Source organism: Salarias fasciatus, chromosome 14, assembly GCF_902148845.1.
Source record: "Salarias fasciatus chromosome 14, fSalaFa1.1, whole genome shotgun sequence".
NCBI lineage: Eukaryota > Metazoa > Chordata > Actinopteri > Blenniiformes > Blenniidae > Salarias > Salarias fasciatus.
Window position 1 is genome coordinate 31685281 of NC_043758.1, and position 141362 is coordinate 31826642.

The following is a 141362-nucleotide window of genomic DNA, read 5'->3' on the forward strand; positions in this document are numbered from 1 at the left end:
TAAAGGGCTAACCTGGTAACAAGAGGCAAACATAGTGATAAACGGCTAACGAGGTAATAAAGGGCTAATATGGCAACAAGAGGCTAATGTGGTAACAAGAGGCTAGTGTGGTAATAAAGGGCTAACATGCTAACAAGAGGCTAACATGGTAATAAAGGGCTAACGAGGTAATAAAGGGCTAATATGGCAACAAGAGGCTAATGTGGTAATAAGGGGCTAACATGGTAATAAAGGGCTAACGAGGTAATAAAGGGCTAACATGACAACAAGAGGCTAACGTGGTAATAAAAGGCTAATATGGCAACAACGGGGTAATGTGGCAACATGAGGCTAACATGCAACCTGATATCAAAGAAAAGTGTGACAGGAGCCCGGAATCTGGTACTTAGAGGTCGTGCTCATTTCACGCATTTCTGTGAGCTCAGGTTGCTAACATGGTAAGAAAGGGCTAACATGATAACAAGAGGCTAATGTCGCAACAAGAGGCTAATGTATTAAAGGTGCATTAAGGAGTTTTACAACCTTAAAAATACTTATTTTCCACCATAAATATGTTACACATTTTTAATGATGTGTACAATGTGCCCTGAAATATTCATTACAAGTACCTCTAACAGCGCTAAATTATCACTTGAAGGTTGCAGTGCCGGTCCGGCACCAGCATTTTATGGGGAGAATTTGAAAGGAATGACGTAATGCGCGCTCTGGCTGGTTAGGTTTCATTTTGTCCTGCCATTACTCAGCCAGATGCTTAGTGAGCAAAAACTGAGCAGGAGCTTCCAGAAAGTAAGAAAAGACTGGCTTCTAGCACTGCCACAGCTCCAGCACAGACTCCACCAGGTAAAAGAAACTTAAATCTTGCTTGAGCACTACTAAAAGAGCGAGGAAGGAGTCCCCCTCTTCCGTGCACGCGAGCCACAGGGACGAGTTTCACTAAGCTGCATTACGCCCAAGGCCTGCAGGGGGCACTGTTTCGCACAAAACGTGCAAACTCCTTAAGGCACCTTTAATAAAGGGCTAACATGGTAACAAGAGGCTAATGTGGTAACAAGATTCTAATGTGGTCATAAAGAGCTAACATGGCAACAAGAGGCTAATATGGTAACAAGGGGCTAACATGGTAGTAAAGGGCTAACGTGGTAACAAGAGGGTAACATCGTAACAAGAGGCTAATGTGGTAATAAAGGATTAACCTGGTGACAAGAGGTTAACGTGGTAACAATAGGCTAATGTGGCAATGAGGGCCGAATTCACATATCTATCTCACCTGGAACTGGCCTATCTCACTCGCATAACTTGGATGCAGCAATTCAGAAGACGTCAAACACTTCTCTTTGAAAACAGACGTAAACTGCAGACATTAGTGTCTACCAGATCAAAGGCCCAGCAGTCTACCAGGTCTTTTATGGAGAGAGAACTACGTGTCTTCATTGTACATGAAAACATGCTCAAGGTTGTCGACGGGTGGCAGATTTCAGGATTCATCTTACAGAGTTAAGTGTTTTCACTGAAAAGCAGAGACGTTTGGTAAAGAGCTGAAAACATCTGCAAACTTCTGATTTTTGCCTCACAAGGCGTTCATTCTCCTGAGTGAAGAAAGCTGCTGTTGTCCAGACGAACGTCAGTCGAAGGTGAGCGAGCCGCAGAACACTCGACTCACACTGAACTCCCTGTTACTCTCAAACACCCATCAGGCTCTATTCGGCTCTGACAAAAACTTCAGTGAGGAAGGTCACAGCTTTAAAGACACTTCATGAAATCCAACTTTAAAGTCACGACTCTGCAGATTTTACCGCCAAGAGAGTCATTTACTGAAATGTGTCTCTAGTGATGATTTTCACAAAAAAACTGCACTTCAAGATGCAAATATGAATTTAAAAATCACAATAACTACATTATATTGGTTCTTAGCCTTTATTGTGAACAAAAGTAGCACACAAATACAAAAACCAAATAAAATGATAAGTAGATGAATAAAAAGCAGCCTTCTGAAACTTTCCCCATCTGAAAAAATCCATCAGATGTGACACCGATTTTAATTGATGAACTGTTGAAACAGTATTTTATCTAAATGCACTTAAATTTTAATTACATTTTTTAAAAAAAGTATTTATTTAGCAAGAAATAAGCAACATTGAACCACTACAGAGGAGATGACCCTTAGACCTTAGACCCTTTCTTAGCTCAGTAGTCTGGGAAAGCGTTGGACTGTGGCATGTTAAAGCTAGGGTAGACGATGTTATGTTGTCCAAAAGCACTTTTTGTCATACTGAGTGAAATGCTCCTCGACCCCTGGGAGAAGTCAATACATTATGTGTACGGAAAAAGGTGCGGAAAAAATCTGACAACTGTAGCGGCCACAGTACAGTAAAAACTCCGACCAATCGTAAGGCGCGGACCGCTCTTAAGAAACCAATCAAATCCCTTCGCCGTTCTACCAGCCCCCTGCGTGTACATTTCAATGGCATGCACTGGCCCTGGTTCAGTGCGTGCGCGCGTTGCCAAGGAGCTCTCGGCGCTCGCGGCTCGCGTGAAAAATAGAAGGAAGCGGAGCGGGCGCGCTGCGCTCCTATGCGTGTTGTGTGCGGGCAGTCAGAAAGGTTAATAACATTGGAGGCGATCACAAACTCCATGCGCGTGGCACTTCTGCGCGCATGCGAGCGGGGCGCTTCCGCGTCCAGTGCGTTCCTCCCAACGGGAGCTCCTCCAATGGGGTGGGAGCTGAGCGGAGCCTTGGGAGATGCTACATTCGTGCTAGCTTTAATTGTACATAATTTCCGAACACATCACGGAGAATTTGCCTTCCCAGTTTGTTGTCAGTGAGGGTTCAGCTTCGGGTGTAACCCAGCAGCATGGCGCTCTGCAGTCCACCCCCCCAGTAATCCACAGACCTTGGTGGACTCAGTACATCAGTGTGAAATCAGCAGATGGTAATTGAGGTAAGTTAGCTTAAAGTCTTTAGACAAGATCATCGAATTGATTACTGAATTAATGCGACAAAAAGTCAACTGCAAAACATTTCATCTCCACTTAAACTGACGTTCTTCTAATCACATAAACAAATCACGGGATTGAAAATAAATTCATGTATACAGACAATCAGATGAAAACTGGACTAGATGTTCTGACAATGTAGAGCTACGAATCCTGACAAGGAGGATTTCTATGAATCATCCCTGCTGATTTAATGAAAATGACTCATTTTATGTCTCCACTTTTAATCAAGAAGAATGTGTTCGGTAGTTTGACCTTAAAATACACTTGATGAAACAGTTTTTTGGTTGAATTTTGGTGGAAATGTGCTTCAGATTCAGTGTTTGTTGATCATCAGGGGGATCGATTGGACCTGTGCTGCCTCGGCTCTGCTGAGTCTCCACATATGTGCCACTTCAGACCTCTGTCAGTGGGAAGATCAGAGGTGGTCTGGTCTCACTGCACAGACCCTCTCGATCAATGAGAACTGCCTCTCAAACAGCAGCAGGGTAGCAGCCCCATCTAGTGGAAGTCACTACTCATCTCTGACTGCAGGAAAACGCATGGCAACTGAAGTAGACGACATGAAAACGCAACTAAAATCAAGAAAACTGCAGGAAAACTCAATTAAAATCAAGAAAACGTCTAGAAAACTACATTAAATTCAACTAAAATAAAATAATGAGGGAAAACGCAATTAAAATCAGAAGAGCTCAATGAAAGTAAAGACAACTACAGGAAATTTCAATGGAACTCAAGAAAACTACAGGAAAATGCAATGAAGCTTAAAAACCTGATTGAAAAAAATTAAGGAAAATCAAGAAAACAGTAAGAAAACTCAATAACTCTTAGGGAAACTCAACATAATCCAGGAAACAGGAAAATTAAGAAAAAAAATCAGGAAGCGATTTAGATCAAAAATATTTGCTGAAATATTTTATAGCACTGGTGCTGCAACTCAAAATTTAATCTATAGGAAACACAACAAAGCTTTGGTTTTTCATTGGTTTCCTCATTATAAATGTCAAATTACTTGTTAAAATAGAACAATCCAGTTATTTTAAGATTTATTTCAGCAGGAAATAATATTTTTCCGAAGACATCGGGCTTATTTTGGAGGTAAAAAGCAATGAATTCTTAAAAAGACAGAAAATATAGCGTGGAGGTGTGAGGTGAGGGCGGGGGTCTTTGGGAGACGGGGGTCAAACAGGGGGACGGGGGGGCTGTTTGGACACTCACACTGAGGAAATTCCTCATAAACACTCAGAATTCAGCCTCCTGAGCCCAGCTGGAAATACGCTTCCAATCAGCAACCTTCAGCTCAACACAACGCAAAAACATTCAGTCCAAACACTAAACAGCAACAGAAAAGGTGTCAAATGACAGAAAGAGAAACCAAATTATCACAGAAAATCAAACGTGAAGACGGTGAATAAGAGCTAGGAGCAGCTGAACTGGCACAGGAACAAAAGCATCTGATCACAAAGGTCTTCAAGCGACCCAGTAGCTATAACCTGGGCCTTAATGTCAAGACATCAGATTAATGCCTAAAACTCCACTAGAAGGAGCTTCTAGTTGCCTCGTCTGAAAGCTGGGAGCTGCTCACTCTCTACGCGCTGCTCTTTGCCGACTCGGCATTCCTGACCCTCACTCCGTGCGGGAAAAGTTCCTCCTCTGACGTTCTGATCGCAGCTGGTCGACTCCAACAGGTGGAGCAGAGAGAGAGTGAGCAGAGGTCAGCGAACGCACCGCCGACCTTTTTAAGCAGCTGGTTTCTTTCAGGAGTTCATATTTTCACTTTTTGGGAGAAGAATTGCTTTGCTTTGCGTTTTAAGTCACATTTTGACGCGACACCTTCATTCTCTGCATTTACGCATCAGCATGTTTGCTTTAATCTGAAAGCAAGATTGAGGAGAGAAGAGTTTGTGTTGCTTTGGAGGATGACGAAGTGAGTCTTCCAGACTTCTTTCAGGTGAGGACTGTGAGTCCGACTCCGTCCAGAAGCTCGGACGCAGGAGCCTGATTGGTCCAGACCTGGAGAACCCTGCTGGGTGCAGCAGATGGTTTCTTTCCCACCGGGTGTGACGGAGTCAGTGAGGGATTACAGGAGACACTGATTCACTCTGAGCCCTCAGATCAATCCCCCCCCCCCCCCCCCCCCCCCCCCACCTGGAAGGGGGGAAACCCAGAGAACTCTTCTGGATTTCCCTCATTGGCCCCGGCTCCTCCCGGTTCTGCCCCCGTTCTGTAATTATCTCCGCCGCGTCTCCACCCAGGCCAACAAGCTGCTGCCTTTGTACTGCAGGAAGCTGGTTGAGGTCTGCCCCACCCCCCCCCCCCCCCAACCCCCCCACCCCACCCCCGGGACACAGTTATCACTTATTCCACCTCCAGTCATTTCTTTTTAATCAGTTTTTCTCATGAAAGGTTCACATTTGAAAAGACACCTGGTAAAGCCATCCCCATGACCCCCCCATGACCCCCAGCACCAAACTGAGAGAAACCTTTGAAAGACTGAAACAACTTTAAGCAGAAGGTGAAACTGAAGGGTGGAAACTCAAAGACACTCCGTCAGTGGAGTCCAGCATAATCCGCAAGTCAGTTTGGATGAAAACCATCGCTTGGAAATGACTAATATGAGTCAAAAAGTGTAAAACTGAATAAATCACACATATTTTCATCATTTCTCATAAACAGATTCCCTAAATGAGAATCAGCTCCTTTTTCAAAGTTGCCTACACATAAATAACCTCCAATAAAATGTGTTAATAATAAAGAAAATGAACTAAAAAAGCAGCACTGAGGGAAATGTGTCAAATAAGAAAATGAGATAAACTCTGATATTCATGCTAATAAAGCAAATCCAGCAAAAATGAAACCTGTGTCAGTTTCTATTATAACATATTTTAGCGGTTCCTTCAATGTTCTGACAGTTAATCCAATAAAAGACCTTTGCATATACATCATTTTATCTTTTTCAGAACATCAGAATAAAGTTTCATTGTTTTAAAGTTGTACTTTGGTTTCTGGTTAAAAATCGTGAACATGTGATCTTGAGTCAATGCCATATGTTCTGTGATTCTGATTTTTCATGATTTATCAGCTAAAATCATGAAGAACAGAACAAAAACCAGTCTTGAAATGTTTCAGGTGATGTTTTTGGGTTGAATAGTGGCAGAAATAAAGGAAGGTTTCTCTGTTCTAACAGTGTGTAGCCTCTATGTCCTCCTGGTATTTCCGCTGAAGTGAGATCTGTGTGTGTGATCTGGTCCGGATGAACCAGCCTCCCTCTTCCACACACAGCTGAATCCAGACTCACACACTCCACACACACACGCTCTCTCTCTCTCTCTCTCAGCTGTTCCTACCTTGAATCGAACCTTCTTCAGCATCATCCTCGCTCAGCGTGCAGAGAGCAGTAATGCTGGAGAAGGTCCCAGCTCAGAGCTCCATGCAGGAACACCTCCTCCTCTTCCTCCCCCCCCTCCCTTCAGACAGGACCCCCCTCCCTCCCTCCCTCTCTGCAGTGACTCGTCTGTGTTTAAACATGCCAAAGACAACACTGTCTGCCCCCCTCCCTCCTCTGAGAGCTTTTATCAGGCTGCTCATTCATTCGTGAAGCTGACACACCCTGTTTTTTTTTTTTATGACTGGAGGGCTGCTATTAAAGCCCCCCCCCCCCCCCTTCTAACAACACCTCGCCCTCCAAATAAGGACGCTGCTCTCTTGAACTCGCCCCCTGACCCCGAAAAGCCCCTGTCCACCAGGAGCAGCCTCCCACCCCCTCCGATCACCCATCTGTTGTCCTGCTCTCGCCTGCCCTCTGTTCTCCAGTCACCGGAGGAGGAGGAGCTTATAGATCAGGACAAAGAGGCGTCTTGATCCAGTTTCGCTGAAGACTGATCGGAGGACATGGGTCTGTCAAACCCTGAGGAGGTACGCAGCAGAAGACACTGGACAATCCCCTCCTCCCCAATAGACTTGATCACAAAACGATTCCACTGGAAATTGATCATTTCTGCAGTTTCGTTTCAGAAAAGTTTCCTGTTTACACGACAACTTGAAATCAGATTCTCTCCATTTTCAGTCGATTTGTTCTAGAAAACACGCTGAAGTGTAGTTGATTCTGTTACTGACTGTAAATGAACTGCATTCAACACAGGGAAAAAATTACAGTATTCAAACAAGAGGAAAACACTGAAGGATTTAGCGTTAAGACTGGAAAAAGAACCTGGCTTGTTCAAGTATCAGATGAAGTTGAGATAAAAAAAAAAAAAAAAATGTAAATAAAGGAAACTGAGTTGTAACATTTGTTAAAAAGAATAATGTGGGGAAATATAAATTCAAAGCCAATTTTAGTGAACGTAAAGTAGACGTCAACTTCATTTTGTAAATAGAAGTAAAATGCCAAGAATCATATAAAATCGCTTTAAAAAAAGTTAAAGCCGCTACAAAATGTTGAAAAATTTGACATGCAAAATGTCACGATTGACATCAAAGATCACAAGTCTGTAAATAACTGAAATGAAGTTAAGTATGAATCAAGTCAATTGTTGAGAATAAAACCTTAACATATAGAAATACTGACAATAAAGAACTGTTTGGACAAAGACCAAAGACATCCAACAAGTGAGGAACTATGTTAAAATGTTGTAAATAAACTCTACATAATGTCAAACTGTCGTCAATCAAAAAAACCCCCCAAAAAACGGAAAGACTAAGACACTGGGAATAAAGTCAAGAACAATATTATATGAAGAACCGAAAACATTGCATTTCTTCCTTCAGTTGAATCTTAATTTTCCTCCTCTAACGACTCCATTATGAATGTTTGGGTCAATTAGAACAAAAAGCCAAAGCCGGATTTCCATTTTCAATAATACATTTTATTCCATTAAAGATTCTTCTTTTCCTAAGTGTACACTGGAATGTTAAGATTCCCCTTCAGCAATTTAGTTAAAAATGCTCCATCTAGTCATTCCCCCCCACACACACCCGCTAAACTGAAATCTGGGGAGTACAAATGAAACAAAAAAAAAAAAAAAAAGAAAAAGAAAAGAAAAACCATGAGAGGCAAAGGTCATCTTGTGACTGATGTGGATGTAGAGTGAGAGTCAGTAGAGGACGACTGGGTGGAGGAGGGTGGAGGAAGGCGTCCTGCTTACCTGGGTCACTACTCAGACCTGCTCCGCCATGATTCCTTCAGAGTCTCTTTATGGTTCTGATCTAACCGGCCGGCTCTTCTGTAGCTTGACGTGAGGAGTGGTAGCAATGGTGTACAAAAAAAAAAAAAAAGAAGCAAAAGGAAAAGAAAGGTTCAACAGATGCGGCAGTCAAATGTGTTTACTGGCAGATGGGTTGGCCCCGCCCCGCGGCTGAGAACCAGAGGGAAACAACGATACAGCAAACGGTACAAAAGATCAATCTGATGACAACCGCACAGTACAGACAGTATAAGCCGAGCACAGAGCCCAATCCAGATTCTAATCCCAAAGAAAAACAAACTGAGGAGAGCTAACGGTGAGACATCGATAGGTGGAGCAGGCGGAGAATGGCTGAAGAAAAAGAAAAGCTGCTGGAGGAGGCGGGCCAGGAGGGCCCCGTCGCCCCCACCCATCCTCCACTCACGTCCTCTGTACAGTTCAGCTCGGCCAACACAACAGCATCCATCCTCCCTGTGTGTGTGTGTGTGTGTGTGTTAACTCTATATATAGATGCTCCTCTCTCATACAAACATATAAATACACCAGCGCTGCTCTCAGCCTGTCAGGAGCGTCTCTCAGACCAACACACAGCCGGCAGCCAGCAAATCAGAAATCTCTCTCTGTAGCGTAGATTTGGACTCTTTTTTCTGTTTTTGCATTATTTTTTTTTTTTTTGTAGGTTTTTGATATTTTTTTTTATTATTATTTATTCTGATTTTGTGGTTTTCTTGGGATTACAGGATTTCGTATTTGTCGACGACGAAGGAGGTTTCTGAAGAGAATCTGACGGCGCTGTCGCCATCGACGTAGGCCACTTTGGTAACCTGAGGGGACAAGAACCAGACGGGAGGACGTGAAAAAAACAACTTCAGGCTCCGACCTCACGGGCCCAACAGGCCCCGCCCACCCACAGGCCCCGCCCCCGGCGGCAGCTCACCTGGATGTCGCAGTAGTTGCGTTTGGACACAAAGGACACGTTGATGGGGAAGAAGTCGTTGGGCTGGCCGGCGATGCTGAACTCCAGGCTGCCCGTCTTGTTGTTGGCGTCGATGACGGGTAGGCACCACTCCAGGACGTTCCGCCGGCCGTCGTGTTTGTACTCTCCGTCCAGGTCGCCGATCACGGGGGCGCCGACGCCGGACCTGAGCGGGGCGGGGGAGCCGGGTTAGCACGCCGTGCGCCACTGGCGGGTGGTGAACTGGGGAGCGGGTTACTCACGGTACGGGGATGCTGATGACCACGTCATTCAGCTCCAGGCTCTCCTCCTGCAGCTCGTACTCAATGTTGACGTCGCAGCCGGTGCCGCTCTCTGAAGGCCAGCAGTTTACTGAGAGACACAGGTTAACAGGTCAGGCTCCGTCCCAGACAAACGTGCTGGTAGCAAGCGAAGCTCATGTTCAATGCTGAAGTGAAGAAAAACTGTATTTCCACGGAAATTCCAGCAGGGGGCGACAATGCTGGTTTCCAAAAGAACCCGAGTCTCATCAGAACCCATTCAAAAATGCCAAATTTCGGAGCGCAAATAAACATGTAAAGCACTCGGTTTCAGAACATGTTCTGGTCTCTATCAGTAGCTTCTACAATCAAGTCATCTTGACCAGACCCTGATTTTCACATAGACCATCTGTTGATTTTATTTTATAAGTTAAAGTTTTACATAAATCGTCCTATCACAGTGTCTCCTCTGGCCACCGCACTGTTTTTCAAAAATGGTCTAATCTCCAAAAAATACTACACCAAAAACAGCTAAAATGATTTAAACAGCTAAAATACTTTAAATGGCTAAAACTGAAAAAAATACAAGGAAAAAAGGAGGAGAGATAATTAAAATTGGCTACAAAAGCAAAGAAATGCAACAGAATATACAGCACTGAGATTGTAGTTATAAATGCCATGTCAGTTTTTAGTATGGAAGATTTTCTTTCTTCATCCAAGATGATTAACATGTTTCGCCCGACTAGAAAAATTCCATTTGTTGGGAAATCTCAGAAAGGCTGCAGAGCTCTGGGAGGACGTACTGGTTAGAGGTATGAGCGACTCGTCTGTGGTCTGTAGTCTCCACTTCAGCACGCCCACGTCGTTGTTTAGAGGGAAGGACTTCTCCGGGTTCTTCAGGCCGATCACCGACTCGGCCGTGAACAGCTTCTTGTCCACGTTGGGATGCGTCTGCGAGGCAGGAGAGACGGGTAATCAGAACGACCTGCTGCTTGTTTGAGAGCGCCCTCTACTGGACAGCAGGAGGAACACATTCTGACGTCAATAACAGTGAAATCCACAAAACAGCTGAATTGGATTTTTGTATTTTTTTTTTAAAAATGATTGCTAAAAATATGAAAAATCCTTCAATTCATACATGTATGGAACCACTTTGTTTTTTCCTGCGTGCGCTCACCTGCAGCTGTAAACCTTTGTTGTCGTTGTTGTTGATCATCAGGCGGATGCGGCCGTTCTTGTCGTCTGTGACCCGGAGCGTCACCATGCCCAGGACCTCCATGTTCTGCAGGCCGCCGTCTCGGCCGCAGGTCAGCGAGATCTTCTCCTCCACGCGGAGGTGTACGCTGAGGAGGAAACGCACGGCGAGGACGGTAAAACACACCAGTGACATCTGTGAGCCAAGATTCAACGGCTCGACTTCATCGAAAAGATCCAAAAAAGATCCGTTTCAGCAAACTGCAGGGACTTGAAGCCCGTTAAAAATTCACTGCTTTTTCTACCCTGGATCACTTTCAGAGAAAAACATTTCTAGCCAATGTTTAAAGTAACTTCCTCCTCAACACTCCTGCCGGTGGTCATAATGTTGTGGCTGGTGGTGGGCTGCGTACCTCTCCACGTTGACGGGCGGGGGCAGGGCTTTGGAGACGTCGGAGCCTCTCTTCCCCGAGGAGGGCATGATGGTTTCCCCTTCAGACTTGAGCTTGTCCACGAAGTTGTCCACTTCCTTGCCCTTGGCGCCGAGCTTCAGGGCCTTGCTGGGCCCGCTCGCTCTGAGGAGGAGACGCCGCATGAGAAGCCCCGCCCACTGGGTGAGGGGTGAAGAGGAGGCTGCTCCCGGGAGCCCTACCTGACTGCTGCTGGTGTGACCTTGGGCTTCTCGGGCTCCACGATGGTGTCTGTGATGATGGACCCTGACGACACGCTGGTCATGCCGGCGCTGCCGAAGCCCCCGAAGGCGGGGACCTTCTTCCCGGAGCGCTCGGCGTCCCTCCGGGCCTGCTGCAGCTCCTTGGCCTTCCTCCTCATCTCTGCTTTGGCTTCTCGTTCCTGGGTCTGAACGGTGAGAGAGAGAACAAAACATTTATCTGAGAACTGCAGCTGCAACGAGCAACACGAGACTTTCTGGAAACACTCAGGCTCCGTTTCCATGGAGACGGCAGAAACGCTAAGAGCGATCCAGACGAGCTCTCACCTCTCTGACGGCGCGGAACACCTTCTCCTCGTGGGAGTCCATCTCTGTGAAGGTGCGGATCTGGGCCAGGTTGACGTTCTCCCTGTAGCCCAGCGCCACGATCTCGTCGAAGGCGAAGATCAGGTCGAAGCAGTGCTCGGAGATCTCACTCTCCTCCAGCACACGGCAGTACTCTGGAATCTGGGAGGGAAGGGAGACGACAATCAGGAGACAGAACATTACATTACTGCTGGATCCATTAAAGCACACCGACAAGATAAAGCCAGTATCAGAGAAAGCATAACACCAAGTAAGGGGACGAAACCGGTTCGTTACTGGAGAAATGCTGAACATGTGATAAACTGTGTCAATAAGACACAGACTGTTGACAAAAGTGTAGCCCTTGCTCTCTGAGACTGCCACACCTTTAAGTTACGTGTTGCTCACTGCTGTTTGTCTGCTTACAGACAGTGAAGCAATTAAAAATTTAAGAAACAACAACAATAAAAATATTTGCCTCCGTCTCCCGTTACTTTCACAGCTTATCTGATGTTCAGAAGTGCTACGAAAACAACTGGAGCCTCATCAACTTCACTTTGTGTCTGACTGTGGTGTGAAACCCTGTGGCGTTCAGGTACGCTCGTGAACCAGAAACACTTGGAATCAAGGGAATTTTCACATGGACTGATTCTTTAGAAGGTACTGCCTGATGTGTGAGGGAAAATGCACAGTGCTGACAGCAGAATAAAGTCATGAATGAGCAGAACTACAGCAGCTACACCAGGTCACAAATGGGAGGGTTCAAACCTGTTTCTGAAGTTATTTCAGGTCATTGTTTTGGCGAACAAGCAGCAGATAATCACACACTGTTAAAGCACTAATGTAATTCCCTCTGAGAGACGTACACACCTGAAAGTTACTTCACACTGTAATGTGATCCAGTAAAACTCGCCTTCAAAAGGTCATAAGATGATTTTAATGGGTTTTTTTCTGTATTAATAATCTTCTGTATATATGGTGATCAAAAACATCTGAAACATCTCAATGACTATAACACAGTCAGCACCTTATAAAAAACTCACAATCTGAAGTAAAACAGGCTATATCAAACAGTCTGCTCTTTGAATAAAACGTTTTTTTCCCAGAATTCATTGTACTTGATCACAAATATTTCATTGCATGAAATTCCTTCAAAAGATGACAAACTACCCAGACTTTCCTCCCGGCCTTGATGGCAATGCTTTTCTTCTATGGTCCGAGAGGGGCATTAGTACTATAGGTGATCTAGTAGTTGATGGCACGGTCATTTCCTTTAATCAGCTAACTGAACGGCACGACCTTCCCTCCAGACAATTTTTTTAGGTACCTGCAGGTCCGGAGTTTTATGTTTTCAAAAGCAAGTTTATATCCTGGCGGGTTCTCCTGCTCTCCCATAGAGGAAGTTTTACAAGATCCAGAGCCTCGGAAACTGATAGCTAGGTGCTTCTATGGTGCTCTTTTCCCCCCAGCTGATGGCACAGGCTACCTTAAACGGCTTTGGGAGGCAGATCTAGGGGTGTCAATCTCAGATCATGACTGGGGTGATGTATGGTTGGGCTCTGTCGGCTGTCTGTTCACCAACAAAATCAAGGAATTTCAATTCAAAAATCACTCAGACTCCAAATCACTCCAGTCTTAAGGAACAAATTCAATTCCACACTTTCCAAGAACTGCAATAAATGCAAGATCTCAGAAGGATCATACTATCATTGTATCTTTGACTGCTCCCTCATTAGGAATTTTTGGTGCAAGGTCTGTAAAGAAATTTATGATATATTTGGTCGAGACCTGAATCTGACCCCACTGTCTTGTATCCTTGGTTTACATCCTGCTTTGAACCTAAATTCTTGTATGTCGAGTCTGTTGGAGGTTCTTCTGTTTGGTGCTAGACAATGTGTCCTACTGCAATGGATCTCTGACAAACCGCCTAACCTTTCACAGTGGCTGCAGAGTTACACTGGTGTAGAGAATGCACAGACTCTACAGATGGGCCTCTACGGACTTAGCTGGACGGATATCCCCAAAGAGAGCAATATTTAAGTTGTGAATCAATCAAACTTCTATATCTGTAATACCTAGATATCTGTTTAAATCCTGATGAACAATGCTGAACTTTTTATATTGAACGTTTCCGTTTTGTTTTCACCGTGTGGGACTGTTTTTGTTTATATGTTTGTATAATTTGAAAACTTAAAAAAAAAAAAAAAGATGACAAAGAGTACTGTAATAGTAATATGTAGGGATGCACTGATATCAACCCCAGTATCAGATATCAAATCCAATACTGCGAGTGAAAGCTCCCCGATCCAATCTGGAAAGTATAAAGTTCCACAATGTGGCACAGAGAGTTCCAGGACTCACACAGCAGCGACGCTACACATGATACGAGGATGAAAGACACACTCATTCACAGCCAGCTAGGCCCCGCGGTCTGCAGTGTGTTGACAGACGCTTCCATGGACGGCAAGATGGTGGTTAAAAACACAACGAAGGTTTAACGACGCATTGAAGGAAATGGTGGTGACTGAGATCTGACTCCCCAATAAAGTTTTTCCTCTTTGGACACAATTTTAACAGCATGATGTTTTGTTGCTTTGCATAATTTCTCCACCTGTTGCTACCAAGCTGGTATAATGAAGTAAAATATGATCTATTGTCAGACCTTTACAGCAGCACGTCTTCATCTGATTGGTCAAATCGGCTGACATGCACAGATTTGAAACAATAAAAGAAGTGGTCATCACTCGAATGGGCTTTTTGTGATCACATTTCTTTAAAGCCAATGCTGAGGAGTGTCCTTGAACGCCTCGCTGAAACTGCCAAATCACAACAGCTGTGCAGTTAAACATGCTGCTCACACTAACAAGCACCAAACACAGAAGAACAATCTCATCTAAGAAAAACAGTGTGATTTTAATCTTTGAAGTGAATCAGAGCTGCAGGTGATCCTGTTGATCAGACCGAAGAATAAACTGTGATACCAACAAAGCGATCATCATTACAAAGGCAGGAAGGACTGAAGCTGTTGCAGTGGCTTATGTGTAGAACAGAAAGGAAGAGCTGCGGGTGCAACCCTTTGGACTCTACGCAATAACCTCAAACTGAAGATAAACAGCTCAATGTCAACAACCTGAGAACAGACGGTTTTCAGTTTTGTACTTTGTGTTGCTGAAATATTTTTTTTTTTATAAACTATCCAGCATTTTCACAAATCTGCTCCATCTGTGGCTTATTTTATCGTTATTGCAAACTGAGCCAACACAACACTAAACCACAGCAGGGAAAACACTGGAGATGGCATCTTGTCATTTACAAAGTTCTCTTGTAAACAACTGTCAGTGTGAAGATCTGCGTATTAAATGCCATTAATACTCATTCATAATCCATAAGCAAACAATACGCCAAGGCCGAGTGTTGTGAACCCAGCAGCCTTGAAGGCTCCAGTTTTCTCCGGCGTCTCCAGCAGGGCAGTGTTTAGCCCTGCAGAGACAGTGCTGCTGACACAGGACTTCACCTAATACCTGCTGGGCTGCATCCAGGAGCTTTAACAAGCACGAGCGCTCTGTGCAGAATCTCACCCAATTCTGGGATTCAGATTTTTATTTGTCACATTGACATTGGAGTACAGCAATGAAAAGCAGTGACTGCCCACCAGGCTATATGAACATAAAGGAGGAACAGTAGGGACAGATATGACTGCTCCATCCTCTCATCCTCACTTATTGAGCTTTCTGACTGGATATAAAGAATCGAAAGCATCTTAGTAGCAACAGTCAGTACTGCCGGCGTTGACTCACCACGCGGGAGAAGAGCCGCAGCGTCTCCAGGTCCTCCAGGATGTTGCTGTTCTTGGTGGTGATGAGAACCATGTAGAGCTTCTCCAGCGGCTGGTACACGTAGCGCACGCTGTCTGTTTCCACGAAGGTGTGCTGCTTCCCCGTGTTCATCAGCTTGGGGAAGGCGGCCAGGAGGCCCTCAATGCGCGTCCGGGTCATCTCCACAAACTGCCGCGATACGATGGCCTTGCCGGCCTTGGTGCACACCGCCGCTGCCAACAGCACCTGCAGGAGGAGGAGGAGGAGGAGGAAGAGGAGGAGGGGATGTCAGTGCCACACTGAGGCTTGAGGACCTCCAGGTCCACAACCCAACATGTTCTGAAGGTACAACACTGCTAAAATAGAAAATACACAGAAAAAAACAAAACCACTCCAACTCCTAACAACTAAAAGCAGTGAAACAGTTGAGAAGGACTAAAACTGCAGAAATAACTCAAGACCAACAAATGACCAACAAGGCTAAAGGAACTAACACAGCAAAAACTGATATGAGAGTGCTAACACAGCTAAAATGGCTTGATAAAGTAACAAGAGCTCAAATTATTAAAAAGGCTTGAACTATCAAATATAATCATAAAATGTCAGTAGCGAGTTGTTAATATGAATAAATTTAACAGAAATGTTTTCTTAAGTACAGCTAAACTTTATTCTATATAAATGCATCTATTTTGAAGTGCTCCATGGAATTCTTTGAGGAGTCAGCAGGAATGGATGCTTTGGAGAAAAAAAAAAGCTAATCTTTGGTCAGTATAGATGATCATTACATGGTGGATGTGCCATCCAATTGATCCTTCAAAACGCTTCTTCGAGATGAAAACATGACGAACACTTGTGATTGCACCACATGCAGCACAATTCAGATGATTATTCTGGAGCAGTACTGGATGGACTAAATTTAATGTACGCAGAGCAAAGAATGACTCATTTAAACACTTCCATAACTACATAGTTAAATAAGGAGATCTCTTTCAAGTAGATGTGAAAACCTAATGCCACAGCTGCATGTTGATATCCCATATCTGACATATCAAGTCTAATAAACAAATACAAAAGAAAAAGGAGTAAATTAAATTATTTCACAAGGGTGCAGTTCTTGAAGTTTATGAGATATCTGCACAATCAGCTGTTTCATCAGGAAAGCTTTCCTATAAGAAGACAGTCTGCCCAAACTAAATGTTGACTCCTCACAGCAGCTGGCTGGCATGCCCTTATAATTGTATTCCCTTGATATGAAAGCAGCAGCTGACACAATGCACCCGCCGATCCGGGCTGCTATGATTGGTAGTTTATGAGATTATACACATTCATCACAGTTTGATTATTATTCAGATGAAATAGCTTTTCAGATTTAAACTCATCTAAATTTTGAATGAAGTTTGGCGACACTGAGAGTAGTTGTGGCTAAACGTAGACTTTGCAAGAATAAAACTCACATAGCATGATGAAATGGACTTAACATAAGCAGTAAAAGCGACAATAATGTAGAAAACTCATTTTGTTATGTGTGAGACATTGTTAAAGGGGCTGTGGTTAAATCCACGTTGACAAAGGCAGAAGGAAGAAATTGAAGCCCAGACGGAAATGGTATGGGCCCATTACACATTAGGAATAAATCAACACGATAACGTGACAGAAGTCCACTGGGTGTTCACGATCTGGAGGCTTATGAACACGATGTGTCCATGAATTAGAGGTCTATGAGATAATCAGAGTTCTGTGTGTGACAGCAGCTAACGTTAGCTCCCTTACGGCTACTGACAGCAGTTAGCTCGGACAGTTACTGACCGTCAGTGGTGTCTGCACACTTTCAGTGTTCGCCCACAGGAATCAAACAACGCGGCTTTAAATCAGCGATAGCAGCGAGATAAAGCAGCGGCACTGTCCGTCCTGAGAAAAGCACTGTCCGGTATTATCGTCACGTCGATACCGGATAGGAGAAGCTAGCCGCGTTAGCTAATGTTATGCTAATCGTTAGGCCCGATGGACCGCAGCCGCTTCGTTCCGGTTTTTCGGCTCTGTCACTCACCATTTTGGTCTCTCGTTACGGTCCGGCGGTCTTCAGTCCCTCGCGTTCGTCGCCTCGATGGTCTCCTCGTCCCGGCGGAATGGTGAAGCGGGGACCCGGGGCTGCTCGGAACGGCTGCTTGCGAGCTAGCTGCAGCGTCAATATGGCAGCAGAGCCACGTCTCCACCGGAAGAGCCGCGCGCGACCTGCCCACCGTGGAACCTGTGACGTGGTGCCCGGATGATGGCCAGGAGGCGCGAGGAGAGGAGAACCAGGAGAAACGTGATAGAACCTATGGAGGACCGAAACCACCATAAATACAGAAATATAAAAATGGGTCAAGAAATAGATATATCATATTTTTTTCCCATGAGAAACATGTGACTGAAAATAAATATTTATTTTGTTATTTTCACTTCAGTCTATTTATTTATTTGGTGATTTTTTTTAAATGTGTTTCCTCATTAATTTTGAGGCCTGTATATATTTCTGTATTGTTTAACTTTCACATTTTCTTTTCTCCGATTTATATGTTTCTGTATTTTATTCTCATCTGATATTTTATTTATTTGTTTATTGACACTTGTTTTTAATTCACTGTCCTCCTTACTTTGGAAATCCTGTTCTAAAAAAGAAAAAACCTGAAGTGGAGGAAAAACCCACCTACAAAATCAACTCCTTCTCAAAGCAAATAAGAGCTTTACAGTTTGGTATTGAAATATTTTTCTTTCCTTTCCAGTCTTCTTGACTTGCAGTGTCAAGTTTGAGGAGAAAAATAAAAATTGGATTTATGACTCTTTTTCTTATTTATACAAGGAGGAGTGACCTCCATCAATTTGTAGCTTTTACTCAACGTGAATTATAATATTCACAAGCTACTTTTTTACTTGAGCAGATTTTTAGATGATTACTTTTACATTTATCTAAGTAGAATTTCAGCAAAGTGAAGTGACAAAGTCCCAATGACAATCTTTCAGTCCTGGCCTTCACCATGCTGTCAGTCTGCTGAAGGCATTTATCTAAAAGCATCAGGTTCTCCTGGTTCCTGTTGTTGTTGTGGAGTCTCAATCCACCCTCTTCCCTAGGAAATTGTGCAGAAGCCCCACCTGGATTTAACAGTGAGTGTGAAGGCAGCATAGACTCTGAGTATTGATCACATGGACTGGTACAACTGAACCCCAGGAGATGGGGCTTCTCACTCTGCTGCATGCTTTGCTTTGCTCTTTAACAGTCATGATTTTACTCCCACTTCTGCTTTTTTTTGATAGCAAGCTGACCAACACTGCAGATTGAAACTCCAGCTCTTCCCTCATGAAATGAAGGAATATTCCAGTTGGTGAGACGACTGGACGTCCGGTTGGTTTGGTAAGCATGAAGGCTTGGTAACTCCCTGTCATGATGAGTGTTGCAGTGTTCGTTGGGATACCTGTGTTGTGGATGTTGTTGTATCCCATGTGCCTGGAATCAGCTGATCAGCACTGCCCTGGAAGGGAAGATGGAACCTCGACCTCCCTATCAGATGCTGGTTCGATTGGCGTGCCAGCTGATGATCATAATTATTTGCTGAGCAGAATAGAAGAAGATACACTGAAGCGTTTTGGAGCTCCTGATCTGCAACATAAGGCGCTGTCACAAAATTCTCTTTTTGTACAGACGTGAGTGGAGAACCTAGAGGAGGATGAACTGAGAAAATCCTGCAGAGGGATGGAAGTGTGGACTGACCACCTCAAACCAATGAGAACGGAATCAGTTGAAGAACCAATCAGCACACGTCTAACAGGAGCGTTCTGGAACCTGAAAGTGATTTTAAAAAAAGTCTAGAAAAAGGACAGTTGGCGTTCTTCTCTCTCAGGAGCTGAACGGACTGCTGTGATTGATTAGCCGAGAGAGGAAACCTGGAGCTCCGCCACTGCACTCCTTCTTGCCAGACATCTGATTGCCGGATTGTAAGCTAAGCTGATTGATCATTAGGTGTAAATTGATGAAATTGGAAATGGATTTCCACTTATTAATGAACAAGCAGGAATTCAAGGAATAGTTTTTTAGTCAGAATTCCAAAGGAGGTAGGGTCCATTTCTGCATTAGCATTAAAAATATTTGCCATTTCACAAACAGTTTCAGTCCATAGTCTTTGAAGTTTATAACAGGACCATGAAACAACGACTCATGGTTCCTACAGTGGTTTTACACTTACGACACAGAGGAGAGCGAGAGTGGTTAAAAGAGATGTCGTCAAGGGGATATATGTAATCTATGTATTATTTTCATTTGTAATTCTCTTGTCCAAGTGCATATTGATTTTTTTTTCCATAGGACCAAACAGAATCACATATTTCTTGATCTGTGGTGACAGACAGCTCCTTTACCCATACACGCCGACCCCTGTTTTATTCTATTTGACCTGCCCTCAAGACGACATACAAGCCACCATGTTTTTAGTGTTAATTGTACAGGCTTTGAGCAATAAGCTCCGATTTCTTTCAGACTAATAAAAAGTAATAAGTCTCTTAAACTGCACTGTTACAATGCTGTGTCAAGGTCCAGCCAGGTCAAAGTTTGTCCTTGATCCAGTCATTTACAAATCACAAATGGGTGCAAAGCTGATATGTTTTAATATTGGATGTGTCTAAGCCACCCATTGAACTTGGCAATTGTAATACAGCCATCTTAAGCCTCAGTCTACACTTTTTCCAAATGAATGAGCTGAGTCATCCATTCGTGTCCTTCAACACACTTTATACAGCTGGTCAAGAGGCGGGGTGATTGAAATACCCAAATATCCAAATCCATTAGGTGACCAATTCAAAGGAAAAGGCGGGACCATAGTTGGGAGAGAGTACCAAGGGGCAAAGCCTCTGATTTGGGTAAATTGACCTTAACCAGAAAAAAAGCAAAACAAAAAAAAAACAGCTAAATCTATTGATCACATCGATTAAAGCAGGTACAAACATTTCAGGGTCAGTCAAAGCAATCAAAACATCTTCTGCATATAAGGTTAGGGCAGCCGCAGCCCTAGACCGGAACCCATCAGTCAAGATGGTCTGTGGCCCATTATATAGGATTTTGACAGAATTACCATAACAAAGTTGTCACCCAAACCACATTTACCTAATGTCTAAAATAAAAAGGACCATTCAAGCTTTTCAAACGCTTTCTCTGCATCCAGAGAAAGCACCAGAATATGGAAATGTCTGATCAAACCTGTTGTCCTGGTTGATGTTAAGATCATCAATGAGGACAGCAGGTTTCTCTTCCTCAGCTTCCTTTGTTGTTTTTTGGACATCATGCTTCTCTGACTTATTAAATCAAAAATGCACTCTCTCTATTCGTCCTCCCTGACAAGTCTCCACCGTCCACACATTTCTCCACCAGCCCCACTCACTGGATTGTACTGCACCTGCTGAAGAGGTGGTGTTTGTTTCAGCAGGGGTCAGGTTCAAGACTCCTGCTCCACTCAGTCCTTCTCTGCCCCCTGCTGGTCACTGCAGGTATAACAGCTACAGTTCAGGGAGTGGCTGCATTTTAGCTTTAGAGAAACAGTTTTATCTAGGCTGCAGGGCTGATGTGGAAGTTTAATTTGATATTTAATTAAAATTTCTATCGATATATGACAGACACATGCAGATCATTATTCTTCATATATGAACTTTTCTCCCCCAGCTGCTGCATTGGTTTAGCTCAGTGGTTACTTCCTCTGACATTTCATCTCCGTGATGATCCTCAGTTCTTCCCTCATCCGAGGGATCAAACCGCGGGCGCTGTCCAGTGCATTTTTCAGCAAGCAGTCGAGAGTTCAGAAACAAATCTGTTCTTTACATAATATGAAGCTCGTTATTTCAGTCTCAGTTCACTGTTTCCTCGTTTGACTGAGAAAAACTGAAGAAAACTGAACTGGACACTCAGCTGTTACTCCTCCTGTCACCAGCAGGTGGCGGAGAAGGACTGACTGACCAGACTGTTCTGGAACTTGTTTGACTCTCAGTATGAAGATAAAAACAAAACAAGCAAAAAAAGTCGAGACTTTCCATCTGGTTTGTATCAAGTATTTCTTTTCTATTCTATTCTACTCATTTCTGTCACAGTATAACAGTAACACCTGGACCACCAGTCTTCATAAACTTATTTTTCTGCTCCTGTGACCGGCACTGGTATAGCTCAGTGGTTACTTCTCTGAAACTCATACGAATGAACCTCAGCCCTCCCTCAGTCGAGGGATCGACCCACGGGCGCTGTCCAGTGTTTTTTTCTTTTCTTGTTTAAAAATGTACATCTCCTTTGATGTAATTTTGCACAAGCGTTTATTTATTATATTTATATTGTTAAAAGTAATTTGTCCACCCGTATTCATACAAATTTGAACTTGAGTGACATTCCATTTTATTTCAGCCTGAATTAAATAGTATCTCACTGCTTATTTCAACGCCAAACACGCTATTAAAATATTTATGCAGTAAAATATTTTTTATTGTTTTATTTCCTTCACTAAACTCCGCAGCCCAATGACGTATAGAATTATAGTAATTCACCAACGTAAAGTAGTCCGGAAGTGTGTCTTGACTTCCGGCCGCGCACGCGCACATTTCGTATCCACACTGTTGTTGACAAACATCAGAGGAGGAGCTCTGCGGCGTAAGTACATCTTTGTTCTGGATTAATATCGATCAGGGCGCGGGAGTGTGGCGGGAGCAGCCGCCGCACGCGCCCCGCGCGCATTACTCGGTTAATGCAGATGACGGCTGCGCGGAGGAAACGGAAAGTGCTTTGTTCTGAACATCTGTACAAACCGCTGGGCCGAGCGGGAGCGGAGCCGCGTCTGTTCGCAGCAACGAAGGCGTCAGCTTCCGGTCCAGCTTTCAGAATAAAGCAAAACCTATTTGTTGATCCATGTGAGGTCGGTTGAGTCGAATAAATTTGAACTGAAATATAGATTACGTGTTGCTTTTAACTAAAATCTTCTGAAACAGCTAATCTATTTGACGAGCTTTGCGTTCTACTGTCTTCTGGGATGCTTTAATTTTGTAGTCTGAAACGAGAAGCTTCCGCTTTGCGCCTTATTGGCGCGTCTGTGACTCAGCTTCTAGCGCTAGCTTCCACCAACCTTTTTCTAATGTCCTCCTTCCTTCGAACGGCTGATGCTCCGAGTCGTTTCTGTCTGAAGACAAGTTTTTTTCCTCTTTCTTTTCCCCACAACTCACGCGTTTGTTCCTCAGTCTGGCTGTGGGAGCGAGTGAAGGCGGTCTCCTCGTCCAGCAGCTTCTCCAGAAATGAAGGGGTGAGTGACTCTCCTTAACAGACTGCTAACTATCATAATCAGACTACTAACTACCGCGGTAAGTCGGTTTAAACACGACAGCTAACCTCCTGTTTTATCTCTTTGACTCAGCCAACAGAAAAGCCCCGAGCCGGACGGGAGTGTCTCTGTCAACGAGGAAGGTATTCATGACAACTTTACTAATGTCTCCAGTTCACCTGTACTGGTTAAGAGAAGTTGCGATTTGCCTGTACTGGATTATTAAAGCTTTAGTTTATGTGTTTACCCGTTTTCTAGATTTGTTACCGCCAACATGCACGAAAAAGAACTTCCTTTAAATGTTTCCATACTCTTGTGCATTCAGCCTGTGCAGATTCAAAATTACAAAGCGTGGGCTAGGGTTTGTAAATTTGTTGTATGTTGCAGTAATTTTGGCAGCGTGAGTCAGAACCACAATTTCCTTTCTAGTTGTAAATAAATAATTTCGGAGATTTAAAGTGAAAACACAAAACCTTTCTTGCATTTCGGGTGTCTGTTTATGCAGCAACTGTCTCTGAAAACGCAGCTTTTTGATTGACTCAAACGGTGGCATTTTTCAAAAATGCTCAGACTCCGTCTCATGGAGGAAGTGGAGGTTTTAATCATACTGTGGTTGAAAAGATAAGAATTATTTGTTGTGTGAGCATTTAGAAACCTTCAGTTCCTCTGAAATGCTCAGAACTTTGTCCTCCAGGCGGTCGGAGTGTGTTGGTGAGCTCCTCCTGTTGTTTCAGGGTCCGTCGCCACCGCTGAGGATCCTGCAGCCATCGCCACCATCCAGTCCGCGGCCACCTTCACCGATCAGCCCATCAAATATCTCTTCAAGACGGAGGGGGCGGGCGGACAGGTGGGTGGGAGAGCTGGGAGTTCAGATCCCTGAAACCCTGAGCTGCACACGGGAGACAGCAGCTGGAATATTATCTGCTCATTTTATGAGCCACACATCATCTGAGCACAGCATGTTCTGCAATCCAATCATGAGTTCACAAACACTTTTCAGCTGAGGAACCACAAAAAGAACAGTTTGATCTGCAGTTGGCAGTAAAGTGAGCAAAATAGCTCTTCAAACTTTCCCATAAAAAAACACTGACAGTTATTTAAAGTTTCCCAAATCTGAACATCAAAAGTCTGTCTCCCATTCAAGGTTCTCCTCTTACCTGTGGGCCGGTTTTGGTCCGCAGGTCACTAGCTTTTTTTCACTAATGAGTTGTGGGGGGGTCGGGGGTCCCCTTTGTGTACTGCAGGTGACCTACAGGGTGATCCAGGTGTCTGACGGACAGCTGGAGGCCCAGACAGACGGAGCGGCGGCCGTCAGCCTGGTGACGGGCTTCCCTGCCACCACTCAGGCTGTCACACAGGTGAGGACAGACCAGACTGAAGAGATGGCGGTGGCCCCTCTTTCTGCTGACAGGGCTGTGTGTGTGTGTGTGTGTGTGTGTGTGTGTGTGTGTGTGTGTGTGTGTGTGTGTGTGTGTGTGTGTGTGTGTGTGTGTGTGTGTGTGTGTGTGTGTGTGTGTGTGTGTGTTTATGCCCTCAGGCGGTCTTCTCCCAGTCAGAGGCCCTGGAGGGCGACGGCGGCGCCGAGACGCAGTACACCTACTACCCCGCCACCATCGCGGACGCCACCACCGGCACCATGGTGACCACGGTGCAGGCGTCTGACACGCTGCTGGGCCAGACCACGCCCACAGGTACCCAGACACACACGCATGGAGCCGGGCTCCCCGCCGCTCACCGCCTCGTCCCCTCCACAGGGCAGCTCTACGTCATGATGTCGCCCCAGGAGGTCCTGACCTCCAACCAGAGGACCATCGCGCCCCGCACCCAGCCGTACATCGCGTGAGTCACTCGCACCGGGGGCATCGCTTCCCCAGCGGCGTCCCCGTGTCTGACAGCACCTCCCGTGTTTGTCTCTCAGGAAACAGGAAGCTCCTCGCGCCTCCAGAGACGAGAAGCGGCGAGCTCAACACAACGAAGGTGAGCGCTCACATCTCCGATGAACCCTGACCCCCTCGCTGCCTGTCAGTAACCGTCCCCGCCGTCCCCGACAGTGGAGCGCAGGCGCAGGGACAAGATCAACAACTGGATCGTGCAGCTGTCCAAAGCCATCCCGGACTGCAACGTGGACTACACCAAGACGGGACAGGTGAGGGCCGCCTCGCGGTCGGAGCCGCGCCGAGAGGTTCACGCCGTCTGAAAGCCTTTCCGCGCCCAGCAGAGTAAAGGAGGGATCCTGTCCAAAGCCTGCGAGTACATCAAGGAGCTGCGGCAGAGCAACCTGAAGCTGGGGGAGGACATCGGCACCCTGGACCGCCTGCGGATCGACAACCAGCTGCTCAGACAGGAGGTGAGGGGCGGGGCAGAGGGCTGCGCCTCAGGACAGAGGTCAACATCTGGTTTTGTTTTGCACTTCATTTGCATTCCACACTTTCTTTTTTTTAATGGCAAAAAACTGCTAAAATAAGATAAAATAGCTGAAATGAAAACATTTATAAAATAGCTACAAGTCATGTTTGACACCACTCACCGCTTCCATCTGTCGCCCAGGTGGAAGACTGGAAGTCCAAGAACCAGATCCTGAGGAACCTCCTGCGACAGCACGGCATTGTGGGATCGTCCAGCTCGGACCCCCAGTGAGCGGCACCTTCCAGAACCACCACCAGGGGCCAACGGAGGACTTGGAAGTTGCTGCGAGACCCAGAGTGCATGAGAAACAACCCATTACTGTCCTTCATATTCAGACGACACACGGCTCTCCTGGCTTTTTACAGCGATTTGGAATCATCTTCTGGTAAAACCAGAGCAATCAGAAAGGAAGCGCGGGAATCAGTGAAGACCTTCCTCCATTCGGCTGTGCACCAGTCCAGCTCACTAAGCTACTTCTGTCTTTTGGTTCCTTTAAAGTCTGTGTAGAGCATTTTATTCTGACTGTTAGCAAACACAAAATGCAGCTGTTCACTGTCGACTAAAAGTCAAACCCCCAAACTCCTGAAAGGAGTCTCTGCTCCCATGCGGCTGCTTCATCATCATCATCATCATCTTCATCAGCAGCAGCAGATAATCCAGGAATCTGTCCTCTGTTCAGATCACCGCTACTGGAGCTGCTGGCAATCTGAAGAAATTGAATGAAGCTCGCCCGATCTTCACTCCTCCTAACATGTAGAATGTATTTGGACTCACGCGACTCTGCTGTACACAGACTTTAACCTCTGCAGTCCTCCATCCAATCCATTCAGCTTCTCCTCTTCCTTTTTTTTTTTTTTTTTGTTTATTTTTTTATTTTGAAAGTTTCACGACGCCTCACCGGGGAAAATAATTACATTGCAACAATGTAACTAACAGGATTAACGGGGCGGGAAGCATTGCATTGTAGTTAGGCTGCGTACGTCTTTGTAATAAAATATACTGTATGTCATCAAACACGTTCAGCTGTGTTTATTCAGAGTGCTGAGCTGATTAGTGTTTGAGGAATGTGGGGTGACGTGTGTGTGAGTGTGTGCTCAGTAGTAATGAGCTGTGGGGGGAGGTCTGACAGTTTTCTGTTTTTGTAAAACCCCTCTGGCCCTTCCTGGGACTCGGACCAGCCCCATCGCCGTCTAGTTTTAGAAGCAGTCTCTAAAACACGTTTTCATCCCAAGCCTGAGACGCTTCTTCTGTTTTTATCATTGTCTTTATTGTCGTTACTGTTTTTTTATCTTACACTTTATGTCTTTAGGGTTTTATGACTACGTGCAGCACTTTAGGCTCAGCCGCAGTTGTTTTTAAAGTGCTCTATAATAAAGTGCAGTGAAAAGTCATGAATCAAAACTAGTCTATGTAGGAAATTCACTTATTGTATTGAAAGCAGGGAGACACACAACCAAATGCATTCACACGGAGAACATGCAAGCTCCACTTTATTGATTGCACATTCTTGAAACTCCCAACTGAAGGCGTGAACTCTGATCTTTTAACTTGAAAGAAAATGAAAGCGGAAGCGATTATTTTGAAGTATTTCACCGGAAGTTCATAGTAATCTGGCTGGACGCGTCTCTCCGATCCACTGTGTTTTCTTTGAAGAAAGGTTTTTAACGACTGCGAGACGATCGGGATCCTCTCCGATGATCTGCATCCTGCTGGTGGCCGGTCACGGCACCGTGTTAGAGGCACAGATCCAGGTGAGTGAGCCCCGGAGCAAAGTTCACCTGCGCTACCAGACTGCACCCGGGATTTGGGCACTTCACAGCCCCGAGGCCCGTCCTCGGGTATTCATACCTGTTAGACCATCATAAAGCACATTTACAGATTTAAAATAACCAGATATGACTTCCGGCTGAGCTCAAATCACAAAGCCGCTTTTAAATTTATGTAAACGTGTCATTTTTAATCAGCTTTTCTCAGTTGTCTTTACCGCCCTCTGCCGACCGATGCAGGAACTTGTTAGCGAATAGCTTTCTGAAAATTGATGTTTTTACTAATATTTAAGCTTCGTGTTGAATCATAAGTATGCCGAATTTTTAACAATGGGCTACTTGTTTGAATAAAATCTGTTAAATTATAAACAAGTGGACATTTTTTCGGAAAACAAGGACAATATAACGTAGTCAGTATTTTTCATGAGGCTTGGCACTGCAGCTTGAAGTATGCACAAAAAAGGGGCGTGTTCAGAGTCCACGTGTGGTGCTGCTATTATAAAATGTCAACAAATGTGTGTGTGCGTATCATCCACATAAATAGTTTAAATACATCCACAGTGGATGTTTTCAAAATAAAAGAATTTTAATCTTGTAAGTACTGTGTTGTATTTAGTTTAGTTTAGTTTAGTTTAGTTTAGTTTAGTTTAGTTTAGTTTATTTGTTTCTTTCGTTTAAAACAACACAAAGACAAAAAAACCAAAAAGATGAAAATACATCAATGTCATCAATCTAGACACCAAACAAACGAAAGAAAAGGAGCAGAAAGAAGAACAATCTTATTATATCTGCCCCTTTACATACAGTATTTGAACAAATACAAATTAACAATACTCAAAAACTCATATTCATTAAATAAAAAAAAATGTTTTCACCCGCAACAACTTAGTTTTCATTTTCATATTTTTCCAGTGTGGAATTTTTTATATGTTTCTTAAATGTCATAATTGTTTTACACTCTTTGATTTCCTGTTTCAGAGCATTCCATAGGTTCACTCCTTTTACCACAATGTTTCTTTCTTTGATTTTGGTTCTGAATCTGGGTTTTTTGAACACGTCTATTCCTTTAAGATTGTATATACTGGTTCTTATTTCAAATATATTCTGAAGGTTTACAGGCAATAGATTCCACTTTGCCTTATACATTATTTTTAGGATGCTTAAATCAACAATATCGGGAAATTTCAAAACTTTCAGTTTAATAAATAATGGGTTAGACGGCTCTCGATAGTGACTATTTGTTATTATCCTTATGGCCCTTTTTTGTAGAATGACAATTGTCTGTAAATAAGTTTTACATGTCGTACCCCACACTTCAACACAATACATGAGATAAGGCAAAATCATAGTGTTATACAATGTTAACAAAGCACAACTGTTCAAAAAAAACTTGACTCTATGTAACACAGAAATGGCTTTCCCAATTTTCCCTTTGGTATAATTAATGTGAGATTTCCACTTTAGATCGCCATCAATCATCACTCCTAAGCATTTTGTTTCTGTTACACGATGAATTTCAACTCCCATCTATTTCGAGTTTTACTTTCACTTTTTCCTTTTATTATTAAACAACATAAAATTAGTTTTTTTGGCATTTAGGATTAATCCGTTTAAATCAAACCAGTGTTTTATTACTTTCAATTCTTCATTCACTACTTTTGTGACTTCTTGTATACTTTTACCTGAATGAAATAATGTGGTATAGTCTGCAAATAGAATTTTCCCAAGGTTGGGCACTTTAGCAAAATCATTCATGTACAAAGTGAATAACTTTGGCCCAAGTATCGAACCTTGGGGCACACCACATTTAATTTGCCATAGTTCAGATTTAGTGTCATTTATATGTACATATTGGTTTCTATTTTCCAAATAACTTGAGAGCCAATGGTGAGCTACTCCTCTGATGCCATACATACTCATTTTTTTTAGTAATTTTGAATGATTGATGACGTCAAAAGCTTTTTGTAAATCAATGAAAATACTTAAAAAATAATTATTGTTATCGATCTCTGTTGCAATTTTTTCTGTGAGTTGCTCATAGAGTTTGGACTGGAGGAGCCATTCTGTCTGTTCAGTTCAGCATCCGTCCATGGATGCCTCACAGTTGTGGTCATCAATTTATGTCAAATTAATATTTTTGGATGATGGATCTGCAGAAAACTCAGAGTGGCAGAGGGTATCATATTCCTGGATGATCATCTTCGGAGGAATCCTCCTGATTTTCCTTCTCTCCTTCAGAATGACGACACAGGACTGTACAGCCACCTGTCCGGGGTTCCGAAGGCCCTGCTTCCAGGCACCGGGGGGAAGAAGATCCTTGACTTTTGGTGGGAAACCGTAAACATGTACGTAAGAATGGGAAAATGTTGGTGCTGAAACGCGCATAGTGTGAAATGGAAGTCAGAGATGCTCGTGTCCTGCAGCTTCACCAACACTACAGTTCTAACATGATCTGTGAGAACTGGATTAACAAGTTGCCTCATGTAGTCCACAGAAAATCTCAATAACATATGCATTATGTCCCATCGTCCTAAATTCTGATTTATCTTCGTTTGAATTTGTCGGTAGGATCAACAATAGATCCATTGACATGGTGATAGATTACCTGTTAGTTCTGCAGAGGTTCAAGAAACATTACAGGAAACCTTAGGGGACGATTCTGCGGCTAGTCCAGCTGAAGAGCTCAAGGCTTCCTCATGGTGTGGAGAGCAGTCCTCCCACAGTCCCATATTATTAACTTTATTGAAAACTGTAAGAGCCAGGTTCAGCATTAAGAGAAGAACACCTCTTCCAGAGAGGCCCAGAGTGCAACCAAAGCTCTTCACGAAGAGCTCATCCTCACACGATGTTTTCTGAATGTAGTGAAGAGTTCTCATCTTGATTGATCCCCGGTAAGCTTTGGTGAAGGATTTGCCTCATAGTCGACAGAAACTCTCTGCAGACCCATAGTCCTTAAAAACACATCAAGTTAGGGTATGTGCATCATATGCATGAGATAACGCTGGTCTGCTTTGTCCCGTGGTAAGATGGCAGAATCCTGAAGCTCAACACAAGATCAGGGAAACATCTGGCGGGATTCCTCAGTAGTTCTCCATAGTTCCAAGTAATCGTTTTTGTTGTTCAGTGATTTTCCAGTGAGGTGCAGGGTCCTGCCTGTCAGTCCTGTTAGTGCAGTTCAGTTAGTTTACCTGAACAGAGGCCCTGTTCAGGTAAATTCCATGTCTAAATGCAGTTAAACCAACCAGGAACTGTGGGAAATACCCCCATATCGCCAACACATTTTCAAGAAGTGCCATATGCTCTGCCCTGTGCTGAAGACGAAGGACTGCAAAGGTCAATCCTGATGCACTGGGTGGTCCTCCATAGTCCTCAGCCGGTGTGTTTCCTCTGATTGGCAGGAGGCAGCTCTTCACTGAAGTCTACCTGGTCACCAACGCAGACAAGTGAGTCTTCCGCCCGCCGCTGCCGCCGCCGTCTCCTTTCTTGTCTCTGCTCTCCAGCCTGCGTCTCTGTGCCGGGGCAGGTTCAAGCATTTCGAGCGCTGGGCCACGGCCAACGACTTCCCCGTGGAGAACGTGGTGAACGACGGCAGCACCACGCTGGAAAACCGCCTGGGCGCTGTGGCCGACCTGGAGCTGGTCGTACGCAGCCGCGGCCTGCAGGACGACATCATGGTGGTACGACGGACCCGCCAGCCGCCGAGGGGGGGTCATCGCCCTCTCTTATGTCTCTCTGAACCTGTGTTGTGTGCCGGCAGATCGCCGGAGACATGCTGTGTGCCGACCAGAACTTCGACATCGCTCAAGTGATCCGATTCTTCCGCTCAAAGGTGAGAAGACGCCCGAGGCGCGCCGGGAGCAGAATCGCTCCTCAGAGGAGGAATTTGTTGGGGTAGTTTACTGCTGATCGGCTTGCCGTAGTCCGGCGCCACTGATGTTTCAGTCAGGACTCGGTGTGTGTGTGTGTGTGTGTGTGTGTGTGTGTGTGTGTGTGTGTGTGTGTGTGTGTGTGTGTGTGTGTGTGTGTGTGTGTGTGTGTGTGTGTGTGTGTGTGTGTGTGTGTGTGTGTGTGTGTGTGTGTGTGTGTGTGTGTGTGTGTGTGTGTGCAGCCTGGAGAGCTGATGATCTACTACGAGCTGGAGGAGAGCGAGAGCAGCAGCAGCCGGGGCATGGTGGAAGTCTGCCCCGACACCCACAGGTGATCCTGCTTCCTGCGTGGCGTGGCGTGGCGTGGCGTGGTGCGGCGTGCCGTGGTGCGACGCTCCAGCAGCCTCCTAACACACTCTGGTTTTCTGCACCAGGATCAGCCGCTTCCTGGAGAAGCCGCGGCCCGGCCTGACGGCGTCCCGCCTGGCCAGCGTGGTGTTTTACTGCATCCGGAAGGAAACGCTGCCCCACATGTGTGACTACCTCGGCCTGCAGCCTCGGGCCAGCGACAGGAGCTTCGGACGCTTCTGGGTAACGACTGAACCTTTCACTTCAATGTTCATCAATAATCATCTGTGCTCCTGTCACACCACATCAATAACTATTACCAACAAATACAATCATTTGGATTTTATTGTAATACTTCAAATGATTCTGAATTATTTGTTCATAAATGTGATCTGATTAATACTAATTTACATCCAAAGTGTTTGAACAACACAAATTATTCTTATATTTCCTGTTTTTACTGAACACAGTGATTAAATGTTAAGTGAAGTTTAATATCCCTAACTTTTTTATCGTCAGAAAAAAGGATCAATTGAAGAGCTTTTTTTGGTACACTCAATTTTTGAAATAAAACCATCAGTTGTAATGCTGATTAACAATTATTAAAGGAGGATGTTCGTCGATTCCTCTTCCATGTGTTTAAAATGTCAGCAGTTTATGAAGAAAAGAGGAATTCTTGAAGAGTTCACACACTGTGTAACACTATATAAGTTATTGATATATGTTGTTCTTGGAGAGGAGAAGTGATCCGTGGCGTCTGCTCTGTCCTCAGGAGTGGCTCATCAATGAGAAGCAGCAGGACGTGTTTGGGATGAAGCTCCCGACCGGCTTCCAGCTGATCGGCCAGGTGGTCGGTATCCTCAGCGCGCTGCTCAGTTCACTGTCAGATCAAACCCGCCTGTGGAGTTTACACTCATATTCACTTTTAAATGAACTCTTTCTCTATAGTTTACACTAATAAGGAGGAAATATTAGGGCCGACAAGTCACTCCAGAAAGGTATTTATGGGAACTTTCCTGTCACTTCAGAGAATATTCAATTTGACAGACAGAAACTCGAAGTGAATGAAAGATGCTAAATACCTTTAAACAGATTTGTGTGTGTAGAAAGTATAAAAAGTGGTAGAAATTTTCAGGTTTATTTTTCCAACTTCTTTTATTAATTCACTGGGATTTCACTTTTTTTGTATAAATTTTTATATCAAATAGAACATAATTTTAAAATGTTTTTTGATAAAATAATGTGTAAGAAAGTGAAATGAAATAAAATCAATCAAAAAAAATTAGAAAATAATCAAACACCATATTAAAAAACACAAATACTCGTAAATGATGATAATGCTTAAAAAAATAAGTTGCTTTATGTTTGACCGCTGAACATGGAACCTGTCTTTATATGTACTCGGCTGCACCTTTAACACTTATCTGTCATCTGTTTCTAAATTTAAAGTTTTGACATGAAAAGCTTAATTTAATCCACCTCATGTGACGGTGCTGAATGCAGAACAGATATAATGGACAATGTTTCAGTCAATGAATTCCGGGATGCGAATCTCAACTATTGGTCCTCCAACATGTCAGTCACGCTGGAGAAATGCTTGCGTAACGCCGTCAAGTGCACTCGTTCCCGTTATCTGCGCATGCGCATTCAGAGTGTTAATGTAGCCCATGAGCTTCGGTTTCAGCCGGTACTTACCGATGGCGAGTCTGACATAATGAAACTGTAACTGTTTCGGAAAATAAGCTTTATGAGCGAGGTCGATTGCAGAAACTGTAAACGGAGCCGTGCACGCCCGGGGGAGATGAGCTCGCGCTCGCACGCTTCCGACACTGATAGGCGTTTCCTCAGGAGGAGCAGTAGAGCCGGTAGGATGGTCTGGCGCATGCGCGTTTTTCAAAAAGCAAGTAACAACGTTTGGCTTTGACTTTTGAGAAAATCGTCCACTATACCTTTAAACCAGGGGTGCCAAACATAAGGCCCATGGGTCAAAATTGGTCCACATGAGGCTCCAATCTGGCCAAGATGGTAAAAATAAAAAAACAAAAACAAAATTTCCTCAGAGTAGCAAACAGCATTAAAACTGGCTTCATGTTGAGGTTGGAGTAATGTTTGGGGCCATTTGTTGGACAGTCAGCTTGTCTCCGAGTTGTGTGCACTTGTTTTTGTTTGTTTGGTTTTTTTTTGAAGGTGACCTGTCTCCACGTTCCAGAGCCTCTCTGACTACACCAAGTGGCTCACACACTACTCCTGCAAGCAGCAGAACAAACCCGCCAAGCCCATCACCTGCCGCTCCTACGCCAGGTAGCTCGCCGACGCCCACAATGCCTTTCACCCCGCAGCGGTGCTGATGGAGAGGTGTGTGTGTGTGTGTGTGTGTGTCTGTGTGTGTCTGTGAACTGACAGGGTGGGCCTGATGGGAAACCCCTCCGACGGCTTCCACGGGAAAACCATCGCCATGTCCATCTCCAACTTCTGGGCCGAGGTCACTCTGGTGGAGAGCCAGACTCTGGTAATGCACACACACACACACACATACACACACAGACAGATGGGATGCTTTGAGGCTGACTGGATGGATGTGAATCTGCAGGTTTTACTGCCTCATCCTCTGAACGACCCCACGGAGTTCGGCAGCCTGCAGGATCTGTTCTGCATCAGCAGGAAGGAAGGGTGAGTGCAGAGCGGCGGCGGCGATCCGCCCAAACAGGAAGCTTCTTACGTCTCCCGGTGTCTCCGCAGGTACCTGGGGGGCCTGCGGCTGCTGCAGGCCACCTGTAAGAAGTTCTACCAGTTCTGCTCCAAGCAGGGGTGAGATCTGCCTCCACCTGAACACGTCCTCTCTCGGGATCCATCACTGATTAAAAACAGAAACACCGATGACAGTTTAAGATGATTCTATATTCTATATTAACACTGCAGCCAGAGGAAGGGAGGCATTGGGTTTAATCAGTTCTAGATCAGGCTCTTCCCCACACTGAACTCTGAATGTGCCTCTGAAAAAACTGCTGATCCCACACTGACCAGGCAGCCTTAAACCATGATGCTGCCTCCGCCGTGCTTCTCACATCTTCATAGTAAAAGTCATATTTTGAGCAGTTTGCAGGTAGCACAGGTTTTCCTGTTTGTTAGCAGTGTGTTTGGTAACGCCGCCAGTGTGTAACGTTTTGTTTTCTTGTAGCATCGCTTTGACGAAACAGAACTTCACACTCAAGTACGACACAAACATCCCTCGACAAGTGGTGAGGAGCCGTGCTTATTGAACAGTGTGGAAATGTGACAGAACTCAGCTCTGTCGCCTTGATGTTGTTGTTTCTGTGTTTTCTGAAGGGTCTGGCTGGCAGCAGGTAAACGCTCATTTAAATGAACATTCCCGTTCACACGTTCTGAAGCTGATTATGTGACGCTGTTGCTCTCAGCGCGATCGTCTCGGCCACCTTGAAGTGTCTCATGAAGTTCTACAACATCACCGACCAAGTGGGCACATCGGCTTTTCGACATGTTTCAATCTGACGTCTCGGCTGACCGTCACACGCTGCGTTTCTTTCTTTTTGGGCGCGTTTGCAGGATCTGCCGAAGCCAATCCGAGCCAACTTCATCCTGAACGTGGAGACGGAGGAGCTGTTCATCACGGCGGGGCTGCAGGACCGGGTGGTGCAGGTCTACGAAGGCCTGGTCTACATGGACTTCAGCAGGGAGCTGATGGAGCAGCAGGGCTACGGTACCGGAGCAGATTCACACGAAACAAAACCATCTGATGATTGACGTAGCTGGACGTGGACGAAGGTTTCCTGAGGCGTGTTTCTCTGCTTCTGTTTCAGGTCATTACATCCCCCTGGACATGAGTCGCCTGCCGCCGCTGTGGCTGGCTTACCTGAGCGACCCCAGCTACTCGGGCCGCATCCACAGCAACATCCGGCAGCGCTGGCTGAGCGGTACGGCCGGGCGACAACTCAGGCGTTTCAAACAGCTTCTATTAGCGTGTTTAGCATTAACGCCGTGTCTCTGCAGGAGAGCAGGAGGTGGTGGAGGCCATGAAGACCTTCGCCCAGCTCACCGACCAGGCCAGGTGAGTCTCGGGGGTCCGGTGGGAGGGGCCGGAGCGTTGCGGGGAAGTCACTCTTCCTGGGTTTGTCCTCAGGGCTGCCCTGCAGGACGGAGACTGGCCCCGCCTGGCGCAACTCATGGACCAGAACTTTGACCTGCGCAGGTAAAGGAACGATCGGAACCTGCGGGTCACCCCTGAACCCTCAGATTTACGCCCCCCCTCCCCCACCCCGCAGGTCTGTGTACACCGACGAGTGTCTGGGCCCCGGAAATCTGAAGATGGTGGAGCTGGCGAGGCAGGTGAGTCTAGAGGAAGCGTCTCCTCCTCCTTCTTCTTCTTCTTCTTCTTCCTGACTCGGCTTGACTCTTCTCTGCAGTCGGGCTCCGCCGTGAAGCTGCCGGGCAGCGGGGGGGCCGTGGTGGGCCTCTGTCTGGACCAGGACAAACTGGTGAGCCTGAAATACTTAGTGACGCCTTTTCACATGTCGTGCAAACGAGGCTGAGATGCCAGGAGGAGTCACATCAGCTGATCTCCTCCAGAACAGGTCCAACTCGATACATTAATCTGCAGATTAAACCGTCTGATGATGAAACGTGATTCACAGAATAAGGCGTCATTTAAAAGACGCGTGTTGCTCCATTAAAGTGTCGTTTTTACAAAACCTCTGTAATGTTGGGTAATTATTCACTGAGCGGCAGTTTCTGATGTAATCTACAGAAATGTGCAGCTTTCACATCAAAGCCTGGATGTGTGTGTGTGTGTGTGTGTGTGTGTGTGTGGGAGTGTGTGTGTTGAAGCAGATTATAAATCATAGCTTGTTGCTCTTATGAAGTTAAAAAAAAAAAATCATTTTAAATTGTTACATTTCCCACATCTATATTTTATAAATTATACTTGTTGGGCTAAATTAGCACACTCTCACTTCAGATTGTTACAAAAATCAAGATTTATTATTTTCAGTGCTTTTTCAGGAGCCAAAGATGCGCATTTATTCTAATAATCCAGAGAGAGCAAAGAGGAAAAAAAACACTTAGATAAATGTTGTGTGAAGAAATGTTCTTGATTAAAACTGTGTGATGTGAGAGGCGTCCAGTGATGCTGCAGCCTGACGCAGTGTGTGTCCTCTCCACCAGGTGGCGCTGAGGCAGAGCTTCCAGCAGGCCGGCTGTGTCTTCTGTGTCCTCTCTCCTTACAACCCCTCTGCCCAGGGGTCTGCTGGGGAACGACCTCCCACTGCACCCCCAGAGTAATCAGATTACTCTCAGGCTCTGCTCGCTCCGCTCTGTGAGAACAAATCAGTGTTTTTAACCTGAATACAGTAAAGCTGGTGCTGTTTAAACACAAGTTAAATTTTCCAACCTTAATCTGAAACTTCATGTTTTAATGTGAAAAAGTTTACTATGAAATGAGAGTGTGGGCGTGGTCTAATTAACTATTGATATTTTCAGCTTTTTCATTGGTGGTTAGCATCTTCAGTTTCTGTCAGGAAATAATCTGAGAATATTCATGACTGAAAAATAACACTACAGATCAGGATGCGGTTGCAGTTCTTCATGTATGGTCCCAGACGGTTTAGATCGCTTTCCTGGGCGTTCTTTAAATGTTAGAAAAACTCTTCAGATTGAAACTCGGGGAATTTGTACAATAAATGTAAATCTTTTTTGTAATTAAAAACAACTTTTAAATTTCTTAATCTTTTGTGATCTTTCCAAACGTGGGTAACCTAAAGTGAGTTTGAAGCTTTCTTCTAGAGGTTAGCGTGCCAGCTAGCTTTGACTTTAGCGTCATGAATCATTCAGTTTTTATGTGTCTAGTGTTTGTTATCAAGATTAGGAACATTTCTTTTATGGTTGATTTGTAATCTTTATATGTTGCTCGCTTGTTTCAAGTGAAAATGCAGCATTTTTCTATTTCTGTCCAGCGTTTTCAGAAAGCGCCGTTTTCGACCGTCTAAATGAAGACTGGGTTGGAACGTCATCAGAACGTTCCACCTGGACAGTCATTTTTCTGAAAGCTGTATTTTCAGTGGCTCTGAGCACCGTTGTGTAAATGGACAGCCAAACCCTACAGCGGCCCAGTATTGGCCTGCGAGCCTCATGTTTGACACCAGTGGTTTAAAGTTGTGGTCATTTAATTCAAATGGAGCTTGGTTAATAAGTTGGTAAATTCAGTAAAAAAAAAAGGGGGGGGGGGGGTGGCATAATGCAAAATATCTGCATCTCATGTTGTATTCAGATTAAAAAAGAAGTTCAACTGGTCACTGTTAGAATGCAGCTGCAATTTAGTGTTGAATAGGAAAACAGTTTTATATCATAATATAACATAATATAGAGCTAATGGAGCCCGGCTCCAGCCTCTCCCCCCGACACTCCCCGCTGCGCTGCCCGGGCTCGGTGCTCTGTGAGCGGATCTAATTCGCTGCTTCCTCCGGTGGGCGGAGCAGCAGCAGGACGGAGCCCGGCCGCGCTGCGCTGCTCTCGGCTGCGCTCCGTGTCTTTCCCCCCGCTCGCCGCTCCATGGACTAACCGGAGGACGGGCTGCCTTGGCTGGGTGGAGGCGTCGGGACTGGGACTGGCCCCGGACCCGGAGTGAGCGGACCATGGCCGCCAAAGAGGACCTCTACAGCAAGATCCTCCCGCGGAGGCTCCGGCAGAGCCGGCTCGGCTCCATGAAGAGCGGCTCCAGCCTGGACGTGCTGCTGTCCATGGGCTTCCCCAGACCCAGAGCGTGAGTAAGCGGGCCGGGCTGGGAGGACGTCCCGGGGCGGGTGGAGGGAGCCGGGGGAAGCTCCGGGGGAAGCTCCGGGGGGACGGGGAGCTGCTGCCCCGCTCCTGAGAACCCAGACTCACTTAAAATACTGAACATTAATCAAAATATCATTAAAGTTAGAACAAGTGTAAGGAAATTAGATTAAATTGATTTTTTAAATTAAAATGCAACTTTAAATTAACGTGATTTACAGCTTTATTACTGTTTATTTAAAAAAAAAAAAGTATATTTTTAATGTTATCATGTTTCCAAAGCAATTTTTATTTGGATGAAAAATAATTCACCTAAATTGATATCTAAATAGAAGAGAAATGAAGAGATACATCTACAAATTCAGTTGTTTTTTTCCCAAATGTTTAGAACGTTAAGTTTGACCTGCATTTCCACCAGTGACCACTAGGTGTCGTAAAATGCTATATTTTTTTGTTCCTAAAACTAAATATTATGATTAAAATGATTTAAATATAGCTTTTTTAAATACATTTTTGTCTCATATCATCTCTGATACAATATTATATCATTACCTTTTTTTCCAGACTACAAGTCACACTTTTGTATTGTTATGGAGTTGTTTGGTTGGTCATGAGACTTATGGCAAGAAGAAAATATTAAATTATCCTGGAAAATATTATTCCAGGAGCTCTAGATATCAAAAAGTTACATGGTAGAATTTAAAACCAAAATTATGCAATTAACTCTCAGTATGCAAGAAAATAATTGTAGCTTTTGGTCTTTACAATATTGTCTGCACTGAATGGAAAACTTTAAGATACAATAAGTAAACACATTTTACTACGGAACATGCTGCATTTGTCAGGAATTTAGAAAAGTTTTTATCATCCATGGATCTGAATTGGTGAATAAGTACATCTCACACTGTAAAGTTGTCAGTTCAGTACTCATCCTCCCACACTGGGAGAAACCTTGAGTTTCAGTTGGACTGTCAGGATGAATGATTCAGGATAGAAATCCATTGCATGTGCGTGCATGTTGGGCTGCAGGCTCTCTCTCTAAACACATCGCCGCTGCACTCTGAACATCAGCAAGCCCCTCAAAGCCGCGAGCTTCAGAGCAAAAGCCAGGACACAGGTGGGAGGATTGTTGAAATAGCACGTCTTCAAAGAGCGGTAACATCGCTTAATGTGTGTAACAGCGTGCAGAAGGCTTCGCACCTGACAAATCACTGGATGTGTGAAGCTGAGTGAATGGACTGTGGCAGATCGTAGGTTGCTGCACCAGCAGCAGGATGATCTTCAAGTTCCTTCTAGTTTCACAGTATAGAGCAGTGGAATCAAAACCTCTTGAGTTTGTTCGGTAACCTGAAAATGTTCATCCTGCACTCGCTCTGTCACGTGTCGGAACTAAAATAGTTCACCAGCATAGAATGCAGGTCACTTATTAAACCGACATGAGCATATCTTAGTAATACAGCTTATGATCCATCTACTGTACACTCTGGACTGTAAATCATGTGGAGACAAGTGACATCTGTTACAAAACGCTTCATGAAGAAGAAACAAAACCCCGTAAAGGCTCTATATCCTGCTGTAGCAGCTCTCTGTTGTCATGCAGTGACATCTAGTGGTTCCAGATGGTTTTGTTTTAATTTGATCTAATTAGTCACTTCTTAACATAAGGCATTGCGTTTGCTTTTTCTTTGTTGTTTTTTGCCTGTTTCCAAGGCGACAGGGTCGGAGGAAAGGTCCAATTTGGGAACAGTTTTCAAAAGGTCACATTTTCAATGGTTCCGAGCACCATTGTCATGTCAGCGGACACCTGAAACACAATGACGGCTTTCAGTTTTTCTCATGAAATGGTTGCTGTGCAGCAGACCAGTTAGTCACATGACCAAGCAAACAACAACAACAACAACAACGTGTGACATATGGTTGGAAAAAACTAGTAGGTACTAGTGAACATAATATCTCTGCTTCCTAAATGTTAAGAAAAAAATCAACATTGCCTGACAAGAAAATCCATTTGGAAGATCTTAAAAGGAAAAAAATAAAGAAGGAAGTCAGGAAGTAGGAAGGAAATATCCTGTTGACTGGTGGTAGTGTAATAGAAGGCCAGCAGTGTTCCCAGTGCTGTGTGGAGCACACATCCATATGCGCCAGTCTGTACCATCGTATTTAAAGCAAGAACCTTTTAATACTCCTGATGCTGATTGGTCACTGGTCACTGGACTGGTCACGTCCATTCTGGGATTTTCTGCACAGACTGGGTAGTTAATAATGTAATTTCCAGTAATCGGAAGACCGACCTAAAGGAATGCGATCTGCCCGGCGTACTGTCACGTGACTGACACACACACACACACACACACACACACACACACACACACACACACACAGTCTCGTATTTCTATCCTTGTGGGGACCGTCCATTGACTCCCATTCATGTCTAGCCCCTAACCCTGACCCTTACCCTAACCCTAACCCACACCACAACAAAGCCTAACCCTAAAGAAATGTTTTTGCACTTTTACTTTTTTCAGTAACAACAACATGGTCAAGAAAACACTGTTTCTCCTACTTAGGACCGGAAAAAGGTCCCCACAAGGCACGTCGTTCCACGTTTTGCTATCCTTGTGGGGACATTTGGCCCCGACAAGGATAGAAATACAAGAACACACACACACACACGCACGCACACACGCACGCACGCACGCACGCACGCACGCACGCACGCACGCACGCACGCACGCACGCACGCACACACACACACACACACACACACACACACACACACACACACACACACTTCAGTCAGATGATGACTACAGGCTCCAACATGTGTATCCAGTTCTGAGGAATCACTCATTGATCACAAAGCAGCAGCAGGAAAGTAAATTGTGTCATAAAGCGTAGGCGGTGCGTTTAGTTTAGCTTCTAATCGGTGAGAGTCTCTCAAACTAATCTCTCAGTCCTTCTGTCTCTTTTACACTCTTTTTGGGGGGTGGGGGCATTCAGAGATCTCTGTGTGTGTGTGTGTGTGTGTGTGTGTGTGTGTGTGTGTGTGTGTGTGTGTGTGTGTGTGTGTGTGTGTGTGTGTGTTGGCCTGGAACACACTCCCCGAGGGAAGGCTTTGACTGTGTGGCCTCCGCTCATCCTCCATCCTCCCGTCTTTATTTTCCTCCGTCTGGGGAGTTTGACCCAGTAAACACGGCGGCCCGCTGCAGGTGCCCCCGCTTGTGCAGTAAAGGGATTAATTCTGTGCACAAAGATTAGATTTATCTGCCGCTGCTGCTCAGTCGGGCCGTTGTTGTGTTTGGAGGGCATCCCTGTATTGTTCGCTGCGTCCACGTGACCGGCAGGACGCGCCCTCCAGCTCCGCTCGCCGTGTGTAAACCCACATCTGGGACAGGAACACAGAGGGCAGCTTTCATAAGGGCAGTAGTAACAGTGACACCGCGACCCAGTGTAAGGTTTTTGAAATAAATGTGATTTTTTTTTTTTTTTTCTGAAGACTACCTTTAACAGATTTGTGGCCTCAGCCCTCATATTTCCATCTATTTTCAATAATTTTAAAGACAATCTACTGATTTCACAGTTGATGTGAGGTGTCGTCTGAACACACTTGAACCCCATCGCAGGTGCTTTGTAAATATATTTGCTCATTTTCTCTCAGAGCTGCAGGGTGTCAGTTACACGTTACAGTTTGTGAGAAAAACAAACCCGTATGCCGACGATGCTCATGTCTTTGTGCGTTCTTTAAAATAACAGTGCTCTTTCTCTTGGTGCTAAATCACACCAGTGTTTTGTAGGGAAGAAATTAGTTTTAAATTTCTTTATTTGTATGTGTGACTTCTGTCTTGTGGCCACAGGCTGTAAAAGAAATTAGGATCGTCCAGTTATTCACATTTTTTTTCAAGGACTTACCGTATTTCTCGACATTTGTGTAATTTAATCACACTTTTATTTTAAATAGAATATCCTGCCATTTTGAATTTATTTGATCAATATAACTCAAACATCCATATAATTAAAAGTTTGTAACTTCTGAATCATTTCAAGAGAAAAAAAATCTGAGATTTATTCATGCTTTTGTTTTAGATATAGCATAGAGCCCGACTGCTAGTTTCAGTAACTAAATCTCTGGAAAAACTTGTCATATTTCAGTGTGTTTGTTCATCATTTAATAAATAGTACATGTAGCTCCATCCATGGCCCTCGGACCGCAGGTTGGCTACCATCAAAATCTACAAAAAACTCCACTTCCTATATTTGTGTATGTTTCATGTCTTTAAATAACATAACATTGATAAAAATGTATGTTTTTCAAAAGCTCGCAGCTGATCAAACATTATCAGGGCAATAAAGGTTTAAGTGTATTTATTTGTAACAAATACAACCAATTCTGATAAATTATCATAAATGGATGAATGAAGGAACCACAAAAAAAGCCTGAATTTTCAATTGTTGCTCCTGGGTATGACATTATGATCTCTGTCAATCCATTGAATTTATTCAGTTGATCATTCACTCTACTGTAAATCAGTCTTGATGAGATTAAATTTTCTTTAATACTTGCAGCACATTTGCACAGTGCAGGTTGAGATCATTCAGTGTTATTTATCTATTGTGATTTATTGATCAGCTGCTGGTTTAAAGAAGAGAGTCTCTCATGCCCATCAGGCTGGAAACAGGAAATGACGGCAGTCCTTCTCAGCACGTCGGCTTGAATCATTCTGGAAACAAAATCGATGGTGCGCGTTAGTCTTCCCTCCAACTTCCAGGAAGTGGCGGGGCGCGTCTCCCCGGCTTCGTCGGTGACAGTCCGCCGCTCGCTTTTAATGCAGCGATCGATGGATTATATATGGAACGAGCAGAGTCATGCCTGTTTTTACAGGAGTCGCTGAAGCTCCCCTGCAATCACAGAGCCTGTACCGGATCCAAGGTCGAAGCCAGCGTCGGCTCAGGATGCTGTACGTCATCATGAGTAATCACAAGTAGAGAAGCTCAAGGTCAAAGGATCAGCAGCTTGTGTGTGTGCAGGAATCAGTGAGCAGAAGCTCATTTCCAGTCAGAGTTCATTCACAGCACACACACACACATCTCCTCAGTCGGTTCATATCAGATGGCAGGGCTGCACCATATATCACGGATTTATTGTGTGTTTTGTCAGAGCGTTGCTAGCTGTGTAGATAATATGTTCTTTTGCTGGTTCCTCCTGGGCTCCTGGTGCCATGTGAGATCTCAGCAGCCCATATATTTACATTTAGAGTACCAAATGGTGTGTCTTCACCTCTTCCCAGGCAGCATTAGAAATGTGTTTCCATACTGTTCGGTTCCAGGTTTTGCATATTTTTCTGCTGATCTGAAGAAGGAAAAGTGTCTGTGCCGTGGAGTTCCTAACTCTCATGAATTATTGAGCCGTTCCCTTGTTTTCTCCCCTCCTGTCAAGTGTCTTTGTAGTGCAGATGAATGTATGAGCGTATTTTCAAGCGTGGCCTCACAAATTGGTCTCGGGCTCTGTGGAGCCATTCGGACGTGATTGTGGGAATCCGTTATTGCTCTTGATGTGTCATCATTATATGTCTGCCGGAGGAGAAGGAGGGGAAGCTTCTAACAAGGTCACGGAGATGTCATTAGTCTCCTTCCTGAAACAGGAGAGGCGCATCCCCCCCGTCTGGACGCGGCGGCCATCGCTCACCGCTGCACTCGGTGATTGTATCACCGCTCATTTGAAGCTCTGTCCGGAAGCAGGGAACTGGGCAGCGCTATCAGATTATGAGGCCGGCGTCAGGGCTCAGATGTCTCCGTACAAGCTGTGTGAAGCTCACGGTAGTGCCTGTGGCTGGGAGGAAGACTCTATCTTCCACACAAACCACAACCAAACACCCCGAAGCTGCTGCTTTAGCTCCGTCGGGGTGTGTTCGGTGCTCGAGCAACTCAGTTTCCTGATCGTTCTTTATTTGACTCCTGGAGTCGGAGGTTTTCTGTCAAGATGGTCTCAGCACAGGTGATCCGAAGCTATTGGCTTTTGAGGAACAACTTGACATTTGAGCTGATTGATCAGATCTTTACACCCCTTTTGCATAACTTTCTAACTGAAAATGCAACGGTTTTGTGTTTTCATTTCAGAAATGTTTCACGTTTCCACACCAATGTTCTGAAAACTGTGTTTGTTTACAAGGCAAGTGCAGAGAACTGACACTATAAACATTAACAGTGGCCGGGTTGGATTATTATTCCAACTCTAAAACTGCCAAGTCCAGGAGAATGTGGACTGGAGTCATGACATTCTGGAGGAGAACGTTATTGTTCATCTACAGCTGCATGTGCAGAAGAACCTTTTACTACACATTTTCAGTGAGTTGGACCACTGTTGTCATGTGGACGGGAACCCAAAACCCAACTAACATTTTAAATATTCACTTGAAGTCATGTAAACATGTCAGGAAACTAGAAAAGTTGTCTTCCTCATTGTCAGAGGGGTGCAGTTTAGAAGTGTGGCACTTTGCAATAATTCAATGACTCGTGTAGTTTAGCAGGTCTGGTTCAGAATCTGGGTTGAGTCTGAAGGGTTTGGACTAAAGCGGGTCCAGGTCTGCCTCTGGTTTAAGTCCTGGGAAAAGAATCGGTCTGCTTTTGTCAATCAGAACATTTGCCCGTGTAAAGACAGGTCATACTTCATCCAGTATTTCTCTGTCAGCCTGACCTTACGTGGAGTTTTTCAGTGCCGAGGTGGGATCTCCCCTCTGATAGTGTGAATCAGTCCAGGTCTGTATAGTTTCAGTTTTCGGGGTTCCCTCCTGATGGTTTCAGAAAGTTCTACCCTGCTTAGTAATACAGTTTCTCAGTATGTCTCATTCTTGCGTAAAACAAGACTTGATTCATTGTCATTTTATTGAAGAGTCTCCTTTTCTCCAGATGAATAGGCCGATATCAGCATTCTTACCCACAGTCTGTTTAACTGCAATATTGTGGTTTGAAACAGAAACTCTGCTGCATAGATACACAAAGGCCTCCGTTAGCTGTGATATTAATCTCTTATTCAACTGCAGTGTCAAAAACAGCAACTTTAAATACTTTTAACTGCTGTGTTTACATTAGAACTAGTCCACTACACACCTGGTACAGATGTTGTGACAAACTGAACCTGGTAAATTGTTTTAATATGTAAAATGTAGCCTGGTGAAATATGTGATTTCACTCAAAACAACTTGAGAAGAGAAGACAGAAACATTGTCGATCTTCATACAGAAGCTTACTGGAAATACAAAAAGAAAAAATCTTTATTGAGTAAATCCAACAGTGTGTGAGTTTAGAGTCATTTGTTAAACATGTGCGACGGCTCGGCTGGATAGAAGCTGTTTCTCTGGTGAAGCGTTGGAGCTTTACAGTGAAACTTGTCTGTTCCTCGGCTCGTACGCCGCTTCCTGTCTCAGGTGAGCGTGTGATCACAGATTTCGCTGTTCTCTGTGTTCAGGTCTTCAGCAGCACCGACACGCTCCATCAAACACCGATCGGAGAAGCGTTGTGTTGAAACCCGGGGACATTATAATTCACGAGCTCATTTCTGGCCTGATCTCTCTTTTCTCTCTGAACGTACAGCAGCATCGTCCTCGTTCGGGCCTCGCCGGCCGCTGCTCGCTGCTCGCTCACTCTCTCCTGCACTTCTCTTTACCTTCCAGTTTGGAAATATCCCAGATCCATAAAAGATGCAGCTCGCCGTTGGGCAGAGAGCTTTCCTCGGGGTACAGGTGCTCCTTCTGTCCTCTTTCCTTCACATTTCAAGCTCAGTTGCTCTTTTTTTTTTTTTTTTTTTTCCTAAATGAGTAAAGGAGGCCACTGGATGGTTGAAAGGATCAGGAACTAAAGTAGATTTGATGTGGCATTTAATCTCATGCCCAATTTGTTGTGGATTGTGAGTGTGTGTGTGTTCATTCACACGTTTGCCGGTGAGGGTTTTTATGTGCGTTTGGCTCTGTGGTTGTGTGTGTGTGTGTGTGTGTGTGTGTGTGTGTGTGTGTGTGTGTGTGTGTGTGTGTGTGTGTGTGAGGACCGAGCCATCTGTGCCTGAGCCACCTTTGCCAGCGCAGCACCTGGAGGAGTTCCAGCAGCCGGCGCCCCCCCACCTCTCCACCGTCTGCCCTCACGCTCACTTCAATGGCCCCCGATCCCGCCCAGTCGTCCTGCTGCACCGCTGACCGGCCTGACAGCATCAGCCAGGGAAATATATGCGAAGAGACATTTAATTAAAGGCCCGATTGGACGCGGCTGCAGCTGAAGTTAATGAGTCACTGGTAGAAGCGGACGCTGGTTATACTCACATCTTCAGAGCAGGATCAAGTCTTGCAGCGAAGCTACAGCTGCGTTCAGGGATCCTCACAGGAGGCGTTCGGGTACCCTGTGTGGCAGCGTTTTATGATATAGCGCATCGTTTTTGCTTTTTCGATTCAGAAAAGCTTCGATAAAAACGATGGAGGCCGCCGTTGTTGTCACTGGAGCATGAGCGGAGCTGTTTACGCAGCAGCAGAAAACACCTGTGCGTTTTCCAAAAGTTCCACCGTGGGGAGCCGTTTCAAAAAGTGTTTTTAGTGGCTCCGAGCACCGTTGTGGTGTAAACAGACAACCAAAACGCAACAAAAGTTTAGTTTAACTTTCAATCGATGCAGTGTAAACCAGCCTGTTCTCTATAGAATATGCAGTAGCTTAAACTATGTGTAATTTTTTGACAAAATTCAGTGGATTGAAGCTTAACAGTCTTGACTTTAGGAGGAAAAAAAACCCTCCCCCATGCTTTTTTTTTTTTTGTACAATGCTTATTCTTACTGTTGCTAACAGGAGCTAGCTGGCTGGGTTTCAAAAGACAAGAACTCATGGAGAAGAAGGTAGTTTTCACAAGCTCCAGTGATAATTCATGCTCGACAGGAGGATGAGAAGCGATTAGATGGCGACACGGTAAGCTCAGTCAGCCATGCTGTTTCAGACGGATCAGTCTTTTCGTTGTAGGAGACAACCGTTGCTTCCTCTGCTGCTCTTGATGTGTCAAACTGACTTATTCAGAAGAACAAGATGCTGTTTCCTCAAAGTCACAGTGATGAGGCAGATGGGACAGATAAAACACACCCCTCCTGTGTTATCACGCTGCCTCTACTGCTGCACAGCAGCTGATCTGGCCTCTGCATTAGGTATAACACTGTCCTGTCCTGTTCAAGAAGCCAGTTCCAGATGGTTTGATGTGTGTGAGCTGGACGTCTCCATCAGGAGATGGTCCACTGTGGTCATGAAGGAATGGACATCCAGGTAGACTATGGAGATCCAACCAGAGGAAAACCTCGATCAAGTCCTTAATATGGCTCATTGTAGGTCTTCTCCATTTCTCTCCATAACCTGGAAACTCTGTAGATCAGCAGATCAACTGATATTTTGGTTTTTCTGATATCCAAGTTGCTTATATCAGTCACCTGACTAGCCTAACAGCTAACAAAAGCAAAAGGTATTCATAAAGGCCTCAGTGTTTAAACTTGTTGCATAAGTGGGTTGAGACCGAAACGTAACCAAAAGATCATCCACAGGTTGATGCTCACCCAACTTCAGATTGGTAAAAATCTGAATTTCACTAACATGTAGCAGTTTATGGGTGACTGCTGCATTTTAATGGTGTTATTTTCTCAATCCTATAATTCTGGACCGATATGAGAGTGGTTCTTGATGGATGTGTTTCTATTAGCAGGTCCCACGGTAGCGGCTGCAGCGAGGCTATTCTGGCTGCTCATCAGGGCGAGTCGCAGAAAAAGCCTCTCAGATCCAAGCCAACTTCTCACCAGTGAGAAATGAAACGGGAGTTTGTGCTTTGCATTGTGTCTGCTTGTGTGTGTTTGTGTGTGTGTGTGTGCGCTGGTTTGTGGGTGTGTGAGGACAGGCGGTAATTGGAAGCGATTCGGCGAGCGTCGACGGCGTCGGAACACAACCTCTGCGGGTTTCAGGCTGTAATCTTCCTCCAGCGAGGACCAATTAAGATTAATGAGTCTGGAGGACAAGCGGCACACAAATGTGGAGAAAGATGCTTATTGTTTCCCCCGAAGACGCAAACAAAAGGCTGGAAACGCAGAGTTCATCTTCACCGCGTCGCTCCCCTTATTACTCAGCATATTAGAGTTTTCGGCTCGGCGAACATTTCCTGAGGGCACAGCTGGCTCGCAAGCACAAATCACATCAGTGGAGAGAGCCGACCTCTGCGGATCCAGGCTGAACTATCGGACAAACTCCACAAAAGTCTGATTTATCGTCCGGCTTTTTGAGAAACTTATAAGTTGTACTTCAGAAAGAGATGTTTTTACAATGCAGAGGCCACTTTTTAAATCCAGTGTGAGGGTTTCTTTCTGCAGCTCTGAATGCGTCGACGTTCCTGTGGAGCTCTTAGCTCCAGCAGCTTCTCTTATTAAAGCTCCCTGCAAGGTGCTGGAACACGTCGGCTGATTTATTCAGCAGCGTTTGTTCGGCTGAATACTGATGCTGAAACCGGAGGGCTTTCAGTCGTGACCACCGCTTCCAGTCGATCATTAAAAAAGAAGAATAACACTCAGCTCTCCACACACACACACACACACACACACACACACACACACACACACACACACACACACACACACACACACATCTACCTTGTGTGCAGTGACATTCCATCTGAAGGTACATGGAAAACACTGATCATGATGTGTGCGTGAGTTTCTCCGGGACGGTTTCTGGGATCTGGTCCCATCCTACACAGAGTTCTGCTGCTGGTACCCCCCCCCCCCCCCCCCCCCCCCCCCCCACCCCCCCGTCACACGCCCTGCCCAAGATGTCCACTTAGTTCGCATTTCACAAGCTGCAACCATCATTCAGCTCATTAACAGGGTTCTTTAAATACTGATAGTCCCTTTGTAAAGAGAGTCCCGCCACGTGAAGTGAGAAGCGTTTGAATCGCTGCACGCTAAACCATAGTCAGCCGTGCAGAAACTCCCATTAGTTCCTATATATACATGCAGGAGTTGGTTTGTGTTAACGCCTGGTGGATCCAGCTGGAGAGGAGTGTGTTGTCATGTAGCGTTAATCAAACGCTGTCGAGCAGACAAAAAGGACAAAATTCTCTGGAACGCTAAACCATGCATATTTAAAATGAGCAATCAGCAACTTCAATCCTGAAATATCTGTGTGTGTGTGTGTGTGTGTGTGTGTGTGTGTGTGTGTGTGTGTGTGTGTGTGTGTGTGTGTGTGTGTGTGTGTGTGTGTGTGTGTGCGCGTACGCCCGCTGGAGACTTCTCTGGAACAATGAACAGTAACTCAGGAAAAAGATTATCGCTTCTATTATTGTGAGGCCGGAAGCTTGTGTCCACGTCCGCTGCACACGGCACAATGCTGGCTCAGTGCAGCAGCAAGACCTGCCACAACACATACACACATGCACACGCACCCGCGCGTGCGCGCGCACACACACACACACACACACACACACACACACACACACACACACACAAACATACACACACTGAACCACTGAAGCAGCTTAGACGCGACCCTGGAAAACCATTCAACCACTACACACTGTAAACAAACAAACTGGACTCATACTGTTTATCTGCTACACACACACACACACACACACACACACACTGGTCACACACTGTGTTGACTGCTTACTGCAGCTACTGTCTGAACAATGTTGCTTTTTGTATCTGATTTCTCTGTCAAATAAACCATAATTTAACTTCAAACTAGTTAAAATGAAAATTCTTCAAATGCTGCTCAGTTTCTCGTCCTGTATCTGAAACGTTTATAAAAGCACTGTGTGCTTTATAAAATCCTGTTGATGTTACGCACACATTTAAATGTAATCTAAATGGAGTAAATCTGTGATTAAAGGGCTTAGACCTCTGGACTGGGCCGTGCAGGACGGGTCTCTGGGCTCCAGTGTGTGTGCCGGGCTCAGCCAGGACCTCTGCCAGGCCGCACCATCTGGGATTTGGGCCTTTTTTTAACGTCCTTTTTAATCAGAATTACAAGCCAGCACTTGGCTCCAACCCAAGCAGGACGCTCAGCTGAGAGCTGAACACATGCAAGGAGTCAAAAAGTGGGAGCACCTGTCGTCCACCTGTCGTCCACATTCCTGATCTGTTCCCATCAGACCCTGCGGCTGACGGAAACATCTCGCCACCTGCAGCGCTCTGCCGCCCCGAGCTGCTGCCGGGTCAGCCGTCTTCACGTAGTACTGCTCAGGTTGTGTCAGGGAGCGTTCACAAGTACTCCGTGGAGTTTCAGACCCGGTCCAAGACTCTGGTAGCGGTGTTGGGTTTCCGTCACAAGAGTTCCTCTCAGGACTACGACCAAAAAAAGTGAAGCAAACAGATGTGAACGCGTAAAAACTGCATGGGTGAAGACAGTAATGGAGCTCAAGAGGAGTCAAACCAGCGTGGCAAAAACTATTTTAATAAAGGTGCACAGACAAAAGAGAAAATCCTGTTTATATATACGTGTGTGTGTGTGTGTGTGTGTGTGTGTGTGTGTGTGTGTGTGTGTGTGTGTGTGTGTGTGTGTGTGTGTGTGTGTATGTGTGTATGTGTGTTGTGAGATGAGTAAACAGGAAGAGTGAGGACACACAGACAAGGGATTTCCCACAGCAACAGAGCCGCAGCAAGTGGGCGACTTCCTTTCACGTGTGTGTGTGTGTGTGTGTGTGTGTAGTTCTCCCTTGCCCTTTGGACGTTCTTCACAGTATGAGACACCGATAGTCGATTTACCACAGCTCAATGCTCAGACCGCGTTTATGTGACATTTCAAGTGAAAACTCATCGTTTTTGTTTCAGAAAAGTTTAGTGTTTTCGCCATTGTCGTGTAAACGACGACCGAAAACGACTCTTGGCTGATGGATCGGTACTCCGGGCCGTCTGCCTGGGCGTCTCGCCCTTGTCTGTCCAGGAGTGTGTGGGCCGTGTGTTTGTCCAGTTGGTGACTCCAGGCTCGGCGTTCGCATGTGTGAAAGCAGCTGACGAACGTCCAGAACCAGCAGTTGGTCTCAAACTAAAGAGAAAAGCTCTTCCGCCAGACAACTGACTCCAGCAACTGCTAACGAGAGAGGCGGCGCGCATTGTGTCTGCAGCGGCGCTGAAACTGGAGGACGCTCATGTGGAAGCAGGCTAACAGCTGCTGCACCATGTTGGAGCCGGATGGGACCCCCGGGTGCAGCTCCATCCCCCCGCCGACCTGCTGCACCGGAGCACGTGACGCTTCTGCTGCACGAGAGTACCTGATCCCCGCTGCCGGCGCCGCCTCATCATCCGTCCTGTCGGAGAGGACGGAGGGAAACACGCTGAGCGTGAAGCCGGTCTGTGAGGAGGGGAATGGATTGTGCCGGCTTTCGTCTCGCGTACACGATCGATTAATGTTCTATTTCAATCACTCTGCAGCACGGCCACATCTGAAGCGAGAGCATGTGAACGCTCTGGTGATTCTCTTGCATTTCCAGACTGATTTACACATCCGTGCATGGATATGTAGCAATAATGTTTACTTTTTTATATATATCATTTCTATTGCTACCTCCATGGGAACTCCCAGAGAAAACAAATAAAAGCAGGAAAAAGAATGATCAGTATCTATTACAGTGGTCATTGATCATTTTCAGGTGCCGCATCAACTGGTAGAATTAACAAGAGGGAAAAAAACACAGTTAAGCCCTCGACCGAAATGTGAAACATCATGTGTCGATGACGAATCCTATTCTGCTTCAATATTCCATGATACCGGTGGAAACTGTCAGAGGCACAAAAATAAAATCACACCATTCAAAATAGAACCGACAGCATTGCCTGGTGAATATTTCCCCTAATTTTCCAGTGATCTTCTGTGAAACTAAAATGCAAAAATGACGGATGTTTACTTAAAATGTCTCGTAACCGGGGCCTGGATCCTGAGAGAGCCGATCGCCTGGAGGCAGAACGCCTGTCTCAGCAGCATCTTTATCTTTTGATGACTCTGAAACTCGCTGAGAACGTTGCAAACTTTTGATGGCGACGTCGCCCGAGGATGTTTGTACGTTTCTGGGTTCCAGACGTACCGATCACAGCAATGCACCCGGAGACAAAAAAAAAAAAACCTCAGCGTGGAAAGCGGCTCACGGATGTGATGATGAGGCAGACGACAGCGTGCAGCTCGGCCCGGTGGATGGAAAGTTTCAAAGCGCCGCTGTGTCCCAAATACATGACAAAGAATCTACATATGACCAAAACGAATCGGTCTTTCTACCATGCAGGCGCCAGCAGATATTAATGGTATTACTGTTACTGTTTGAAAAACACACAATTTTAATAAAAAAATCAACATAATTTTGTTGTGCAATTAAGTGTTTATTGATTCATTCATCTAAAATCAGTCAATTAGAATTAAATTACTTGCAGTTCCCATTATTTTCCGTTTCCCATCAGTAATAAAATTCTAAGTTGTGTTATTTAGTTGAGCTTTATATTTTTTTCCTTGTATTTCTCGGTGTGCAATTTCCGCATATCAACCAGGTCAAAAGTTTGAGCGCCTTCGCCAACTCTCTGCAAGTTCAGCCCGGAGCGAATGAAACTGCAAGACAGACGGCAGCAGCCAGGGCTCTCACTTTCTGCACAAACTCATAAAGTTCAGCTGTAAAAGGCTGCAGGGCTGATCAACAGCTCTCTGCGGAGAAACAAAATGCCTCAATATAACTTTTACACAATCGTCGGATTTGACCCGACCGCTCCAGATTTTGCGTCAGTGGAAATTTCGTGAAGATCGACTTAATTTTTTCACTCAAAACTGAATAGAGCCACACAGCATTTTCTATTTCTAACTTTTTATACCTACATGACACATCTGGGACTCAAAATGTCAGCCGGAGTTCAGGTCTTCGGCTGAACTGTGTGGAAAATAAATGAGTGAAGATGTGGGCAGAAGGCGATGCTTGTTTTGTGAATGTTTTTCAGAATGGAGTGTATTCCATCATCAAACAGTGAGTCATGTTGCTGCGCCGCTGCGCTCCACTCGCGGTGTCTGATGTCAGGCTTGTTCCAATCGATGGGAGGAAGATTTCTCATAATGACGGATTAATAATTGAAGAGGCTGAAATATCAAAGATTCAACACGAGAGCTCTGGCTGCTCAGACTTCAAAAACTGGGCTTTCTGCTCGTTTATATTCATTCTACACTTCCACAGTGTTCCCCAACCAAGGGTGGATTAAAGCATGTTATCAAGCTAAAAGGAATGTTAATGCGGCCCTTCTAACCAGAGACCTGATGGGTTCAAGGTTTGCTCACAGAACAACGTGCGGCAGCTGATTTACCTCCGAGAAGCCCTGAAGATCACCTCTGACAGACCAAAGACCGTACGTTTAGCATGTTTGCTGTGGGGTTGCACAAGTTGTCCAAGTTGATGTGCAATGTCTGAGAAAGCCTTATTTTTTTCATCTGCGTTGAACGCCTTTGAATAGAAGTTGCAAATCGGCCCAGCTTTTGGCAGATATATCGGTCGGTTGGTTGGTTGGTTACGTGGAAGACTGGTTGTTTTCTCCAGAAGTTGGTTGATTGATTGGTTGATTGGCTAACAGGATAACTCAACAACTTGTCAATAGACTTTGATAAACTAAGAAGTGATTGAATTCTCGCCACAGAGTTGTGTCCTCTGTGAGCGTCTTCTTCTTGGGTAGGTATTTTCTGTGTTGAACCTTCTTAGCTCTCAAAATCTTTCAGAATTTGCCTTTCTCTTCCACATCCTCGCCTTTGTGAGTGATCTTCAGATTTTTTAGCAGTAGCTCTATACTCTCAGTGTCTACATTGTGCAGCCTTCAGCCTGGATCTTAAACCAAATGATTACCCAATTACTGAGCTAGTTAAAGGGTCATTTTAGGACTTTGACCACCGATAAGTTAGCATCACCTGGTGAAGTCATTTGTTATAATTCAGTAACTTGCACCTACAAACTAGCTCAGACTGATCAGGTTGACAATCAGTGGTCCTACATGATTGATAAATCAAAACACAGGTGCGCGCTCTGACGTGTGCGTCCTCTGGCCTCAGTTTTAAGATGTGTTTCTGCACGGCGGTGCTGTAAGTAGTAACAGTGAGCCCAGTGTGTGACGGGATGCCTGGGCGTGGGCGTGCTGCCTCTTCCTGTCTGAGAGAGCAGCTCACACAGGACCTCCACACACTCTGAAGACTGTGGGCGAGTGGTTTCCTCACGCCGAACGCCTCCGAGCTCATACGTCCAAATCAGGGGGCGGAAACAGATTCCTGCAGCAGCTGGACGTTAAAAATGCTCATATTTGTTCAGTTAGCGAGGCGGAGGATGGCCGTCAGGGGAGGGTTCTCCACCGCAGCGCACGCTCATAGGTGCAGGGCTGTGGACATCTGCAGGCCGAGTGTCAGGGGGACGCAGGGAGCGGCCTCTTTAAAAACATCTGTTTCTGTCAGGATTCGCTCAAAACAACGTCCACATAGAGGAGGAAGAATGACTTCAATTTTTAGAGCAAACCTGAGCCTCTGTCACATGTCAATACGTCCGACACATTCACACTTTAGATACAGAATTAGATCTGACAAACAAAATCTGACCGTTAATGAGGTTTGCACGTGGCACAAATGAATGCATTTCTAAATATCTACATATTTTATAAGTTATCTAATGCATTTTCAATCATTGCGCATTTTTCAGCAAATATTTTTTAATGTTCTAGATTTTTGTTAATGAGTAAAATAATTTTTCAAAACTGACTTTTCAATATGTTTTATAGTTTAAATACATCTTGCTACATGTTGCTACAAATTATCAAATGTATTTATGTTTTACATGTTTTGCATGTTTAAATACTTTTTTAATCTTTACAGTATAAGTACTTAACATCCTACATGTTTGGAAATTACATGAATACACTTTTAATCCATTATTTAATCCATTATTAATATTTTTCAACCATTAAATATATTTTAATATGTTTTAATTTTATTTTATTTTTTATACATAAAGTGTTTTTCAAGCCATACAGTTTAAATACATGTTTTAAATGTTACATATTTTTCAATATTTAAATAATTTCTAATGTATGAAATAAATATTTTATATATTCCAATACCATACACGTTTAATACTTGTGTGAAATGCTTTTCAATACAATAAACTCAATAAATTACAATTTTTTTTCTATTTAACTTCAACCTCTTTAATAAAGTCTAATACATTAAATCCATTATTAACGTGTTGTATGTTTCTTAATACATTGAATCCATTAATTGAGTTAGCTATTTTCCATTAGGCTGTATTAACAGGTTTAAATTAGTTTTTGATTAAAGGAAAGCGATTTCACCAGAAGGCTGAACAATTGACGGCCGTTTACTCAGCAGTCATTTCAAGTGAAAACTGCACAAGAGAAAGTAGGTGGAGAGTAACCGGTCTGATGCGTGTTTGTTTTGAATTTCACAGAAATTCTGTTTTTTTGCAGAGAAAATGTTGCACGTTGGAGTCATTTTCAGGCAAAATGTGCAATTTTGAAGCGATCGATCAGCCTGGCTGACGGTCTGTGAGAGCTCTGCGCTGCTTCATCTGAACAAACCGCTGCGCTCACGTAAAGAAGCTACAGGCCTGATTGCACTTTCACTTCATGACTGGAATTCATGCTGTGGCTGCTCGAAGCCGCCGGTGCTGCCGTGACCGAGGGAGGGGGCGGAGGACGGGGTGGAGGACTGGGTGGAGGAGCGTCTGGTGATTCTCCAGAACTCATCGACGGCTCACTTCTTTTTGATCAGCGGCGCCGGGCCGCTGCGCTCTTCCCTCTGATTCCCCTCATGATTCAGAGAGGAACAGGCTGTGTTTATGCTGGTCCACTCCTCTGCAGCTTCTTTGACTCACGGCCTCAGAGCTGTGAGACTTCAGTCCACGGCCATGGAAACCCTGAGGCGCAGGAACAGGAAGTGGAGGCTGTCGGGGGAATCACACCAGATGAAGTGTGTCTTTTTTTCCCTTGAGCGTGCTGTATCTTATTTATTGTTTTTCATTATTTTTCCATTTTAGTCACAAATTTGCATAAATTCTTGCGTCTGCTCTTTGGAAATAAACTGAAAACCTGTGTACTGCAGTGAGGAATATTCCTTATGCTTTGGGCACTGTCGGCAATCTTCTGTCCCAGATGAGCCAGATGTGAGCCTCAGCTGGCCCATGTGCTGTATGCTACATTTGGCTTAGATATCACAACACAAATACAGTCTGCCTTTGGCTGAAATATGTCACACTTGACACCAGGTCATCCAGATGTGAGCCTAAAGTGGCCCCTGCATCAGGTCGCACATGTGACTCGCCCTTCGTTAGACATATTTGCAATATTTTTGGCAGAAATATGTTAAGTAGTTATCTAAAATTAACAGCTGGAAGAAGAGAATTGTGACAGTAAACCAATTTACACCTGTTTCGATCTAAATGGCCCACGTCTGGCTGAGTGCTGGGTCATCTGTTGTGGTTTTGGTTTACATCTGGCTCTGCGATGGTCTGGTTGTGGCCCGCTTATGCCACCATTGCCTCCTGTATGTGGGCCAGGAGAACACGTCAGGTTTGGGCCGGAAGAACTTTGAGTAAATCTCACTAGAAATATAAGCCACAAACATTCATTAAACTTTAAAAGTGCAATAGACACACTTAACTTAGATACACACATTTGCAGTAACAGTATATCAAAGAAGCGTGTTCAAGTCTGTCACGCGTGACTCTCAGACCTCGTGTGAATGAAACACTGAATCACCACAACTCAGCAGACTAACTAATATTACATACACAGTTCATAGCTGGTTCTTCTGATTTTTTTTTCTGTTCTGAGTGAAAGGTCACTGTGTATCGACACATTTTACCAAACCAAACATGTGTGTGTGGCAGAGCCTGACTGAGTTTCACGAACTGCTTCACAGTTTGATGTTTCTCCAGTCTGATGAAGCTGCTGATCATCACAGCTCCTCTCTCTCACACTGAGAGCGAGCAGCATATTTGCATGTATGTATATATGGGGTTTTTTTTCACTGAAAATACTCTGAGCTGCATTAAAAAGTCCTGTTGCAGTGTGTTCTCCTGCACTGATGATAAATAATACATGCAGAATGGTTCCTCTGGCCGTGATGGGCCAGGACAGAGCGCTCGTTGTGTTTCTTCTCTGTCTGTCTCCGCTCTTTATCTGCATCTTTGCAGCTAATTGCTCATCTGATCTGCTCAGACTGGAAATCAGACTGCATGTGGCCCCGGGGGCTTTTTTTCTCAGAAAGTTCATCTGTGTTACAGCTGCTGAATCCAACAGCCTCCATCACGACAGTGGTTTATAAAGCAGCATAGTTCGAGAGGTTTAATCCCTCTTGTTCTCATCTTGGTTTCCAAAAGCTGAAACACAGAGCGTCTTAAAAATCACTATCAAAGAACGATAACCAGCCAACTAAAGGGAAGATGAAGGATTCAGTGAATAATTGCATGTAAAAAAAAAAAAGCTCAATCTGAGAACCCGAGAAATTATTTTTCTCTTGGAAATGTGCGTAATTTATTGAAGTGTGTCGATCATTGTGAGTTTCTCTGGTGTGTGCTGACCTTTCACATGGAGGAACTGTGAAACACTTCTCACATCTGGCTTCCAGTGGCTCCTGTGGGTTTCACGTCAGGTTCTCAGCGCCCGTCTGCCGACGCTCAGTAAGCCCCGGCCAGGCACTTCTCTGGTTTTGGAGGTTTTTTACACTTTGTTGCGCACTGAGCAGTCTGTGTGGGTGAACTTCCTGTTTGTGCTGCTTTGTACACACAAAGTGGAGCATCGTCGACAGACCAGCACACCTTTCACAGGATCCACTTCTGCTTTCCTGCTGTGCGGTGGAGGCGTCTCTTCATCAGCAGTAACAGTACCAAGGACTGCTTATGTTGACGATAACTTCAGTCTTAAAGTCGACAAAGATGCAATTCTCTTGTTGAGTATCATGAGAATGTCATTAATACACGTATATAGCTGTTAGTATGAGAACCCATCTTCAGACCTGTATCGGTTCGGCCTCTGCTGTGTCTGCATGGAGTTCTAATTATCAGAGAAAAGCTGCATGAGGAGGCCGTCTCGTCCCCTCGGGGGCAGTAATAACCCAGCGTGCTGAGGAGTACTCCCCAGAGAGGAAAACCACCTCAGCATATACACGCTCTTATCTCCCCAGTGGAGGTTAATTAGATCCTCTGCTCCTAATATGAAAGATGTGATGTGGTGCAGGTGCTGCGGAGGTCGGAGTGGAGGATCTGACGGTGCTACAGAGTCTGCGGTGAACGGATCTCTTAAGTCTGCATTAGCTCTGCCTGGTTAGCTCACGCACATCTTCCTTAAACGTAAAGTGGTACATCCCGACCTTTTATGATGAATAAAATATCTGCTTTGAGAGGTTTTGTCTCACTTGTTCTTGGGAGAGAAAGACTGGCGGGCTGGTTTCAAGTGAAAATGCAAATCCTTCACTACAGTATGGGGATTCATACTTCAGTATGTAAAGCTTGAAGCTCCAACAATCTCCGGGTTTCTTCTTTTCCTCTGACGTCGTTTATACAGGCCGACGTTGGATTTGTGACTTTAAACTCTCTCAGCAGTCTTTACCTGCAGAGTCACAGTTTCCACCAAAGTACTTCTCCTTTTTATTGGCTTTTTTAAACTTCCTCGGGTCTCTGAAGTCGTGTGACCGATCAGAGCGGCGTCTCTGTTTCCTCTGAGCATCAGTCCAACATGTAACCTGATTACTTTTGTCTCTTTACAGACTCAAAGCGCTGGTGTCAACTGGAGGTCGGAGTGTGCAGGCGGCATGTGACTGGTGAGCTGCAGCCAATGCGCATACTGTACACACACACACACACACACACACACACACACACACACACACACACACACACACACACACACACACACACACACACACACACACACACACAGAGTGAAAGAAATGTGTATCATGGTTCCCCCTGCTGGAGGAAAAACCACAGATAATCTGCAGCTTTCTTAGCTTCACATAGCAAAAAATTGAAATCTCAGATTCTCCCTTTATGTTTAATTTAGCAGCTCAGTCAATCCTGGACAAATTTTATAAATGATATGGAAAAAATATTGAAAAGGGATTATAGTAATGAATAATGGACTTACATATGATTATTTGATTATTATTTACATTATGATAATATAATTTTCTGTCAAAACTGCCGTTTATCTGTATTTATTGGACTTTAATTTACTTAGTAAGTCAGTAATATTTCTAAGAGGCTTTACAGACTCTAAGTTCAAAATCCAGCAATAAAAACATAATGGAAAAGCAGGTAACAATTCAATGATTGAATAAGAACATCTTGCAATCATACATGGATCCATTACCAGTTATATCTAATCATTTCTAGATCACTTCAGTGCACACATACTTTATTATTTATTGATGTATTAAAGTTTTATCCTGGTGGTTTTGAGTCCACATCAGCCCCTCATAACACACCCTGAAATCCCCCAGAGTCCTGACAGCATCTGCCCATGGAGGTAAAGAGAACTCCAGGTTCAACTGGTGGGCCTCCATGGTCCCAAATACACACAAAAATAAGGAGAAAAATGTGTTTGTCATGGTGTTTCTTTGTTGTGTAGCTGGGCAAAAATTACACTTTCTAGAAACACTCGTGGCCCGTCTTCATGTAGAAAAAACGGAAACGCTCCACAGGTGCACCACAGCCAATATTAAAAGCAGGCTGAAACTTTGAACATTTATTTGCTACAAAAGCAGAAGTCTCTGCACATTCATGGCTAAATTATTCATACAGTATAAAGACAAAAAGAAGTGGGCCGAGCACAGAGCCCTGAGGCGCACCGCTAAGTGCAGTCAGCCTGTTTGAAGTGCCGTCTGCTAACAGCACATACTGTTGGAGAAAGAACTGGTTGAGAATAAATAAATAAAGCTTGTTTTTGCCTATTAAGTCATGTTTTGAAGGCAGCAACTCTGCAGAGGGGAAAGTTTTCTTTTGCACTAAACAGGAAGTGATCCAATTATGCCATAAGGCTCCTACAGCTGACAAAGTTTATATCCAGAAACGTGGTACAAGACTTTAATTTGTGCTCCAAGCAGAAAAACAGGCATCTTACCACAGATTGACAGACAGGCGTGTGCTTTGCCATTCCCGATCTGCCACGCAGGCTCTTCTCCCACGTGGACGACCCCTTCCTGGACGACCCTCTGCCCCGGGAGTTCGTCCTGTACCTGCGGCCCAGTGGGCCCCTGCAGAACCAGCTCTCGCATTTCTGGCAGCAGAGTCGTGTCACGTGTGGCAAAAACAAAGCGCACAACATTTTCCCTCATATCACACTCTGCCAGTTCTTCATGGTGAGTCACCCTGAATGTTCACAGCCTGATTCTCTGACTGACTCTGTGAAGGGATCATGACTTTTCTTATGACCAAGTGATTGATTTTAAATTGGACTCGGCCTTTTTCTGACACACCTTGACCCCATTGTTTCCTCAACAGTGTGCAGACCACAAAGTGGAAGCTCTCTGCGAGGCCCTGCAGGCCACCGTCCAGCAGTGGCGGGGTCGTTTCCCCAGCCCGCTGCCCCTGGAGCTCTACACCTCCTCCAACTTTATCGGCCTCTTCGTGGAGGAGCAGGTGGCCGACGTGCTGAAACAGTTCGCGGCTGACTTCGCCACTGAGGCGGCCAGGAAAGCAGGTAGGAGCGAGACGGCACGTGTTCACGCTGGGATGTCTGATCAGCCTGTGGTGTGACGCTATGTCGTCTCCGATGCAGAGGTGCATGTGGAGCCTCACAAGAAGCAGCTCCATGTGACCCTGGCCTATAACTTCCCCTCCGATCACCTCCCTGCTCTGGAGAAACTGGCCAAAGGCATCGAGGTGAAGCTGGGCTGCGATTGGCTGGCTGTTCTCTTCTCCCGGGACATTCGCTTCGCCAATCACGAGGTGGCTCACACTCCCACAGACACACTGATTTCTGTTGGAGACACACTGACCTGAGATCTGATCCGGCCCTCTGCAGACCCTGCGGGTGATGTACCCCTACGTCCCGCAGAACGACGACGAGCTGGAGCTGCTCCCTGGGGACTTCGTCTTCATGTCTGCGGTGGATCAGAGCAGCACCAGCGAGGGCTGGGTGTACGGGTCCTCGCTGGCCACGGGGCTGTCCGGCCTGCTGCCGGAGAACTACGTCAGCCTGGCCGATGAGTCTGACACCTGGGTGTTTCACGGGTAAGCACTGTGAGAGTATCGTGTTGGATTAGCTGAAAATATCCGTCGATGAGCTAAAGTTTTTCAGCTTTACCTGGTTACCAGGAGGAAGAAAGAAACGCTTGTGCTCTTCTTTCCGGCAGCTCCCACTCCTTCTTCAGTTGTGGGCCTGCTGACAGGACCAGTAAAGACCGGGGGATGTTCGATGGGCTGCTGGACAGCCGTCGCCCCGAGAACACCAGTCCTGGAGACACGCCCACCCTCAGCCTCATCTGCCACCCCATGCAGGTGCCTCAATCCGCCACGTCTGTGTCCAGCAGCTCAGAGAACATACAGGGAGAGATGACCGGATCAGGAATGGTTGTCATAGTGATGAAATCATCTGAAGTTTCATTCCAGCCAAAAGTTTTCTTGAAGGATCTAAAAAGGTTCCTGTGTATTTTTTTTTTTTTTTTTGCCTGGAGAAGCATTCTGCCTTCAGGCTGATGTTGAAGGTCGATGAAATACGACATACCAAGCAGTTCATTTCAGTTCAATTCAGCTTTATTTATATAGCACCAAATACAACATAGTCATTTCTAGGCTGCTTTTACAGAGAAAACCCAACAGATCCACGAGCGAGCATAAGCAACCGTGGAAAGGAAAAACTCACTTTTAACAGGAAGAAACGCTTGCAGAACCAGGCTCAGAGGTGGCGGCTGTCTCCTAGTTACACACACATTTATTTTGTGGTTAAAATATGAAGCTACCATTTAGGACCTGTTTACACGGCAACAATTTAAAGTGAAAATGCAAATTTTTGTTGTTTTGGGGGTCCATTTTACACGACAACCGAGCTCAAAGCCACGGAAAATGCAGCTTTTTGGAAACAGTTCCCAAGGTGGATCTTTTCGAAAACACTCGAGGCCCATGTCTTTGTTGATGGCGGAAACACTATTACAAGCATGTAAGCTTGAAATTATTCACTTGAAATGTTGTTGCATAAAAAGAGCCTGAAGTTCTTTAGGTTGAGTGTCAAAATCCACAAAGTACCCGTCATGATTCCTGTTACTTTGGGAAAATGCTGCATTAATTCTTGATCACTGGAATTTTGTGGTGTTTTTTTTGTTTTTTTTTTCCCTAGATTTCTGGATTTTCATTGTGAGTCAGATTTGTTTAAGCCATGCAGAGCCTTGAAGATGAATACGCTTTAGAAAAGTTGATCATCCTTTTCCCTGCAGGTCCTGCGGATCAGCGGCGGTCACTCTCGACAGCCCAAACGGACACTTTTGGTGTGCCGACACGGCGAGAGGATGGATGTGGTGTTTGGAAAACACTGGCTTTCACTGTGCTCCGACAGCAAAGGTGAGGACGAGAACACGTCGGATAAAGCAGCTTCATCGGTCTAAAGAAGGGATTTCATGAAGTAATGCACTAAACAGTTAACTTTAGTCCAGAGAATACGGTCAAGTACGTTTCTGTTAATGTCATCGTTTTGACCTTTTGCAGGAGGATACGTGCGGTCCAACCTGAACATGCCCCCCAGCCTGCCCCTGTGGGGGGGTCAGAGAGACTACGACATGGATGCTCCCATCACTGTGCTGGGCTCGTCTCAGGCCCGCCTGGTCGGTACGTCCCTCCGCCTCCTTCAGGGGGATTTTCTCGAAGCTGAGCTGAAGCTGAAGATGCTGTGTTGTTTCCAGGAGAAGCTCTGCTGGAGAGCAGCACCGTGCTGGACCTGGTGTACTGTTCTCCATCCCTGCGCTGCGTCCAGACCGCGCAGAACATCCTGAAAGGTGAGCCCAGGTCTTCGTCCTGGGGTGGGCTCGTGTCCTTGGGTCTGACCGGTTGTGTTGTTGTGGGCAGGTCTGCAGCAGGAGGGGAAGCTGAAGCTCCGTGTGGAGCCGGGACTCTTCGAGTGGACCAAGTGGGTGTCCGGGACCTCCCTGCCCGCCTGGATCCCCCCCGCAGAGCTGGCTGCTGCCCACTTCAGCGTGGACACCACCTACAGGTGAGGTCCATTCAGAGCAGCGATCTAGAACCTAATGCAGCAGGAAGCTACCTTCACTTCCTGACCGTTGTTCTGTTTCTGACGCAGGCCCCTCATCCCGGTCAGTAAGCTGACCGTGTCCGAGTCCTACGAGAACTACATGAGCCGGAGCTTCCAGGTGACCAAAGACATCCTGTCAGACTGCAGAAACACTGGTGAGGACCGCCTCCAGAGATGTTCTGAGATGCTCCTGAGACGTTCCTGCTGCTCATGTCTTCCTCTCTGCAGGAAACAACGTCCTGATTGTCGCTCACGCCTCATCTCTGGAGGCGTGCACACGGCAGCTGCAGGGACGCAGCCCGCAGAGCGCCAAGGACTTCATCCAGGTGGTCCGGAAGGTCAGCCCACTCCACAGCTTTATGCCCTTTTACATGAAACAATCCTGAATGATGGACGGCTCTCCAGAAGCTTCACTGGTATAAAGTTTAAAGTAACAGATTATTTTGTGCTGGGTCTGCAGATCCCGTACCTGGGTCTCTGCGCCTGTGAGGAACAGGGCGACTCAGGGGTCTGGCAGATGGTGGAGCCCCCCATCCTGCCCCTCACACATGGACCCAACCACACCTTCGACTGGAGGGAGACCCTCCTGCAGGAGTGAAGACCACCTGAACCCCCAGACCCCAGTGACAGAAGCTCCACCTCCCTTCTGGATACCGGACCGCCTCATCCCATGAACGCCTCCATTCATCCTGCGACCGCGAGACATTCCTCCGGGCTACATGTTAGCATGGCTGTGGCTACGTGTTAGCATGGCTGTGTGGGATGTCGTCATGCTTATTTAGAGCCTGTTTACATGACTACGTTTCAAGTGACAACGTATTCTTCTCATGTTTTCATTTCAGTTTGACGTTTACATGGCAACATTTTGAAAACAAAGTCCATTTCTATTGAAACAGCAAAAAAAAACAAATCAATGTAGTTAGCATGCTGTGAAACGACACACATGAGCAAAGAACAGCAGACTGTACACCTTAACAACGTCAGTCTCTCCAAGTAGTATTGTCATGTGATCAAACAACCAAAACAGAAGTTCTACATTTTCACTTGAAATTGTTGTGTTGTAAACGGGGCCTCAGCTTCAGTCTTGGGAAGTTTTTCTGAAATAAGAAGAAGCCTTTAGCTACATCAAGGTGTTTGTGGATCTTGGGCATGTGTTTAAATTCAACACAATCAAGTCGTGTTGCTTATGCTAAAATTTGCAAATGTAGTTTTTTGTTTTTTTGTTTTTTGTTTTTTTTTTAACCTCAACTGTCTAACAGTTTCTGTTAACTTTAGCTGAATATGTAAAGCTTTAGTAGTCAATTTTGACCTTTTGGCTAATGCTAATATTAGCTATGCTAAAACCTAAAGTTTTACCAGTTAAGCTCAACTAGCATGAAGCTTAAACTACCTAAAGCTGAAACAAAAGTAACCATTTATTTATTGGCTAGAGGTAGTTTCAAGTTTTCAAGTTTGCAGTATTTGTTTTGCTTTTAATTACACGATTAGCATCAGAGCTTCTTTCACAAAACCATCCCAGACTGCAGAAGCGAGGCTGGGAAACAGACGGCACGGCTAGCTTCCTCTGCTAGCTCATGCTGCCTGCCACGGGAACGTCACGTCTTCATCAGGGAGCGTCCGTCCATCCGTCCGGACACCACATGTAGCACATCGTCGTCTTCTTCAGCTCCTCCTCATCAAACTGAGACCACCGCGGCTACAACAGCACAACCTGCACAATGACAATCACACCGTAGCTTCTCGACCCCGTCCAGCAGCAGCTCTCATGTGCGTTTGTTGGAATTAGCTGGAAGTAGTTGTGTTTTAAAGACAAAAGACAGTCTTCCATATTGATTTTTATTTATTTGTAAGTGTTGTTTTTTTTTAGATGTTATGAGTAAAACGTGTAACAGAGGGTCATTTTATTAGCATGTGAGAGATTTTTGCTCTGTATCTCAGGTGTTGACTGCATTTGCAGCTTTGAAAACTTCCATGGAATGAGTGATTGCTTTTATTTTCATATGATCAAATTAAGTTATGTAAAAAAACAAATGAATAAATAAAAATCCGCTGTTAACTTTTAGCATTTAGCATTGCAAAAAGCAAAGATTTATTCTTTTTTTTCCACCTATAAAGTGACACAGACATTGTTTCTGGACATTATATGTTCTTGTTCACGAATTAGCTTGAAGCCTAAGGCTAGGTTCTTATTCAGACATTTAGTTAAATCATCTTCACAGGTTAGCAAAAAGTTAAAAACCCATTTAAAAAAAATGAAACTCAGTTTGATGCAAATGGTTTATTAGCATAATTTAGCATGTTTAGGAAAATACCTTTATCCAGCAGCAGTATTGATACCAGCATCAAAACTGCTGCCTTGTAAGATTTTCTAAACTCAATACATTCATTTTTTAATTTTGCTACTATAAATACATTTAAACCAACATCCACGGTCATTATCATCACGTTATTAATAACTGAGACTGTTAGCACTGTGATGCGATCACAGGGTTTTCGGGTTAGAGTTCTACTTTATCAGTTTAAAAAGAAAAAAAATATCCTGAATGCATGTAAAAATAACCGTTTGACATGAAAACATTCCAAAAGCATTGGCATAATCTACCTTAACCAGTGAGCAAATCACTGGAGTACATTGCCTTTCTGAAAAATGGGCTTTAGAACTAAATAAACATCAAGTAAATGTGCTTTTAGTTAGCATTCAGATGCTATCCACGGGCCAATAAACTGAAGTATTAAAACAAAACTCATTTTCCATATTTTTTGCTTATTAGGGACCGAGCCTCGAAGGGCAAGGTCTCTATTGTTCTTCTTTTAGCAATGAATTTTATTTAATCTGATTCCAATTGAAGAGATTTATTTAGTTTGGAAAATAAAAGCTACTTGAACACGGTCCAACTGATTGCTATGTTAGCATCTCTCAATGTATTGAAACATTTCATTGAATTATTATTAAGATCACTGCAGTCACTTCCTTTTCGATATTTATTATCTCAACATATCACCAAATGTGTACAGCTGTTAATTTAAAGCTTTTTGTAATTTAAGTGTGTGTGTAGAGAGGCTGTCCTTTTCAAGCAGCTGCAATATTTTCGTATTTTGAGGATCTTGTGGGGTTTGGGGTTTGTCTGGGGCTCAGATTTGTGTTTTGATTTGCAGTTTGTCTTCTGAATTAAAGGCGCAGCTGTATCCGGTGTGGTAAATCGCTCGTTCGACATCCTGTTTGGTTTTAATTATTTGGTTCACAGGTGACCTTTATGTGTCTGACCTCATTTTTCACTAACAGCAGGTTAAAAAAAAAAAGAGATAAGAATCCCAAAATGTTTTCACATCTTTATCTTTATTGACAACAGAAAGAGAAACAGTTAACACGTCTACAGAAAAAAGAACAGACATGAACTCAGAGAGAAATTAAAGCTGGGAAACGAATATGGCTAAAGTTACCTCACGTGTTCTCAGGAGGTTTAAATTAAAATAAAGGAGGCCTATGGGTTAAAACAGCCTCACTGGAGCGATGTGACTTTACCAGGAGACAGCGGCACTTTGAAAAACCAAGAAAAGGAATAAAGCCCATAACTTTACATTTTGCCAATGAACCATTATGTTATTAAAGTATCAATTAAACTGCTTCTCTTGGAAGTGAAACGTTACTTTAATATATTATTATAATCTTGTTGGCTCCATTACTTTAAAAATGGCCCGTCTTTACCTGAGGGGTGATTATTCCAAAGTTGTGTGTAAATCTTTAACAGCAAACTGAAATACTGGGGGATTTGATGTTTGAGACAAATGGAATCATTCAAATGCCATTTTTATACATTACTGCCAATTCAAAGGAAGAAAACAGTGAAATCACACTTTTTTTTTCCACATTCTTGCACATGCTTGTCTAATATTTAGTCTATAACAGTTTCACCTTCAGTAAACTCAAGCAGTGAACCACAGTTGAGGGTTTCACGCCCTTTAAAAGGTCCCAGTGTTACAGTTAAAAGCATGAAGGAGCAGAATGAGCCAGTGGAGTGGAGCAAACTCCCATCAGTGCAGCAGCCTCTTTATCTTTGGGGTCTAAATGGTGAGAGAGGTTCTTCCAGCACTGTGTTGGCACACCTTATTTGATCTCTGATAGATTCAAGTAGTCGGATGATGAAAATAAGCCACGGGGGTCCAGCTGAGAGCAGATCCAGAAGAGAACATGAGTGTGTTTTTCAGAGCATTTCAAAAAGGTTGTAAACAACTGAAAGTGTATGAAAATGTCAAATCTGGAGAAGAAATACTGAGTTTGTAGTTTTGTAGTTTGAGGTCTTCATAATTACCGTCTCCTGCTGTGATGTTTTATTACCTTAACTCATCTCTGTTATACTTTCTACAGATTCACTCTTTAAAAGTTGTTCTACCGGGATTGGGTGGGAAAAGGCATCCCCATTAAGGTTCTGTGGTTAAATATACACTTATACTCATGCATATAAATATGAATTGTTCCATTTTTCTCGTTTTGGACCGAGGCTCCTTTCTCCTGTGTCTGTAGTTGTTTTCTGTGTTTACTGATATGCGGGTGGTGTTTTTCCTGTGATGATAGCGTCTGAAGGCCGCGGTGTGTTCTGGCGCCTCTGGAGGAGGAGGGGGGCGGGCAGAGGAGGAGGAGGCGTCTCCATGAGGTCCGCTGTGTCTGAGAGCAGCTCCCGCTCACGGTCTGGGTTCAGTCCCATGTCTGCGGCGGCCGGGGATTATCTGGCGTCGTTGAGCTGCCGGGCCACCGTCAGGATCTCCTTGGCTCCTTTGCCCAGCAGCAGGTCGGCCAGGTCAGCGCCCAGCTTCTCGGCGCGGTCCTGGGCGTCGCCGGGGATCTTGGCGGCCGTCACCCCGACCCGCTGGACCTGCTCGTCCACCTTCTGCACAGCCTGCGGCAGGGCGGTCACAGAGTGAGGGGCTTCTCCCAGTCAAGCACACGCCGGGTCACACGGAATCGAACCGCTTACCTCGCTTTCGGCGGCGATGCTGGTCTGCATGGTCTCCTTCAGACTCTCGGATCCGTCCAGACTGTACACCGCCCCCGTCAGGTAGAGCTGGAACAGCAACAGGCAGTCAGACAGCGCTGTGATCGCCCCCTGGTGGACGAACAGCTGCTCATATGGAGACGAGCTGAAGGGAAGCTACATCAATGAGTGGGAGGAAGATGCTCTAAAAGGTGGATGTGAGCTGGAGACAGGAAGACGGGTGTGTGGCGATCAGGACTTCTTTTACCTACCGTTCTTACCTGGCAGTCTTTCACCTGAGTGTGAACGGCGACCGGGACGCTGCAGCCGCCCTCCTGCGGAGCAGAGCTCAGCTCGTCACACAGGAAAACACAACAGCCAGTGTGTGCGTGTGCGTGTGTGTGTGTGTGTGTGTGTGTGTGTGTGTGTGTGTGTGTGAGCGTACCAGCCGTTTGAGGAAGGCTCTCTCGGCGATGCAGCGCAGCACCGTGTCGGGGTCGTGGAGGACTGACACCATCTCCAGGATGTCTGCGTCTCGGGCTCGAACCTCCACCGCTAAAGCTCCCTGACAACACACACACACACACACACACACACACATTTATAAAACACACGCACACACATTGCGTTCTCCATGCAGTGCTCACACAGCTCCTACCTGTCCCACTGCGTACATGCAGTCCTCTGGACCCAGGATCTACACAGGACACAAGCAGAGGTCAGGGGTCAGGGGTCAGAGGTCAGAGGTCAGGGGTCAGGGTATCACACAGGGCTCTGCTGGCCCGGGCGCGGCTCCGGTACCTGACTGATGCGGTCCTCCCAGCCCATCCTCCTCAGGCCGGCTGCGGCCAGGATGATGGCGGAGAAGTCGTTCTTGTCGTCCAGCTTCTTCAGACGGGTGTTGAGGTTTCCGCGCTGAAGGGCCGACGCTCAGGAAAACCACAAACAAACAAACGAACAAACAAACAAACAAACAAACTGCCCAGCGGTGGAGGGCTCGAGAGGAACCGCTGCTCCGCTGGTGTTTGGGATGTTTTGAACAGTGGCCAGAATCAAACTGCTTCTGAGCATTAAACTGATCGCTTGGTCACAAATTGAAGAATTAATAATGATTAATCACTATCTGTTAAATCTCTCTCTTTTTTTTTTTAAACATTAATTCGTAGTATTCCACAGGTCTGGCCTCTGGATTCAAACCTTTCAGTCAGGATTGTCACCACGTCCACAATATGTTACATTACTACTAATACATTAAAAAGCAATACAATCATTTATTACTATTAATAAATAATGATGACAAAGTTTTTAAGAGGATACGATGTCTTTGAAGTCCAGGTGAGGAAACCTCTTCTTCAGCTGAGCAGCGCGACGCAGAGAGCTGGTGCCAATCACACTGAACACACACACAATTGTTATTGATGCAGGCGTACAGGAACAGGTAAGTTGAGATGGTGCAGAGTGTGTGTGTGTGTGTGTGTGTGTGTGTGTGTGTGTGTGTGTACATACCTGTTCTCGGGCAGTGTGTCCAGGGTCTTCCCGGCGTGTTTGGGATGCAGAACCACTGCATCATGGGGGTTTTCTCTCCTGCAGTAAACAGACATGGAGTGAAACAGGTGGAACAGTAAACACTGGTCAGTACATGAGGAAAAACACACCAGCGCTCTTTCTCTTGAATTTCCCAGTCTGGGATTAATAAATTATCTCTCTATCTATTTCTCTTGCTCCTGACGGCTTTATTTCTTTACTCCAGTCCACAGCAGCAGTGTTTCAGTGTGTCGGAATTCCTACAGTAAAATCTGGACAACCCATCAAACAAACATGTGACGAAGAGGAAAAACTACATTGGAAGCTGGATTTATTCTCCACATTATTCTGAGAAGTCTTGTGTTTTTCAACATTTTGTCTAATTGCAAAAAAAAAAAAAATTCTCAGCGCCTTTTTAAATCATGCATTCTTCTGTCATTGTGATGAATTATGACGGCTGTACCTCCAGTCACACAGCAGCAAGAGGGTCACGCTCCTCACCAACTCTTCAAATATATTTTATATCACTTAACACTGAGTGTGTTTATGCATTGGTATGAGTTTAGTTGATATACTTTAATACTACTTGTAAGCATGCATATTTAGGTATGACTGTCTGTTCAGCTTTATTCAGTCCGGTTGTGTGTTGCCGGTGCTGAGAGAGTCCAGGCAAGCAGCGTGAACAGGAAGAGCTGTGGGCTGGAACCAAATCACCTCCCTCAAAAGGGGGGCAGGGAGATCATTTTTTGGTTTTGGTTCTTTTGTGTCAACTTGACATTAGTTTGGTTTGGTTCTTTTGACTTCTTTTAAAAAACAAAGTTAATTTGATGAAACATTTTCGTTAATAAATAGCTTTCTTTCTGAAATCCTCATGTTTGACCGGCTCGGTCCCTCACATCAATTTAACAGATCATTTGAAGGAAACAGAAATAAAGGTGTCACTTGTGTGATAAAGCGTAGCAGCTTTTCGCTGTCAAACAGAGACACCTAGTGGTCACAGCTGGGATGTGTCTATAATTTAACATATCAGTTCATTTTTTTAATAGAAACAGCAAAAAAATCAAACAAAGTGATTTATAGTCCAGAAAATAGAGTATTATTGTCTGGCTGTCAGTACTTCATGTGGTTTGTTGTTTCTGCTTCAGGCTTAGTTTTCATGATTAAAAGAGTTGAAATGAGACGTGCACTCACTTGAGCACGGCTCCGATGGTGAATCCTGGAGGCAGCGTGGTGGGAAGGTCTTTGAGTGAGTGAACCACCAGATCCACCCTGCAGACCACACACACACACACACACACACACACAAAATAAAATAAAGCATCTTTTGACGCAGCGAGCCCAGCTGGACCAGCGGCTCTCCTTTCATGACTGAACATCAGACGGACTCTTACTAAACTTCACTGCTTCTTAGGGATCAAAAAAGAAAAAAAGAAGTCGGCAACTCACTCGTTCTTCTCCAGGGCGTTCTCCAACTCTTTAGTGAACAGACTCTTCTCACCGATCTGCAAACATAAGGACAATGTTACAAACTTAGTAAATATGGAATAATCTTTTCAAGCACTGTGATAAAAACTGAATCAAATAAAAACATTATACAGATATTTCACTGTGTTTTGAGATTTGTTCTTCAGAATAATAATCACGGCTATGCTTTCCTTTCATGTCGGTGTTTTGACTCATTTTTCATTGATTTATGGAAAAACTTGTGGCTATCACAAAGAACTACAGACACACAGCTGGTGTTTCCTGTGCTGCTGGACAGACTCACCTTGGACAGAGCCGTGTCCAGGATCTTGTCTCCGGTTGTTGACATGGCGACTGAAACGCAAACACAGACGATGTGTTGAGAAAAAGAACTTAAGTAGAAAACACAAAAACTGGACACAACCTTGAGTTTAATGGAGGAAAATTCATTCATTCATTTTCCGCCGCTTCATCCCTTTCGGGGTCGCGGGTGGCTGGAGCCGATCCCAGCTGCTGTGGGCGAAGGCGGGGTACGCCCTGGACAGTTCGCCAGTCTGTCGCAGGGCTGACATATATAGACAAACAACCATTCACTCACACATTCATACCTAGGGGCAATTTAGGGTGATCAATTAACCTACCATGCATGTTTTTGGACCGTGGGAGGAAGCCGGAGTACCCGGAGGGAACCCACGCACACACGGGGAGAACATGCAAACTCCACACAGAAAGGCCCCGAGCCCCGGTCCTTTGAACCCAGGACCTTCTTGCTGTGAGGCAAGAGCGCTAACCACCGCGCCACCGTGCGGCCAGAGGAAAATTAACAGGTTGAATTTTCAGTGACAGTCAAACAAAGGGTTGATGGAAAAAATCTTTTCTTTCACTGGTAAGCAGCTCACTAACAAAGGAGAAACTGTGTTTTATAGCTGATTAAATAGGAAAAAATTGGATTTTCTCCACGTTTAGAAGATTCTGCTGTAACGGTTAAGACGATTACGTTTTTTCTGGAAACAGGTCAGACAGAAACGACTCTCAGCTGCAGCACACCTGACCGGAATGAGAGGCTCGGTTTTTAATTTTAACGCTGGATTGACACACGCCGAAGCAGCAACACGTCTCCATGGAAACTCCTCAACTACAGGAAGAACAACCGAGTGACCGGACCGGACCAACTGGTCTGATCACTGAATCCATTCATCCCCCGGTGTTATGGGGATTTCTGCATGCAGACAGGGCAGTGGCCTCAGCATGACGAGGAACGGGAAGACTTTTCTTTATTAAGACATTCTCACAGTTTCCTGGCATCATTGTCCGTGTGTCACGTTGTGCCGTTCCGTTCAGAGGAAACTTGCTCATCTTCTCTCACAGAAACCACAGATGACACCATCTCATCAGACAGATCCACAGAGGAAGCTCATCTCTGGGATTCAACCTGCCTACTCCTAGTATTCAGACACTTCCTGTTTTATTCTAAGAACAAAATCTTTTTACTGGCTTAGTAACAACGAAATGACATTTTTTTGGTCAATTTCTACAAATCAAAGCTTAAAACATGTAAATAACTTCACAATATTTGAGAAATCTACTAAAATCCAGAAGAAGATCTCATTTTAATCGATATTCATATCACAATAATTTTGTGACAAACATGAAAGTTCCCGCCGCCTCAGTACAAACTGACCAGAGATTCAATCAACATGCGGTGAAGTTGACACATTTCCAACCAGGCAGACGAGGTGGGAAAACACAGCAACAGGTACGAGACGAAAAACACTCCAACCAGGAAAGGTTTCAAACTTTCAGCAGAGGAAGTAAATCCGGTAAACTCTCACCAATCTCCAGATGGACGTCCGGGTACAGCTCCTTCAGTTTGTCGGCCACGCTGTCCGTCTGGATCCGAGCCAGCTGCAGAGCAGACCGTTAGAAATCAGTACGGGCCGAAGAGGAGGAGGAAGAAGAGGCTGGAGGTGATCAGCTCAGAGCAGGCTGGGGTTTTCTGAGCTCTTTCTGCTGGTGTGAGGTGTGCGTTACAGGCAGGACGGTGGGAGGTGAGAGGGGTGCGTACCTGGCTCTTCCGGGTCCCGATCCGGATGACGCGGCTCACCTTGCCGTTCCCGTCCTGTGAAGGAAGAAGAAACAGCCTCAGCTTCCAGCACATGTCTCCCCTCAGCGATCCCCCTCTCTCCCCTGCCTCTCCTCTCCCCTCTCCTCACCCTGATGTACTTGTAAGGTCCTTCCTCCATCATCCTGAGCTCCTCGCTCTGTGGCGCCTATTGTACGCTGAGCGGTGTGTGAGGATCCCCGCTGAGGTCATATAGTCCCAGCAGATACTAAACAGTAGAGCGTCTGACCACACACACACACACACACCCTCCCTCCTCCTCCCTCCTGAGGGATCTCCACCCCTTCATGTCTCTGCTTCTATAAGATAAGTGTGCCAGTTCATGGCGTCCGTTATGAGGAGCAGGGATGGGCAGCTAAGGAGGGTCCCGATCAGAGGTGTGGCCAGCGGGGAGAGCGCCGGCTCTGCTCTGAACTGACGGGACGAGAGCAGATAACAACAAGCTTGTCTCAACTGAGGAGCCCAAGAAGAAATCTTTATTTTTACACTTCACCTCATCTCATAAAATAGCACTCCCTCTTACACGACAGGGTTCAAAACCACATATTCAAATAAGATGAACACACTTTGACCACAAAAAGTGTGTAGTTCAGGAGCCTCATAGAGACTGATGTCATCCAGAGTCGGCCAGACCAGGAAAACAGCGCCATAATAACCTTTAAAGTTAAACTAGAAAGTTTTTTATTGTTGTGGTGAAGAGTATATTTTTGGAAAATTTCAACATTTTCACAAAACCAAAAGATTACGACTGCAAATGATTATAATTTCAACATAAAGCCAATTTAAATGAAAAAGTTCCCTTTAAAAATACAGTGAAATGTCCAAAAAACTCAATCCAAAGTCCAAAAATCAAAGGTCTCTTTCTAAAATTAAGCCCAAACTGAAATCTCTCACGTTCTAGCTTTGACCCACTGGTCTGATGTTTGACACCCCGGGTTTAGAGCTTCACCTCTACCTGTGTCATCAATTTCAATTCAAATATTCTAAGAGAGAATTTATTTGTGTCTCTATTCAGCCAGATTCTTCCGACTGGTCCATAAATAAGCCCAGGTTGGTGGAATCCTCTGGGGAATAAAACGGTATGTAAATGAATGAATAATTCTTCTTATAATGGAGTCAGTGAGAATATTTTTGGAATATAAAGACATTATTTATGTATCTGTGTTTAAAAAAAACACTGTTTTGCAACTTTCATCAGTAAATGTCCAGATTAGAGACAGTTTGTGAACTTGGTTCTTTTTTTTACTTTTATTTCTCAGCTTTTGATCATACTGATCATAACTGATATGAAGTATTTTCTTTCACATTTAAAGTTTTGTCAGGTGGAAGTTGCAGAGAATTGATGCACTTTACATGCAAACATTTACACACTGAGTCATTTTTATATCGCACATATGTAAAAACTGTTGATACGCATGTTTTTTCTCCTCTTTTAATCCCCACATCTCACTGTGTAATAAGAAAAGAGGCTTAACTTCCCCTTGCTGGTCCCATTCAGAACTTCACTGAAAAATCTGACAATATTAAGTATTTTCTGTAAGATTCAAGGTTTTCACGTCATGAAAATTCTCCACATTCCTCAGTAGATTATGAAGCGGTAGAGAGTCATGGTGAAGGCTGCACTGCTCATGATCTGATAACACTGATATTAAAACATGAATCACACGCTGTTACTGAGTTCAGAGCTGATAGATCAGAGCTGGGACGGAAACTAAAGTTCAACACGACACCAGAGAGTCTGTGCAGAGTGAATGAGCCGCTATAAATCCCAAGTGCCACTTTAAATGTACTTTCTAGGTAAAAACTCGCACTGCTGTTGGAATTTTAATCGGTGATTAGCTAACAATTTGGCTCGTAAAGTGTAAAAAAGCAGAAAGAACACGAGGTTTGGACTGAATCTAAAGCCAGTGACCACTGCTTCTGGTCTTATCTGAACTCTGTGGACGGTTTATCGCTGTAAATATAAAAGTATTTTGTTCCAACATGACACAGGAGGCATTTTAAAACAGCCAGAGCTCAACAGTGAAACATTTAGCCTTCATTAGCCCCTTTTCAAGCTATCTGTCAAAACTCACAGGCCCCGCCCTCTCCATCCTCCCAGCCAACGAGAGCTCAGGATACGCTGACTGACGCAGATATAAGCCAATAAGCGCGCACACACGCCGCAGAGAGCGCTGAATTTCTGCACGCGAGGCATGCACTGTATATAAAGACCTACCGAGGAACTGGCCTCCTCCGACATGACGGCGAACGGGCTCACGGCGGCCGTGAAGCCCCGGTGGAAGCAGTGGGTTCCGGTGCTCGTTAAATCAGCGCGCCGCTCTCACGCTGCCGCCGCTGCCATGTCTGAATGGAGCGGCCGCACTGCAGTGGCATTGGCCCGGCACGCTGGAGGTCGTTTCCTGCTTCCGGCTCCCGCTTCCGCTTCCTTCCGCGAGGCGGCGCAGCCGCACAAGAATTCCTCAAAGTTCACCACACGTGTACAGCGAAAACACAAAAATCCAGTGAAAATGTTTTTTTAATTTTTGAAGCATTTTGTGATTGTTCATCTTGACTGAAATTAAAGATGATGACGTGTGCCATGCAGCTCACTGAAAGGTGACTGAGAGGTCACTGTCATTAATGATCTAATGATGATGTGTCACCTGTACATCTGAATATAACGTGACCTGCCGCTTATAAATATGAGGACATAATGAATCATGGAGAATGTGTGGATGGAGTGAGAAATCCATCTATCTATCTATCTATCTATCTATCTATCTATCTATCTATCTATAGGCGTCAAACATTCATAGGGAATCATAAAGTCCTCTTCCTAAACATGTCATTCAACTGTGTCACACATGAGGCCTTGTTCATGAGGGAGGTGTGGGGAAGAAACTGTTTTTTTGTCATGAGGTTCTGACCCTGGAGGCCCAGAACCTCCTTCCAGAGGGGAAAGTTTGAAAGAGTTGGAGATTTTACATTTTGTCTTGTAAGATGGCATTTTAGTGAATTTACTGTAATACGATGTCAACCTGTTCAGGTTTCATATTAAAAAAGTATATTCACTCAGTTGTAGACCTTTTCATAATGTTCTGAATTTGTCTGGATGTGGCCTTCGAACTGAAATTAATTTGGGCAGGGATTGAAGTTTCCTCTTTATCTATTTCCTTTCTTTTTTTAAATAGAATTTTTTTCTTCCTTTTTTGTTTTTAAAGAGCACGTCTGATACATTGAAATACTTTTGAGGAGAGAAGATATCTGCACTGAATTAAAAGATAGTAAAAAAAATTTCAAACATAAAACAGCCATGTCAGTTATGTTTTTTTTTTTTTTTTTTCGGGGATGGGGGGGTGGGGGGGGGGTGTCTAAAACTGAACGTCTGATTTTTAAATCAACCATTGTTGGATTGTTTCAATTGCAAATTCTTATCTTTTTTTTCATTAATGTGACCAAATATAGTTTTTCTGAATAAGATGACTCTGTCAAAACCACAGGACAAGTTCTTTGCGTCATCCATGTAGTTTTCCATTTCAGTTTGTTTCTGTTCACGTTAAAGTGCTCAGATCATGAGTCCACAGCTTGTCAGACTGTGATAACAAGGAATATGCATCACAGTTATCTTAAAAAGTCTATATTTGAGGAAACTTGTGGAGAAAATAGATTCACCTACATATATCATTATGTAATCAATAACTGATTATCCAGTGATTAATTACAAATGATTGTAACATTATAGAACACTGGGACCCAGAAAGTGGGAAAGTAGGTTTTGGAATATATATCCCTCATATCCACATCTGTCAAAGCAAGAGATTGTCTGATGGAGTCTCTATTTTCTCAGCAGAGCTGATAGCGCTACTGTGGGCCCTGTGGTGGGTTGAGGAGGGGGGGTTTCGCAAGGTGGTCTTGTGTTCAGATTCTCTTTCATCTCTGATGGCACTAAGGGGAACTGAGGCAGGACATGCCAGAATGGAGATAGTTGGGGAGATACTAATGGTGGTGTCCAACCTGGAGAGAAGGGGATGCAGTGTCAGGTTCATGTGGATGCCCTCACATGTAGGGATAGAAGGAAATGAGGTGGCAGACAGGGTAGCAAAGTGCAGCTTAGGTAAGAAGGAGGTGGATATTAGAGTCCCTTTAGGGAAAATGGAGTGCTGAAGCTTTATTAATAAAAGAATCCATCGCCAGTGGCAGCAGGAGTGGGAGGGAGACAGCAGAGGGAGGAAGCAGTTTCAGATACAGCCATTAGTACATCCCACAAAGAGAGCATATATGAAGAGGGCAGAGGACGTCAAATTAACAAGGCTTAGGCTCGGGCACTGTGGGTTAGCCAGTGGGTTGATGCTAATAGGGAAACATCCTGATGGGAAATGTAATCACTGTGAATGCTTAGAGTCTGTGAGCCATGCCTTAATGGTATGTCCAGCATACACAGATCAGAGGAGAACATTATTTATAAATCTGGAAAAGTTGGGTCTGAAAGCATTTTCTCTTTCTACAATACTGGGTGAGGGATTGAGGGACAGGGAGATTGCACTGGCAGTAGTTCTCTTTCTTTTGTTTACGGGTCTGTATAGCAGGATTTAGATCTCTGAAGGTGAAGATGTAATTGCGGGAATCACCTGGGTGTGGCAGCAATGCACCGAGTTGTGCACAGTCTGCCGGAAAGGAAGAAGAAGAAGAAGCATAGAACACTGCATCACCCTGAACACACCTTCCCCTCTGTGAGACATGGTGGAGGCAGCATCATGCTGTAGGGATGCTTTCCTTCAGGAGGAAAGGGGAGGCTGCTCAGAGCTGATGGAAAATGGATTGATGAAAACCTGTTGAGTCTGATGAAAGACTTGAGACTAGCGGGGGTGGGAGCTAACGTCCCAATAGGACAATAACCTCCAACACCCAGCCAGAGCTACAGTGGATGGTTTGGATCAAAGAGCATTTGAAAATCTGGACGGACATGAACATTACTGTTTACAGATGCTCTCTATCCAATTTTATTGAGCTGTTTCAGAAAGAATGGACAAAAATTTCAGTCTCTAGGTGTTCAAAGCTGCCTTCATGCACCAGGATGAGCTCCTCAGACCCACAGTGGGACCAAATGCTGGTACAGTGGCGCCCTGGTTCCTTCTGATGTAGGACAATGCTGGCCTCATGTGGCCGACGTGTGTCAGTAGTTCCTGTGTGATGAAGGCAATGATACTGTGGACTGGAAGTTCCCCAGATAAGACCTGGATTCACTCGAGCACACCTGGGACATCGTGGCTCGTTCCATCCACCACGGACTGTCCAGGATTCGATCGATGCTTGATTTCAGGTCTGGGGTGAGATACCATCGAACAGCCACCGTTTCATCCGGAGCATGCCGAGCATGTTGATAGGCCCAACCACACTGAAAGATCACAGTTCTTGCAAATGGGCCCCTCATGGGTTTGGGGCCATCAGTTGCCGTGTGGAGACATCAGGTTGATACACAGTTCGTGTTCATGGTTCTCTCATAATTCCACCTGTGTTAGTTCACAGTCTGGATGCCTTCGTGAGAATCCAAAGTAAATAACAATACAAATAAAGACGAAACATTGAATGAGAAGGTGCGTTTAAACTTTCACTGGTCGTGTGAGTGGTAACCCACCACTAACCCCCGACCCCGTGATGCCCGCCCCTGCTGGAACAAGGGGCGGGGCCAGCAGTGTGTGGTTACCCGGGCAGCGGAGACAGTGGGCGGGGCTTCCTCTCCGGTCAGCTCGCTGTGCCACATAGACAGGCTGCGGTCGGTTCACGGGACACCGTCTCAAACAGGTAAAACCAGCATTTCTATCACCATTAACCAGGTCAACACTGACTAGTACAGCCAGACTACTCAACCAAACTAAGTAAGCCTCACAGAGGCCGGTGAGCGCCCCGTATCCATCTTTAGCAAACAGGCTAGCGTCACGGAGCTAGTAAGTTAATTCAAGCGGAGAACTTAGCCTAGAAGCTAGCAGTAACACCGTAACAACAGCTGTTCACTACATAACGGGAGAGGGATCAACCGGTACAAACCGATTCACGTGGGCTCCTGTCCACCGTAACAATCACCGGGACCAATCAGCTGGAGAGCAATGAAACAATACAAACCGTGTTATAACCGGTGTTTGGGATTAAGTGGTTTCCCCGTTAACTGGTGACTGACTTCCTTTACTGGCAATCATTGCCGATGTTCAGAAGCCCAACAGAAATCGCAGAGCTGTCTTAGCGAACGCTGGTAAACTGCATTTACAATAATGCTTCAAAGTGTCGTCCGTTTTGTGGTTCTGGGTTTAACTCTTGCAGTTAAATAGCGGACGTTCAAGGAAGCGAGTCACCAGTTAACAGGGAAACAAGTTGGTCCAAAACACCTGTTCATCCAGGCACCTGTCCGCTGTTGGTCTCACAGGGAACAAACTGTAGGATGTCTGCTTACTTCTACGTTCAAACTCGAAATCCTGACCTTCATTTCGAGAGGAGTTTAAAGTTTTTAGGGTCATCTAAAATAATATCACTGCAATCAACACATTTTCCACATATTTCTTGTATGAAATACACACCAAGCCATCCAATATGGCTTTGCTTTCCATTCTTATTTTTAATGTGGGACACTGCTGGAAAGATGATTGAGTCCCCATAAAATAAAAAATGTCTTTGACCAGCTTATATTTTGCTTCTATTGGCTTCTCTTTCAGTTATCTCTAAATTTGTGCCAAATAATTTTGTAAAAGTGAGTATTTCAGTCATCCAACTTTGTGTCTTTTCAACAGATACTGCAATAATGTGCATTTTTTTTCGAAATGCATGTAATCAAGTGACATGAGTTGGTCTAACTGGTGAGTTGAGTCCATCATAACGTGGCCTCCTCCTGTTTGTCTCCTGCGCCTCAGGCCTGGGGCCATGGCCAAAGACCCGCTGGCCGAGGCGGGCTTCTTCTTTGATGAGCTCAACAAGCTGCGGGTGCTGGAGCCCGAAGCCAGCCAGAAGACGTCTGAGCTCAAAGAGGAGTGCAAGGAGTTTGTGGACAGTAAGAGGATGTTTTTAGTGTGTCTGTGCGTGCGTGCGTGTGTGTTTGTGTGTGTGTGTGTGTGTGTGTGTGTGTGTGTGTGTGTGTGTGTGTGTGTGTGTGTGTGTGTGTGTGTGTGTGTGTGTGTGTGTGTGTGTGTGTGTGTGTGTGTGTGCTTGGCCGGCCTCTCCAGACACGACTGCTTGGTCATGTGTGTTTCTGTCCTTCCCAGAAATCGGACAGTTTCAGAAGATCGTGGGCGGCCTCATTGAGCTGGTGGACGAATTAGCAAAGGAAGCAGAAACAGAAAAGATGAAGGTGAGCTGGATATTTGACAGTTGTCCTCAACATCTGGATGTATTCCATCTTTAAAAAAAACAAAAGAACACTCTTTAATCTTAGATCTCTCTTTTCGAACTCCTGACTTCACTGTGGCTGAAATCAATAAACACTTTGAGCACATTTTGTTTTTTTATAGTTTAATGCTGATCACATGCAGAAAAGTCAAACTCTGTCCTGACAACATGTGACACTAAAGTTTCCACCTGCTGCTCTCTGTCAGGCCATCGGAGCCAGAAATCTGCTCAAGTCTGTGGCCAAACAAAGAGAGGCCCAGCAGCAGCAGCTGCAGGCGCTGATAGCGGAGAAGAAGATGCAGCTGGAGAGGTGAGGAGTTTTCTTCAAGATCAGCTGGAGAAGTTCTGACTGTCCATTAGAGCTGATGTCACGTCCTGCAAGAGAGAACCAACGCTATCCAACATTTTGTCGATTCTTCAATATTAATGAGAATGACAAACGTAAGGCAGACTATTCTGTTCTGCCAGCATATCAAAAGGCTAAAGCAAGTTCACAAAACAGCTCCTTCACCACCAGAGACATGTGAACCAGCAGAATCCTGAATCCTCTGAGCAGTTATAGGTCTAGGGCTGGGTAGATGGTGAACAAGGTTTAGGCTGACTCTTTTTTGTTTTTTGCACCAAGTCTTTTATTGGAAATTTATATGTAGAAGAAAGAACTACAAAAATACAGAACAAAAACACTCCCCAATATGTTACTGTACCACTCAGTATGGTATGTCACACATATATCATTTGAAAATTGTTGTTGTGTAGAAAGAAAAAAAATCTAATCAATTACAGTAACAGAATTGCCCTGGTACAAATAAAAAATTAAAAGATAAATCGGTGGAAGTCAAGACGATGGAAAGAAAAAAAAATACGAAGCATGACTTCTTTAATATGTGCAATACAGGCTCAGTCATGAAATTGTTCAGCAATAGTGACGTCCAGGTTCTTCATATAACTTAAGAAGGGCTTCCAAGTCGTGTAAGATTCTTATGCACAGCCTCTGGTAGAAAAGTGAATTTTCTCTAGGACCAAATACTGTAACAGGTCATTAATCTACATCCTAAAGGTTGGAGGGAATTGATCCTTCATTTAAGAAGAATCCGTTGCCTGGCAATCAAAGTCCCAAAGGCTACTGTTGTTTTTTCTCCTGTCATTAAGATTAAAAAGACAGACTCTTTAAATGTATTAGCAGTTCACTATCGGTCAGGACAGACTCATTTCTGTCAGAGTTCTCTGGTGCTGAAAATCAACAACAACAACAAAAACACTCAAACTGTTGCGTCACTCGTCTTATCTCAGCTGAGAATTCTTGAATGAATGATTGAAGCCAGACTTTGTTTGCCGCCTGCTGCAGGTATCGGATCGAGTACGAAGCTCTGTCCAAAGTGGAGTCGGAGCAGAACGAGTTCATCGACCAGTTCATCTTGCAGAAGTGAGGCTGTCGACCACAAACCTCCAACCTCCGAGTGCCTGAAGCGTCTTCTTCCTCCAGCAGTCCGCCCGCTCTGCCAGGGAGCTGGAGCTCTGGATCCAAAGGCTATTTCTACTATTTATACCCCAGACTCGCCTCCGTATCTACTTTTCTGACTTTTTGTATCGGTGCAGACAGGCGCAGCACCTGCATGCATTTTGTAAATATGCCGAAGTTCCTGACGGGATCAGGAGGTTTTCATTCCCTCCTCACGGTACAGAACAGCAGGCATCTCACATTTCTCCTGATAACTTCAAGATAAGTTCAGACATCAGTCACCAAAAATGTTTGGATCCAACCAAGTAAGAATTTCAATCTGCGATGCAGGAGTGAGGCTGAGCAGAGTGCGACAACAAAAGGATAAAGAAATACCAGTGGAATTCATGCTCTAAAGAAAAAGCTAATTGTTGCACATTGCAGCATTTTATTGACACTACGGGACCAAAACATCCACCAATGAAGAACTTTTGACATTTCATTGTATTTTGCACCATAATGGCAGATTGTTGTGTGCAGGTTTGGTGAAAAGGTACCGAAGGTGCTGTACTTTCTGGAGTACGAGTCACACCTGTGGAGACAAGCTGCAAGAAATCACATTCACCTCTGAAGAATTTGTAACGGGATTTCTGTAATAGCCTGTTAACTCTGTGACAAAGTTCTGCTGTCACTCAGTATGAATGGAGGTTTTTGTTGGAATACAGAGACAAGTCACTTCCTGCTAAATCGTATGAGCAACCAAACAACTGAAATAGTGACTTATATTCTGGGAAATACGGTAACTTCTATCATGTTTCATTCATCACTGCACCAAATCAAGGGAAACATCTGGATGTGAAGGTTTCATCGGTCCAGACCACTGGATGAGCGTCGCTGCCATCTGTTTTACATGTTATCTACAGGATATGTTATTTAAAACAAGTTATTTAGAGCGGTTTATTTAAAGCGTGAGTCATCGAGAATATCAGCCAGCTTCTTCTACATTCCTCCTCTGGACGACAGGATTCTCTGTGTCACTAACAGCGTCAGAATGTGTGCTGAATGTAGAAGCGGCGAGGAGTCCAGGCGCCGCCGCAGCTCTTCTCTCCAGAACCTCCCAGTGCCTCCAGAAGAGCCGCCGGCGACCTGCACGCTGCAGCAGCAGCTCCCACAACACAACGGTTTACTTGAAGAGCCTCGATTGCACAAACAGATCATTGTTGCTGTTGTTGTTTCAATAAACATGACTTCATGCACACTGGTGGATCAATTATTTATTTAATCTAGAGGCGATCCAGCACTGATCAGATTGTCTGATCAGTATTTTTCATTTTAAGAGATACTGCACTGAATTCATTTTAGCCCCAATGAAGCAAAGCAGCCCCAAACCATGATGCTTCCTTCACCATACCTCTGCCCCCTTCGTGTTCTTTGCAAACAGAAAAATGTCAGTTATAACACAGCCTTCTGTATTGTCCAGACTGGTCAGCTCACGCTAACCACATGACATTTAGCAAGCTAACAGACAGGACGTCCATCGGTTCCAGCACCGTCGCACACTCCCATCGTGCAGCTCACTTCTTGGTATACTGTCAAATCACAAGAGAGTTATGGTCAGGCCGCTGAACTGATGGCGATTGGTTTTCCTGATCTGGTCCTGACCTTGTGGAGGATCCAGTCAGCGTCTGCTATGGCTCTCTGGATCATCAGCTGAATCCTCTCCGGGTCGTCCTCGTCTGAATGGCTGTTGTAACCCTGGAGCCCCAACACACAGCAAAGGATCAGGACGACGTACGGGACGCTACGTGGTTCTGATAAGCTAATGGTCCCACTCTGAAGATGTTCTGAACTAATCCCAGAACACAAGGTTCAAAACTGACCCTCTGGCAACATTGTCTTCAAGCACTTATTAGCAGGTTAATAACAGATTACTACTAGACCTCAGTTACAACCACTGACGGTTCAGCGTTTTGTAAAGCTGCCGTCTCTCTGTCCCACTCACTGTTAGCGTAACCGGAGCGCTCATTTTAACAGTTGCTATTTCACTGAATCCCCTGTTCACTGCATGAGGAGAGCCTCTTTAATTCTTAAGATTAGTGTACATTCATCTTCTTCTCAATGTCATGACTTCTTCCGATTGTTGGACCATTGTTTCTTCCAAGAAACATCCAGATGACAGAGCATCTTCCTCCCTCTAAGATCCAGATTATAGAGGATCTTCTTCCCACTAACATCCAGATTGTAGAGCATCTTCCTTCTGCTAACTGTGGCCTGGTTAACAGACAAAAAAGCAATGCAAGTGTACTAACTTTTCATTTTCAGTGACAGATTTTTAGGATTTCTGAGCTATAATGAAGTCCTAAAGTTCCCAGTTTCTTCCGAGCCACCCCTGACCTGGTTGACGGCGTGGAGCTCTGAGCTGGTCTCACCTGTCTGATGGCGTGCTGATAGTGCTTCTGCATGGCTGTGGACGGCAGCAGCCTGCAGCACCTCAGCAGGTATCGGTAGAGCTGCACCGGGGTCTGGACCAGCTCGGCTCCCACCAGCGGCGGCATCAGGCTGCTGGTTCAAACACAGCCCCGGGGTCAGGTGAGCAACGGGGCAGCAAGCCTTCAAAACGTCACAGTGGAAACGCAATACTTTTCTGAAACAAAAAAACACAAGAACCATGCTTTTTCACTTGAAAAGTTGCGTTGTAAACATGATGCTTCTACAGTCCACACCAAACACTGACAGCCAAAACAAGCAAAACTGCTCAAACTGAGGGAGCAGAGGAATCAGACCAAATTGTTGTAAATTGGATAAAGACAAATGAACGTATTCCTTTTTTTAAACTTATATATTGTTTTACATCTAATGTGGAACACATTTGACAGTCTACATTTTGTATCACTGTATATCACTGCAAGATGGAAATGCACAGTTACACCATCAGTTCAGCTTTCACAAGGACCCTCAACAAACATTTTGGATTATTTTGTGTGTGTTTGTGTGTGTGTGTTTATTTCAGTCTCTTTCTTAGTGCGTGTGTCTGTGCGCGCGCTGACCTCTCTGCAGCCTGCTCTTTGTTCGGCTCGGGTTTTTCCGGTTCGGTTCGGTTCTGTTCGGCTAAGTTCGGCTCCTGCTGACAGTCAACAGGATGTTCGGCTCAGTTCGGGTTCTGCTGACAGCCAGCCCGAATGTTTGGCTCTGTTCGGATAAGTTCGACTCGTGCGGACAATCAGCGTGACACTCGGCACGGTGGATGTTGATGTTGATGACTGACCGTCAGAATCTGTGGTCAATGCATAACACAGACCGAGCAGGAAGTGAGGCACACTGTCTTCTTCTGGGCTGCAGTGACGGTGTGCACGCGCACTGCTGCCCTCTACTGTCGACTCTGCACAATGCAGTGGAGCTGGTCACGCCCATAGGAAGGCTTTTGTATCATTTGATCTAAAAATATCCAGAACAGTACATGGGGGTGAGGGGGGGTTGGGGGGGGGGTTCATTATTCGGCAGGACACATTTTGTCTCTGCCGAGATTTGCATCCCCTGGTTTTCTGGGGCCAAATAAGCTCCACATTTATATTATTAATTTCAACAAGTTAGAGATGCGGGTCTTTTAATCAATCCATGTGAATTATATAAACGTGGCATAAGGGGCAGATTATTAGTCATATTTAAGTATTTCTATTTAGAATAAATTTCAATAACTTCACTGCAATGTACAGTAGGCTAATTAAACTTGTCTCGACCCTCACTGGAGTCCTGTCCTACAGCATTTACTTTGACAAAAAAGACTATTCCACATTTTTCATGAAATTTTTTGAGTGATAATTTTCAATTACGTCACTTTACAGTACAGATCACTGAAACTCTACCCAGCTATCAAAGGATAGCATCCTTAATAAATCAATTTTTTTTTTAAATGTTTTATTAGTGATAACTTCCAAGAACTTCACTGTCATTTTGGAAATATATATTTTGTCATGCTAATGCAGGGTTTCCCTTGACAGCTGAGACAAGTTTCATAAGTCTACTGTACATTACAATGAAGTTATTGAAAAGTTTCATAAAAATGATGAAAAAATGTATTCATGGTAAAAACAATATTAGCTGTATTATAATCAACAAGGCTCCTTTGGTGGTTGACACAAGTTTCATAAGTCTTTTGTACGTTACAGTGGAGTTTTTCAATGTAATTGCCCACAAAATCCATTTTTATATCAAGTGCTGTAGTCTGATCAGTCTGCAGCTGCAAAATTAGAGTGTCACTATAGTCCTTTATAATCACAATATTTTCACAGGATGAAACTGATTGAATTGTAGGCTATACATTTATTTAATTTTAGTGCAATTACAGTCAATAGTTGGATGGCATTGGCCAGTCAAGTAATCTGTTACTTTCCCAACACTGGCCTCGACTCTTCAGGCTCAAGTAAGTCCTGAGTGCTGGAACTAGATGTGACCAAGCTGGACGTCATGCTGAAAGAGTGCACTGCAGACAGGTGAGAGCTTGGTTGGAAAGTCCAGATGCTTTTAGGTAGCATCTGAAATGACTTTAGCAGCAGGTCAGTGGACAAAGAACAACTCCTGTAGTGTGCTTAAATAGTATTTTAATTGCATATTCATAAAATATTAGCGCTGCACAACACAGTGAATTGGTTAAGGGTCATCAATTATTTTTCAAGCTAAGATTAGAAAGATTCTCCATTTTATTACAGTGGAAAGTACAAAAAATCTCTTCAATCACAGTAAAGTTGAATTTACTTCTACAGATTACAAATGATTTACCGCAAGTGGTGACTGAATATAACAGATGAGTTCAATCGGGCGATGAGAGAAGAAGAACGCTCTCATGTAGCCTCTCAGGAATCGCAGTTATTCTCAGTGCAACAGTTCTGGTTTTTGCCTTAAGGAGCTGTGTAAACACCGTATGTCTGGAGGAGTCTGGCAGGTTAGTGGAAGACAGAGGAGAAGCGTGTTCTCTCCGTGATGAAATGTACAGCACCAGGATGGAATGACTCAGTCTGGACGAGGTAAGGCCGGCCGGTGTGTGTTCGGTGTGTTCGACCTCGGTCCGGGTCCGTGTCGGGTCAGTTTTCTCAGCAGTGTGTAGCAGTGAAGGGAGGGTCTGCGGCTGCAGCTCATCTCTAAGGCTTGATCTTGTAACGGAGGACGAGGTAAGTGGCGAGCCGCAGGATGAGGAAGAAGACGCCCAGGACGATGAAGTCGACGTAGAGCTTGGCGTCCTCCACGTCCAGCAGCTGCAGCACCTCTTCAGGCTGCTGGAACTTACAGGCCTTCCCCGGACACTCCAGCTCAGAGCGGTTCATCCCGTAGATGGACAGGATCACGCCTTCAAAGCCGTACCTGAGGAAGGAATGACACTGAGCTGTTACCAAACAGATTATAAATAAACTGATAGATTGAAGGATCGACTGATTGATTGATCAATAATGGATGCCTTATTAGGTCATATGTCTGCAACATGTGGCTTTGGAGCTACAGGTTCCCTCTGCAGTAGTTTTCTGAAGTTTTAACAAAATTATCCAAAACATTTACTTTTATTTCTATTTTATTTGAACGGCTGAGTCAAAAGGACTCATGTTTCTTGGCTGAAAAGATGCCAGGAAATGGCAAAAATGAAATGAGGAAAAAGGTAAAACCACAAGAAAAGGACACAAACCTAAAATTACGTGAATGAATGAAGAAAAAAGAGCAAAACTTTTCTTTTATAACAAGCCGAAAATACAAAAACTACAACATGCCAACATAAAAAAAAAAGAAAAATGCTGAAAAAAGGGGTTCAACTGTTAAAATTGTGTACAAAAAAGCTGGAAATGTAATGTTTACCATCCTGAAGAGTAAATGCAACTTCAGATCTAGAACAACATTTGAAATTATACGCGTTAAGTTCGTCTCATTTTCAAAGTTAAATGTCTTTAAGTAACTCCAACTGAATTTGATGGACGGCAAATTCTGGACAGACAGGCTGATCTAATGACAGCTCTGTGACAGAATGGAGGGATGAATCATTGGTGGACCGACAGATGACTGGATGGGCAGATAGATTAATAGATGGTTGTTAAATGAATGGACAGATTTTTATAGGGATTTAAAGGGTTTAAATTAATATCTTTTCTACTGGATGTGAAAACAGAGAGACAGTACAAAAGTATTTTCCAGTTCAGAGGGACACACCTGACGTAGGACACATAGGAGCTCCACTGGAGATACTTGGGGATGGTGTCAAAGTTGACGAAGAACCCGGAGAAGAGCAGCACTGGGATGGCTGTGACGGGTCCCACGAACGTGGCCACCTGCAGGAGAGCGGACACGACACGGTCTGCATTCTGAGGATTCAGATCATCTTCAGAACAAACAAATCGAGAAGAGAAACTGAACTGAAATCCGGAACTTTGATTTGATTTCAGTAAAGATGGAAGCACCTGTCGAGGTGGACTTAGACTTTGGTTGTGTATTTATTACTTGACATGTTGTGGAGCAGATTTCTCAGTGAACCGGGCAGCCTTGTACCTGTAGCGAGGTGGAGGCGGCGCCGACCAGCAGGCCCAGCGACTGGGCCACGAGGGCGGTGCAGATGGACAAAGCGATGAAGAGCAGGTAGCGGCTGGCCTCAGGTGGCTGCTCTGTCATCCAGTACACGATGCTGCAGTACATGATGGGGCAGATCACCTGCAAGGAAAGGCAGACCTTCTGACAGCTGTAGTGGAGCTCTGATCCATCATCTTCTGATTTCCCAGACACACAACACCCAACGCTGCACTGATTTCTCTAAACAGTTGAGTGACCGTGCTGCTGCTGACCTGGAATGGAATATCAGCCATGGTTTTGGCCAGGCAGTACGCCTTCAGGCTGTACCAGTAGTTCAGATGCTCCCTCAGAAACACTGACATCTCCAGAGGAACTGAACACAGAAGCACAAGTCACCACACACGAACAGACGGACGGAGGCGGAAATCACAGCACAGCCCGTCTCCGTCATACTCACAGGTCAACACCGTCGGCATGAGTGCCCCAAACATGAGGAAGAGCATAGAGAAGAAGAGAAATCCAGTGTTGTTAAAGACCCTGCTGGCATCATTGCCAATGTTGAGATAGAGCAAACCTATTAACACACCTATGGAGATGTGGCAAATCAGTCTGAGGTGGGTCAGAACCTAAGAACACAGCAGATGGAAGCATCAGAGACCAAACGTGATCAAACATCATTATTCCTTCACTTGACTGTCATTTCCATGGCAATGATTTCCAGTGAAAACACAATAACATGTAAACAAGGCCTGAATCACACAAGTTGATTAAAAATAATTCTATCAAATTAAAGTCCTTGAACTTTAATCTCCTCATAACAGCTTGAGCTCCCTCGCTTTGAGAACCCTGATGGAACTCCTGCTTTGATTGGGGAGCGTTTGGTGAACAGAGGTGGTCACCCACCTGGTCTCGACATATAGTGATGAAGGTTCTCTTGAAGAGGATACAGAACTGTGTCAGAGTGCTGGTGGCAAACGTATGACTCTCTATGTGCCCTCCATCCTGTAGGGACAAAACCAAGTCATGCAGCTTTCAGAGATTTGATAAAAGTTTAATGGGGCCTGCACTGAGGCAGCCGGCTGAACCTCACCATGGTGCACTTTGCCGTACAGACCGAGGAGCTGTTGGTGTCACACGGACTCTTCTTCTCCTCTAAAGCGCACATTCCACCTTGGACGGCTTCAAACAGCACCGGGTTCAGGTCTCCATACTCTCCTGAGGCCACTTCGATGACTGAACCAGAGGGAGACAGACTTAAGGGATGAGCTGGATGGATTTTGCGTGGAAGCGACGTGTGGTGGACGTACTGAAGTCGGCCGGGTTGTGGTAGGTGGGGCAGTACAGCCCCAGAGTCTTCAGGTAGGGGATGAGGTACGGAACCGAACCTTTGTAGATACACTGACCCTGACTGAGGATGTAGAGCTGTGGAGGAACAATGACACACAGCAGGAAATGTTTTCTTCAAACTGGCAACAGGACTTCCAATCCACACACACACTCACTCACACACACCTTGTCAAACATCTCGAAGAGTTTGGCACTGGGCTGGTGAATGGTGCAGATGATGGTTCGTCCTCCCAGAGCCAGAGAGCGCATTAGAGACACCACCTGGTAGCAGGACACACTGTCCAAGCCACTGGAAACACAGCGACCAGACCGACCAGTGAAGAAGACACACACAGGTCAAGGTGTTTCTGCAGAATCATCGTCATAAGAATGGAGCCACATTTGTAAATTCTGTTTCACGGTTATCCATATTAAAGAAGACTTTTTAATTCTGACCTGAAGCAGCGTCTTTCATCTTCCACCACAAATGAAAACAAAACTGCGTCTACAATTTAGAGTCCAACAAGCTGAAGAACCATTTCAGCTGCTGCAAATTTATCCACTGAATTCTTCAAGTTCTTTTAGCCAGTTTCAGTGTTTTTTTTCTTATTGTTTTTAATCAGTTTTGTGTGTTTTCCCTTCTTTGGAGCCTTCTAGCCATTGCAGCTGATTCCGTCTCACCTGGTGGGCTCATCGAAGAACATGACGGGCGGGTTGTTGACCAGCTCCAGGGCGATGGCCAGACGTTTGCACTGACCGCCAGACAGCGAGCTGGTGCGAGTGTGAGCGCAGTCCAGGAGCCCCAGAGCTGTCAGGATCTCATTGACCTGAATAGGAGGGGTAGAGAGGATCGAGGGGGTGTGCATCAGGCCGGCTTAGGGTCTGCAACATCTCTCTTACCAATATCCAGTATCCGGACCCAATACTGGATATTGGCATCGGCAGTTGTTATTTGTTCAGCTCACCAGCTCTTTCTTCACGTCCATGGGTTCATCCAGCTTCAGGTTGGCTGAAACCTGCAGTGAAGAGGACGAACGACGGAGGATGACCATGACGGTTATGATGCTGATGAAGAGGCTGAGGAGCAGCTCACCATCATGGCCTCCCGCGCTGTGAGGTGAGGCAGCAGCATGTCCTCCTGCATGATGTAGCAGGACATCTTCCTGAAGGTCCGCAGCTCCCTGGGCTTCCCGTTGACCAGGATCTGACCCTTCATCCCTGATTCCCTGAGGAGCAGGAGGGACATGTGGGTTAAACCGGAGCTCTTTAACCTGCAGCCACATTCGTTTATTTACACACCAAACTATGGTGGCGATTTTATTTAGGGGTGATTTTTGTGCTCTCACCTGTACCCAGCTAGAATGTTCATCAGAGTGGACTTGCCGGCCCCTGAGGGCCCCATGATCCCGATCAGCTCTCGACTGCAGAACCTTCCAGACAGGCACTTCAGCAAAGCTTTGAATCCTTGGAATGAAAAAAATAAAGACTGCATAAACATGTAGATTTGTACCTGAGCCTGGTTCTCCACATTGAAACCTGGTTCTGCAAGTTTCTTCCTGCTAAGAGGAAGTTTTGCTTTCCGTCGTCTCCTCTGTTGCTCATGTGGGAATGTTGGATAAGTATTTGGTGTTGAATCAACAAAATTGAATTGATTTGAGTTGCGTATAAAAACATAAGGGTAAATACCGTCTTGGACCACTAGATGTCACTGTAACACAAAAGAAAGCTGCTACTGTATCACAGAAAAATCTCGATCCTGTGTAAATGAAAGACGTCAACTGCCACTTCAACAGTTGATGCACCATCTGATAATCTACATCTGGTAGCAGCTTCACTTTTTTTGCATATTGCTGTTTCCCACATTCCCTCTGCTTTTATGCGGAGACTCTTGAGTCTGTACCGTCTGTGTCATAGCCGACACCGATAGTTTGGAACTGGTCCACACTGTAATTAGGAGAGGCTGGATGGAGGAAAACACTGTTGCACAACACACACAAAGGTTTTTACACAATGCAGCTGAAAGCTATCTGAAAGAAGCATTTTTCAAGTTTTTGTGCAGAGAATGAATAAACAAAAACCTGAATTCCTCAAAAAAGAAGAAAAGGGGACTCAATAGGTGTGACTGACCGAAGAGGTGTGTGTGTGTGTGTGTGTGTGTGTGTGTGTTCTTGTATTTCTATCCTTGTCGGGGCCAAATGTCCCCACAAGGATAGCAAAACGTGAAACGACGTGCCTTGTGGGGACCTTTTTCCGGTCCTAAGTAGGAGAAACAGTGTTTTCTTGACCATGTTGTTGTTACTGAAAAAAGTAAAAGTGCAAAAACATTTCTTTAGGGTTAGGCTTTGTTGTGGTGTGGGTTAGGGTTAGGGTAAGGGTCAGGGTTAGGGGCTAGACATGAATGGGAGTCAATGGACGGTCCCCACAAGGATAGAAATACAAGACTGCGCGTGTGTGTGTGTGTGTGTGTGTGTGTGTGTGTGTGTGTGTGTGTGTCACCTCTCCTCCTCCAGCAGGGCCCCTCCTGGATGGTGTAGGACACGTTGATGAACTCCAGGTCGACGGCCGAGCGTTTGGGGAGGTGTGAGAAGCGCTGAGCGTCGGTGATCTGGTTCTCCACCTTCTTGAGGTGGGTGAGCATGGAGGCGTCCTGACTGGCTCCGTTACACAACACGCCCTCCTCCATCGGGATGCTCACCGAGTCCAGCTCCAAGGCCTTGTTGTCCATCCCAGCTGTCTGACTGCAGGTGAACAGAAGAGATAACGAACACACTTCAACTCCTGAACTCCTCCACTGTCTGCTCAAACTTCGGTGGGCTTTTATTGCCTTGTTGGTACATTTAAAGGTAATTTCCCCAAAGTTGTCCATCCACACTAAGGAGGATCAAGGTCATATCTGTCCTGATGCAGATTGTTTACGCTCGTCCGTATCACGTGTTCATGGATAACTACATTTCTTTTCTCCCCATACTTTCTTTGGAAAGTCTGGAAGTTGGACAGAGTCAGACCAGCATTGTTTTATCTGAAAACTCTTGTGGACTGCTGGGAGGAACTCAGCCTCACCCTGACGGCTCTATCAAAGGTTTGAAACACTTAATAGTCCTTGACTGTCTAAGTTTAGCTAATGTATTTAAAATGTTTCAGCAGCTCAGGGATCTAATAGCAGTAGATAAGAGGCATGAGCAGAAGCAGGCATGTCTTCTGATTTCTGTTGTTCCACAGCTGCTGAATAACAGACATTGATGGTCGACTGATTGATGGTTATTATCAGCTCACCCAGTCAGCCTGCTGGAATAATTAATGGAAGTTTTGTCCACAACGATCTGACCAGTAAGACCATTACAACTTTTGTTTTTGTGGGTTTTTTTTAAATGAAATTTACAGTTAGTAGATTTTACCTGCTGCATTCGCTCTGGTTTTCATTCACTTTTTACCGTCTTTATTTATCGACCATTCGCCTTGTAAATATTAATTTATTTGACATTTGAATGTTCTAGTCTGTTAATATATCATTGTATTCTTAATTTTTCTTTTCTCCAGGTGCTTAACTACAACCTTCAACATCACTGACTTAAAGAATAAAGTGTTTTCTCTCTCTTCAGGTCATTCCACCTGTTTTTCCACTGCTTTATTCGAGCTTAGATGAGCAGGAGATGATCTTCTGTAAAGAATCAGACTTTGCAGTTAAAATAACCTGGACCATCAGCGAAACAGAGAGCCAGGCAGAGGGTCTTTTCTTGGGTTAAAGTGTGCTTCATGAGGGATTTCAGCCCCGGATCACCTGATGAAGCTTCTTCGGTGACGGTTCTTCATTAGCACGGCTTCAGTGGAAACGTATATACGTTTCCTGGGAAAGGATAGCTTAGGAGCTCCCAACGTCAGACGAAATCCACGTCCATTGTCCTGGCGGGACCCTAAGCGGCAAAACTATGTAGCCTCCCCTGTGATCGGGCGATTAATAATCATTGAAATGGAGATCCGTCAAATCTACTTTGTTCTGCGCAGACTACTGTAAAACGGTTCCCAACTCTAAGGTGGTACAGTAATTTGTCCTTTTGGAGACAGAAGTCTTGTTTAATCACTCATGGGGTCCTTAATCCTCCTGGGGATTAAAATCAACTTTCTTTTCCAGCCTTGATCTGCTGGGAGTGGGAGTGGGAGCCGCCCCCTACCCCGTCCCGTCCACAGTTTCGAGCTTGGGAAAAAAAAAAAAAAAAAATCTGCAGACTCAGGTCCACCGCCAAGCACCGAGCCGCGCTAATGTATGGGAATTAACTGGTCCCCCCCACTCCAAGACCACGACGTTTCACCGGCGAGATGCTGGGAGAAGCCAGAGGAAAGCCTCCTCTGGATGTCAAAACCTCCTGATGAGAAGGAAAGGAGACAGAAAGACGCTGCGTAAGGCGGCGTGTCACGAGACGACTGGGATCCAGAACGAACCTGCTGAACCGCCATCGCACCGCTTCAGATTATCTACTGTACCACTGGTTCAATGCCCCACATACAGCAGGATTATAAGCCCATTAAAATCAAATCCAGCGGCCAAGTCCACATCTGAACCTGGAAATCAAAGCGGGGAGATGAAGTTCTCCCACTTACCTGGTTGGACTGAAATGAACTCAGGAGAAAGGTCTCATGTTGAAATTCAGGATCCCACAGCTCTGAATAATCTGAGTCCAAATTAGACTTCAATACAAGAGAGTGAGTGAAACTAAGCAGCGAAAACTGCAGAAAACACTGTCTTTGTTTTGAAGAGCACGAATCAACATTGTTTTGTTTACAATCACATCGTCAGCCAGAATTAGTCGACCGGGTCTTTTGTTAATGAGAAAGGGCTAAAGAAGTAAAACATAAAGGCCCGTTCATACCGCCAAATGATTTCTGTGTTTTTGTGTCCAAATATAATTGAAAAACAATGGGGAACGTGCGTTCACCGGCAGTGAAAATCCCGACGGCACATCAGACGTGTTTTTGCAGCGCGTCGGGGCGTTCTGGCATTGGCGTTATGTTTTTGTGGTGCGTCACGTTTTTGCAGCCCACACTGAAGTTGGGAAATCTGAACTTTTGACGCGGTGTTTTTGCGGCAAACCAATCAGAGAGCGTCTCTAAGGTGACGTAGGTCAGGGAGTGGGGACCGGTGAAAGCGACACTCATCCTGGCGCAGCTCCTGGAGCGAACGGTGAAACTCACCAAACTCCGACCGTCTGGATAATATCATGCACCCAGGCACGGCGTACTGTCCGACGACGGCGTCGTTTGCTTTATTAAGCAAATACCACTCGCTCAACAGGGTTAGCCATGATGCTAAGCTAACACGGGAAATAAGGCTGGAAGCCCCTCCTTCCCACCACAAACTCGCCGCGTCAACGCGCCGCCTGTCCTCGGGGGCCTGGCGTTGTTCAGCCGGACCTCAAAATTGAACCGCGTTCAACTTCTCGCGTTTTTGCGTTTTTTGACACAAAAACGTGTTCAGTCTGAACGCGGCTTAAATTGTATGCGGAAAAACATAACCAGCTATTACCAGCTTCCGGTGGTTTCTAAGGTGGCTGAAAAATGGGTTGCAAAAATGGTCAATCAACATCGAAATATATGGGTCTTTGCTCCTTACATCCTTTGCAATTTGGGTTCCGCACCAATCACTCTACAGAGTTTGCAATTAGTTTATTTTTAGAAAAAATTAAAAGCAAACTAGACAACAACGCTTGTGTTGGTGCTGTATTCTTAGACCTCAAAAAGGCATTTGACACCGTCAATCATGAAATTTTATTGTCAAAATTAACACTTTTCAATTTTTCACCTGATGCTGTTCAATGGTTCAAATCTTATTTATCCTCTAGAAAACAGTTTGTTACGATTAATGGTGTCAAATCCCCTGCTCTGGATGTCCCTGTAGGAGTGCCGCAAGGGTCAATACTTGGTCCACTGTTGTTCTCCTTGTATATAAACGATCTGCCAAATACATGTGCTGAAGTGGACTTTCAAATGTATGCAGATAATGCAGTTGTCTTCACACATGCAAAAAGTCTTAATGAGGCTTCTTCCATCCTGACCTCGGCTATGGAGCAGATAAATCAATGGCTTTTTAAATCTTGCCTGTAGCTCAATAGTAAAAAAACGGTCTGCATGATGTTCTCCAAACAGTCTTTAAACACTACCCAGTCTGGTGTATTTTTAAGAGGTGAGGAACTAGAAATTGTTCCTCATTTTAAGTACTTAGGTGTGATTTTTGACTCAACACTCAGTTTTAAAAAACATGTCAAGAACCTATCAAACACAGTCAAGTTTAATCTACGAAATTTTAGACAGATTCGTCAATATATAACGCTTGGAGCCGCAAAAATGTTCTTACATTCAATGATTTTGTCACACATCGAATATTGTATCACATGCTGGTCGTTGACGAGTGTGGGTACTTCAAAATCGATAGAATCTCTTTATAAAAATTCATTAAAAGTTTTTGACAAAAAACCGAGATCCCACCATATCTGTGATGTTTTACAAAAGCACAACTTCCTGAGTTTAGAGAATTTTAAGCATTTCAAATCAGCATGTTTTGTGTATAAAGTGTTTCATGGACTGGCACCCCCTCCACTGTTGGACTATTTTACTGTAAAATAAAGACTGGTGCAAGGACACGTTCCACCTCTAGGGGCGACTGTGAGGTGCCATTCAGAAGAACTGCTTTTGGACAAAATGCTCTGTCTGTGAAGGCCAGTAAGATCTGGAACGGTCTCCCCCTCACTGTCAGAGAATGCTCCACTTTTCCTCTTTTCAGAGCTCAGCTCAAAGTGTGGCTTAAAGCAAACCAGTCTTGTAATCACTGATTCTATTTTTAACATGTTCTCTATTGTACTAATTGTGTTCCTTTTTTCTCATATCTGCCTAGGGACTACGGATGTAAATTAGCCTTGTGGCTATAATCCGGCATATTTACGCCTGTTTTGTTTTGGCAATGCAGATGTTTACTAATGTGCACTGTCCCTATCAAATAAATAATAAATAAAAATAAATAAAATATTATGAGGGAGTCCGCAGACATGAACCAAAACAATTGACAACAAGCAGACAAAATTCAAGTGACAAAGTTGAAATGTGTTATCTAATAGTGGTGCAACATATGGAAACTAAATGGTTTTCCCCTGAAACACTGTGGTGTAAACAGGGCCTGAGTACTACCTCTGTCAGAAGCTGCCAGCTTCAGACAACAGGTAACAGGCTTCAAGATCTGAAGCTGAACTTCTCCCTTTTGCCGGCAAGCTGCAACCTCGGAGTAAAACCTTCTCTCCTTATGTAACAGCAGAAAGACCCAATGTAAGGATTTGAAGCTCAGGTCTGAGGAAGTAGGTTAATACTGCTGCTCTTTGAAGGAATAAGAAGAAATTCAGCGAGGAGGCTTTGACAGCAAGAGAGGAAAGGTCTTAAAGCTCCTGTACATTCCTGCTGGGAGGCTTCCTAAGCTACAGAGGCGATCACACACCAGCTGAAGGGCCAATGAGGGAAGGAACCAGACCTCTATTCTACCATTTTTAATCAGATTAGCCCGCCAAATGTGTGAAAATCTCCTTTAAAGGACAAAACATGGACAGAGCACCTTGATAAAATAACTCATTTTAACTGCCAGTGTCTTTACTTCCAGTACAGTTCACTGTGTTTGAATTGATTTGTCAACAAATTGTCAACATTGTTTGAGGTGTGATCACTTAGTGCAGTGGTAATTAGTTAAAATTAAGGATCAACCAATATGGCTTTTTAGGGCCGATGCCGATTATGGGTACTTATTGAAACCGATAACCGATATGTCGAACCGATATTCATTTGCAGTAAAAATTAACATTTTGGCGTCAAAATTTAGCTGTGGGTTCGACATTGTTACAAAGCCCAGAGTAGTGACTTCAGGCAGAGAGACAGACGGCTGTGTATATGATCCAAAGAGCACGTTTTTAAATAAATTAATTTTATCGGCTATTGGTGGGGAAAAAAAAAGGCAGATGTCGATTTTTAGAAAAATGCCCAATATCGGCCGATATAATCGGCCAGGCCGATATTATGGGCCAGGCCGATAATTGGTCGATCCTTAGTTAAAATACACCTGAACTTTGCTTCTTCCACTGCTGAACGATGACAGGAGAAAATGTGATAACTAGGTCATGTGATTTGTGATCAATACCAACACTTGTTTTTAAGCTTTGATATTTACTCTCTCTCTTTCTCCCAGTTCACACCTGATAAAACGAGCTTTGGGATCTCACGGTCATCAACCTAGTGGGCGGGACTACAGCACTGAGGCCCCATCTGATTGGCTGATCAGAAAGCGACAGCGAGTGGCGGTATGTGAGAACGTGGTTGTGCAGAGCACGTCTGGTTGGGATCAAAGAAAGATTCAAGCCACATGAAGGACGGCGGCCTACTGCCAGTGATGCTAAACTCCACCCTGGATGCAGCAGATCACCCAGAGTCATCAGGAACAGATTCGACTTCCTTCAAGAACAGGAGGAGGTCGTCTGTATGGCGCCTGCTCAGCACTGCTGGTCCTACATGAACAGAGTGAGCGTTTACCCAGAATGCACTGGGGCAGCGCCAAAGGAGTTTGGTGTCCGGTTCCCTGCAGTGCTCCACATCACCGACTGGTCAGGAGAGGCAGACTGAAGACCCTGGATCATAACGGGAATCTAAAATCCAATGAAGTCAAGTCGGGAGTTCAGAAAATATGAGGAAGTGACAAGATTTTCTAAGAAACCCCTACGATCAAGAGAGAGTACAAGACTGAAGAAAACTTGGATAGATTCAAAAGAACGACGACGGAGCACACACTACTCTACCTGACTTTCACTTCCACTCAGTCTTGTTGGTCTAAATATCTGCCGCCCGACTTCCCATTTAAAAGAGGAACTGAGCGTGCAATCAATGACGACCTTGTCCCGCTATGTCTTCAATGTTGTAGTGTTTTCTGAATTTTGTGGTGTTAGTGGGGTTTTTTTTAATGCTTTGAACTTCCAGGCCACCGTAGAAAAGACTACTTGAACTTGTTTATACTATGAGTTGCTCTCATACTTACTATTTAATCCCTTTGATGTCAACTTTCACTAGATTGCATTTTAAAATGATTGCTTCTTTACATATCAATCATAACTCTGGTTTCAGCTTAAATGTTGAATCCACCCCCTACAGGAACCAGGGTTTGAAACCCGCCTAACAATCTGTATACCTGTTCTCCTCTGTTCTCTCATCTATCTCCTGAACCCAACTGGAACAGCAGAAAGTCTCCTCTGAGTCTGGTTTTGCAGGTTTCTTCCTGATAAAACAGTTGTTCATTTCCTCTGTCTTCTTGGTCATGTGGAATTGTTGAACTTTCTCTATTAAAGTACCTTGAAAAGACTGTGTTGAGCTACATAAATGAAATGAAATGAAAATTGAACGTTTTTCCTCTTTTATATGCATCAGATGGAATAATTTAAAATAACTGTTATTTCTCCTGTGTGCAGACATGAATAAATTACAAGCATAACCTCATAATTGATTCATATGCCACTAGTGAACATTTATCTGCTTTTTCATTTTAATTCCCCAAATTGTTTTCTTTTTAATTAATTTAATTTGCACATTGCATCATTTCAAATGCAGGTGGAAAACTAAATGAATAAACCAAACTGAACAATATTTGAACCAGGAGTTTGAAACCCAAATTAATGTATTCTAGTAACAATAATGCAGACTTTAGATTAAAATACTAAACACAGCTGGTGGTCCCGCTCCGGGGGGCCCTCAGCGGCAGAGAGAGACCCAGAGCCCCGGGGAGCGGCTCTTACCGTGACTGCTGAGGCGTTGCGGTCCCGCTCGGTGTTCTCCTCCCGGTCACCGTCCCCCGCGGTCTGCCGCGCTGCTCCGCGTCCACAGGGTCCCGCACACCGGGGCGGGGTTGCCAGGTCTGACTGCACTGCTTCCAGCCCAGGCATCAGATAAAACCCGCCCAACTCAGAGAAAAGCCAGCCCAGTCAAACACACCTCTCAGGGAACCGCCAAGTGGCATGCGTAATGTCACGTGCGTAAAATCTGAAATAATAGAACCATAAACGCACAAAAGTGCTACATAACCAAGAAAAAAAAAAAAAAAAGGAAATTGACATGACGGAATTTATTAACAACTCGATATAATGAACCAACTAGATTTAATAACCAAATGACTACACTTAATAAACCATTTACTAGCGTAACAAACAAACAAACAAACAAACAAATGTAATTTAAATTAACCATATAGCTGCAATTAATGAGTCAATGACTAAAAACAATGAACCAATACATTAAAGGTGCATTAAGGACTTTTACAACCTTAAAAATACTTATTTTCCACCATAAATATGTTACACATTTTTAATGACGTGTACAATGTGCCCTGACATATTCGTTACAAGTACCTCTAACAGCGCTAAATTGTCACTTGAAAGTTGCAGTGCTGGTTGGCACCAGCATTTTTTTGGGGAGAATTTGAAAGGAATGATGTAATGCGCTCTCTGCTCCTTGAGTTTTGTTTTGTCCGCCATTACTCCGCCAGATGCTTAGTGAGCAACAACTGAGCAGGATCTTCCAGAAAGTAAGAAAAGACTGGCTTCTAGCACTGCCACAACTCCAGCACAGACTCCACCAGGTAAAAGAAACTTAAATTGTACTTGAGCGCTTCTAAACGAGCAAGGAAGGAGTTCCCCTCTTCCGTGCACGTGAGCCACAGGGACGAGTTTTTTACTAAGCTGCATTACTCCCAAGGCCTGCAGGGGGCGCTGTTTCGCATAAAACATGCAAACTCCTTAAAGCTCGTGTCCGGAGTTTCCGTTCGTTTCCAATGTACATATCATTTTTCGACAGAGCTTAAATGTGTCAGTCTAGTTAGATACTATAATACAATATTAGCATAAAGCAATATAAACATTTATTTATGAGCCCCGCCTTCGTCTCATAGACCCCTATGCTATCCGAAAAAGCGCCAGTCAGCGTCAGCCAATAGATTGCGAGCTTCCGCATTCTCGTGCTGTCAATCAAAGTGTGCACGCAGCGTCGCAGCCAGAGAGCACGCGCACTCGCTTAGGCAGAGGTGAGTTAGCTCCGCAGCAGCCGGCCCGCTTAACTCGGATATATCCACTGTCTGCTGAACATCCACCGTAAACAGCTGAACATGTAGGATGCTGTAGGACTCAGAGGCTCTCATTTTCACCCGACAGATAATAGTGTGCACAATTAAGGGGGCGTGGCTTGGTCGCTCATGAAAGCAGAGGGAGGGCGGAACCTGAGACTTTGGATTAAAAAAACCCTCTCTCTTTCAAAACTCCGGACACGAGCTTTAATGCATCTTTAATTAATGAACGTCCACATTTACTCTACCAATACCTACATTTAATCAGACAAGGTGGAGCAGTGATTAGCGCTCTTGCAAGAAGAATGGGTTGAAATGCTGGCTCTGGGTCTTTCTGTGTGGAGTTTGCATGTTCTCCTCATGTATGCATGTGTTCTGTCTGGGTGACTCTAAATTGCCCCTTGGTGTTAGTGGTTGTTTGTCTCTATGTGTCGCCCCTGTGACAGACTGGCAAACGGTCCAGGGTGGACCCCGCCCTTGTTCATGAAGCTATATGGCTCAAAAGGACAAGTGGGTTAGAAAATGGATAGACTGATACATTTATTCAACCACTGTCTACATTTATTTCACCAATATCTACATGACATTTATTTCATTCTTTCAAAAATATGGTCCAAAAACGTCAGAAATGGAACTCAATTTCATCATTTCAAAAATAAAGAAATAAATAAAAAAAAGATCAACAGCTCAGTTGGTAGAACCTTTCAACCCTGAGGGGCCTGGTGGTTCAGGAGAAGAGCAGGATGGATGGATGGATGGATGGACCCCCCCTATCAGCAGGAAGGGTCACATGCAGGTCAGTCCGACTCCTCTGCTGTACAGAAATGTGGATTTCTTCCTTTAATATCTTAATGCCAAGAGACAGGTGAAGGCTTACCTTTATGTAACCCTCATCTCTACAGCCTGGCGGCAGTTTTCCCACCGCTTTGAAATCTGCTGTAAGCTCACTTTAAATCAACCTACACATTCAACCATGGTTAGATTTCTGATTAAAGACAAATGAAGATTCCTCATATTTTTCAAGTATTCAAAGTTTCTTCTGTTCGTGGAGAAAATTAACTGTAAACAATAACATGAACAAGCAACCTATTACTGGTGACTGTCAGCTATAAAATTACCAATTCATGACAGTCTGGAGGAAAATATTCTTGTCCATCTGCTCACTCAGGCAGAGAAGAACTATTTACTATGAATGTGACAAATCTCAAGCATTTTCAGAATGTGCTGTTTTCGACCGTTTACATGACGTTAGAGCCCGAGAATTTTCATAAAGTACCACCTTGGAAGCTATTTTTGAAAACGTTGCATTTCCAGTGGCCTTCAACACTGCTGTCATGTAAACAGACCCCAAAACAACAAACATTTAGCACTGAAATCATTGCCAAAATCAGGGCCTCAGACTCTCTGAGGTTACTCAAAATGCTTCGCTGTGACAAAAATAATATCTATTCCACAATTAAATGTACAACAAACAGTTTTTATTTATAGTTATATGTTTGAGACAGGTGAGGTTTAAAGGGTCTTATAGCTGACAGTTTGATAGTTGAGAGTCACTGTAATAGCCATTTGATTTGGATGTGTGTGTTCTCCCATTGTTCATGTTGATAGTGCTCTGTTCTCTGCAGGCGTGTGTGTGTGTGTGTGTGTGTGTGTGTGTGTGTGTGTGTGTGTGTGTGTGTGTGTGTGTGTGTGTGTGTGTGTGTGTGTGTGTGTGTGTGGTTTCATTAGAAAAACAATCAGCAGCACCAAGTCGTGGCTGAAAATGAAAACTACATTTATTGTAGTGTTTTTCCTGTTGACTGATCCTCCAGCGCATTTATTCATGGCTCGCTTGCAGTTAGACTGTTTTGCTGTAATTTCATATATAATTCAGAATTGTGGTGTATTTATTTTTCTTTTGAATTGGAGTTGCTGATGACAACGACTGACGGCAGGTCAAACCTTTCCATCTCTGGGAAACACATTTGAACACTGTCAAGCTGAGGAAGTCTCATGAAGCGAGCCAGAAGTTAGAGCCACACCTGTAGAAGACGTTTAGTTGGTTGAACAAGCATGGTTCAGCCCCTAGTTGGTTTAGAGATGATCTCAGTTTTTGACAGAGCTGAGTGGTTCGATATTTCCCGTTACTTAATGAAGAATCTAAGCTTTACAGATTCTAAAATGACTCGATTCAAAACTCTTTTGATTTGTATGTTTTTATTACATGTACTTGGTTTAAATCATCTTTAAACAGGTCCTCCTTCTTTCTCAAAGATAAATTGTTTCCATTTCATGGATTTCAGGAGTTTTCCAGAAGCAGAACACTCTTTCTTTGTGTTTGTACAGACCTGTGATGGTTCAGCCTCTTCAGCATCGTTCCTATGGCTCCACTGCTCCGACACATCCTCTCTGACTGGAACAGGAGACATTCCTCACAGTCTTTGAGGATGTGACAGACATGGGAACAGGCCAGGACTCGTTTTCAGATAACACACATCTCCAGAGACTGAATCCTCGGACACATGTGAGCGAGACGTGCTGAGACATGAGAACAACATACAAACATACACTGTTCTCCTTGTTCTTCCTGACACACTCCTGTCCATCATCCACCAGTGTCTGGATCCTGGAAATCCAGCTTCTTTCCTAAAACCAGTTCTCTGATCTATTTCTCTACCTGGGAAGTCGTTTTGAGAGAGCTGTGTTTCCAGTGACTTTGTGTAAAAAGGTCCACACTTCCTCTTTCATGTAATTTTGTAGCTTTTGGCTTTTGCTGCTGACGACACATTAAAGTAGAGTTGACGTGGCTGTAAAACTGCAGCGACACGTGTTGCAGCACTCTCCGCTCACTTCTTGAGTCATTTTCCACAACTCAGGCAGGTGGAACAGTGGAAAACATTATCAACATGTTTTTGAATCCAAGATCAACACCCACAGTACTGTGTCAACAGTGCTGAGATGAATAAAACCCGGGGAGTGTCCAGAGACATCCAGAGGTAAAGCTGCCACCATGACTCCACCTGCTCTCCTGTCTGCAGCTCTGCTGCTGCTGCTGCTTCCTCCGACTCTGACCGACGGTAAGATCCACACTCACTCCCTACCAGCACTCTGGTCTCTGCTCTATTTCCTGGGCTCTATCTTCCTGCAGATGGGCTGGTTCCCATTGAGGTGGTGGTGGAGAACAGATTGTTGGGCACGACTCCAGTGGTCCACACCAGCCATGTGAAGTATAGAGGAATCCTGCTGGGAGCTCTGCGGAGACTCATGGAGTCCAACATGGACTTCAAGTAAGATTCTGACATCAGCTGAAGCTCGATGGTCACGTTTGATTGGTGCCAATCTATCAATGTTTATTTGTATAGCACTCTACAGTAACCTGAAATAGCCTGGAGTGGTTTATAACTGTAAAAAAAAAACATAGCATGGAGCAACATCCAGAGAAACGGAATAAAAGTGGACGAAAACACAAAGGGAACCGAGCAACTCTGAAAATATAGAAACAGGAAAGACACGATAAGTCTGACTCTAAGCATTGAGGCAGGTCAGTCCAGGGCTCATATCTCCGCCTGGCCTGAACATGGAAGCACCTTGCTGTGTTCACAGAGTGAATATCTCTGGTAGGCGAGCTGAGCCAAGGCCATGCCCGCTTTGTTAAACAAACATTAAGAGCTGGAAATCTATTCTAAAACCAACTGGGCCCATATCTGGAAGAGTAAAAGCAGAAAAATGTATTTTCTGAACTTTTTAATTGAAGTTTCACATTTGTCAAATATGAAGATCTTAATAAGTATCATTTCAGTCTGTCTGTTCTGTCAGTAACAGAAGTCGACTGATCTCTTCCAACTCTGTCGGTCAGCAGTAACTCAATGTGACTCGTTCCAGGAGATGTTTAAGGTCCGTCAACCCTCAGTGATGAGTGGATCAGTGACTTCCTGTTCCGTCCCGCAGGTTCACCTACACCGAGGACCCAGACTATGGTCCTTACCTGGAGAGTGTGAACGGCTTGGCTGGAAACGATGAGGACCACACCTACTGGGAGCTGCTAGTGAAAAAACCAGATGGAACAACCGTGAGACCAGATGTTGGTGAGTCCATTGTGCCTATCTGTCCTTTATACATACTGACCGTCCTCTCAGTGACGAAGCACTTCCTGTGTGCAGGTATCGGATGTTACATTCCCAGTGAGAATGAACAGATCATCCTGAACTTCACCAGGTGGTGAAGACTCTTCAGCAGCAGGAATCTATGAGCTGTTTGATCATCACCATTAAACCTCTTTGGAAGCTCATCAAGCTGTGTCAGTGAGAAATGATGATTTCATTGTGACTGATCGGTGAAATTTAAAAGCCAATGCTTAAAAATTATCCACAAATTAAAATTTTCTCAATTCGGCTGAGTCAGGAGAACAAAATTCATCACTGTAATGACCTAAAGATTGTGCTGATAAGGTTTACAGATACATGATGCACTTGGGGGAGGGATGCACCGATGCCAACACCGTTATCAGTTCCTATACTACATGGAGGACTAGTAATCAGGAAAGATCCCTGATCCGACCCTTGTTAAAGGTGCTGCAGGCAGGATTAAGCTAGTCAATGCTAATTTTTCTGTGTTTTCTTTGGATTAAATGTTAGAGTATCCATTGATAATCCTTCAGGAGTGTAGCATAATAGCACTACCGCGAGGGCGCAGCGTTTCCATCTGTCTCTGTTCTGAGCTGAAAAGGAATCTCGACAGCTCCAGGTATCTTTGACCAATCAGAGAGCCCCTGAGGCTCTGACCGTGATTGGTCGAGGGGCATTCATCGCACGGTCTTGTGAGAGGGGCTTAACTTGCGTAAGGGCGTGATGTCAGAGAAAACAGGACAGGATTGGCTGTGCTGGGTTTCAAATCGCCATCTTAGATGGGTCAAATCCATCTTGGCGGAGATGCCGAATCCTGCCTACAGCACCTTTAAGCGCTACATAACGTCATGTGTCAGCAGTTACCCCCCGATGCCACTCATCAGTTTACCTGCTCAGTGGGTCCAGGAGGATTTTACGAAGACGTGCTACATGCTGAAGAGTGTCGGGGTTCACACACACCAGCAATGCTCCATGCCACAGTTCAAGGCTGTTGGGATTCACAGAAGCATTGAAACAGAGGTTGTGTGGAGGGATTGGAGCAACACATAGCCTTCACACATTGCTTGTGTACAGAGTACAAATGGGGTATTTTCACAGCTTCACTACTTCCTGAAAATAACTGTGCACATTCATTTCCTGTCTTGCATTATTGGCCAAACTGATTAATCCAGGTGTGTCTGGTTTAGACTGCTGCAACGAGACACACCTGGATTAATCATTTTGGCCAATAATGCAAGACAGGAAATGAATGTGCACAGTTAATTTCAGGAAGTAGTGGAGCTGTGAAAATGGCCCATTAGGCTTTAATGGCTTTTTTAAATGGGTGTAAGCAGTTTCCTTAACCCCAGGCTCCCACCATGTGGAACCAGCTCCCAGTTCTGCTTCACTTTTCTCCTTCCTTTTATGCAATGTTTTACAACTAATCGTCATTGACCATAGTTTCTCTTCTAGCCTAGGTAATTTCTGTTTATCCATGAAATGTACATGTTCCTGTCTGTCCTATCTCCTTCTCTTTCTGTCCCTTCACCCCAACCGGAAAAGCAGAAAGTTGCCACCTCTGAGCCTGGTTCTGCAAAGGTTTCTTCTTTTCAAAAGGGAGTTTTCCTTTCCACAGTTGCTTATGCTTGCTCATGTGGATCTGTTGGGTTTGCTCTGTAAAAGTGTTTAGAAATGACTATGTTGTAACTGCCACTTTATAAATAAAGCTGAATTTAATGAAATGAATACTTGTAACGGTACTTGGTGTCTGCAACTAGCTAAAGGTTAGTATACTCATCCTTTAAAGGAGTGTAACTCCACCATGGTTCTTCCTTCAGTGGAAGTTGATGTTTTTTTATATTTGCAAGATGTTCAAAGAGTCGGAAGACATTGCAGTTTTGGTTGAAGACAGGTTACAAACAGTTTATCAAACGTATGTTCAGGTTTACGCCACTGGATCTCAGGATCCTGCTTCAGGGAAAGCTGGGTATGCAGGAATGTTCCAGAACGGCAGCATAGGTGGGACACATCTTCAGTTCTACCGGAGGGCAGCAACCAGGAACACCGAGCAGGAAAATACTCTAACCAGGCTGAGGTTTGGAGAGAACACTGTATTTAGTTAATAGGCATCATTCTGGGCAATGTGAGCATTGAGGAGCTGCGGAGTGGGCGGATCTTTTTATTCTCAAGTGTGAAAACTACTCAAGGGAAAAGGAATGGTTAAAGAGGAGAGTTTAACATGGAGGAGAAGTACTAGAGGTCAAAAGGTTAACTAATGAAAGCTGCAATCTGCTCAAGTATCTGCGAGAGGCGGCCTTGAGGGAGACGCAGGGGACAGAGGGGTCACGCTCCGGCGCCGACGACCTGTTCCAATATCTCCATGATACACTGACGAACAGAAGAAAGAAGAGATCTGCAAATGGTAACAGTCACACAGTTTGGGCGATAAAGCGCCAGTGATGGTCAAGGTCACACATTGATCCTGAAGGTGAAGCCGTTCACTCACTCACCTCACTTTCTTTAGTTTACAGGCAGCCACACCCAAACATTTCACATCACACCGCTTTAGAATTAGTTTAATTAGCCATGGAGTGGGTTATTTCTTGCCCCCCTCCTTGTTTGTTTTAGCCCTGCCCCTCACTCTCGGCTCATTTTGTTAGGTCAGTTTCTTAACGCCTCAGTTCTGTGAGTTATATTTGAGTTTATTCTGTTGACTTTTATTACTTCAGATGTTTTATTTTGTTCTAGTTTTTGTAAATAAAACAACAATTGGACTCTTCGCCAAATTTCTCGGTCCATGACGGCACCTCAAAGACACTCACTATTAACTCCAACACACAAACACAGCAATTTCCCAGAAAGATTCCCTGTCTTTATTTTTAAACTGATTCTATAAGACGACAAACATTTTTTCATTTCTTCTGTGTGTACCAATATTTGTAAAATGAGGATCAGTAGCAGAATTGGATGCTTCTCCTCCAGCAGTTCATGCAGGATTCTCCACTGGTTCCTCAAACTTCTTTTAATGAATTTAAGTGTTGTGAGATAAAATCAGTGCGATTGCCCGCAACGTTTCCATAACTCATTAACACATCAGGAACACTGTTCATCTGTGAGCTGGTTTATTTCCGCTGCAGCATGATGAGGTCTCAAAGATAATCGTGATGAACCACCACCTTGGAGACTCCTGCTGCTGAACTGTCTCCCCACGTGGTGAAGTTCAGGATGACCTGTTCATTCTCACTGGGAATGTAACATCCGATACCTGCAACCAGGAAGTGCTTCATCACTGAGAGGGCAGTCAGTACGTATAGCTAAAGGGCAGATTGTCACAGTAGACTCACCAACATCTGGTCTCACAGTTGTTCCGTTCACCAGTTTCACCAGCAGCTCCCAGTAGGTGTGGTCTTCAGAGCTACCAGCCAGGCCGTTCACACTCTCCAGGTAAGCACCGTAGTCTGGGTTCTCAGAGTAGGTGAACCTGTGGGACGGAACAGGACGTCACCTCATCACTGAGGGTGAGCAGAAAAGGAGTCCACCGCAGATGACCTGAGATGAACATTTCAGGTCGACCTTAAATCGTTCAACACCACCTGGAACGGAAGACTTCGAGTCATCGCCAACCAGAAGTGTAGGACGAGATCGCTCGACTTCTGTTCTTGACAGAACAGACTGAACTGAACTGTTATAAAGATCTTTATATTTGACACTTAAAATAAAAACATCAGTAGTTGGTTAACAAAACTATTACCTAAATATGAAGTTTCCAACTGTACCCACAAAAGTCAATCACAAATAATTACCCCCCCCCCAAAAAAAAAAAGAGGATAAATCTTTATTTGATTTCACTGTGAAATCAACACGATGGAAGAGCTGAACAGCTAGAAACACTAAAACTTAAACTTTGAGAGCTGACGACACCCAAAAGAGCCCTCTGTGATTTTTTTTCCAGATAATTAAAGACAATAGTATTTTCCTAGTAATTCTGCCCTGTTTGCAAGACGACCTATAGAAACTGATTTTCTTGAAAACAGGCCCTGTCGTCAACGGGCTGCAGATCCGGACCGGATGTAACATCAGCGCTGGAACCGGTTTCTACGGACTTCTCACTTTTTGACTTTCAATTTGGTTGTGAGTTAGAGTTAGGATCTTTTATCTCAAAAAGGCCAGAATCTTTCAGCTTCAGCTTTTCAGTAAAATCAAGTCATACCTAAGAAGAGCTGATCTTATTTATGTATTTGCTGCTGCACAGGTCTCTTCTTGTAAATGAGACCCTGGGTCTCAATGGGATAACCTGTATAAATAAAGGTTAAATCAAAAAAAAAAAAAAAATCAAGAAAGACTCATCCAAAATGTTTTTCTTCCCTGCTAAAACCTACTTGATCACTGTGACCTTAGACTCAGCAGTCCACCTCTGGCTGTTCTAATTTATATTACATTGTTTTGCTGCTCTGAACTGTTATCTTTTCATTGTTTCATAATGTGCTGTAAAGCACTTTGGCCTCATTGTGCTTTTAAAATAGATTTGCCATTGAGAGTGACATTATGATGAATATCCCATTATGAGCCGTTGTAAAGTAATAAATCATTCATCATCACAACTGATTGAGTTTCTTGTTGAAGGGATAATCAACTGCATGATTACAGATGACAGATATAATAAAATAACAAATTAAACACCGGCTCTGAGGTGTTTTTCATGTGAGATTCCTCCAAATGTGGCTCAAATGTTTAGGATTAACGCCGAAGGCATTTTCTCCCCTGGGATCAACTGTACCTGCTTCAAAAGCCTCAATATCTGAAGAAGAGGAGTCTTCAGTCATTGGTCCAACATCTGGAAATGAGTTATTTCACAGAATTTATTTGAGCAAACCTATTCGAGGGGCTAGAGAGCTGATCTACATAATAATACTTTATTTGGGTTCTTGGTGTCTTTGGTGTATTTTGCATCAATTTTAAACCTCCTAAAACCATTAATTGGTTTCCAATAGAACATAAACAACAAGCAAGACACAGAAACTGACAAATTTCACTATTTCATGAAAAATTTTGTTTTACACTAGATGGCAGCAACTCATCAAGTAAAGTGTTTGCGAGCATTTCAGAGAGATGCAGATGTCAAAGAGGCAAATGTAACCAATATTGCGAAGTCGTAATAAGGCACAGGTGGGTGTCAAATAAATCAAATCAATTGGGCTACTATCAGAGCGATTCTAGATCTTTAAGAGCCAGTGATTAGTTATCAAATACGACACACACAACAATCTGATTGAGTGCAAACGTATTATTTGAAATCACAACAACAATTGACAAACACAGCAAGCAGAAGAATATATGGAAAATAATAAATCAAAATAATAAAAGCCGGCAAAAAGAAAACCCAGTTCCCAAGCAGTCCTTGTTCCGTTGGGGCCCTTTCAAAATCAAGTTCTTCAGTTTGTATTCCACTGTGTCAGTGCTCCAGTGTGTCAGTGTCTGTGTGTCAGTGATCAGTTCAATCCTACCACTGTGAAGGAGAAGAATCTGTGATCAACGTGCATGTTCTTTCGTCCTGGCTCGCCACCCAGTTCACACCGGGAAATCCAAAATCCTGGGCTGTGCAGCCCCACTGCTTCCCGCAGGCGAAGCTCCAGACCCTGGCGGAGTGTGGCTCCGGTCCCGGTCGGAAACTCCACCCGCACCCCGAGCGATGAACATCCACCACTCAAATCCAACAGGAAACAATTCACAAAAAACCTGACCTATGAACAGGCCAGAAAAGATCAATCAGAATTACTTTCACGCATTCTTTATACGAAATCACATCTATTCTGAAAGTATGGTGAAGTCAAAAGCTCAAAACTAATCCATTTTCATAGAAAATAAACAGAAAACGTGATATAAAGCCACCAAATTGATAAAAAAACACAATGAATGTAAAATAATTGGCAACCTGAGGTTACAAAACCAAATGTGTGCTTCATTGCTCCACATTTCACAAAACATTTAGCTCTTCCATCACATAAAGAAAATAAAAAGACATCAAATATCTTCACCATGAAAATCAACCATTTTACAATCAATTTCCGTCAATACAATCATCCAATCTTTCCATCTCACTCACCGCTGAGTCAGTTTCTGTTCTCCTGGCCCTAATCACATGGCCACGTTCAGCTCGAACATTCGATCAACCGCACGGCTCTAGTGGAAATTAACGCCAGATATAATAATTACGTATCACCAATAAGGTAATTGATCAACGGATGGCAGTTTAAAATGGTTATTTTTAATCTTACCCCGAAGATGAACATGAATTAATTTCCCTCTGGAACCATTGAGGCGCTTCTCTGCTGTCTGCCGTCTCTGCCGCGAAGCAGGAAGTGACAGCCTACCATGTGACCAGCGGAGCTCGTGATTGGCTCACGGCTGCCGGGTGTAAATCCTGAATCTAATCTTTTTTTTCTTTTTTAAATAAATAAAATTTTACTCTTCAATCAGCGGTGTGTTTTTAAATGAAAATAATACTTTTTAAACTGCTTTTTATTTATTTTAAATAAATATTTAATTAAATCAGTTCTGTTTACCCAATCTGGGTTACACTCTCCCCTGCTGAACTCATGTACGTCCCTGTACATGGCAATATTTAGACATATTAAACTGACAGTATAGGGGGGAATGAGGACTTTTCTGCTTCGTTCAGTGTTTCGGCCAGTGCTAAAGTAAGCCCATGGAAGAATGATTTCACCACTGTTATTAACGGATTTCCAAGGTCAACGTAGTCAAGCCGTTTTGGTGGTTTGCTAACTCTCTCTGACCTCCTGACAGTGTGTCCCTCCAACACTTCACTTGCACCTGGCTCCACCTCATCTGACTCATCCTTTCCTTCCTCTTCAGCTTCCTTATTTACAGGTTCATCTGCCTCAAGCTGCTCGTTATGAATGTCATCAACTTCAGCAGGTAAGTTCTCTCTCTCTACCAAACATAACTCTTCAGGTAGGTCACGGTCTGTTACAACACTGCTGGTCTGGGCAACTTCAGAGGTTTGTTCAACTGTGACAGCTGCTGTAACAGGTAAGTGCTCAATGCCATCCGGACGACTGGTGGTTTCATTGACCTTTAGAGGACAACCTGATGTGCTGTCAGAGATGAGTAATCTGTCTGATTCAAAAGTAGAACCAACCTCCGGAACATTTGCTGAGCTCTCAGCTGGAAGTATATTGGGACGTTCCGTATGCTGCGTACTGTTCTTAATGAATGTTCTTGAGTGGGTCTGTTCTGAACTCTGGACTGTAGGGAGCTCGGTACTTGGTTGTGGTCTAAACCAATAGACTGGTATGAGTTCATCCTCCTCCTCCGAGGAAGGATCAGCATCCACAGCGGGATTTGCACGAGTGGCGGGTCTGTGCTTAACAGGCTTTTGAATCAACTCTCCACTTTTCTCTGTAGGTAAATAACCACAGGGGAGGAGTAAATCTCTGTGCAATGTCCTCAAAGGACCATCATTGTTCTCTGGCCTGACTGTATAAACAGGAAGCGTCCCTGCCCTACTCGTGACCACATGAACGATAGACTCCCACTTATCCGAAATCTTGTGCTTTCCTCGAATCCGGACATTTCTGACCAACACTCGATCACCAACTTCCAAATCCGAGGCAGTGACACGCCTGTCAAACCGTGTTTTGTTCTTCTGTGCTATCTTTGCAGCATTCTTCATTGCAATCTTATAGCTTTCCTCGAGCTGAGATTTGAGGTTTCGCACATAATCAGAATGTGATACATGCTGGCTGTTCTGTACTGGCAATCCAAACGCCAAGTCAACCGGCAGGCGAGGTTGGCGTCCAAACATTAGTTCGTATGGCGTAAACCCTGTGACATCATTCCTAGAGCAGTTGTAGGCATGGACCAAAGGTTTTACAAAGTCACGCCAGCGAGACTTATCTTTGTTCTGGAGAGTGCCTAGCATGTCTAGCAAAGTGCGATTAAACCGCTCGACAGGATTACCCCTGGGGTGATATGGGGTTGTTCTGACTTTTTGGATGCCGGCGATCTGACAAAGCTCTTTGATCAAACGGGACTCAAAATCTGGTCCTTGGTCACTATGTAGCTTCTCTGGCATACCATAATGCACCATGAAATTCTCCCACAAACACTTTGCCACTGTGCGGGCCTTCTGGTTAGGTGTAGGGATCGCCACAGCATATTTGGTAAAATGATCTGTGATCACCAAAATGTCTTTCATCCCACTTCTGTCAGGTTCAAGAGAAAGAAAATCCATACAGAGCAACTCAAGGGGCCTTGTGGTTTTAATGTTAACAAGTGGTGCGGCTCTCTCAGGCAGTGACTTCCTTCTTACACACCTACCACAAGTTCTGACCTTTTTTTCAACATCTGCGGCCATCCTTGGCCAGTAGAACCTAGTCCTCACAAGATCCATTGTGCGGCCCACCCCCATGTGACCCAAGTCATCATGGAGGCTGGTCAATACCGCATCACGAAGCTCAGCTGGAAGCACAAGCTGGTAAGTCACCTTAGAACCCTCTTGACGCCGTCTGTATAAAACATTATCCAAAAGCTCAAGGCGGTTCAGCTCCCTTAGTAGGAATGCAAGGTCGGGGATCTCATCTCGTAAAGTGGGGGGTGGTTTGTCACCATGTTCAAGTTGGGAAATGACATGCCTTATGCACTGATCAGCTCTTTGTTTATCCATCAACTCGGCTCTGGACAAATAGGGAATATCTGGAAGCCCTCCAAGCTGACCTTCCTGTTGATAACTGTCAGGCACAGCATCAGCAGAAACAGCAAGACTCTCAACCAAGACAGCATTGTTAAGACCCCTGTGTTCATCATCATCTACACTGTAGATGAGTTGCCTTTCACAGATTGCTTGTACAACCTCTCGATCAACAGCATCAATGCTTTCTGGGTCTGAAAGGTGGTCTCGGGTGAACTGAAGAATGCGTTCTCTCTCTTTCTGAGACTTGAGATCATCCTCTGACTTCCCATGTGGTCTGCGAGACAAGCCATCTGCATCATTGTTCAGCTTACCTGGTCGGTAAAGAAGCTTAAATGAGAATGTGGACAATGCTGCCAGCCATCTGTAGCTGGTTGCATCTAGCTTGGCTGAGGTAAGTATATATGTCAATGGATTACTGTCAGTGACGACAGTGAAATCATTACCATACAGATAATCACTGAATTTTTCAGTAACCGACCATTTCAATGCCAAGAACTCCAACTTATGTGCTGGGTAGCGACTCTCACTTCTTGACAGCCCTCTGCTTGCATAAGCAATAAATCTGTAACCAATATTGCGAAGTCGTAATAAGGCACAGGTGGGTGTCAAATAAATCAAATCAATTGGGCTACTATCAGAGCGATTCTAGATCTTTAAGAGCCAGTGATTAGTTATCAAATACGACACACACAACAATCTGATTGAGTGCAAACGTATTATTTGAAATCACAACAACAATTGACAAACACAGCAAGCAGAAGAATATATGGAAAATAATAAATCAAAATAATAAAAGCCGGCAAAAAGAAAACCCAGTTCCCAAGCAGTCCTTGTTCCGTTGGGGCCCTTTCAAAATCAAGTTCTTCAGTTTGTATTCCACTGTGTCAGTGCTCCAGTGTGTCAGTGTCTGTGTGTCAGTGATCAGTTCAATCCTACCACTGTGAAGGAGAAGAATCTGTGATCAACGTGCATGTTCTTTCGTCCTGGCTCGCCACCCAGTTCACACCAGGAAATCCAAAATCCTGGGCTGTGCAGCCCCACTGCTTCCCGCAGGCGAAGCTCCAGACCCTGGCGGAGTGTGGCTCCGGTCCCGGTCGGAAACTCCACCCGCACCCCGAGCGATGAACATCCACCACTCAAATCCAACAGGAAACAATTCACAAAAAACCTGACCTATGAACAGGCCAGAAAAGATAAATCAGAATTACTTTCACGCATTCTTTATACGAAATCACATCTATTCTGAAAGTATGGTGAAGTCAAAAGCTCAAAACTAATCCATTTTCATAGAAAATAAACAGAAAACGTGATATAAAGCCACCAAATTGATAAAAAAACACAATGAATGTAAAATAATTGGCAACCTGAGGTTACAAAACCAAATGTGTGCTTCATTGCTCCACATTTCACAAAACATTTAGCTCTTCCATCACATAAAGAAAATAAAAAGACATCAAATATCTTCACCATGAAAATCAACCACTTTACAATCAATTTCCGTCAATACAATCATCCAATCTTTCCATCTCACTCACCGCTGAGTCAGTTTCTGTTCTCCTGGCCCTAATCACATGGCCACGTTCAGCTCGAACATTCGATCAACCGCACGGCTCTAGTGGAAATTAACGCCAGATATAATAATTACGTATCACCAATAAGGTAATTGATCAACGGATGGCAGTTTAAAATGGTTATTTTTAATCTTACCCCGAAGATGAACATGAATTAATTTCCCTCTGGAACCATTGAGGCGCTTCTCTGCTGTCTGCCGTCTCTGCCGCGAAGCAGGAAGTGACGGCCTACCATGTGACCAGCGGAGCTCGTGATTGGCTCACGGCTGCCGGGTGTAAATCCTGAATCTAATCTTTTTTTTCTTTTTTAAATAAATAAAATTTTACTCTTCAATCAGCGGTGTGTTTTTAAATGAAAATAATACTTTTTAAACTGCTTTTTATTTATTTTAAATAAATATTTAATTAAATCAGTTCTGTTTACCCAATCTGGGTTACACAAAGCTTCGCCAACCTGCCTCAAACTGCGAGCAATTTATTCTACACACCGAAAAAAAACCCCAAAATTAAAAAAATAAAACTGAATGTATCTCAGAATTCATTTGAGAAAAACACTTCAAACATCCTCCAAGTTTCTTTCACTTTTGTAGTAGAGCTCCAGGATACTTTAAAGTGAAATCTATTTTCTTTTTGGGTTGATTCGCTCAAAGCAAAAAACAATGTTTCATTGATATCATAGGTAAAATACATTTTTCTGCTTTCACCCTTCTAGATGGGAACCCAGTTGGTTTTACTTTCACTTTAGTAGTTTTATGATGTTGTAAACTTTATAGAATCAAAAAACTCTCCTGAAGTGAAAGAAATATCAACATTTAAAGCTTAAAGTTTTGTCTTTTGATTCTTTATGAGTTGGTTTTTATTTCACTTCTGATGGACAGTTTTAGAATAATCTGAAGTTTATGCTATTTTCTTTTCAATGTAGAGAAGGTTTGTTTAGTGTTCACCATATAAACTTTGATAGATTGATGGCAGAATCTTACCTGAAGGTGTCAGTGGAGTTCATGAGTCTGGTCAGACCTCCCAGCAGGATTCCTCTGTACTTCACATAAGTGGTGTAGTTCATTTGAGGAGAAGGCCACAGTTCATTCCTCACCAAAACCTCAAAGGACGTTTCATCTGCTGAAAGAGAGATCCCAGAAAATAGAGCAGAGATCACAGTGCTGGCAGGGAGTGAGTGTGAATCTTACCGCCGGTCAGAGTCGGAGGAAGCAGCAGCAGCAGCAGCAGAGCTGCAGACAGGAGAGCAGGTGGAGTCATGGTGGAAGCTTTACCTGAAGTCTCTGGACGCTTCCCTGGGTTTTATTCCTCTCAGCACTGTTGACATACAGCATAATATTTTACCCTGACTTCCTTTAAGCTTGAGTCAGAAAGTAACCGAAGGCGTGAACAGAGTGCTGCAACATGTGTCAATTAACCGATATCAGTCCCACTTGGTCGTCTGTCCATACAAGGTTCCAGATGCTCCCTTTCGTAATGTTGATAGCACAGACGTAATAAAGATAACGTAATCAAAATTCTTGCAGCATTGCCTCGCCTCCCGTGTCTCCAGATACTAAACCGTATGATCATAGAAAGTCACGTAGTCCCTCACGCTCATGTTTGCACCAATTCTTATTCATGACAAATCTTGGCCAGGAGAAGCCACCAATTAGCAAAGATACTTTTAGTTAATGGGCTAATATTGGTGATAACCAGTGTTGGTCAAGTTACTAAGGAAGAATATTTAGTGATTATTCAGGGTAATCAAGGCATCTTGTTCCAGTATAGTCAGACCTGGATGTCTTGGAGGCCGTTAACAAAGCACCCGGTAAGGGGAAGAGTACGTCACCCTCTCATCTGTGAAGCCACTCCTACTCATCCTCTGTTCACGAGTGCTATCTGAGGAAGTCTGGGACATGGCACTGACCAAAGCCATCAAAATCTGACATCCTGGCGTAGCTTGATGACAACTTCTCAAATCCCCCCAAATGTAGAGCACAGAAGTACTGCAGAGAGCAACGAGCCCCAGCCTTCTACCCCATCAGACCTAAAAAAAGACAAAGAGATCACCAGGAAGCTTTTTCAAGGGAAGTGAGGCTGTCTCTTCATCTCAAATTTAAGTTGCTTTAATTTTGAAACTTTTGTGACTATATTTGCCTATATTTATTCAATAAACTTGAACATAAAAGTGCTAATTTTGCATTTTTTTTTTTATTTTCAGACAGTGTAGCTTTACAGTCCTTTAAAGTGGCAAAAACACATCACTATACTCATACTATCAACTGTTTTTAATGTGTACTGTATTATTGTTATTAAAATCTAAAAATCTCTTGTCTTATTAAAATAGGTTGCATTTTTTTCAACGGATTGTTGCGTTGCTTTGTGTCATTATGATGTCTTGACATTTAGAATAAACAATCATTGTGTACATGCTGGGTGTAGACCTTTCTGTTGCAGCACAGGAATACATTGATAATCTTGACTCTACACAGGCAGTAGATGAAACACACAGCAGGAGGGCAGACAGGAAGATAAGTGTACAGCGACCAAGTAAAACAGGAAGAGAGGAAATAGGTAGATAGGCAGACTTTAGCCTTCAGATCTGACACTGCAGCCTCCTGCTTGATGATACAGATATTATTTCACTGTCATCACCCAGCCCTCACCTTCTCCATGTTCATGTATAATGTTGGAAAAAAACAACTACAACACAGACTCCTTTCCAAACACATCTTCCATCTTCTTAAGGAGAAGAGAGATTGCTGGCACCAACACTCCTGCGTAGGCCATTTTATCAGATATTAGCACGTCAAGAGCCTTGGCCAGAGGTGCCATAACCTAAAAGATACACAGAAAAAAGATACGCAGCTGAAGCAATAACTCAAACATAATGATGATGATCAGGAAAAACATGAACACTGACGAAAAAATGAATATTATGGATTAATTTGTGATTGGCATTTTGAGCCTCTCAGGCTTCCATAGCTACTTGCTGTGTGTTTTGTCAGAATTTTTGATGACTGTCCGTGTTTTTATGAGTGAGGAAAATATATGCCAGTTATTATTTAAATAATTAGAGTTTTCTTTTTGTATTAAGTGAAATATTCAGATGAATTTGTTCCATCAAGTTCAATGACTGTTATGTTAACTATTAGCGCGTCAATGGAAAATTCCATTCCAAGCAGAATTTATTTTTCATAATCTATGTTTATTTACTGTGTCTTATGGCATCAAGGAAAGCACAATTTCCCCAATACATGGTGGCACAATGGTTGAAAAACACTGCCCTAATCCTCAAGTTGGGCCTTGTGGAGTGTTACCCCCAATTTCCACTGGACGCGAAAGCGCCGCGCCTTGAAACGTACTGTGTAGCACTTACAACCCATTCTCTTCAACGAGACAATTTCCACCGGGTGCGAAAGCACCACGCCACGTTTCAGAAGCGCCGGCGTGCGCCGTGGTGCTGGTGATTTGCTTCAGTTCTATTTTCTGTGCCGCTGCTTCAAAACCTTGTAAATTCACTGGCCGTTTCTCACTATGCGTACTTCTCTGTATTTGTGAGCTCACGGACTCGTGAAACGTCATCAGTCAGAGACCAAGTACTGTTCCAATTCAAAGTTCGCATCTCACCAAGTCCGCATAAAATACCCGGATGTGACTAACTCCGCCCACTTTACCGAGTCTGCATCGGACCAGACTTGTACAGACTTGAGAAGCGAAATTACCCAGAATGCATTTCGCAAGACATGCCGGAGGTGTAAACACACAGAGGTGAGTAAAAAAAAACTCCGAAATATTAGCGTTATTGTTTAACAGAACGTAGTTTTAACGGTGTTTTAGGCGAGAATATAGCTGTTTAGAATGTTGATATGGAGTCAGTCTTTTCACATCAAGCTTATTTGAATTTTTTTTCCAACGATTTCGGACATCTGGGGACCGGACGGCTTAAGGTGCTGTAGGCAGGATTCTGCATCTCCGCCTTAGGTAAACCTAAGCAAGATGGTGATTTGACCCATCTAAGATGGTGATTTGAAACCCAGCACAGCCAATCCTGTCCTGTTTTCTCTGACATCACACCCTTACGCAAGTTAAGCCCCTCCCACAAGAACGTGCAATGAACGCCGCTCAACCAATCATGGTTAGAGCCTCAGGGGCTCTTCTGATTGGTCAAAGATACCTGGAGCTGTAGTGCAGTTATGCTACACTCCTAAAGGATTATCAATGGATACTCTAACATTTAATCCAAAGAAAACACAGAAAAATTAGCAATGACTAGCAAAATCCTGCCTGCAGCACCTTTAACGAGGCGAGCCGGTGCTCAGCTGCTGCATGTCGGCTGCAGCAGGCTGTGACTCCGCTGTGGTTAAACATGAGATATTGATCGTTTTGTGTGAATCCAGCGGTGTCTTGGTCCAGTATAATCTGTTTCAGAGTTTGTTTTTTTTTTATTTGATTTAATTTTTATTTGTTTATTTGAATGGGACAGTGCACATTAACGAACATGCTGAAACATGTAAACATGCCGGATTGTAGCTTGATGCTAATTTCCATCTGTAGTCCCATTTACATAAAAACATATCAATACAGTACAACATTTCACAGTAAGAATAAATAAGAACAAAGAAAAGGAGCAGTTTTAATATAATACAAGCACTGACAGTGAAAGATACCAAAAGAAAAAAATAAAAAGTAAAAAGTAAATCTGCTCAGTTGAAGGAAAAGTGGAGGGAGGTTTCTTTTTCCATGCTTCAATTAATGCACGTATGAATTATTCATACGAATATTGAGTTGGTAGAGTTTGATTCTTTTTTTTTTTTGTCCTCCTCAGAGACTTTGGGACGTCTGCAGGGTCGGTTGTGACGCCAAACAAGCTATAACTATAAGAGGCATGATCTGAAGGCCTAATCCAAGGTATCAGACCTGGTTCTTTACTTTGAATGACACCAGAGAGGCTTCCTGTGATTGATAAATTGTGATGTTATGGTTAGAATTTACTGTTCATGTTTTTGTTTCTGGCTATTGAGATAAAGTTTTCTTCCTTCCAGCAGGTGGCAGTCTGGAGTCATAAAGGCTCCTGGTGCTGCAGGTCTGAGTCTGCACCTCCACCCAGCAGAAACCCAGCTGGTGGAGACAGGACCAGCTGGTTCATGGTGGATCTGAGCAAGACCAGGGCCTCATCGCATCTCAGGTTGTCAATATAGACCTCAGTAAAGCTCCTCTGGCGTCACAAACACCCTGCAGTGTGATGGAGGGGAAACTCTCTGTTTAGGTAAAATATGTTTCTGTGGTTCTGCAGGAGGAAGAATTTTGATCTGGCTCCATCAACAGACTCCACCAGGATGGAGAAATGCCTGAAGACCAGGAGAGCAAAGCTCCAGGTTCCTCCACCTGCTCCTGTCTGGAAGTGGATCACTGAGATGATGTTCATCAGCTCATCCACAACACTGAGGATGGTCCAGCAGAACCCTGCAGAACCAGACTGAAGCTCCTGACTCCATCCAGGGGATTTTTCCTGGAGCAGAATCTGTAGAATCTGTTCTCCCAGGAAACCCTGAAGACTGGCGTCACATCACCACCTTATCATTGACCTGTTCATGTTGTTGTTGTTGTTCCTGGTAAATAAAAGAAAGAACTGTAGAACTTTTAAAAACGTCATTTTTTAAACCTTCCTGATGTTTCCACTTATTTTTGCTTTTATTCTTGAAGGTTCTGTTGAAGTTTAATACATTTTCCTTGAACTCCTGACTTTGTTTGTTAGACATCTGTTTATGATTAATATCTCTCTTTGCTTAATAGTGTAACACACTGATGTATTTACTGAAGACAGAACTGAATAGTGATAATTATGTGATTAACTATATAATGTATATTAGACTCATGTAAATCAGTGCATCATGAAGACCGGAGCAGACGGATGACAGAAGGCACACAGGTATGACAGGCAGTAAAACAAAGTGAAATAATTGTGTTTGTAGAAACGTCTGATCAGCTGCTTTTCTTCTGAGATCAGCTCCAAGTAGTTAAACACTAATTGAAAAGCTGTACAGGAGGGCAGGTAGGCTAGAAGTAAGAGTAACTCTGTATTACACACAGCATTTATGAGACAGAATAGGTACAAGCAGTTTTGCCACATTTTTCTGTGTAGACCATCCTGTATTGTCATTTTAACCTTTTTCCAATATTTAATGCAGCGACTTGCTATATAAAGTTGTTCCACACCAACTACTCTCTTCCTCTAATACTTCCTGATAACTGGCCACTATAAACTCTCATCTTATGTTGCTCTTTGATCAATGTTTTAATGTATGAATGAATGAAAACTATCAGATATTGGCGTTGTAGACACACGATGAAGTCATCATGTCCACATGTTCCAATTGCACATTAACTTCGATGCGTTCTCGCCTCGTCAAAAGTCTGGACTCGAAGTCCGACTAACAGGTGTGTACTCTCCAAGTCCACGAGTGCGCACTCGAGGACTAAGAATTGAAAAACAGCCATCTCTAACATACATACATACATCTCTTGTGTGTATATATTTTCTTTGTACATGTACATATTTGCCTATTTATTTAGGAGAATGTATGTATATGAGAGGATAAAGTATGTGTGTGCTTGAAAATGAAAATATATATGTGAAAGGAGAATGTATGTACGAGGGGGGACCCAAAAGAAACCCGGAATTTGGTTGTAACTTTTTGTTTCTTACATTTCAAAATAAAACATCACCGTCACCTTCAAAATAATCTCCATTCGCATTAATGCAGCACTCCAGCCATGTTTATCACTTCACAAATGTGTCGGCAAACTCGTGCGTAATTGTGCCATTCAGGGCCGGCTGCGATTTGTCTTGCACCTCCTGTACGTCTGCAAACCGTCCCTTCACCTGCTTCTTCAACTTGGGGAACAAGAAAAAGTCACACAGGGCCAGATCCAGCAAATAATTCGGATTGGGGAGGAGAGGCATCCCATTCTTCGTCAAAAACTGCGTGACACGCAGGGCCGTGTGCGCACCATTTTGGCAGAGACACAGCGCGGCCCCAAATCCTGGCTTATGATCCTATGGCAGGGACCCCAGGAGACCCCCGTCAGATCAGCCACCTCTCCAATGCCCCGGCGTCGATCTGGGATCACAGCCGCTTCAATTTCCCTGACAATTTCGGCTGTGCGGGAGGTGGAGGGTCGTCCTGATGTGGGCTGATCCTCAATGGACATCTGGCCCTTCTTATACCGCCCGAACCACTCACAGACCTGCAGCTTCCCCAGAGCATCATCCTTGTAGGCTTGCTGCAACAAGGTGAGTGTTTCTGCTGCTGTTTTTCCAAGCAAAAAGCAGAATTTAATGTTTACGCGCTGCTCTAGCTTTCCAGTCAATGTCGCCATTGTGGAGAAACTCTGCGGCACTCTGTTACTATAAATAGCGCGTGACAGATGTCAGTGTCACTCTGGGATCTCAGGTTTTTCACAGATATGCATGAGGCTTATCTGTAGGACATCTGACGGCCAAAAGTCAAAAGTCTTTATTATTAGTATTTTCTGACCAAATTTCAGTTTCTTTTGGGTCCCCCGTCGTATATATGTAAGAACAATATATGTGTGTGTGTGTGTGTGTGTGTGTGTGTGTGTGTGCGTAAGAGTGACAATATATGTATGTGCAAAAGGATTGTATGTGTGTAAAAAGACAATGTATGTGTGTGAGAGAGAAAATCTATGTATGTGAGAGGTGAACATATATGAGTGTGAGAGAGGGCCCCTCATATGTTGTGGTACATACATGCTTCTGTTTGGACAAAGTCTCAGACAGATTACTTTTCATTGATGCATGTTCTTCCCACCCACCAACCACTGGTAAAACATGAAGATAATGCGGAAGTGCAGAAATGCTGTAATACTGGGGAAATTCCAGCAGGGGGTTGTGATGTTGATTCCACTAAGAGCTCAAGTCTCATTGGAACCCATTCAAAAGTTGATATTCAGTGTAAAAAAACATATAAAGCGCTCGTTTTCAGAATATGTTCTTGTCTCTATCACTTTCTACAACTGTGTTGGCTTGACCAGACTCTGATTTTCATATAAAGCATCTGTTGATTTTATTTTATGAGTTAAAGTTTTGATTAAATCGGCCTATCTGGCAACCTCCTCCAGCGGACTGCAGAGACCCCGCAGGCGGTGTGACCCCCGATACACACTGGATGCGGTCCGGCTGCATTCCGGCTGCGGTCCGTGTCCAGTCCGGTACACTGCAGCACTGTGATTCACACCGCCTGCGGTGTCTCTGCAGTCCGCTGGAGAAGGTTGCCAGATCTGTCACTATCCCCCGTAAACAATATGAAACCCGTTTTACTCAATAGAAAGCAGCCCAAACCACCCATCTTGGTTGAAAATACACGTTAAAATCATATTTCTATGACAAAAAAAAAAACGCATCATAAACACATAATCATTTCATCAACCCGTCAGACATGTTAAAAAAAGACGCTTGATTTAGCAGAAACACGCCCAATCTGGCAACACAGAGCTGCTCCGGTCATAGAGCTGTTTTGTGCCATTTTGGAGTCATTTCACTTTCCTGCAGTGACAAAGTACAAAACCGTTCATTCTTCTAATGCGTATAATGACTTCATCACGTTGTTTGTTCTGTATTCTACCAGAAGAAGTAAAAAAATAGAATATTAAGGCAAAAACACGACACAGATTTTATTTTGAAGTCACTTATTTTGGAACACGTATCACGTTTCCTTCCGGCACCCAACTTGCTTCTGTCTGAATTGATGCGGTACTGCTTCGGCATGCGGAAAAATCGGATCCTTGCGGAAACAGACCGGAGCTCCGCAAAGGCTCTGGAGCCGGACTGCAGCCGGATCGGGGCCGGACCGCGGCCGGTGGGCACCACAGCATTGATTTTAATGACTACGGATTAGCTGCGGTGTCCGGACCGCAGTCGGACCGCATCCAGTGTGCATCGGGGGTGAATCACAGTGCTGCGGTGATTCCGGACCGGGGACAGACCAAAGCCGGAACGCAGCCGGACTGCATCCAGTGTGCATGAGGGGTGAGGTAGTGCTGTATAGGTATGGCCATCAGGGGGCACTCGGTATCTTGTGCATCTGTAGCTGGCATAGAAGAAGTCAGTCTGATGCAGCAGTGTTACTGATCAAGGACGAGTCTGCTCCTTTTAATACATTTTTCCTGTTTTGCAGGTAAGCTGGTTTCTAAACTTTATACAATACACAACAGTTGGGGGGAGATCTTAAGTGCCAGACTCTGATTTTCATATAAAGCATCTGTTAATTTTATTTTATGAGTTACAGTTTTGCATAATCATTGCATGATCATTGAGTTGAAGGCTGAATTTGAAACATTTTGGTTGGTGAGGGCAGCTCACCACATTTTCTTGCAAGATGGCGGACGTGTTAAAAGTTATTTGCTAATAGCTATATTTACTATTTGACCTATTGACTGAAATTTAGCATTAGGACAAGCTTTACTTGTTTACTTGTTGTTCAGTTTGGTTTTTTTTTAATCAACAGTATTCATGTGTCTTGTATTAATTATGGAAAAGGTGAGTTGTGATCCGTGGCACTTGATGTTTGATTTGCAATCCTCTCAGCTTCGCTTTTACTGCAATGCCTAAAATATGTGCACACCGCTAAACAACGTGTCGGCTCACTTGACTGTGCTGGTCAGAGCGCCGGCTCGCTTGACCGCAGTGTTTCAGCAGGTGTTTAAGTTTTCTTTCTTTATTCTATTTTACGTGGTTATTGCCATCTGGGTAGCTAACGTTGGCCCTGCTGCTAATAGTCACTTTTCCACCCACGTCTTATAGTTGTGAGCCTAGTTGTTAGGGCTCATCATTCATGTTAATTAAGCAGCATCGCATGAGAGGGAATGCTACTGTGAATGTCAGCTCTGCTGTAGTTCGGTCAGATTTGTATTATAACATCAGTACTGCAGTTTACTGCTGCTTTACATTGTGCTGTTCAGCATTCCACTGTAATGACAATAAACTGAACAGTCAATTTGCAAATCAGAAAAAAAGGGCATTGTATATTAAACATGCACTCTATGGTGAACGTAATCCATAAATCTTTTTGGTTTTTTTTTAATTATATCATTTGATTTTATTCTTTGAATCATATGTTTTTATTATTAGATACTCAGTGGAGTCACACACTCTTTTCAGACGCGTTGTCGAAATTTCTAAATCCCACCTCTAGACCATCTGACCACATCTGCTGCTGCTGCCTCCACCTCAGCAACACAATTCACCATGGAAGCAGCAGAATCAAGCGCTCCTCCTGGTGCCTCCACCTCAGAATCAAACGCTCCTCCTGGTGCCTCCACCTCAGCTACACCTTCATGTTACGGGTGGGGTCGGAGGCTCAGGCGCAGACGACACGGGAGAACAGATGGCGGGTGAAAAAACGGATTTATTCAGAGAACAAAAGGCGAGTCCAGAAGCTGAGCTGGACCAAGCTGGGTCCGGGGTGACTCTCGGCAAGTTCCAGTCCAAGGTTTGGATCCGAGTCCGGAGGTACTTGGGGCAGGCGGGCGGCAGGAGCGGCAGGCAGAGCGGATTCCCCAGATGTAGCAGAGGTTAAGATCCAGCGCTGATTCCAGCCAAGGACGCCACTTAAATAGGGACCGGGAAAGCAGCTGAACTTCATCAGTCTGATGAGCTGGAACCACGCCTCCGGAAAACCCGCTCCAGCACCGCCCACCTGGAAATTAAACAAACAGCCTCTCTACGAGGAGGCCGGGGGGCTGGCCATGACACTTCATGAGAAGAAGGTGGCAGAACTTTACCCAACATGTGGACTGCACTGAGAATCTCTGACACTCTTCCTGTTACAGTGGTTGCTGCTGAAAGAAGCTTGATGTTTGATTTTGTGCATCATTCATAAATCATGCTCTTCATATTGTGTTTCATATATCCATTAAATTTTTCTGCATTTGTTTATCTTATTTTTTTTATTCTGTTGACTGTGCTGATTGGGAAATTGCTTTCATTAAATAATGATTAAAAAAAGTCAAAGACAAAGCTATCAAGTTTCTTGTGAGGATGTGAGGATACAGTATACACTGGCGTTGCAAGGACGTCGCCACTATCTTGCCTCGGGTGTTGGATTGGTCAAGGTCGGGCTTGCTTCTGTGTGTACCAATATCACTAAAATGAGGATCGATATCAGAATTGGATGCTTCTCCTCCAGCAGTTCATGCTGGTTTCTCAACCTTTCACTTGTTTTTTTTTTATTGTGTTTCAGCGCTGTGAGATTAAATGTAATCAATAATGTAATCAGATGTTATCACTGAAAATATGGCCATAACTCATTAACACATCAGGAACACTGTTCATTTGCGAGCTGGTTTATTTCCACTGCAGCCTGATGAGGTCTCTCACTGCGGCCATGGAGGGGGAGGTGGACCGACGTCATCGCGTCATTGCAGAACATCGGAACGTCAGTGTTTGGGTGGTAAAACCACCCAAACATTTATAGGGTTTCATATTTTAATGAGGATAGCATGCAAACAATGACAGAAGGGGGAGGAATAAGTAACTGAACCATTACAATTAATATTTTGTGGCGCTTCCTGTAGCTGCCGGAACACAAGAACTGGTTCAACTTTGGTGCTGGCCCCGATGTGGCCTGGGACCCAGTTCGGTGGAAAAGGCCCCATCGTGATCATCAACCACGTTGGAGATTCCTGATTCTGCTGAAGGGTCTTCCCACCGGGTGAAGTTCAGGATGACCTGTTCATTCTCACTGGGAATGTAACATCCGATACCTGCACACAGGAAGTGCTTAGTCATTGAGATGACAATGTCAGTTCATATAAAGGACAGATAGTCACAGTGGACTCACCAGCTTCTGTTCTCACGATTCTTCCGTTTGTCATTTTCACCAGCAGCTCCCAGTAGGTACGGTCGTCATCGTTTCTAGCCAGGCCGTTCACACTCTCCAGGTAAGGACCGTAGTCCTGGTTCTCAGTGTAGGTGAACCTGCAGAATGGAACAGGAAGTCACTGATCCCCTCATCACTGAGGGTAAGTGGAAAAGGGGAGGACCGCAGATGATCTGGTGAAGGACATTTCAGGTTGAAGTAAATCAATCTAAATCAATCAACAATTTAACTTCCTTCTTTGACAAGAGTCAATCCAACATCATGAAATTTTTGATATTTTCGGGATTGCAAAAAATGGCAAAAGTGGCGAATTCTGCCACCAAAATAGCCGTTGCTGGTCATGTTATGCATGGTGGTCGCTCGTCCAGGTGACATTTGCTAACAGACACATTAGTACAGGTCAGTGGTCATTCATCAGTGGCCCAGGACGCTCTCACAGGGATCACTGTACACTGACTGTATGTCATGTATATCATGTCAGCAGAAATCACTTTGAAAATCCCAGATCTATTTATTCAGATGTAGCAAGTTCTTATAATGTGCCAGGTTATGTGGCACTTCATGCTAAAACACGTAGGGCTAAAACTAGCAAGACCAGTTACAATACCTTTAGAATGGCTGCCAAACCGCTAAACTGCCGTTCTTTCTGTCTCCTCTCTTGCTATTGCATAGCTAGTTGAAAGGTTTGTTTTAATATTTCTATCAGGAGAAAATCACAGATTTGGGTGCTATCCTGGTAATTATGCTAAGTTCAGAGGCTGATTTTCTTTGTTCTGCCAGACTGAAATTTTTGGTCATTTTTCATCAGGAGAGGCACAGTTCTACATGTGCAATTTGAAAAAAGCTGTTTCCTACCATGTGTACTTTATTTTTGCCACCTCCAAAATAGGCTGAATTTTCAAAATGTTAATTGTGACTAGTCAGTATTGGAAGCCTAAATTGATTGATTGATTGATTTTATTTGTTTCATTCTTTTTTTAAAGAAAGAAATGAAAAGGAACAGAAAGAAGTGAGACTTATGATGTCTGCCCCTATCAACATAAAATAAATGACAATTTGTCAAGATTTGTCAACATATCACAAAAAAAAGCAAAATTCAATACAACCATTTCACTTAATCAAAATACAAATACGACCATTTCACAAATAATTGCAGATCAAATACAACCGTTTCCCAAGTGTAAATACAAAAAAAAAAAAAACCTTAATGAAATATTTTCAAAAGAAACAATCATTCTAAGTTTGACCATTCTTTAAAACAGAGTTGTACCCTCCCAATAACTGTGCTTTTAAACATTTCTTGAAGATGTGAATGGACTGAGACCTCTTAATTTCACTGTCAAGTTTATTCCATAAATTGATTCCTTTTGTTGTGATGTATCTTTATTTCAATTTGGTTCTTGATTCCGGTCGTTTGAAAACTTCAGTGCCTCTTAATCTATATTGACTGTCTCACTTTGCAAATCTATTCTGTAAATTAAATGGTAATTTTTTCCGGTGAGCTTTATACATTGTTTTAAGAAGGTTGAGTTCTACCAATTCTTTCATTTTTAAGGATTTCAATTTTATAAATATTGGGTTACCATGAGAGCCACTGTGTTATGTGTCAATATGAGTTTCCACTTCAGTAAATGCTGTCCACACACAATTTCACAAAATTTCACACTTTCCATGATTTGGGCCGTCAGAACTAATTTTTTGCAGTTGGCATCTCTCAAGAAGTCTTCAACTGATTCAAAATGCTGCAGTGAGAGTTCTGACTAGAACGAACAGGAGCGATCACATCACTGCAGATTTAAAAAATCGCCTAAACTAGTAATTTAATCAGGTATTTGGTTTCTGTTGTAAATGTTTGAATGAAATAGTGTTTATTTTAATTCAACATGTGTTTCATACCTACTGCACATCGTATAGAACCATTAATTTGTTGCCAGTAGAAGCATGTGAAGCTGAGACATATCACTATTTCATGGAAAAGGTTTTCTTAAACGAGATGGCAGCAACTCATCTCAACAAACTTTGTACGGGGCAACAGAAGGTAGAAAGGCGAGAGGAACAAATCAAAAACAGGTGGAAATGTCAGCACAAGTAACTGACAGGAGCAGGTCAGTAACATGAGTGGGGACGAAAAGGAGCATTTCAGAGAGATAGAGATGTCAAGGAGGCAGAGCTTCACCAGTCTGCCTCAAATTATTTTACTAACTAAAAAAACAGAACGTTTCAAAGAAAAGAAACACCCAGGGTCTGTGGGCTTTTAGGGTTCATTAAAGTTTAATCTACTAGTTTTTTTAGGGTAACCTCAATGCTAATCAGTCGAAGCAAAAACAATCTAAACTTGTCCCTTTGTAGAGAAGGGTTTTTGTTTTATGATAATCAAATACACTTTGATAGATTGGCACAAATGAATCTTGTATTTTACCTTGGCGCTACAGCTTGATAGCAGAATCTTACCTGAAGGTGTTGGTGGAGTTCATGAGTCTCTTCAGACCTCCCAGTAGGATTCCTCTATACTTCACATGGGTGATGTAGGCCCGTGGAGTCGCGCCCAACAATCTGTTCTGCACCACCACGCTAAAGGGAACCAGTCCATCTGCAGAAAGAGAGACATCCCAGGAAATAGAGCAGAGACCAGAGTGCTGGCAGGGAGTGAGTGTGGATCTTACCATCGGTCAGAGTCGCAGGAAGCAGCAGCAGCAGCAGAGCTGCAGACAGGAGAGCAGGTGGAGTCATGGTGGCACCTTTACCTGAAGTCTCTGGACACTCCTCGGGTTTTATTCCTCTGAGCACTGATGACACAGCACTGTGGGTGTTGATCTTGGCTTCAAACAATGCATGAAAAGCCAGATATTCGGGCCTGTACACTTATGGAAACTTTCCTTGTTTCCATCAGTGTATGGGCGTTTCCAGGTTGTACTCTCCACATGTGCCTGTCCCACATATTGGCAGCAACGGACCCAATTTGAGTGGAGGAGGGTCGGGTGGGGGGGGGGAGCGGGCCCGGATGAAAAATTAAAACATTAATTTAGCATGCACAAGAATAACTATGGAGTTGTTTAAGTTATTTATAAAGTTTTAAAGTTACAGACACAATCTAAACAGTCTCACCTTTGTTCCAGCTCATAGCGTGTTTTCTTCAGAGTTGTGCAGTCTGCGAACCGTTTCCTGAAAGAATAAAAAGTCACGTTTCACAGCACAGATGGAGGACGACAGGATATCACTGCATTCTGCTAAAATTCACTTAAATATCCTTCAAACGGAATTAATACTCGCTGCAGTGCTGGGACTGTCTGTCGCCTTTAGCTTTGTTCCGCTGAAGAAGCTCTTAAATTCACTTTCCAGGGTCCGTTTCTCAGAGGAAGTCAGTTAACCGGAGCCTTGACTCCTGCAGCCTCTGCTCTCTCCAGTCGGAGCAGCTGCATCCACAGCCTCCCGTCCAGCCTCGCTGTCTGTGGCGGGACTGGCTGGAACAAGTCGGCCAGGCTGTCCCACATGAGAGTACATGCTCAGTCGGAGAGGAAGCGGCTCTGTGTTATTCAATTAAGTTTTAACTATACAAAGCAGCTCAGAAAACAATATAATATAATATAAATTAAACCAACAATCGAACCAATGATCACATGATCTGTTCTCATTTTTTTTGTTCCGGCCCACTCCATAGACCTACGGACAGCCTACAAGTAAAACATGAAAATGTTTTATTTTATATGTATGTATATTAGGGGTGTGCCATCAAAGGCACCTCACGATTCGATTCGATTACGATTCAGTGTGCTACGATTCGATTATTCAACGATTATCGCGATATTAAAGATAAAAACGATTATCACAATTTTTTGTGCATCTTTTTTTTCCCCCTCACTTCGTGCCCACGTCATACTTTTAAACAATGTACAGCTATTTGTCAGTGCACATAAATTAAAGTAATTAAACAAATTCAAATCCAAAAAAAGTATTTTTTATTGAAGTCAAGTGGTCCATCAGCAACCATGGCATAAACTTTGTGCCTGTAGCTGTGGCCTAAAGAGTCAGAACAACAAAAGACTGGCCCTATTGACAACAGATCGACAGTTACCTCCCTTAAGTGCAAAAAACAGCAGATATGTCATATATGCAGATATATGTTCGATTTAAATGTAGTGCTTGGTGTCCGCGCGTATCTAGACACCTACATCTAGATATCTATGTCTAGACGTCCAGGCGGTAGTGTGACGAGAGCTACGGAAGCTGCAGTGTTGTTGTGTGTGTGTTTTTTCGACTACCGATGCTAACGCTTGTTTCTGATCCCTGCTTTTGGAATAAACGTCCTCATGCTGCCAAACGCCTCTGAATCTCTTTCAAGCATATTACAGAGATAAATGTTTGGGTTGTTTTGTTGACCTCTGAACTGAAAGCTTTGTTTACGGCGCCGCGCCATGCGCAGTACGCCTCATTGTTTCCGGGGCTACCTGAGGCTACACACGGTGCTTTTTTTTCCAGTGTAGTGTAAAATGGACGAATATCTGTCTGATGAAGATGTTGTGGACGAGAACTTTGAATGATTTTCTCTTTAGCAAAAGCAGCATTACCATTTAGCACTAGCTTTTAATCCAGAAGAATGAATCTCACGCCCTGTGACTGTGGCTAAAGAGCTAGCTGTCGCCATATTAACTGGTCCGTCACTACAGATGTCCGGGTGGTGGGTAGGAACAAAACTTTGGTTCCGCAAGTGGCGTCCGTGCTCCTGGCGTCGAGTTATTATGAAAAATAATCGATTTTAAATATTTATGAATCGTAATCGAATCATTACGTGTTGCATCGCGATTAATCTAATAATCGATGTATCAGCACACCTCCAATGTATATACATATATACATATATATATATGTATAAATGCAGAAATTACAGCAAAAACTGGATACCAAAATCCTTTGAGGGTCTTTTTGAGTAGTTAATCCAGTCGTGGTTACAATGAATCAACAACTAACTAAAACTAGTCAACAAACTGAGTCACTGTGGAAAATAACAAATAGAGGAGAAGATAATATTAATGTCAGACTCCTTAATGTACACCTGCTGAAAGCCGCGAGAAGGATCTGTCAGTCATTCCAAAGTAGACCTGTCAATCAAGTAGCCACGCCCCCTCATTGTGAAAACTTTAACGCTCTAGATAAAATTCAATAATTATATATTTTCAGATGGACCACCTGATCTCTCTTCCAATGAAAAAAACAACTCTGAACTGTAGAAACTCAGCCGATCCAGTTTTATTGATGTTTTATTTTGAATTGGAGTCAATGGAGTCACAGCCGATTTGGAGCCAGCCCCCGGTGGACACTGTGATATTGCAAGTTTTTGACACTTTGGGTAGGCTTCATGTTTTCAGCCACATGTTCCGTCCACTTCTTTATTTACAGTCTATGCGTAAAACCCATCCTGTCTACTATTTGTTCTTAATAGAAGAAACCAAGAAGAATAACTGTGTGAACCAAATTGTGAAATGGTCTAGCAAGCTGACTGGTGAGTCTCAGCTTCACTCAGAAGCCCTGAACACCAAACAGCTACATCGGCTAGCTAACTCCACTGTGAGAGACGGCTCCCATCCTCTTAATGGTGACTTTCAGCCGCTGGCATCTGGTTAGAGGTTTATGTTACCGGATTGTAAAAGCAAACTCTTCAAAAACAGCTTTGTACCGGAGGCCATTCCTGCCATTAACAAATGTCAGAAGCAATTTAACTAATGTATCAGTTTATCTGTTACTGTTTGTGTCATCCTGTTTTATGAATGTCACATCTTTATCATTAGCTTGGTTTTTACATATTTTTAGCCCCTTATTGTGTCTCCTGACTTTTTTTTTTACTTCTCCCACTTCTTGTCTTGGGGACATTCTTTATGTTCTTTTAGCCTAAGCACTGTTGTCACTTTGGTCTTGACTTGTGTTGTTCTGTCTACGTGGAATACGAGAAAAACTCACTCACTGTGAACCGGATTTACCCAAGGGTATTGGGTGGAGTCTGATGTGCTCCTGTTTGGTTGGAACTAAAACCCTCACCCTCTAACCAAACAGGAGCAACAAACAGGTTGGAATCTAACCAAACAGGAGCACATCAGACTCCACCCATGTCCTCAAGTGAGTCCACCTGTAGACTTGGTGATAGGTGGAGTCTAGTGTGCTCTTGCTTGGTTGGAACAAAAACCAGCAGCCACAGCGGCTCATTCTGGACTGGTTGAGAAACTGAGATAGTAGACTGATGTAAAATAGCATTATTATAGCATGATGGAAATAGCATTACTTGTGGACCTCTGGTAATTTGTGAATTACCCACTCATGTCTGTGTGTCTTGCAGTGCATTAGCGTGGAATAAGCGATAGCTATGTTTTCCCTGAATTTACTGACATTACAGCCAGATATGATGTGAACTCTGCCCACATCCCAACATCTGCTTTTGTCACACATATATGCAAAATTCTGCTATGTACACAAAAAACCCTAAGAAGAAAAAGAAAAAAGAATACACCGGCCCTGTGAAGAGACATTAAATGTAACTGAGCCGTGGTATCACAGGCTTCTTGACGACATGGTACACAATAACACCACTTGGAAAGGTTTATAGAAAACGTGTAGTTCGGGTTAAATTATCCCTTTTGACGTGGTATATAGTTGTGATGGCAACAGTAAACATGTCAGAACAGCAATGTGACTTGAGAACGGTGAGTGGCGTGTCATAATGGTGTTTGTATCAAACCTGTTGAAAAATGTTTCTTACTGCATGCTACTACGCATTTCATCCATCTCAATATCCTCCAAAAAATTACACACACACACACACACACACACACACACACACACACACACACACACACACACACACAAAGGGTTGCAATATGCATGTGCACATTAATTAAAACAAAATACTAAAGCACCCCACAGTCACTGAGGTGCAGATTCAGATGGGACTAGTATTATCAGTGGATGCTGGTGTCTGGTGAAATATGGTTGCCAATTTTTGGTGGGTGGAATTTTGACTTTACAGATTACAGACGGCGCGTTCACATGGGATTAAGATCAGAGACATCCTTTGTAATTATTACAAATCATCAGAGGTCCTGAAGTAATACTTATCCTGGGCTTAAGACTCTGCAGGGGGCTTAACAATAAGACAGTCCCAGATAGACACCCCATACTGCACCTCCAGTAAATGGGCTACACTTGTATAGCACTTTTTACCCTGCACTGACAGAGCCCAAAGCGCTTCACACTGCAATATCACATTCACCCATTCACACCATACTGGGTGGTGGTAAGCTACTATTGTAGCCACAGCTGCCCTGGGGCAGACTGACAGAGGCGAGGCTGCCAATCTGCGCACCACCACCCTCCGACCACCACCAACCATTCACTCTCACACTACTTTGAAGTGTCTTACCCAAGGACACGACGACAGCTTTACGCCTGTGGGAGCGGGATCGAACCGCAAACATTTCGATTATAAGACGACCCGCTCTGCCATCTGAGCTACTGTCACCAGTATGTGAAACTCCTGAAGTTTGAGGACAACACCACCCTAATCGACTCATCAGTGATGGAGATGAGTCTGCCTACAGGAGGGAGATAGACCACTTGGAGTGCTGGTGCAGGCTGAACAGCCTTGAGATGATTGTGGACTTTTAGGAGGAACACAGTCCCACTCACCCCCATCAGCCAACTATAACCAACTAACTATAACTATAACTGCTAACCAACTCGGCCAAAAGCCTCTTTTTTTTTAATCACGATGCGGCTGCGGCGCAACGATTTGCACAGTTTTTTTTTTCGTGCCGGCTGCGCCACTTCTCCTCACGTAGCAGGCGGGAGACTGGAGGACAAACTGTGTGATTACGGTGACTGACAGGTTAGAGGTGGATAATATACCTGGAGCTTCATGTTTGATGTCTTGTTTGAACGAGTAGCTTGGCTACGAGCGCGCAGCGCGAGCTGCTGTCTGGTCACGTGACCAGATGGGAGCGTACCTATGTTCCCCGCTTTGTATGGATCGGGGAACATTAGGGGTGTAACGGTACACAAAAGCCACGGTACGGTACGTACCTCGGTGTAAGGGTCACGGTTCGGTACGTTTTTCGGTACAGTGGGGAAAAAGTAAAAAAAGCTCACAAATGCACCAGAACATTTTTCCCAAACTTTCCCATGCGACACATTATTGGCCCAGTTTACATGGTGTTTTTTCAATCCGATTGTAAACAATAGTATTAAACGCGAGTGTATTCATGTACAGCATACAAAGCATCCACATGAATCCTCGTTTACAAGGACCCTGTGACATGCGCACAATGTCTCACGAGGAACTTGCAGGTCTTCCTCTCTGCAGCAGCAGTCCTCAGCGCCAAGCAGAGAGTTTTTATCTGCTGATATCTGCTCAAATAATGTCCCAAAATCTCCATGATATGCTGCTGAAGCAGCGGCTGCTCCCCTGACTGCAGCACCGCCGTGCGAAGCAGCACGTCTCGGTGTGAGCTCTGCGCAGCATGCCGATGTTTCGAATTAACTGGTGCCCGTGTTAATTTGTGACCAATAATGACTGAAACATCTAGTCGTTCTGGCGAACGTCGGTTATCGACAGTTACAGTGAGTGTATACGTTTAAAGTCTTTTGTGAGTCTTACTTTAACAACTGCTGTAATCAGCATGTGTTTACACAGACCTCCGCTGTCATTCGTTAAGACGGGAACCAGTTAATCCATAACACCAGCCGGCGATCGCTAGTATTCTGCTATGGAGCTCTTTATACAACTCGCTGCTGCGCGATTTGGTTCCATCTCGCCTCTCCAATGTTTTTTATGTCGGGGTTTTGTATTAAAAAAGTGTTTTTCCACCACCGTGGCATTCTCTGCTGGTTTTTTGACTGTGCTGCTTCCTGTTTACTGGCACGTCACACGTCACTCCGTATGAGGGAACGCACGCGGAACAAATACTCTCCCGTTTAATCCGCTCCGCCACACGCTGCAGCGCTCATTCCGCTTGTACTTTCTTCTTTGTTTGTTCATGTTTGGACCTGCTTGTTCTACTTCTTCTTCTTCTGAGATAATGGTGGTTGCCGGCAGCTTTTAGGCTCATTACCGCCATCTAAGGTTGGAATTTTTTTTTTTTAACTCACTGGTGTATTCGTCGTGTGATTGTGTGTGCCGAACCGTGACCCCCGTACCGTGACGGTACGGGACGAATACAAATACCGTTACACTCCTAGGGAACATAGGACCTTTTTTCCACATAAGGGTCCTATGTTCCCCGCTTTTCTCCAAAAGGGTCGTATGTTCCCCGCTTTGTATGGACCGGGGAACATAAAAGCCTTTTTCTAAACAAGGGTCCTGTGCTCCCCGCCGTGCACTGAAAGTGTCTGCTTGTACAGCGCAGAACCTGCAGTGGCGCATGAAAGCGCTCACGCGTCACCTCCAGGTATAGAGAATTACTGTAGGCTACTGTCAGTTTTCAACTAAATTATAATAACATAAATGGTGTGAAAAATAAATAAACTAATGTAATAAATCTCAACACAACAGTGAACACGGTAGTTGACAGCAGGAGCACTGCAGCGTCTCCAGGGGTGCCAATTACAGATTCAGGTAAAATATTATATCCTCCATCAAAGCACAGCAAACCATTTATTTTTCGTTCCCAAAAATTAATTTTTGAACGAATATATTTTCTGAATAAATACCTTTGTCCTGTGGAGCCTGCAGTCCCAGAATCAAATGAGCAGGTTGAGGACAGACAGTGTGGGAAGGTGTCCGTCCTCGTGCGCAGCCGGGGAGACTTATTTTACTAATTTTAATATGTTCTTGATTATTATTAGGGCTGGGACGACGCGTCGAAGTCATCGATTACGTCGACGCAAAAAATACGTCGACGCAAAAACTGCACGTCGATGCATCGTTTCAGAATAAATAAAAAATGGCGTCGAGTAGCAGCAATTATTTAGATCCAACCGATTTAGCCGCACTTAGCGGGGGCCACGGCAGGGGAGCTTCAGTGCAGGACATAATCTCTGCAAAATCGCTCTTTTGGGCTATATTTTTTCATCCATCGCCAGTGTTATCATAAAGTCAGCTCGTCTACCGTCTTCAGGTGAGTCAGCTGACAGTTTTCACTAACTTAGCCACAATTAGCTCGGATGGGAACGTTTGAGCTCCTCTCCCCAGCAGAGAAGCACTTTGATTCAGCCTCGGCTGTCACGGCGCCTGGGTGTCTGACTTCCAGGGGCCGAGTTGGGGCCTATTGGGTAAACGGCCCAGAGCTGCTCCACGGCGGCGACGGGAGAGCTCCAGCAGCCGAGACCTGCTTCATGCGCCTCCGTGGTTATGCGGCGGGTCCCTGCGCACTCCGTGGCCGGCACGGAGCACGTCTCCGTCCGGGAGCGGAGATCCGGAGCTGCCGCGCCGCGGCTTGCTCCACGGAGGCACGTGAAGCAGGCCGCAGCTTCCAGGGGCCGAGTGGAGCTGCCCCACGGAGGCTGACGGGAGAGCTCCGGATCTCTGCTCCTGGGCGCAGACGCGACCGCGGAGCGCGCAGGGACCCGCCGCATAACCACGAAGGCGGAGAGGAGCTCCGCAACGGATTTAAAAATGAATCGTTAGATTAATCGATGCATCGACGAACTATTTCCTAGATTAATCGATTGCAAAAATAATCGTTTAACCCAGCCCTAATTATTATTGACGGTTAATAATACAACTATTTTGTGTGTGTTATCGTGTGTGTGCGTGTTTATCAGGGAAATGAGTGTGCGGAGTGCGAGTGAGAGGTGACGCTGCTGAGATGCACACCGTAAAAATTAAATAAATTTTAAAACCTGATTTGAGGCATTAATAAAGCAGACGTGAGGCATTAAAAGGTTTGCTGATACTCTTGGCTTAATATTTTGTTTATTTATCTTAATTTGTAATACATTAGATTACAGAAAAACAACCTGGTTGGTGTGCTCCTGCGCAAAAACACAGCAAAATGTATGACGGTCTGGCTGACCGTCGCGGCCTTTGGAGGGGGTGTAAGAATGCTGGCAGTTCTAGTGTTAATCATTTTAGTTCTAGTGTTAATCATTATTTCCCTCCATTCCTATATTGACGTTCATCTCCACTAAGAATAAGCGGAGAGCTCATTCCCTCAGGTCATTCATTCATTTCGGCATCTCCGTCAGCGTAAAACCAACCCCTCTCTCGTGCACGCAGCAGACTGCGAGGACTGTGAAGAGCCTGTCAGAAAAATTAAGTTCCACAGTACGGAGGAGGGAAACACAGTTAAATGTCTTAGAATTTGACCTCTGTATTTGATAATCAGACAGCTTATTCATGTGTGTTTTTTTCTGTTTCGTGTTTGCTTTTTTTTTCTTTTGAGCAGATAGTGTGACAAATACAAGCTGCTTATTTAAATCACTAAATATCTTAAATCATTATTTTTGTCCACAGACTGGATTTACACCAGAATAAAAACACGTTTAGCTGTGATTAGGAAAAGTGTCATTAGTATATGTCCGCTCTGCCCGCTCTGAAGGCACAGACTCCTCGAATTTTTTTTATTTAAATTTTTATTAAATTTTTATCAAATATTTTATTATATTTCACAGTTGTTTACATCAACTAGGTTGCGGCAAAAAACAAACAACAAAAAAAACCTACAACCGAGTGCATGGTCATAAAACTGTGCAAATCGACGCACTGCAGCCACACCATGATTAAAAAAAGAAAAGAGGCTTTTGGCCGAGTTGGTAAGCAGCTTACAGTCAATTCGGCACCGACCAACTCAGCCACTTGAGAGCCCCCCCCGCGAGGCCGACTTGGCTTTGATGCCGACTTGACTGTATCCCGGAGGCGGTGCCGAGTTGGCCAGGGCCGACTTGGATTGGTGCCGACCTGACTGTATCCCCCTTGAGATGATTGTGGACTTTAGGAGGAACACAGTCCCACTCACCCCCATCAGCCTGAGAAACCCCCCAGTCAATAGAGATGCGCGGATTGTGGTTGCACCCGCGGAGCCCGCGGATAACCATGGATCGGGCGGATGACATGTTGAAAAATTAAGATTTTAATTACATTCGGGTGGGTTGCGGTTGAAGCACTCAAATTTAAAAAAAAGGAACATTTTAATAGCAAAGGCATCTTCAATACACCTAAAAACTATTCTGCAGATGGCGGGCGGGTTCGGTTTTGAAAATTGATAAAAAAATCGTTCATATGGGCGGATAGCGGGCAGGTGGAGATTTTAAGAAGCGGTTGTGAATGGAAAAATGAGCCATCCGTGCATCTCTACCAGTCGACACCGTGGAGTCCTTCTGTTTCCTGGGCACCACCATCACCCAGGACCTCAAGTGGGAGCTGAACATCACCTCCCTCATCAAAACAGCCCAGCAGAGGATGTACTTCCTGCGGCAGCTGAAGAAGTTCAGCCTTCCAAAGAAGATGATGGTGCAGTTCTCTTCCTGCATCATCGAGTCTATCCTCACCTCCTCCATCACCGTCTGGTTCGCAGCAGCCGCGGCTTGAGACTGGAACAGACTGCAGAGAGTCATCCGCTCTGCAGAAGAAGTCATTGGCTGCAGTCTGCCTTCCCTACGCATCCTGAGGCACGCAGGAGAGATGGTGGCCGAACCCTGTCACCCTGGTCACTAACTCTTCCAAACTCTCCCCTCTGAAAGGAGGTTCTGATCCACCAGGACCACCAGGACCAGAACCTCATGACACAAGAACAGTTTCTTCTCCTCTGCCACCGCTCTCATGAACAAGGCCTCAGTCCCCCACTGACAATTCCCCCCCCCCCCCCCCCCCCCCACACACACACACACACACAAGCACACAGTAACCGACTATGCACTGCAGACAATCTTCAGCCCCCATAAACATCACTGTAAATACCTCTGACCTTTGTAAATTTGGAATTTTTGTAAATTGTGTTAATTCTGTAAATTGTTGCCATATTTATTGATGTTGTTACTGCTATTGTGTTATTTGTTTGTGTCTTAATTCCTCCTATTTATATTTTATACTTGTCCTTTTCAAATCTGTCCGTTTCTTTGTCTATGTTTGCACCTCCACCAAAACAAATTCCTCATATAGGCTACTGTACTTGGCAATAAACCCGTTTCTGACTCTGATTCTGATTCATACCAGGCATGCAGGAGACACTTGATCCTCTTGGAGGAAATGCTTGGTTCAGAGTACAAGACCAAGACAAAGCTAAACCCTCCTTTTACCCTCAAATATTACTCTCACATTTCGCCCGTGGGGTCAATTTGACCCCCAGGATATTTGCCCCAAATGAGTTACAGGAAATTGTTGACCAAGTTTTTGTGTCAGGCACATTGTTAATTGGTTGAATACAAAAATAACCACCTGAAAATGAAACCTGGACCCCTCCTGGAGTGCCACCATCCCCAAGCCTTTAAATTAGAAATAATTTATCTTAAAATTTTTTCATCCAAATCTTTTCGAATTTGGGGATCACGTTCATTATTCTCACAGAATGAACCAGAGTGACTCATTAATTGTTGCCTCACCTTTAGACTTGTAAACTCCAGCTAAAAAAGCAGGCCAATGTAGGCTTCCAAGTGTACCACATCAAGTCTCCCCAAGTGTTCCCATGATTCCCCTCTTGATTCGCCATCACAAGAACAATTGTTGAACTGGTGGCGTTATGAAGAGCTCAAATGAGGACTTGATGTCATCAACAAAACCGGCAGCGTGTCAAGTTGGGCCTGGAGCCATCTCTATAACATTGGCTGCACTTAGTCTACCCTTCTGTTCAGGTGGACAAAGGGACCATAATATTTTCCCATTTTTGGAGGAGATTGTTTGTGCTGTTTCAGTGCCAACAGGAGGGTCAACACTCTAACTCTTATCAGATGAGAATGAGTCCAAATCAGGGTCTTCCTCGACACAATCCTCTGTCTCAGACACGTTCTCCTTTATGTCACTCTCACTTTCAAGAGCTGCTCAAAAACTTCACTTCCAGTAAACTTTTTTCCAGAGGCCATTCTCAAATAAAGACAAACAGATATATTGCTCTGTGTATACAGCAATCTTGCTGTATACACAGCACACCGAGGAATGATTTGGATAGAGAGCAAACTTTTGTATGTTTGC

General features: G+C 44.2%; 8 protein-coding genes across 13 annotated transcripts; 4 read left to right on the forward strand and 4 right to left on the reverse strand.

The window, feature by feature from the left end:
- Positions 1-8773: 8773 nt before the first annotated feature.
- Positions 8774-17636, reverse strand: LOC115400918 (coatomer subunit delta). Its single transcript, XM_030108982.1, has 10 exons — positions 17464-17636; positions 15399-15662; positions 11584-11763; positions 11239-11444; positions 11000-11161; positions 10570-10735; positions 10196-10343; positions 9396-9504; positions 9115-9319; positions 8774-9001 (listed from the first exon to the last, which is right to left on the reverse strand). Exons 1-10 carry the CDS (start codon positions 17464-17466, stop codon positions 8912-8914), a joined length of 1533 nt encoding a protein of 510 aa, XP_029964842.1. The 5' UTR covers positions 17467-17636; the 3' UTR covers positions 8774-8911.
- A 3759-nt stretch (positions 17637-21395) lies between these two features.
- Positions 21396-25508, forward strand: LOC115401142 (upstream stimulatory factor 1-like). 3 transcript variants are annotated; one of them, XM_030109333.1, is made up of 11 exons: positions 21396-21473; positions 22653-22714; positions 22826-22875; positions 23467-23579; positions 23977-24090; positions 24270-24423; positions 24487-24571; positions 24651-24709; positions 24784-24878; positions 24948-25079; positions 25280-25508. In XM_030109333.1, exons 2-11 carry the CDS (start codon positions 22707-22709, stop codon positions 25367-25369), a joined length of 900 nt encoding a protein of 299 aa, XP_029965193.1. In that variant the 5' UTR covers positions 21396-21473; positions 22653-22706; the 3' UTR covers positions 25370-25508. The 3 variants fall into 3 exon arrangements, with proteins under 3 accessions (XP_029965193.1, XP_029965192.1, XP_029965194.1); XM_030109332.1 differs by lacking the exon at positions 21396-21473 and adding an exon at positions 21998-22071; XM_030109334.1 differs by lacking the exon at positions 21396-21473 and adding an exon at positions 21998-22071 and having other exon boundaries at positions 24951-25079.
- A 1229-nt stretch (positions 25509-26737) lies between these two features.
- On the forward strand, positions 26738-36845 carry LOC115400605 (uncharacterized). 2 transcript variants are annotated; one of them, XM_030108602.1, is made up of 22 exons: positions 26738-26889; positions 29143-29249; positions 30303-30347; positions 30428-30581; positions 30662-30733; positions 31013-31101; positions 31205-31361; positions 31891-31968; positions 33328-33419; positions 33522-33627; positions 33709-33788; positions 33858-33926; positions 34297-34357; positions 34446-34462; positions 34535-34592; positions 34683-34836; positions 34937-35050; positions 35127-35184; positions 35257-35325; positions 35399-35462; positions 35540-35611; positions 36297-36845. In XM_030108602.1, exons 1-22 carry the CDS (start codon positions 26833-26835, stop codon positions 36411-36413), a joined length of 1890 nt encoding a protein of 629 aa, XP_029964462.1. In that variant the 5' UTR covers positions 26738-26832; the 3' UTR covers positions 36414-36845. The 2 variants fall into 2 exon arrangements, 1 of the variants encoding a protein (XP_029964462.1); XR_003932816.1 differs by lacking the exon at positions 36297-36845 and having other exon boundaries at positions 35135-35184; positions 35540-35610.
- Positions 36846-37597: 752 nt separating this feature from the next.
- Positions 37598-65679, forward strand: LOC115400898 (ubiquitin-associated and SH3 domain-containing protein B-like). Its single transcript, XM_030108958.1, has 14 exons — positions 37598-37890; positions 58677-58730; positions 60083-60269; positions 60412-60610; positions 60689-60858; positions 60935-61143; positions 61266-61410; positions 62343-62466; positions 62611-62730; positions 62805-62897; positions 62968-63112; positions 63200-63306; positions 63380-63489; positions 63612-65679. The coding sequence occupies exons 1-14, from the start codon at positions 37763-37765 to the stop codon at positions 63747-63749; spliced, it is 1929 nt and encodes a 642-aa protein (XP_029964818.1). The 5' UTR covers positions 37598-37762; the 3' UTR covers positions 63750-65679.
- Positions 65680-66476: 797 nt separating this feature from the next.
- On the reverse strand, positions 66477-75607 carry LOC115400899 (porphobilinogen deaminase-like). 3 transcript variants are annotated; one of them, XM_030108961.1, is made up of 14 exons: positions 75450-75607; positions 73175-73228; positions 72942-73014; positions 71414-71463; positions 71092-71147; positions 70837-70914; positions 69628-69705; positions 69439-69514; positions 68923-69036; positions 68780-68818; positions 68567-68686; positions 68394-68456; positions 68125-68211; positions 66477-68046 (listed from the first exon to the last, which is right to left on the reverse strand). In XM_030108961.1, the coding sequence occupies exons 1-14, from the start codon at positions 75471-75473 to the stop codon at positions 67873-67875; spliced, it is 1086 nt and encodes a 361-aa protein (XP_029964821.1). In that variant the 5' UTR covers positions 75474-75607; the 3' UTR covers positions 66477-67872. The 3 variants fall into 3 exon arrangements, with proteins under 3 accessions (XP_029964821.1, XP_029964820.1, XP_029964819.1); XM_030108960.1 differs by lacking the exon at positions 75450-75607 and adding an exon at positions 73323-73455 and having other exon boundaries at positions 68403-68456; XM_030108959.1 differs by lacking the exon at positions 75450-75607 and adding an exon at positions 73323-73455.
- Positions 75608-78948: 3341 nt separating this feature from the next.
- LOC115400556 (intraflagellar transport protein 20 homolog) lies at positions 78949-83274 on the forward strand. The gene is made up of 5 exons (XM_030108531.1): positions 78949-79015; positions 80113-80249; positions 80461-80546; positions 80791-80894; positions 81930-83274. Exons 2-5 carry the CDS (start codon positions 80123-80125, stop codon positions 82009-82011), a joined length of 399 nt encoding a protein of 132 aa, XP_029964391.1. The 5' UTR covers positions 78949-79015; positions 80113-80122; the 3' UTR covers positions 82012-83274.
- Positions 83208-85335, reverse strand: LOC115401217 (LYR motif-containing protein 9-like). The gene is made up of 4 exons (XM_030109440.1): positions 85070-85335; positions 84452-84666; positions 83685-83777; positions 83208-83611 (listed from the first exon to the last, which is right to left on the reverse strand). Exons 2-4 carry the CDS (start codon positions 84575-84577, stop codon positions 83597-83599), a joined length of 234 nt encoding a protein of 77 aa, XP_029965300.1. The 5' UTR covers positions 84578-84666; positions 85070-85335; the 3' UTR covers positions 83208-83596.
- Positions 85336-87157: 1822 nt separating this feature from the next.
- LOC115400048 (ATP-binding cassette sub-family G member 4-like) lies at positions 87158-99723 on the reverse strand. Its single transcript, XM_030107700.1, has 15 exons — positions 99692-99723; positions 92385-92626; positions 91235-91352; positions 90982-91114; positions 90854-90904; positions 90570-90715; positions 90075-90198; positions 89870-89984; positions 89653-89795; positions 89466-89564; positions 89020-89188; positions 88835-88935; positions 88545-88703; positions 88209-88327; positions 87158-87377 (listed from the first exon to the last, which is right to left on the reverse strand). The coding sequence occupies exons 2-15, from the start codon at positions 92611-92613 to the stop codon at positions 87158-87160; spliced, it is 1926 nt and encodes a 641-aa protein (XP_029963560.1). The 5' UTR covers positions 92614-92626; positions 99692-99723.
- Positions 99724-141362: the final 41639 nt, after the last annotated feature.

Excerpts from the sequence above, each read along its gene's own strand:
- LOC115400918 (XM_030108982.1), bottom strand. Across the intron at positions 9,505-10,195 it reads GTCGCTCATACCTCTAACCA|TAAACTGCTGGCCTTCAGAG; the intron begins GTACGTCCTCCC and ends TGTGTCTCTCAG. Across the intron at positions 9,002-9,114 it reads GCAACTACTGCGACATCCAG|GTTACCAAAGTGGCCTACGT; the intron begins GTGAGCTGCCGC and ends TTGTCCCCTCAG.
- LOC115400898 (XM_030108958.1), top strand. The coding sequence starts at position 37,763 with ATGGCCGCCAAAGAGGACCTCTACAGCAAGATCCTCCCGCGGAGGCTC. Across the intron at positions 60,859-60,934 it reads TTCGCTTCGCCAATCACGAG|ACCCTGCGGGTGATGTACCC; the intron begins GTGGCTCACACT and ends GGCCCTCTGCAG. Across the intron at positions 62,731-62,804 it reads GTCTCAGGCCCGCCTGGTCG|GAGAAGCTCTGCTGGAGAGC; the intron begins GTACGTCCCTCC and ends TGTTGTTTCCAG.
- LOC115400556 (XM_030108531.1), top strand. The coding sequence starts at position 80,123 with ATGGCCAAAGACCCGCTGGCCGAGGCGGGCTTCTTCTTTGATGAGCTC. Across the intron at positions 80,250-80,460 it reads GTGCAAGGAGTTTGTGGACA|AAATCGGACAGTTTCAGAAG; the intron begins GTAAGAGGATGT and ends TGTCCTTCCCAG. Across the intron at positions 80,895-81,929 it reads AAGAAGATGCAGCTGGAGAG|GTATCGGATCGAGTACGAAG; the intron begins GTGAGGAGTTTT and ends CGCCTGCTGCAG.
- LOC115401217 (XM_030109440.1), bottom strand. The coding sequence starts at position 84,577 with ATGCCGCCGCTGGTGGGAGCCGAGCTGGTCCAGACCCCGGTGCAGCTC. Across the intron at positions 83,778-84,451 it reads ATCAGCACGCCATCAGACAG|GGTTACAACAGCCATTCAGA; the intron begins GTGAGACCAGCT and ends TTGGGGCTCCAG.
- LOC115400605 (XM_030108602.1), top strand. The coding sequence starts at position 26,833 with ATGATCTGCATCCTGCTGGTGGCCGGTCACGGCACCGTGTTAGAGGCA. Across the intron at positions 35,185-35,256 it reads CAGCTCACCGACCAGGCCAG|GGCTGCCCTGCAGGACGGAG; the intron begins GTGAGTCTCGGG and ends GTTTGTCCTCAG. Across the intron at positions 35,326-35,398 it reads CAGAACTTTGACCTGCGCAG|GTCTGTGTACACCGACGAGT; the intron begins GTAAAGGAACGA and ends CCCACCCCGCAG.
- LOC115400899 (XM_030108959.1), bottom strand. The coding sequence starts at position 73,355 with ATGATGGAGGAAGGACCTTACAAGTACATCAGG. Across the intron at positions 73,229-73,322 it reads GACCTTACAAGTACATCAGG|GACGGGAACGGCAAGGTGAG; the intron begins GTGAGGAGAGGG and ends CTTCCTTCACAG. Across the intron at positions 71,148-71,413 it reads TGGACACGGCTCTGTCCAAG|ATCGGTGAGAAGAGTCTGTT; the intron begins GTGAGTCTGTCC and ends TTATGTTTGCAG.
- LOC115400048 (XM_030107700.1), bottom strand. The coding sequence starts at position 92,613 with ATGGACAACAAGGCCTTGGAGCTGGACTCGGTGAGCATCCCGATGGAG. Across the intron at positions 89,985-90,074 it reads TCTTCGAGATGTTTGACAAG|CTCTACATCCTCAGTCAGGG; the intron begins GTGTGTGTGAGT and ends GTTCCTCCACAG. Across the intron at positions 89,565-89,652 it reads GTACGGCAAAGTGCACCATG|GATGGAGGGCACATAGAGAG; the intron begins GTGAGGTTCAGC and ends TTGTCCCTACAG.
- LOC115401142 (XM_030109333.1), top strand. Across the intron at positions 24,710-24,783 it reads GCGAGCTCAACACAACGAAG|TGGAGCGCAGGCGCAGGGAC; the intron begins GTGAGCGCTCAC and ends CGTCCCCGACAG. Across the intron at positions 24,879-24,947 it reads ACTACACCAAGACGGGACAG|CAGAGTAAAGGAGGGATCCT; the intron begins GTGAGGGCCGCC and ends TTCCGCGCCCAG.